The sequence below is a fragment of the Mobula birostris genome, chromosome 6 (genome assembly GCF_030028105.1).
Source record: "Mobula birostris isolate sMobBir1 chromosome 6, sMobBir1.hap1, whole genome shotgun sequence".
NCBI classification, from domain to species: domain Eukaryota; kingdom Metazoa; phylum Chordata; class Chondrichthyes; order Myliobatiformes; family Myliobatidae; genus Mobula; species Mobula birostris.
The window spans coordinates 31,674,306-31,796,201 of NC_092375.1; the positions used below are offsets into that span (position 1 = coordinate 31,674,306).

At 41.8% G+C, this 121,896-nt stretch overlaps 1 protein-coding gene across 2 annotated transcripts; it reads right to left on the bottom strand.

Moving 5' to 3' along the window:
* Positions 1-50,449: 50,449 nt before the first annotated feature.
* LOC140198901 (E3 ubiquitin ligase TRAF3IP2-like) lies at positions 50,450-119,005 on the bottom strand. 2 transcript variants are annotated; one of them, XM_072260113.1, is made up of 9 exons: positions 118,619-119,003; positions 76,296-76,888; positions 65,118-65,160; positions 60,880-60,947; positions 60,476-60,573; positions 58,806-58,874; positions 58,538-58,654; positions 57,678-57,752; positions 50,450-53,045 (listed from the first exon to the last, which is right to left on the bottom strand). In XM_072260113.1, exons 1-9 carry the CDS (start codon positions 118,642-118,644, stop codon positions 52,899-52,901), a joined length of 1,236 nt encoding a protein of 411 aa, XP_072116214.1. In that variant the 5' UTR covers positions 118,645-119,003; the 3' UTR covers positions 50,450-52,898. The 2 variants fall into 2 exon arrangements, with proteins under 2 accessions (XP_072116214.1, XP_072116215.1); XM_072260114.1 differs by lacking the exons at positions 60,880-60,947; positions 65,118-65,160 and having other exon boundaries at positions 118,619-119,005.
* Positions 119,006-121,896: the final 2,891 nt, after the last annotated feature.

The following is a 121,896-nucleotide window of genomic DNA, read 5'->3' on the forward strand; positions in this document are numbered from 1 at the left end:
CTGATCTGTCCGTAACTCAGCTCCATCTACCTGCCTTTTCCCCATAACCCTTAATTCCCCTACTATGTAAAAATCTATCTAACTGTATCTTAAATATATTTAGTGAAGAAGCCTCAACTGCTTCCCTGGGCAGAGAATTCCACAGATTCACCACTCTCTGGGAAAAACAGTTTCTCCTCATCTCCACCCTAAATCTTCTCCCCTGAATCTTGAGGCAATGTCCCCTAGTTCTAGTTTCACCTACCAATGGAAACAATTTTCCTACTTCCATCTTATCGATCCCTTTCAAAATTTTGTATGTTTCTACAAGCTCCCATCTCATTCTTCGGAATTCCAGAGAGTATGGTCCCAGGCAACTCAATCATCATTCCATTAATCATCATTCACTTTAGAGGTTATTTGAACAGTTTTCAAGGCTGTAATATGTAGTGTATCTTCTTAGAATGTCATTAGTTTGGGCTTGTATTCCCATCTAAATTCCACTTCTATATTCACTGCTTCAAGCAGGAGATTCTTCCACAAGTTCACAAAAATACTTCGATTTTCAAGTGCAGAACCATGTTAATGATCTAAATACTGAATATTCTCTACAATTATAAACAAAATGATTAAAATGTCTTTGATATCTGAAAATCTGGTACTAACCATCCTGAAATTAATTTTAAAAGATATCAAATTGGAAATAATACCAGACTTATTTATATTCTTCTCTAAGTAAAGTTAATAACAAACTACACATATAATGGTTTAAAAGGAAAGAATTAGTTATCTTTATAAATTTTCAAGTTTGGTTGGACACCAGTCAGAAGTTTTAATCATGAATGAAAGCTTTTTATTAATCCAAAAACAATTGATTCTGCAATGATCCATATTAAAAAACTCAAACATTTCTATTTTTCATTACTGTCCCCCACCCAACCTGTTGTCCCAAAACATCGATATTTCTACCCACTTTCCAAAAGATTTGTCTCAATAATCATCACTGATACAAGGAAATAGTGTTAGGACAAGAAAGACAGAAAGGCTGTAACAGCTTGGGCTGAATCACATCGGCTGTAGCATTCATGACAAGTTTCAGACAAATACAGATTTGCTCTAAATCCGAGACAGCAAGTGCATCTGTCACTCAATTCTATTGCCCTATTTTGCAATGAATTGAACTGAATTGAATTGACTTTATTACTTACATCCATCATATACACGAGGAGTAAATATCTTTACGTTACATCTCCGTCTGAATGTGCAATGTGCAATTATAGTAATTTATAATAAACAGTATGTACAACAGGACAGTCAATAGAACATAGAAATACAGTTGCGTCAGCATGAATTAATCAGTCTGATGGCCTGGTGGAAGAAGCTGTCCTGGAGCCTGTTGGTCCTGGCTTTTATGCTGCAGTACCGTTTTCCGGATGGTAGCAGCTGGAGCAGTTTGTGGTTTGGGTGACTCGGGTCCCCAATGATCCTTTTTACACACCTCTCTTTGTAAATGTCCTGAATAGAGGGAAGTTCACATCTACAGATGCGCTGGGTTGTCCGCACCACTCTCTGCAGAGTCTTGTGATTGAGGGAGGTACAGTTCCCATATCAGGCAGTGATGCAGCCAGTCAGGATGCTCTCAATTGTGCCCCTGTAGAAAGTTCTTAGATTTGGGGGGCCATATCAAACTTCTTCAACCATCTGAGGCGAAAGAGGCGCTGTTGTGCCTTTATCACCACACAGCCGGTATGTACAGAGCACGTGAGATCCTTGGTGATGTGGATGCCGAGGAACTTAAAGCTGTTCATCCTCTCAACCCCAGATCTATTGATGTCAATAAGGGTTAGCCTGTCTCCATTCCTCCTGTGGTCCACAACCAGCTCCTTTGTTTTTGTGACATTGAGGGAGAGGTTGTTTTCTTAACACCACTGTGTCAAGGTGATGACTTCTTCTCTGTAGGCTGCCTCATTATTGCTTGAAACTAGGCCAATCAGTGTCGTGTCATCAGCAAATTTAATGAGCAGATTGGAGCTGCGGGCGGGGTCACAGTCAAGGGTATACAGAGAGTAAAGGAGGGGGCTTAGTACACAGCCCTGAGGGTCTCCTGTGTTGAGAGCCAGAGGGGTGGAGGTGAGGGAGTCCACTCTTACCACCTGTCGGCGATCTGACAGGAAGTCCAGGATCCAGCTACACATTGTCTCTCTGGACAGACTTGCTTGCTATACCTGGTTCGGGCAGAAAGGCTGGATGGCATTAGGCAATGGAGACTGGTGGTAGCAAGCTATAATTCTGGTTTCTCTTTTGATGCCTATTCCCAATTGATAAGGTAGTTTACAACAGCTGCACATATACACCTCTACAATGAGCAGGCAGCATGAAGATGGCTCCCTTTTGGCAATGTAAACAGAAGATATAGGTTAATTGCTCATTGCACTTCATGCAACATTTAGAAGACTATCCGACATAGCTCCATCTGCCACTCCAAATTTCATATATGTGACCACATTTTTACTTATTGACCTTAAATCAAATATCACCTTATGAAATTGATTCAAGAATGATCTGGACATATGTGGCCATGCATATTAAATTACCACACCAGTTTCCAAAGAGTGAATGATGATTATGTTTCATTTGCAGACCTCTGGTAAGTATATGGCTTTACTGTGATGTTAAACTCCTTAAAAAGCTTCAAGTCCATTTATACAATAATATGGAATTCTGAGATCCTAAATTCAAAATGTAGCTATTAACACCTCAGCATTTTTAAAAACTTATTAACTATTCAAATATATCATTATGTTGCAAAGTACATCAATATGCTTCCTGATAGAGGTGTACAGGAACCTGATACAGTATAGGTGTACAAGATGATGAAAGGCATTGATCTTGTGGATAGTCAGAGGCTTTTTCCCCAGGGCTGAAGTGGCTAGCATGAGAGGGCATAGTTTTAAGGTGCTTGGAAATAGATACAGAGAAGATGTCAAGGGTAAGTTTTTTTTAACGCAGAGAGTAGTGAGTATGTGGAATGGGCTGCCGGTGATGATTGTGGAGGCGGAAACGATAGGGTCTTTTAAGAGACTCCTGGATAGGTACATCGAGTTCAGAAAAATAGAGGGCTATGGGTAAGCCTAGGTAGTTCTAAAGTAAGGACATGTTCGACACAGCTTTTGAGCTGAGGGGCCTGAATTGTGCTGTAGGTTTTCTATGTTTCTATGCCTAAAAGGGTAAAAAACAGACAAAATGTTAAAAGTATCCTCAAGCCAGCAAGTGGACAGCTTTTGATGGCAAAGATTAATTTAGAAAGGAATATATATTTTGGAATTAATGATGTGATTAAACTATTAAACCAAATTTGTGAAAGGATTTGGCTGGAACCACAGAACAGATCCGTAGTAGAATTCTTCATGGAATTCATATTGTTATTAACATAAAGTGAAGTAACTACCCTGAAATGGGTTGCAGAAACATCTGAAATTTTGTGACTGGGTACCACAAGCGATCAGGAAGGATGATATATAGGACTAATCAACTTGTCCAAGACTTAAAAAAGAATTAAGAAATTCTGAAAGTCCAACTCCTGCTGGGTAGAGATGAGGAGTCTGGCAAGGATGATGATGGTCATGTGACAAAGGGCAGAGGTCATAAGCAACCAGGATCAAGACAGACAGTACTGAATCGGCAATTGAGTGGGCAGGCAGTGGGGAGCTTATCTCAAGTTCATGCTGAAGACAACAAACACTATCAAACAATGCACCAGGCATCAGATGTATTCAGGACATGAGAAAGTCTGCAGATGCTGGAAATCCAAAGCAGCATACACAAAATCCTGGCGGAACTCATCAGTATCAATATCTATGGAAATGAATAAACAGTTGACGGCTCGGGCCATGACCCTTCTTCAGGATGGAGAAGTAAGGAGGAAGATGCCAGAATAAAAAGGTGGGAATGGGGAGAAGGCAACTAGCTGGAACGTGATAGGTGAACCCAGGTGGGTGGGAAAAGTCAAGGGCTAGAGAAGAAGGTATCTGTTAGGAGAGAAGAGTGGATTATAGGAGAAAGAGAAGGAGGAAGGGACACGGGAGAAGTAATAGGCTGGTGAGAGGAGGTAAAATGTCAGAGTGGGGATGAGAGGAGGGGGGGAGAGATTTTCTTACAGTAAGGAGAAATCAATATTCATGCCATTAGGTTGGAGGCTACCCAGATGGAATATAATGTATTGTACCTCCACCTTGAGAGCGGCCTCATTATGGCACAAGAAGAGGCTGTGGACCAAATTGTCGGAATGGGAATGGGAATCAGAATTAAAATATTTGGCCACCGGAAGATTCTAGTTGTGGCGTTTGGAACAGTGGTGCTCGACAAAGCAGTCCCCCAGTTTACAATGGGTCTCATCAATGTAGAGGGGGTACCATCGGGACCATCATACATAATATACAACCCCAGCATATCCAAAGGTGAAGTATTGCCTCACCGGGAAGGACTGCTTGGGGCCCTGAACTGGAGGTGAGGAGGAGATGAATGGGCAGGTGTAGCACTTAGATCACTTGCAGGGATAAATACCAGGAGGGAGATTTGTGGGAAGGGACGAATGGACAAGGAATGCTTTTGTTTATCCACAGCATTTTTGTTTACAATGCACAACAGTAATTAGAACATTTATAAGAGAGGCATAGAAATGCATAATCTCAGGGTATATTCAAAATTTGATTTCAATATTCATTGAGAACATGACCAAAAATACCAATTGCTTAAATTGCTAAGATTTGCAAAGACCTTTACATTCACAGAATCATAGAGTTATCTACATGAGCAACTCAGCTGCTTAAGGTGAAGATCAATATTTCAGTCAATAATATAGCTAAAGTCAAAAAAAGGAAAATACCTCAAATTTCAAAAAAACTAGCGATTAAAACTGATAGTTCACATTTCCTGGCCTCTGCCATTGAATATAGATGCTGGAGGAATTTCCTTCTGTTTTAAATGAAGATGCCGAACTGGATTGGGAACTATAACTGGCAAATTATAGAAATGACCTAAATGAAAAGCAATGCATAAATGAATTTCAAAGTAATTGTGAAAAGATACCTGAGCACCACAAGAAGCTTTAAATAATGCGATTTGATACAGAAACAATGATGGTTAACCTGATATTTTTAATAACTTCAGAAGTTTTTCCCAACTTTCTTTTATTATCTGACTCAAGTCCTGCATAGAATTCAAAGACCCTCAATAATCTACAGCTTGGTGGAATTAAAAGGCTGCAAAACAATAGACTCCATGGATTTGTGAGCTTGATATCAGTTATGCATTATATTAATAACTTCAGGTTTAAAAATCATGACTGAAATTTCATGGGATCAAATTCTGTTGGTACAGAGAGTGCTAAGAGTTAACAGAAAGTATTTGGTTAGATGTTTAGTTTTTTTTAACCAAACTACAGTGAGAAGTTTGGGTTGTGTACTGCTCATACAGATCAGATCATTACATAGAGCACTGAGCTAGGATAAGGTGAAACAATAACAATGGAGAATAAAATGTAAAAGCTACCGAAAAGAGTGCAGTGCTGGTAAAAAAAATAAAGTGCAAGATCATAATGAGGTAGATTGTGAGGTCTATTGTCCCTCTGTTACTCAGGGTCATATTAGCAGCACTGTTGTAATGTGACTCTGATCAGTCAAGTTTGCATAGAAATTCTCCTGAGATTGGTCAATTAACCATACATTCCACATAGTACCGATTTCCATTTCCTCAAAAACACAAAAAAAGAGTGATCAATATGGTATTTATATATTTATAAAGATCTAAAATAGCACTTGTGTGGTTCCCATCAGGATCTCTGTGCACAGTTCACAACTACCAGTAAGCAAGTCAGCACTTAATTGAATTTCACCCAAGCATGAGTGCTGCAGTAGAGAGGCAGTAAAACCTGACACCAAGGTAAAGGAAGATGAAGTGTGCATGTATGATCATGCAATGAAGTAGCCCCATCCTGCTGACTCTCGCTGCTGATCCTCAGGCCAGATATCAATGCATGCAAGTTATGAATGTTTGTACAAAAATGTTCAGATCAGTGAAGGGAATTCCAGCTAATTACTTAATAATTTGCTGGCATTTAAAAATGACCGAGAGATGGTGCATGCAGGAAATGGACATGACAGTGAAAACCATTTAATTAGTGCCTTATACCCCTGGATGTGCTCCTGTGATGTTCTTTGTGAATTAGTAACAAAGGTCATAAGTTTCATCCAAAAACAATTTCTGCCAGCAGCATAATATATGTACCCAGCTTAAACTATCGCATCATTGAGCAAATGTCACCTGCCCTTATGGTGAACGGCAGCAGGAGTGACTTTGTTGCTAATTGAGTGAGAAGTCATTGCTAGTAGAACCTCAATATAATGTGCACAGTCATCCAACTTATTGGGTCAGGAATCAATTTTGAGGCATTCTGATTAAAACAACCTAGCTGCTGAGCCATCAGAGGAAAGTTTGTGAAGTATATTCCAAACTGAAACACTGAATTAACTCAAATCTGACATCCCTAACACAGAAAAAGTGAAATGCAAATGCAACCCTCTACTACCAATCTCCAGCTTCTTCTGTAAAGCCAATGACTAATGCCAAGCAACTGAACCGTCATGACCAGCCTCCCATGTGGGCCTTGTCAAATGCCTTACTATAGCCCATGTAGACAACATCCACTGCCTTGCATTCATCTACTTTCCTGGTAACTTCCTCGAAAAATTCTGTAAGATTGGTTAGACATGACCTACCATGCACAAAGCCATGCTGACTATACTTAATCAGTCCATGTCTATCTAAATACTTACGTATCAGGTCCTTTGGAATACCTTCCAATAATTTTCCCACAACTGATGTCAGGCTCACCAGCCTATAATTTCCTGGTTTCTGTTTAGAGCCTTTTTTAAACAGTGGAACAACAATGGCTATCCTCCAATCCTCTGGTACCTCTCCTGTCACTAAGGATGTCTTAAATATCTACATTAGGGCCCCGGCAATTTCTGCACTTGCCTCCTGTAGGGTCTGAGGGAACACCTTGTCTGGCCCTGGGAATATGTTCACCCTGATTTGCTCAGAGTAGCAAACACCTCCTCCTCTGTAATCTGTACAGGGCCCATGAAGTTAATGCCGCTTTGCCTCAGTTCTATAGACTCTATATCCATCTTCCAAGTAAATATAGATACAAAAAATGCATTTAAACCTCCCCCATCTGTTTTGGCTCCACATATGCATTACCATTCTGATCTCCCAGAGGACCAATTTTGTCCCTTGGAATCCTTTTGCTCTTAACATATCTGTAAAATTCCTTGGAATTCTCCTTCACATTATCTGCTAGAGCAGCTTCACGCCTTCACTTAGTCTTCCTGATTTCTGACTGAAGTGTTCACTTGCATTTCTTGTAAACCATAAGCACATCCTTTGCTCTTACTTGCCTATAATTGCTATCTCTTAAGCAGAATCTCAATATCTCTTGAAAACCAAGGTCCCCTACACTACTTGTCGTTACCTTTTATTCTGACAGGCATATACAAGTTCTGTACTCTCAAAATTTCATTTTTGAAGCCTTTCACTTTCCAAATGCACCTTTGCCAGACAACAGCCGGTCTCAATCTACACTTGGCAGATCGTTTCTGATACCATCAGAATTGGCCTTTCTCCAATTTAGAGTCTCTGCCTGTAGACGAGACCTATCAAACGTGTGTCACCTGCCCTGTCTCATTTCCCAATAGTAGATCCAGTATCACTTGCTTTCTCCTTGGAAATTCTACATACTGGTGAAGGAAACTTTCCTGAACACATTTGACAAGCCCTATCCCATCTCGTTCTTTTACAGTATGTGATTCCCAGCCAATGTGTGGAAAGTTAAAATCAACTTCTATAACAACCTTATCTCTCCTACAACAGTCTGATATTTTTACAACTTTGTTCCTCTAAATCCCTCAGACTGTTGAGTGGTCTGTAATATAGCCCCATTAACATGGTCATAACTTTCTTATTTCTCACTTCCACCCGTAACACCTCACTAGTGGAGTTCTCCAGTCTGTCCTGAGGGAGCACTTGCATGACATTTTCCCTGACTAGTAACGCCACCACTCCTCCTTTTCCTTTAATCCCTCCCGCTTTGTCATGCCTAAAACAAGAGAACCCCGGAATATCGAGCTGCCAGTCTTGCCCCTCCTGCAACCAAGTCTCACTAATGACTACATCATAATTCCACATGTTAATCCATGCCCTGAGCTCATCCGCATTTCCTACGATACGTCTTGCATTGAAATATGTTCAGCTAGTCGCACCGTGCACAACCTTTTGATTCCTAACTTTGTCTGAAGTCTTACCACCACCTGCCTCCACAACCTCTCCACTGGTTGTTCTGGCACTCTGGTTCCCATCCCCCTACAACTCTAGTTGAAACCCCACCGCACAGCATTAACAAACCTTCCTGCAAGGATATTAGTCCCCCTCCAGTTCAGGTGCAAACCATCCCTCCTGTACAGGTCCCACCTTCCCAGGAAGAGAACGCAATGGTCCAAAGATCTTATGGCCTCCCTCCTTCACCAACCCCTTAGGCAACTGTTAAACTAGTTCCTAGTTCTGGCCTCAGTAGCACGCGGCACAGGTAGCAATCCTGAGATCAGCACATTGGATGTCCTGCTCTTTAACTTAGCACCTAACTCCCTGAACTCCCTATGCAGAACCTCATCACTCAACCTACCCATGTCATCGGTACCTACATAGACTATGACCTCTGGCTACTCACCCTCCCAGTAAAGAATACTGAGGACACACTCTGAGGTGTCCCAGACCCTGGCACCTGCAAGGTAACGTACCGTCCAGTAACCTTGTTCTCGCCCACAGAACCTCCTGCCGTTCCCCTAACTAATAAATCCCCCATCACCACAGCACGTCTTTTCTCCCAGCTTCCCTTCTTGAGTCACAGAGCCAGACCCAACCACTGTGACTGTCCTCTGTTAGGTTGACTCCCAGACAGTATCCAAAGTGACATAGCTGTTGTTGAAGGAGATGGTCACAGGGGTACTCTGCTCTGGCTCCTTAACTTCTTTCCCCTTCTGACTGTCACCCAGTTGCCTGTGTCCTGCACCTTGAGTGTAATTACATCTCTCTAATTCCATCTACCACCCCTTCACCTCCCAAATTATCTACAGTTCATCCAGTTCCAGCTCCAGATCCTTAACATGGATTATCAGAAGCTGCAGGTACACTGTAGGCCTCCCTGCCTTCCTACATCCTGCAAGAAGAGCATTCAACTATCCTGCCTGGCATCTCTGCTGCCCTAACTGAGCAGATACACATAAGGGAAGGAAAAAAATCTTAACATAGAGCTTTTCTTTTCTTTGCTTTCTCTGACTGAAGCCTCTCTTTGCTGAAGTCTCAAAGAGCTAAAGCCTCAAGTTCACCACTGACTCTGTCCGTTCAGACGACAGCCTCTGCACTTGCCCTGCCTTCCTTTAATTTGCTTTTACTAGTCTATCCCAAACATGGATGGGTCGCTGGTCAGAGCTCAATTATGCTGCTGCAATCTGCTGCCACCTTCTTCTACCCGAGGCAGTGAATCTGAGTGAAATCCCCTCCTCTCAAACTTCTGATGTCCGGACTGGTTGCTGGTCAAAGCCCAATTATATTTACATAACAACTACATACACACGGGTAAGTAACTGACTAAGAGTATAGACGCTTGTACTCAACTGCTCCCCTTTAAAGTTCCAAATCTGAAGGACCAGGCATGAACTTTATTTCACATGTACATTTACATGAATTAGGAATTTGCTGTGATGTATTGGTGCGACAACAACATTCACCAATTATAAAAAATTATGTCAAAAATAAAGTTAGCAGTTAAAGTGTGGGTATGGACTAAAACGTGCATAAATACATAAATACCAGCATGCATTTACAATGTAAACAGCATTATAAAAATGATTTAAAGTGTTTACAGTGAGGTGCAGTGACTGAGATAAAAGATACAGGGGGTTAGAGTGGCTAACAAGAATTGTTGATCAGATTAACTGGGAATAAATTTATAAACAAAATCTTCTTTATTAATTTCTCACTTTCTTCAAATATTTGTTTGGGCTTGTCCAACATACCTCTAAATTAATTAATTCCAAAAACAACATACCTGCCCGTTACTATATTTAGTTAGAGTGCACTCTTTCAGAAGAGTTCCTATCCATTCCATAAAAGCGGACACAAAATATGTCATATGGCTACTCAAAGAGAAGTGAACATAGAACATAAAGAGTACAGCACAAGCCATTCAGCTCACAGTGTTGTACCAAACCAACTAAAAATAAAATCGAAAACACCCAAACACTAATCCCTCCTACCTACACCATGTCCATATCCCTCCACCGTCCTTACATCCATGTGCCTATCCAAACATCTCTTAAAAGCCTCTAATGTATTTACACCTACCACCATATCGGGCATCGTATTCCAGACATCCACAACTCTTTGAGTAAAAAATTTACCCCTCACATTCCCATTGAATCTACGCCCTCTCACCTTCAATGCATGCGCCCTCTGGTATAAGACATTTCAACCCTGAAAAACAGATACTCTTTGCCCACTCTATCTATGCCGTTCATAGTCTTCTGAACCTCCATCAGATCTCCCCTCGGCCTCCTACACTCCAGAGAAAACAACCCAAGTTTATCCAGCCTTTTGTGATCGTGCATTCTCTCTAAACTAGGCAGCATCCTGGTAAACCTCTTTTGCACCCCCTCTAAAGCCTCAACATCCTTCTTGTAATGGGGCGACCAGATCTGTATGCAATACACCAAACGTGGCCTAACCAGAGTTTTATAAAGTTGCAACATATCTTCCTGACATTTGAACTCAATGCCTCAACTCGAAAAGCAAGCATTCTTTAAGCCTTCTTAATCAACTTATCAATCCTGTATAGCCACTTTCAAGGAGCTATGAACTTGGATCCCAAGTTCTCTCTGTTCAGCAACACTGTTAAGGACTTTGCCCTTCACAGTGTCCGGTCTCCTTGCATTTGCCCTGCCGAGGAGTAACATATCTCATTTACCTGGATTAAACTCCATCTGCCATTTCTCAGCCCATATCTGCAACTGATCTTTGCCAATCTTCTACACTTTCCACAACTCCACCAATTTTGGTATCATCTGCAAATTTACGAACCCACCCATCTACATTTTCATCCAGGTCATTTATACATTCCAAACAAAAGAGGTTTGAGCACAGATCCCTGCAGAACTCTGCTAATGACAGACCTCCAGCTCGAATAAGTTCCTTCAACTACTACCCTCTGTTTTCTATATGCATGCCAGTTCTGAACCAAAATCTTAATCTTCTGGATTCGCCTCTCATGAGTGACTTTGTCAAATACCTTACTAAAATCCACATAGACAACATCCACTGCCCTACCCTCATCAGTCTCTCTCGTCACCTTGTCAGAAACTCAGTCAAGTTGGTAAGGCACAACCTGCCACGCACAAAGCCATGCTGGCTCTCCCTAATGAGGCCATGGGTTTCCAAAATTCGCCTATATTCTATCTCTAAGAATTTTCTCCAATGATTTCACTACAACTGACATGAGACTCACTGGTCTATAGTTCACAGGATTTTCCCTTGTTCCCTTCTTAAATTGATCATTGGTCACTCGACATTCCTCCAGGACTCGTCCATGGCTAGCGAAGACACAAAGATACAGGTCAAGGACCTAGTAATCTCATCTCTTGTCTCCTTCAATAACCTGGGGTAAATTCCATCAGGCCCTGAGGACTTATCCACCTTAATACTCATTAGAAGGCCCAACACTTCCTCTTCCTTGAACTCTAAATGCCCTAACGTATTTAAACACTCAGCACTGATCTCCTGGCCCTCCGTACCCTTTTCCTTGGTAAATACTAAAGCAAAGTGCTCATTAAGTACCTCAATCACATTCTTTGCATCCAAGCATATGTTCTCCCCCCACTTTTTATCCTTGAGAGGTTCCACCCTCTCCCTGGTTATCCTCTTATTCTTGATGTATGCATAGAATACCTTGAGATTCACCTTAATCCTACTTGACATGGACTTTTCACAGCCCCTCCTGGCTTTTGACACTTCTTAGGTCATGCCTAATGCCCTCGTAATTTTCCCTACTCCAATTCAAAACTGTCCCACAAGGACCGTGTCTATCCTTATCTATTGCTGTCCTGAAAGTTCAGGAGTTGAGGTCACTGTTCCCTAACTGTTCACCCCCTGAAAGGCCAGTCACCCGGCCAGGCTCATTACCGAACACCAGGTCCAGTAAGATGTACTGGCATTGGAGAGGGTCCAGAGGAGGTTCACACGGATGATTCAAGGAATAAAAGGGTCATCATATAAGGAACATTTGAACACTTGATAGCTCTGGGTCTGTACTCACCGAAATTTAGAAGGATTGGTGGGGAGGGGATCTCATTGAAACCTTTCGAATATTGAAAGGCCTAGACAGAGTAGATGTGGAAAAGATGTTTCCCATGGTGGGAGAGTTTTAAGACAAGAGAGCACAGCCTCAGCATAGGGGAGCGTCCATTTAAAACAATGATGCAGAGAGTTTTCTTTATCCAGAAGGTGGTGAATTTACTACCGCAGGCAGCTGTGGAGACCAGGTTGTTGGGTGCATTTAAGGCAGATTTTTATAGGTTCCTGATTGAGCACGTCATCAAAGGTTACGTGGAGAAGGCTGAGGAGTGGGGCTGAGGAGGGGTTAAAAGGATCAGCCGTGATTTAATGGCAGAGCAGACTGAATGGGCTAAATGGCCGAATTCTGCTCTTATGTCTTATGGTCTAAAATTTCTATATTGTCACAGCTACTATTAAAGTAGTACTTCACTCACTTTAAAATGCCTTGAGGTGTTCTGAGATCATAAAAACAAGTCAATTTTACATTAAATTGCAGGATGAGTGTTCATTAATTCATTCACCCTTTCCTGGTAAGATCAGCCTGATTTATTTCAAATCTTGTATTATCCTGCATCAGCCAATACAACAAGATCACAATCCAGCGCAAGTCCTGAAATCTAAAAGCATCATAATTAGTAACACTAATGATTTATGCACAAAATTTTATTTGCGGTTGAACACTTTAAATGATGTCTTAAATCAGATTTCCCCTGTTTACCAGAGAAATTAGACAGCTCTTCAAACAAGCCTGTTTGCTCACTATTTCTGTGGACATATTCCACACTGTGTTGTCATCCAGTACATGTATCCCTGAAATGCATCCAGCTGGAGATCTTGGACTTTTCCTGCAACATTCCTGACCTTAAGTGTCCTCCTCTGAATCCAAAGGCATGCAAAGTATCTAACCATTGATTAAGCACACTGGTAGGCTTTACATAAAAAGGAAAGTTGTATAAAATATATATATTAAATTATAAAATAGAATGTGAAAATAAAATGATCACAGTGGTGAGGGATTTCAGCTTCCTTATTTTTAACTGGGATTTCCAGTGCGAAACTGTTTAGAGGAACAGAATTTTTAAAGTGTGTCATGGAGAGCTTTTTGAGTCCATACATGAATATAGAACACAGCACATTTCAGGCCCTTCAGCCCACAATGTTGTGCCGACCACGTAACCTTCTCTAGAAACTGCCTAGAATTACCTACTGCGTAGCCCTCTATTTTTCTAAGCTCCATGTAACTATCTAAGAGTCTCTTAAAAGGCCCTCTTGTATCTGTCTCCACCACTGTCACTGGCAGTGCATTCCATTCACCCACCACTCTCTGTGTGAAAAGCTTACCCCTGACAGTCCTATGGAATTAAAAGTAGGAGAGGGTGTACAGGTGTATATAAAGTGCAGGGGTTGACCTAAAAAATAGCTAGGATGGCTAAGAAGGCAAGAAATAGCACTGAGAGGTAAAGTTAAGAAAAAACTCAAAGCATATTATGTATATAATCAGGAAAAGAATAGGGCCCATTAAGGAACAAATGGGCAGTCTACTCGGGCAGCCAGAGAATGTTAACCCTTAAATGAATCGTCTGAACTGTATTTTGTGTGGAGAATGACAGTGTAGTTGGGAATTTAGGGAGGGGAGCAATAGCATCGAAGAGAATTAAATGATTAATGGGTAAAGAGATGGGAGAATGTTCATGGCTTGATGAGAGATGTCTCAGGGTGCAAGGGGGGTTACTGATGGAGTGCTGGCAGGAAATTTAAAAATCTCTCACCATTGAAGAGATATCTGGAGAGCACTAAATGTAACATCCTTATTCAAGAAGGGCAACAGAAATAAAAATCACATCATTACATATCAGTAAGTCTAAAGTCAGTGGTAGGAAGTTATAGGAAAAGAATCTCAGGGACAGGACTAATCTGCATGTGAAGTGCCTGGGATTAGTTAGGGATAATTAGTATGGATTTGTTACAATTTCTATTAGTGACGGTCAGTATGTCTTTGTTATAATGTTATTTTTTTCACATCTGACAAATTGATTGAATTTTTGAAGGGAATAGTGTGGTTGATGTTAGTCTACGTGAGGTTCAGCATGATTTTTGCCAGCAAATGGCTCCAAAGTTGGCTTGGTGTTAGGAAACGGTGTGATTATAAATAATTGTTTTTAGAAATCTGTAGACAGTTGTATACTGCATGGATTGGTGGTGGGATCCTTGCTGTTTGTTATATCATGGACAGTCTCAATGTAAGTGAAGGAGGTATCATTAATACATTCAAAAATGATACAAAGATTGATGGATTTGTTGGTAGTGATAGTTGTAATCCAGTTTTTATTCTCTCTTCTATTATGTATCGAATTGTACTGCTGCCGCAAAGTTAACAAATGCCAGTGATATTAAACCTGATTCTAATTCACTTTTTACTTTTATATAAATACATAGCTCACATTGTATAGATATCACTGACAATCCATTGCTAAGATTTTTTTAAAAGGCTGTATATTGATCATCATTAACAGGAATAAGAACAAATATATTCTTAAGATCAATCCTTCTATAATAAAGGGCAACCCTTGTCAGAAATTCTTAAAAATAAGTATTTCTATTAAATGAAAAAATATAGATTTATTATCTTTGCAAAGTTCCTCTAAGAATCCAGTATTCAGTGTGTTTTCAAAATAGTTCCTATGTAGCAGGGAGAAATATTTGAATGGTTGCGATGTAAAAATACTCATTCAATTCAGTAGACCTGGTGATTATTTAATGAAACATCCAACGAAGTTGGATGCATGTTGGTCTAAGATAGGGGTGCTGATATTCCTATCCAGTTGAGAGACATTTTATGCCTTGTTCTGACTGTACACAATCAAAAACCATGTTCATTCTCTCAGATAGATATTCTATGTTATATCTGACACCAAGGATAGTCTTCAGTATGTCATTAGATAATATCATTACTCAATCAGCATCATTAAAACATGCTATCCGGTTGTTATCACATTGCTGTCAGCAATCCAAACTGACAACCACATTACAACATGAATTACACTTCAAGAAGTACTTAATTGACCATGGAAAATGAAATATCCAGAGTTCATTAAAAGCTCACTATAATTTCTAAATTTTTAGTGATATATCTTTAATAATTATAAAAGGTAGAGGTCCCAGATCATTCCAGAAAAGTGCACTTAAAACAGCTAAGTGAAAACAACGAAACAGCAATCCAAGCCTCAACAATAATGGTTAGTCTAAAGTCATGCCTGGATAATTGAAATCTAACAGGATGATTTATCTTCATACATCAGCTTTATAAATCTTAGATGCCACTTGAAAATTTACTTAAAATTAACCTGAGTAATGAGGCTTTAAATGAGTAAGTTATAAACATAATGAAATTCCTTTGGGTCAGATGGTAAATCTAGCAATTATCTGAATTAGGCAAAAAACCTAATGCTTGCATTTTGAGATTTAATAATTGCACCTTCAATCATGGGATTTTTCTCCGTGCTATAATTTTCACTTCTTAAAGTGCTAACATTACAACAATTACTACTCGAAATCTGAATGTTTCCTTCATAAGAGGGAGGGTTGTTTTTTTTTCCCATTATTCTGTTTGTGGGTTCAATGTACAAGAAGCTTTTAGCTATTTTGGTTCACATATTCTTTTATGTGATCGGCTTTATCTTGCAGATTTAAATAAAATCTCTCCTTTAAAAGTTGAAGAAATTTAGTTAATTTCTTTTTAAGTATGTTACTTTATAACAGCTAGCAGTGTCACATTGAAACTAATAGGATAATGCAAAATCTGTTGTTTTTGACAGTGATTATACATGATCGAGAAAATGGAGCTTCTGTTCAAGATTTTGATCATGTAACTTGTGTCCCACAATCTAAGCACATCCAAGAGAAAGAACAAAAGATTCTTATGCTTTTTCTAGAGGGGAATGGTTACTGTTAAAAGAACACAATATTAAAATGTAAATACGTTTGTACATGTTCATTATTGGCCTCAGAATTACTAGAACTACTTTCCACTAGTGCAGTGATTCAGTGTAGCACATTATGTATGCAGGTTTGAGTTAATAACACCCACCCCCGAGACTATTTCTTGACTGTGGCAACAACCATACCTTCTAAATGTTTCAGAACAGAAACATTCTAACTCTAGTCACAAGAACTCCAATCATCCAATTGCGTACAGATTCTTTGGACTCTATGTTGCAATGCAAGAATCCTTTCCAGTATCCAGAGGACAGAATAACAACATGAACACAACTATGTTGTGTACTTTCACACGTTCACTGGAAAAATAATGATTTCATTGATTTGGTCACAAAACACTTCACTGTCAATTTTTGTAGCCAATATTCCAATTCAGTGACAGTTAAATAAATTTGAAAGAGCAACTTTTTTAGTTTCTGCCAGGAAAATGGGCAATTAAGAAGACCAATGTTACTTACCTAGTCATTAGCTGCCCATCGGTTTGTTCCCATCAATAGCTAAGCTGCCTGATCACAGCCTCTGGATTCCCATTTAAGCATAGAGAATTGATTTGGTGACTCCATCAGGTTGTCACCTGATGGGAAGTCAGCTTGCCTTTTGCTATGTTGGAATGGTTAGGAAGATAACAAGACCAAACACTATGCTACACAATGTATCACAGCATATTAATGTTAGATTTAGATATAATTAAGAATCACCCTTTGCAGGACGAGAAGCAAGCATGCTCCTCCAATCTGCACAGTATTTTTTCATTGCCTTTGCCTTTATTTACTGACCAATTCTTACTTCTGTTACAAAAGTCATTATAAGCTAAAAAGTCAGTCAATGGTATTACGTGTCTGCATGCAAACATGACCATCATAAAATTTACACTTGCAAGTTGTTTTCATTGAGTGACATATGGTACCTTCAACAGAAACCTTAACTGACAGTAAAACTAATTTAAAAACAATTATTTGAGATATAATCAAAAACTATGCAGTCATTAACCACAAAAGCATGCGATTTCAGGTCAATTCAACTGAAGCCTCAACAAAATTTCAAAAATTTTTAGATAAATTCAGCAGGAAACTATTATTATATTGCACACATTATTTTTCTCAATGTCAGCCCAATACAGTGTTACTTATACAATCGACAGCTAATGCTCCCACATTCTGTAAGCCTTGAATTACTTCTGTCTCTCTGCCAGACTTAATCAATGATGTTAAATGAGCAAAACCACTGGAAATTGTCCAGTAGAGGGAACTATTGATCCAGTCTAAATCCACAAAAGTGGGGAAAATATTGTATTTGTTGAATGACAGTTGTGAAATCATAGTCATAGTCGTAGTCATACTTTATTGATCCCAAGGGAAATTGGTTTTTGAAATGGTACTGCGTTTCAGAGCACAAAATATGATCAGATACCATAAAATTTCAGAAGTTTTAATGAAAGTAAGTTGAAGAAAGCAGATATCAGTCTTCTGAGACAACCACTTGTAAAACTTCATGAAGTTTGCATTTCCATGCTTTAATCTACCAAGCATCAAACCTGGAAATGTGAATGGTATGTGTTTTAAGATCCAATCTGTCCACTACTCAAAGATTGAGGAGGATAATTTCCTCATATTCCTGTAATGCTAAGTTAGACAAAATGAGATGTCAGTGTGTCTTTTCTTCAGTGCAAGACGTCACCGTAATAAAGGAGTTGATGTGTACACCAGACACTGCCAACCTGAGTTGAAAGAGATCCTAGCTGACAATAAAATTTTCACAGGGCTCAAATATCTGATATCTACATCAGGAACATTTTGCAGCTTCCAAATTGACTTTTCTAACAAAATCTTCCTAAGTAATTAACAATTAGCACTGCACAGAAAATAGAGGTTTATAAAGTTTGAATTAAGTAGACACTATGTTATTTTGGTTTTGAGCTTTGCAGAATATTTTGGTAAATTGAAATTTATAATTAAGAAAAAGTACCTGTTACATATTTCACACTTGGAAGCATGCTGTCATTCTCAAATTTATCCAAAATTGTTTTCAGATCCCTAATTCATTTCTAGCTAGAATGTAAGGATTAGCACCTTCAAGATATAAACCAGAAACTATATCATTTGTGAAATATATATCTGCAATTACAAATGTATTAAATTAATTCAAGCCAAAATAAACATAAAAGTTGAAATGTTATGGAGAGTATTAAAATAATTAAATATTCTCTCCCATGTCATATTGATTTTAATAGGAAACCCTGAGGAAGGAGATCAGTACCAGTTGCTTTCTCCATTAGAAGGAACCAGGCCTAAGGTTGAGCTAGGCAGAGGAGGAGGACTATTATCCAAAGACCAAAGTCAAAATTAGGTTCTCTGCATGCTACCCATACTTGTATGAAAGCAAACCTTGCTGATTTAGGAGCATTGCCACTCAGGTGAGTCTGATATATGAAAAATGACACAAATTTGTCTCACTAATTTGATTGAGTTCTTTGAGGAGGTTACTAAGATAAATAATGAAGGTAAGATGATTGACATTGTCTACATGGTCATTATTAAGGCAATTGATGAAGTACTGTATGGCAGACAGGTCCAGAAGGTTAAGGGAAATGGGATTCAAGGACAGCTGACTTATTGAACCCAAAATTAGCTTGATGATAGGAGATAGAGGGTTCTGATAGGAAGTCTGTGACTAGTGTTGAATCAGAGGGATTCATCTTGTTTTTGTAATATACTGTATATTAATCATTTGGGTGACAATGTCAGAAGAAAGATTAATAGGGCATAGATGACACAAAGTCAGTGGTGTTATGTATAGTGAGGAAGATTGCTGGACCATAAGATACAAGAGCAGAATAAAGAACAAAGGCTACAGTAGAATAAAGAACAAACAGAAGGTTAGGTTTAGTATTGTCTGATGGAATTTAATCCTAAAAAGTGCAATGTGATGTATTTGACAAGTCAGATAGACACAAGACACATGCAATAAATGGCAGAGCACCAAGGAATGTTGGCAAACAGAGGGTCTTTGGGATTCAAATGCGTACTTCTCTATACACGGCAATGCAGGTAGAGAGAATTGTGAAGAAGTTAAATGGCATACTTTCCTTCATAGTTTAAGACACAGGGTATAAAAGTTCAGAATTCGAATCAGATTTATTATTACTAATAGATGTCGTGAAACTTACTGTTTTTTGCAGTCGTACAGTGCTAGACAAAAATACTTCAAGTTACAATAAAATATAAAGTAAATAAATGATGCCAAAGATGAATAGTGAGGTAGTGCCCAGGGCTGTGTGCTCAGTCCACTGCTGTTCACTCTGCTGACCCCTGACTGTGCTGCAACACACAGCTCGAACCACATCATCAAGTTCGCCGATGACACGACCGTGGTGGGTCTCATCAACAAGAACGATGAGTCAGCATACAGAGAGGAGGTGCAGCGGCTAATGAACTGGTGCAGAGCCAACAACCTGTCTCTGAATGTGAACAAAACAAAAGAGATGGTTGTTGACTTCAGGAGGACACAGAGCAACCATTCTCCACTGAACATCGACAACTCCAATGTAGAGATCGTTAACAGCACCAAATTTCTTGGTGTTCACATGGCGGAGAATCTCACCTGGTCCCTCAACACCAGCTCCATGGCAAAGAAAGCCCAGCAGCCTCTCTACTTTCTGCGAAGGCTGAGAAAAGCCCATCTCCCACCCCCCCCCATCCTCACCACATTCTACAGAGGTTGTATTGAGAGCATCCTGAGCAGCTGCATCACTGCCTGGTTTGGAAATTTCACCATCTCCGATCGCAAGAACCTGCAGCGGATAGGGAGGTCAGCTGAGAAGATCATCGGGGTCTCTCTTCCCGCCATTACAAACATTTACACCACGCACTGCATCCGTAAAGCAAACAGCATTATGAAGGGCCCCACGCACCCCTCATACAAACTCTTCTCCCTCCTGCCATCTGGCAAAAGGCACCGAAGCATTCGGGTTCTCACGACCAGACTATGTAACAGTTTCTTCCCCCAAACCATCAGATTCCTCAATACCCAGAGCCTGGCTTGACACCAACCTACTATATACCCTCTACTGTGCCTATTGTCTTGTTTATTATTTATTGTAATGCCTGCACTGTTTTGTGCACTTTATGCAGTCCTGGGTAGGTCTGTAGTCCAGTGTAGTTTTTGTGTTGTTTTACGTAGTTCAGTGTAGTTTTTGTATTGTTTCATGTAGCACCATGGTCCTGAAAAACGTTGTCTCATTTTAACTGTGTACTGTACCAGCAGTTATAGTCAAAATGACAATAAAAAGTGACTTGACTTGACTTGACTAGTGTCCATGAAGCACTGAGATATCTGATGGTGGAGGAGAAGAAGCCGTCCTTAATATGTCAAGTGTGCGTTTTCAGGCTCCTGTACCTTCTCCCTAATGGAACTAATGAGAAGAAGGCATGTCCCAGATGGTCAGGTCCTTACCAATGTATGCTGCCTTCTTTAGGCTCCACTTTCTGAAGATGCCCTTTATAGTGGGTGCCCATGATGGAATTGGCAGAGATACAACTCCCTGTGCATTGGAGTTTCCATACCAGGCAGTAATCCAACCAGACAGAATGCTCTCCACAGTGACAATTTGCTAAAGTCTTTGGTGACTTGCAAGATCTCGAATTCCTGATGCAGTGTAGCCACTGGCACACCCTCTTTGTGACTGCATCAACATTCTGAGCCCAGGATAGATCCCTGAGATGTTGACGCCCTGAAACTTGAAGCTACTCACTCTCTCCACCGCTGACCCCCACCGAGTTAAAGTCTCCACATTACAAAAAGCACTTGTAAGAACACACAAAGTATTGTGTGTAGGTCTGGTCACACGCTACAGAAGGAATGCAATTGTGCTGGAGAGAGTGCAAAGAGTCACAGCGTTGATGTCTGGAGCAGAAGATGTTAGCTATGGCCAGAGATTGGATACTTAGGTTTGCTTTCCCTGAACTGAACAAGGATGACAGGTGACCTAGATGTTTATAAAATTATCCGAGCCTGGAAATTACTAGATTTCCAGGATCCTTTGTCATTGACTCCAAAAAATGAGAACATTGTAACTTAGTTAAGTTTTTCAAAAACTTACAAAACTGGAATTGCATTCTTTAACTGTATCAGTATAACTTGGAAAAAATACATTCACTGGGAATAACAAAGCTCCTGAAATTAATTTTATTTGACTTCTAACTATCATATAATATAGTCTTACCTTCTTTAAGAGTAATTCCTTGAAACTTTGAGAACCATGGACCTTTAGCACCAGGAGTAGAAGCTCTTATGCTGAACGTAGGCACTGTTCAACCTATATAATGTGATGTCGTTGGATTGATTCCATCCTTATAATTACTTACGTCCTCTTTTACAATTACCAAGTCATAGAACCATTGCTGTCATGCATTCGGACCTGTGATTCAAAAGCAGCACTGAGAACATACTGGCCCTTTGAAATCATTAATCAAAGTAGATTCCTGCCTATGAATATATCAGGGCAGAACTTACTTCCATGTGTATAAGGAACCTTGGCTATTTATCAAATTTATTTGCAGCTCTGAATTATCAGAATGTTGTAAAATAGCGTAAGACAAGTCTTAACGCTGAGAAGTTGAACAGCAGAAAGCAGCTATTTCCTGTCCTGAAAGAATCTCTGAAATTTGAAGAAGAGGGAAAATTATTAATTAAGGCGAGAGAAGCATCACATGTGCTTCACTTGGCTTAATTAATAATTGCACAGGACGCTGGTGAGGCCACATTTTGGAATGCTGCTTTACATTTTGATCACCCTGGTGTAGGAAAAATGTCATTAAGCTGGATCAAGTGTAAGTTAGATTTATAAGAATGTAGATGTGATTCAATGGACTGGGTTAAGGAGAGAAGTCAAGAAGATTTTGACTTTTTCTCTTGGGTGAAGGAAAATGAAGAATAATCTTACAGAAGAGTATAAAATTATGAGGAGCATAGATAGGGTATGCGCACAGTTTTTATCCCCCAAGCAAAGTTGGGGAATGAGAATTAGAGGGAGTAGATTTCAGGTAGAAGGGGAAGAGATTTATTACGATCCTGAAGGGCAACTTTTTCTCCAGGTGAGGGGTCAGTCCATGAAATGAGTTGCCAGAGGAAGAGATTGTGCCAGGTACGTTAACAACATCTAAAAGAAACTTCAACAGGTACATGAATATGAAACGTTTAAAGGGATATGGGCCAAACACGAGCACATGGGCCTATACTACAGTCTGCAGATGTGGGAAAATTTCAGCAACACACAGAAAATTCCAGAGAAACTCTACGAATTCGGCAGCATCAGTGGAGGGGAATAAACAGTCAATGTTGCAAGGTGAGACCTTTCATCAGGACTGGAAAAGAAGGCAGAAGCCAGAATAAAAAATGGGGGGGGGGGGTGGAAGAAGTACAGGCTGACAGGTGATAGGTCAAAGCAAGAGAGAGGAAAGGTGGGAAAGGTGTGTTAGTGGGTGAGAAGGATAAGGTAAGAAGCTGTGAGGTGATAGGTGGACAAGGTAAAGAGCTGAAGAAGAAAAAATGTGATAGGAGAGTACAGTAAATCATGGAATAAATGGAATGAGGATGGGAACCAAAGGGAGGTGATGGACACTGGAGGAAACAGGCAGGTGAGGAGAAGGAATGAGAGAGTAACCAGACTGGGAAGTGGAAAAATTATTGATAGTTACCAGAAGTTAGAGAAATCAATCTCTGACACAACTCACTTCCTCTTAGTTTTGCCATAGGTTAACACTGAGGAATGATGTGTGCACTCCTGCATTACCAAATACTAATTCCACTAGCAAGTCTAACACTTGTTCAGCAAACCCAACCTATCATCTTGAAAGATTCTATTTGTGGTTTCTTCATCTAATAGTTTTCTCTTAATTCCAACAATACCTTTTGGCTGTAATGTAAATACTTTTACTGAGAAAGTCACCAATAATGAGTCCCTTATTTTGCTTCCTTCCAGAAATAATGTGCATAGTATCAATTGATAAGCAAGTTAAAAACCATAACCATAACAGCTAATAGCAAAAAATAAATAAAACTAACATATCAAAGCAATACACACAAAATGCTGGAGGAATTCAGTAGGTCAGACAGCATCAATGGAAAAGAATAAACAGTTGACATTTCAGGCCGACACCCTTCTTCAAAGACTGAAAAGGAAGGGGAAGACAACAGAATGAAAAATTGGGAGGGGAAGGAGGATAGCTAAAAGGTGTTAGGTGGGTAAGAAAGGTAAAGAGCTGGTGAAAAAGGGCTCTGATAGGAGAGGAGAGTGAACCAAGCCCATCTCCTGGTGGAGGCTTCCTCCAAGATAAAGCTGCTGAATTAAATCCAAAGACAACTTTCGAGTGCGTAGGCTCATGAAGAGGGACTGGCAGGGGCTAACCAGATAAATCCCATACAAGCAGATGAACAAATCTTCCATCCTTTTCATGACATGATCCCTGACTCACCTCAACTGTCCAGCATTTTCTTCAGCTAGAAATACCTATCTTCCATTGTTTAAAACCCACTACATGCTGAATATTGGTTGCAGCAAATGGCAATAACACGTGATGGTAAGCTTCTCTTCCATCCAAGGAGATATAATGGAGTGTTTCTCATTTTTCACTGATATAAACATTCCTTTTGAATCAGCGGTTTCCAACCTGGGGCCCACGGACCGCTCAGTTAATGGCAGGGGCCCATGGCATAGAAAGGTTGGGAATCCCTGTTCCAAACGATGGATTCAAATTGAAAATGAGAAGTGATAAATTTGCCACCATGGGTTCTAAGGTGATGCTCTCAGCAGCCAACATCCACCATCCCCCTTGGTAGCATCATATGCTGTAGGCTATCCGTGAAACCAATATATAGCTACCTATAAAAAAATAAATTCAACAATTTATGAAATGTTAAGATGACTAACTGAAGCTTACACTGTCATTTTGAAAACCCAAAAATTACAATAATTTTTTTTAAAACTCCATATGCCCAGTAAATGCACTCTATTCACAGAAACAAGCCCTTTGATCTATCACACTCGTGCTGAAATTGTCTCCCAAGGTTTGTTTTTCTATAGTTTCTACACCAGTTTGAAGCAGGCTAGTTGGTCAATCGAAAAGGACAGGAGGGTTGACTATGAGTGAAGGAACATGGAGATCCAAAAGATAGCTCCAGTGGAGCCTTAGCCCTTCAACTTGAAGAACAGGTACTCCCTGAATGGACAAAAATTAGAAATCCCAGGAGGGTGGGAAAATTGACCAAAGTCACATGGCACAGTGGGCCACACATGTTACAAGGCATTGGAGTTATAGGAAATAATAGCGTTATGTTCTTTTCGGTGCAAACATGAGTACTTAAGAAAGGTTAAGGACAACTCCTTGAAACTGGACAATTGGTGGTTTTACTGCTGTGGTCAGTAAACCTCCATCAAGCATCAGGAAACCAGGATGCAGTGTGCAGCATCTTATCATTAATATGACATTAAAACATACCCTCAGCTTCAGTCAACATGAGCTTTTATTGGGTATGTGATATTGACTAATGGGCAAGATCCAGAACTGTGAGATGAGTTGGAGCTAGAGCTCGAAGATTATAAGGCTAGCAAGAAGGAGCTCAGGAAAGAATTTAGGAGAGCCAGAAGGAGCTATGAGAAGGCCCTCGTAGACAGAATTAAGGAAAACCCCAAGGAATTCTACAAGTATGTTAAGAGCAAGAAGATAAGGCTTGAGAATAGGACCAATCAAGTGTGACAGTGGAAAAGTGTGTATGGAACTGGAGGAGATAGCAGAGGTACTTAATGAGTACTCTGCTTCAGTAATCACTATGGAAAAGGATATTGACGATTGTAGGGATGACTTACGGTGGACTGAAAAACTTGAGCATGTAGATATTAAGAAAGGGGATGTGCTGGAGCTTTTGGAAAGCATCAAGTTGGATAAGTCTCCGGGACCGGATGAAATGTACCCCAGGATACTGTGGGAGGCGAGGGAGGAGATTGCCGAGCCTCTGACAATGATCTTTGCCATCAATGGGGACAGGAGGGGATACGGAGGATTGGAGGGTTGTGGATGTTGTTCCTTTATTCAAGAAAGGGAATAGAGATAGCCCAGGAAATTATTGACCAGTGAGTCTTACTTCAGTGGTTGGCAAGTTGATGCAGAAGATCTTGAGGGGCAGGATTTATGATTAGGAATAGTCGGCATGGCTTTGTGAAAGGCAGGTCATGCCTTACAATCCTGATTGAATTGGTGACTAAACACATTGATGATGGTAGAGCAGTAGATGTAGTGCATATGGATTTCAGCAAGGCATTTGATAAGATACCTCATGCAAGGCTTATTGAGAAAGTAAGGAGGCATGGGATCCAAGGGGAAATTGTTTCGTGGATCCAGAACTGGCTTGCCCACAGAAGACAAAGACTGACTGTAGAAGGGTCATATTCTGCATGGAGGTCAGTGACCAGTGGTGTGCCTCAGGGATCTGTTCTGGGACTCCAACTCTTTGTGATTTTTATAAAGGACCTGGATGAAGAAGTGAAGAGATGGGTAAATTTGCTGATGACACAAAGGTTGGAGGTGTTGCGGATAGTGTGGAGGGTTGTCAGAGGTTACAATGGGACATTGATAGGATGCAAAACTGGGCTGAGAAGTGGCAGATGGAGTTCGACCCAGATAAGTGTGAGGTGGTTCATTTTGGAAGGTCAAATATGATGACAGAATATAGTATTAATGGTAAGACTTTTGGCAGTGTGGAGGATCAGAGGGATCTCGGGGTCCGAGTCCATAGGACACTCAAGGCTGCTGCGCAGGTTGACTCTGTGGTTAAGAAAACATACGGTGCATTGGCCTTCATCAATCATGGGATTGAGTTTAGGAGCTGAGAGATAATGTTACAGCTATATAGGACCCCAGACCCCACTTGGAGTACTGTGCTCGGTTCTGGTTGCCTCACTATAGGAAGGATGTGGAAACCATAGCAAGGGTGCAGAGGAGATTTACAAGGATGTTGCCTGGATTGGGGGCATACCTTATGAGAGTAGGTTGAGTGAACTCGGCCTTTTTTCCTTGCAGCAACGGAGGATGAGTGGTGACCTGACTGAGGTGTGTAGGATAATGAGAAGCATTGATTGTGTGGATAGTCAGAGGCTTTTTTCCCAGGGCTGAAATGGCTAACACGAGAGGGCACAGTTTTAAGGTGCTTGGAAGTAGGTACAGAGGAGATATCAGGGAAAGTTTTTTTACACAGAGAGTAATGAGTGTGTGGAATGAGCTGCCAGCGACGGTGGTGGAGGTGGATACGATAGGGTCTTTTAAGAAACTCCTGGATAGGTATATGGAGCTCAGAAAAATAGAGGGCTATGGGTGACCCTAGGTAATTTCTCAGGTAAAGACATGTTTGGCACAGCTTTGTGGGCCGAAGGGCCTGTATCGTGCTGTAGGTTTTCTATGTTTGTATGAGTTAAGGAAGCAACTAGTAAGGGGTGATAGAAAAGAGATGCAGATTTCAACCAATAGAAATTGACCAAGTTATTATTAGGTCAGGTCTTTCTGATTGGAGCAACTACCATTCAGTCAGTGAAACTGCAGACACAGATTGAGAGAAAGATTAAGTGTGGAAACAGACGCATGCAGACTATCAACTGCCCATTTATATTAACCCTACATAACCCTACACTATTGCCATTTTTAATTTTCTCCGCACTCTCTCAACTTCCCTAAGTTCTACTACACCCCCACGCACTAGAGGCAATTTACAGTGGCCAATATACCTACCAATGCACAAGCACTTAGAGACACCCCGAGAAGAACCAGGATGTCAAGGACAACGAGCATCTCCACGCAGATAGCACCCAAGGTCAAGAATGAACCTGGTTTTCTGGTGTTACAGAATGAGGCCCTACTAGCTGTACTACTGTGGCATCTGAGATCCCCTTCACATGAACTGTAAAATTAGGAAGTCCCACCATTACTAATTTGGAAGACCAAAGTTCTGCAGCTGATACCAACATGGAGCCTACTGGTGAACCTCAATCTTGGTGGTATTCCCAGCTAGTGAAGTCACCCCTTCAACTGTGGCAAACCAAACCCCATTGAATTCAATATGAACTCTAGAGCAAACCATTAACTGGAAGTGTGGTGGGAGTTTTTTTCTCATTTGAGTTTTTATGTTTTTAAATACTTACAGGAGTTTTCAATTTTCATTTTTAAAATTTATGACATTTTAATCTTTTAAGTTATCTACCTCATCTTTGATACCTTTTACAATATTTCTGGACACTAGAGGCAGTTAATAACTTACAAATCAATTACATTTTTTAGGACAGGCAAAGCCTAACCCCATTTTATTTTCATTCATTCTTTGGGGCATTCCTCTGTTTTTGTGGATGTTTGCAAAGAAAAAGAATTTCAGGATGTATATTGTATACATTTCTCCGACATTAAATGTACCTGATGAACTGAACCAGCTGTACAAAACGTGCCACTCTGCAGTGTACTGTCTGTTAACACTGCGAGGAGACACCCCTAGACTCTGGGGTATGGAGGGTCAGCCAAATCAGATCAGAGCTGCCAGATGTGTGATGTTGAGGCATGCAATTATTGCAAATGCTGATTTTAGGTGGAGAAACATGGCCACCATGAGCTTTTTGAACTAGATTTCTACATTTCATTTAAATATACAATTTGTAACTCAGTTAAACGTTTAATCCCAGGATTATGCATTAGATGTTACCGTCATAATGCCATAATAATGCCAGGATCACTGAAACACTACCATGTTCTCATTAAAGATCCAAGCTAGCCAAGCAAGACAAAATAAGGTAAGACTATCTAAAACCACACAATAAAAGGTATGTTTTCTAATAAAGTCCAAGTGTAAATCCAAAAATGAGTAAAACTTTCTTTTCCTTGGTAATGAACACAACAAGATGTAGACTTGTTCAACCAAGTTTTTTAAAACTGTGACATCCTCCATTGTAAGCATCTTATTATCAAAAATAAATATACAGTATAATCCGTTCAGCTCCAACATCTTGAAGACAAATAAAGAACCTTGTAAAAATATTCAGCATCCAACCCTCTGTTCACCTAAGTGAGTATTGTCACGTGACCAGCAACAATGAATATATCATTGGAGTCAGGTTGTAGAAAAAACAAACAAACATTTATTAAACTCCGCTCAACAATAGAGAAAAGTATTCCAACGACTAACTTAACCTGAAGTTAACTGCTATACGCCAACTCTGGAACAATTCTTAAAAGGGTAAATTCAAAAACAGTTCTTAAAGTGGTAAATTCGGAAGTCCAAGTGATTTACACAGTCAATAAGGAGAGACTTCTCTGGAAACAGATTTCTTCGAAGACGTGACGTTACTGCTGATTCTCCAAAGGATTCACGACAAAGGAAATAAAACGGCTTAAAGGAACTGACTTTTTCCTGGCGAGTGAACACTGCACAAACTTCCCTGCTCTTGCAGGAGTTATCTCAGATACAGGTCACCATATTCTGAACAAATCCTCAATAAGGTCGATTGTTCATTAAACCGCCGAACGACTCCAACTTTGTTCCGATCCTTTAGGTTCCTGTCCTTTAATAAGGTCTTCACTCTCCAATACTACTGTAAAGGTAAATCAAAGACACACCAACAAAGCTGACAGTGATTGCTGAAACTGCTGGCACAACGATTCTGTACCTTACAACAGAAAGTAAAACTCCGTTTTAAAACGAAACTGCGTCATGAGTCGAATACGCAGCATAATGGAGTAACTAACGAAGCAAACAACAACTCAATTGAAACTAACTGCATCACACCAGGGGTCTCCCTTTTATACCTGTTGTGAACATGTCATTACGTGACCTCACATTGACAGGAAAATTACATCATGTGACCACACACTGGTGGGAAAATTACATCACCTCACCATTACAAAACCATTACATCATGATCATAAGACAGTCACAAGATACCCACAGGGTATGAAATAGTATTACAACAGGGATTTTGATCAACTTAACTAAGAAATGTAATTTGTGAATCACATATTCCCTTTTCACAGTAGAGCCCTAAAAAAAACATGGAAAATTGTAAAGCATGAAAAACTAAAAATTCAAACACTGGAATGTCAGCAGTTCAAAAGTATTCATCTCCCTTTACTCAGTACTTAGTTGAATCAGCTCTCGCAGCTATTACAGCCAATAGCTTTGTAAGTCTTTATTAGCTTTGCACAGCATGATGGAGCAAGATTTGTCCATAACTCCTTGCAAAATTACTCAAGATGTGTCAAGATTCAAAAAACGTCATTGTCATTCTAACCATACATCAGCTCTGCAGGGCAGAATGAGACAACGTTTCCCAGAAGCAGTGCAATCATACCAAGTTCAGGACTCTGACTGAGCCTCTCAAGGACATTGATTTTCTTCATTTAAAATCTTTCCATGGTTTCTCTGACAGTGTGGTTTGGGTCATGGCCCTACTAAATGACTAACTTCCTTCTCAGCTTAAGCTCTCTGGCAGAGCCAAGAAGTTTTTTTTTAAATCCAAGATCTCTCAGTATTTAGTAGCAATCAGCTTGCCATCAATCCTGACCATATTTCCAGTTCCTGCTGCTGAAAACTATCCCCATAGCATGATGCTATCTCCACCATACTTTACAGTAGAGATGCTGTTACCTGGCTGAGTGTAGTGTTAGATTTACACCAAATGTACCACTAAGTATTGAGGCCAAAAATTTCCACTTTAGCCTCAACTCACCACAAGACCTTCTTCCACATCTTTACAGTATCTGCTAAGTGACCATTAGATCATAAGATATAGGAGAATTAGGCCATTTCGCCCATCAAGTCTATTCCACCATTTCATTCCAATTTTCCTCTGAGCCCCAACCTCCTGCCTTCTTCCTGGATTCCTTCACACCCTGACCAATCAAGAATCTATCAACCTCTGCCTTGAATATACGTAAAGACTTGGCCTCCACAACTGCCTGTAGCAAAGAATTTCACAGATTCACCACTCTCTGGCTAAAGAAATTCCACCTCACCATTCTAAAAGGACACCCTTCTATTCTGAGGCTGTGTCCTCTGGTCTTAGACTCGCTCAAAGAAACATCCTCTCATAAGATATAGGAGAATTAGGCCATCATCACTCTTCAAATGACAAGCGATTCAATCCTGGAAAAACTTTTGTGAACCTCCTTTGAACCCTTTCCAGCATATCCTTTCCAAAATAAGGGGCTCAAAACTGCTCAGAATACTCCAAGTGAGGCCTCACCAATGCTTTATAAAGTCTCAACATTACACCCTTGCTTTTACATTCTAGCCCTCTTGAAATGGATGCTAACATTGCATTTGCCTTCCTCACCACAGACTTAACCTGCAAATTAAGCTTTAGGAAATCTTCCCTTTGCACCTTAGCTGTTTGCATTTTCTCTCCATTTAGAAAATAGCCAATCCTTTCATTTCTTCCACCAAATTGCATACACTTTTACCATAAACTTCCCAACACGGTATTTCATCTGCTATTTCTTTGTCCATTCTCCTAATCTGTCAAAGTCCTTCTGTAGCCTCTCTGGTTTTTCAAAACTACCTGCCCTTCCACTTATCTTCGTGTTGTCTGCAAACTCTGCTACAAAGCCATCAATTCCACCGCCCAAATCAATGATATGTAATGTAAAGAGGATCGGTCCTAACACAAACCCCTGTGGAACACCACTAGTCACCAGCATCCAACCAGAAAAGGTTCTCTTTATTCCCAGTCTTTGCCTCCTGCCAATTAGCCACTCTTTTTTCTGTACTAGAAACTTTCCTGTAATACCATGGGTTCGTAGCTTGTTAAGCAGCCTTATGAGTGGCACCTTGTCAAAGGCCTTCTGAAAATCCAAGTACACAACACTAACCAATTATCCTTTGTTTATCCTGCTTGTTATTTCTTCAAAGAATTCCAACAGATTTGTCAGGCAAAAATTTCCCTTCAGGAAACCATGCTGACTATGGCCTATTTTATCATTTGCCTCCAAGTACTCCGAAACCACAACCATAATAATCAACTCCAACATCTTCCCAACCACCGCGGTCAGACTAATTGGCCTAAAGTTGCCTTTCTTCTGCCTTCTTGAAGAATGGATGACTTTTCCAATTTTCCAGTCTTCTGGAACCATTCCAGAATCTGGTGTTTTTCTTGAAAGATCATTACATGCCTCCACAATCTCTTCTACCACCCCTTTCAGAACACGGGGATGTACACTATCTGGTCCAGGTGACTTATCTACTTTCAGAATTTCAGTTTCCCAAAAACTTCTCTCTAGAAATGGTAACTTCACACACTTCATGACCCTTGACACCTGGAACCTCCATCAGACTGCTAGTGTCTTCCACAACGAAGACTGATACGAAATACTTATTCAATTTGTCCGTCATTTCCTTATCCCCCATTACTACCTCCCCAACATCATTGTCCAGCAGTCCGAAATTCACTCTCATCTCTCTTTTACACTTTATGTGCCTGAAGAAACTTTTGGTATCCTCTTTAATATTATTGGCTAGCTTGCTTTCGTATTCCATCTTTACTTTCTTAATGACATTTTTAATGGCGCTTTGCAAAGTCTTGACGAAGAAGGATATGCTGCTTTTTTTTTAAGACGGGGCTTCTTCCTTGCCACTGTTCCATAAAACTGCCCACAAAGATATTGGTAGCCTCAGGTTCAGGTGTAACCCATCTCTTTGTACAGGTCATACCTTCTCCAGAAGAGAGCCCAATGATTCAGAAATCTGAAACCTTGGCCCCTGCACCAGATCCTCAGCCACACATTCACCCACCAAATCATCCTATTCTTACTCCCACTGGCATGTGGCACAGGCAGCAATCCAGAGATTACTACCCTGGTGGTCCTAATTTTCTGCTTTCTCCCAGCTCCCTAAATCATTCTTCAGAATCTCCTCACCTTTCCTCCCTATGTCACTGGTGCCAAAATGTACCAAGACTTCTAGCTGCTCACCTTCTCCCCTTAGAATACTGTGGACCTGATCCGAGACACCCCTGACCCTGGCACCAGGGAGGCAACATACCATGCAGGTATCTCTATCGCGTCCACAGAATCTCGTCACTATTCCTCTAATTATGGAATCTCGTATCACTAATGCAGTCCTCTTTACTTTTCTTCCCTTCTGTGCCAAATTGCCAAACTCAGTGACAGAGACCCAGTCACTGAGAACCCCCCCCAATAGTATCTAAAGTAGTATACTTATTTTTGCCCATTTCTTTCATCTCCTGACAGTCACTCAGTTCCCTGCAACCTGGGTGTGACTACCTCCCTGTAGCTCCTATCTATCACTGTATGAGCTGAAGATCATTAAGCTGTCACTCCAATTCCTTAACAAATTGTCTAAGCAGCTGCTGCTCGGTTCCCCTGGTGCAGATTAGGTTACCTGGGATACTGAACGTCTCCCGGAATTCCTACATCACACACACCAAGCAAAACACAGCCCCTGGAGCCAACAGAATAAAGAAGAAGAAACTTACCAGATACTCACGTCGCCCAAACCTGATCTCATCGAAGCCTGACGAGCCAGAGCCACCCTCGCACTGCCCCACTTGCCCCTGTCTTATTTTTATTCACTCTTTCGAATGAGTCCCGTTCACTGATTGGGCACAGTTCAATTCCGAAAACTGCCACAAAGAGCTGCCTTTTTTAATCTTCAGCCGCAAACCTAAGTAAAATTGCTGTTTTTTTTGTGTTCCCATGAAATGTTTGGTCATATCCCAACTCAAAATGCAGTTCTGGTTTTAATCTTATTATTGATCTTGACTAGCTTTGTTCAAACAGCAACCTAAAAACTGCAAGCAGAGTTAGAGTGGGCAGGCATGGGTAAATCTGTCAGTTTCTGGTAGTCATCATCATTATATGACATGTTGTAAGACATAGGCGATCAGGGTCTCATGATCATGATTGTTCTTGGCAAAGTTTTCAACAGAAGTGGTTTGTCATCGCCTTCTTCTGTTGGACAGTGTCTCTACAAGACAGCTGACACCAGCCATTATCAATCCTCTTCACAGAGTTGTCTGCCTGGCATCAGTGGTCACATAAACAAGACTTGTGCTATACACCAGCTGTTCATACGACCATCCACCACTTGCTCCCATGGCTTCACATGAACCTGATCGGCATGGTGCTGGGCGGGGAGCTAAGCAGGTGCTACACCTTGTCCAAGGGTGACCTGCATGCTAACGGGGGAAAGGACAGCCTTACACCGCTTTTGAAAGAGACGTGTCTCCACCCGACTGACTGGCAGTAGTACTTTCTACAAGATCTGAGATTGAAGAACTTACATACAAGGCACATAATGTTTTGATTCTTGCAGTTCCGTATAGGCTGTGCAGAATTTCTCAACAGCAGTGATGCAAAACACAAAAACTACAAAGACATTCTCCACGATGTCGGCTTACACCTATGTGTCCAAAAATACAGACTAGGAAATACATAAAGCTTAACTTAAATAAGCCTATTAGTTATTAATATAAATTGTGATCTTACATTGCATTACAAAGCACACACCATTGATCACACTTATCTCACATCTGATTGAATGTTGATTCCTGAAAAATAATGAACATTTAATTACTCTCTGCATAAGCCAATAAAAACTGAAGATATGAATATGATACAGGTCTCCAAGGAGACTGGCAAAGTCATTCTGTGTACTATGCAAATAACACAAAGTGAATTCTTGCGACGTGAAATAATATCGAAAAATGTACGTTAATTTTATTACTTCAAATGAACATTTGAAATGTCCAGAAAAGCCTTCTCTTAACCCACAAGGTCATCCACCTATCATTCTACTATCCTTAATGTTTTCTCTCTTATTAAACATCTTGTCCGGGTTTAGCTTGTCTTCCACCGAGCGAACACAGGAGAGCAGCACCAACAGAAGGGACCAGCCCTGACCCAGTATAGATTATAATGACCCATAGAGGCCTCTGGTGTTTCGCACACCGCCTCCAGCGTCTCCTCTCCTGAGTGGCTGCAACAGGTGACACCGCAGTGTGAGGGTCTCGTCCACGCAACAATCAGAGCAACGCAGCTCCCCTGCTGTGGGTCTGACCAGTGAACTGAACTTATAGTATTCTACATTACCAGTGTCCAACAGGGCCTTGAAATCACAATACAATATACAAGACAATCATTTGCACTGTTCGTTGGATGCACACCACCTCCGCACATCAATAGTATGCAACAAGTCCAGGTGACAACACAATATGCAATGGCCATCTCCATCGCTATGGAACAACTCGCTAATGGGGAAGACCTGCAATACCTGCTCTTCTTAACATCCAGCAGTGCTTTCCAATCGTAACAAAGACATAAAGGATGAACAATTACAACCTTGGTTGGACCCTGGAGAGGCCACTGCAACCATGTGCGCCGTCATCTTACTGAATGTAATTGTACCTGTCTCTATCACTACTATATACCTACAAAGCTCTGTATGATAAAGTTTCTCCTTGGATCCTTTTTACACTTTTCCCTCTCACTTTAAAATCAATATTTTCATCTTAGACTAGGGGCTCCTAAACTGGGGTCCCTCGGTTAATGGTAAGGCATACTGGCATTAAAAATGTTGGGAGCTTCTGTTTTAGACTGTGATCATTCTCTTTATCTATGATCTATGAACCGCTGTGAAGTTATGCCTTCTACTGGGTAGTGTAGCAGTTAGTGTAATGCTATTACAGTGCCAGTGGTAAGATCAGGATTCAGTCCCCACCATTCTATGTTAGGGGCGTATACGTTGTCCCCATGACAGTGTGGATTTCCTCTGGGTGCTCCAGTTTCCTCCCACATTCCAAAGATGCACAGATTGGGTTAGTTAGTTATGGGTATGGCGAGACTTGCAGTTTGCCCAGCACAAAACTTGCTGATCTGATTTGACACAAACGACGCACTTTGCTCTTTGCGTTTTGCTTTGACGTACAGGTGACTAACGTGTGGGCACGTGGCCAAGTGGTTAAGGCATTCGACTAGCGACCTGAAGGTCATGAGTTCGAGCCCCAGCCGAGGTAGCGTGTTGTGTCCTTGAGCAAGGCACTTGACCACACAGTACTCTCCGACGACACTGGTACCAAGCTGTATCGGCCCTAGTGCCCTTCCCTTGACAGGATTGGTGTCGTGGAGAGGGGAGATTTACAGCATGGGCAACTGCCAGTCTTCCATACAACGTTGCCCAGGCCTGCGCCCTGGAGAGTGAAGACTTTCCAGGCGCAGATCCATGGTCTCATAAGACTAACGGATGCCTTAAAAAAACAGGTGACTAGTGAAGCTTCCTGTTCTCGATAGAGAAAATGCTCCAGTCTGTCCAGTCTCTCCTGATAACTCAAGCCCTGCAGTCCCAGTAACGTGCTGGTGAACCATTGCTGCACTTTCCAATTTAATGATATCTTTCCTACAGCTAGGTGACCAGAACTGCACACAAGATGTTTCAGGAGTCTTGAATTGGGCATATGAGTGGCACAAAATGTCCCACAACTCAACTAAGAGCAACTAGACCCTAGTTGGTATTGGTCTATGGCATTAAGAAGTTTGGAGTTCCCAGCCTCCTTTATGCCATGGAGCAAGAGGTCTGTGGATGCCAGCTGAGGAACCTCTGAGCTAGGGTGTCAGTGCTGTGGATGGTGGCATGGGGGAGGCCAGTGGTAGCAATTACCTTATCCTTCAACTGAATGCAGAAGATTTTGTAGAGATGGCATTGATGTTATTTTTCCCAGTGCCGAGTGGATCATGCTGGAAGTGGCCCAGGTCTGCAGCAGCCATACAGCTATCAGAACCCAGCTTCAATCGTGATCTCAGGTGCCATATTGATGGAAATATGTGCTTCCCTTGTGGTTCCTTTGAATTTGATTAGGTGCCAACGTCACAAAGACATGTCGGTTGGTTAATATATTCTGTTCCTCCACTATGTATCTTTATCCTGTTTCTGTTATATTCCACTTCATCTGGAGTTTGAAAATTGGATTGGTCTACAGTAACAACATACAAATTAATACAAAGATAGTTATGCATGGATCCTGGGGACAAAAACTCTAGGCTCCACCAGTATTGCAAAGGACAGATCTGGAATTTGTTGCTAATAACTTCCCAATATTCAAATTCTGGCTTGCATTAATTGTGAATTTGGTAATCTTCAGCACTTTTTCCTAGAATTAGCTATTACGATTTTTATCCTCCTCAGTGTAATTTCCAGTTATATTATACAATGAACTACAAAAATCAGACTGTCAGAACTTGTTAAACTTGTAAGTTAAAAAGGTGAAGAGGAATTCACTGATGTGCCTATTATGATGTAGCTACACTGGTATCCAACAAATTGGCAGCAATATGACTAATCAGTTCCAGATGCATCAGCACATAGACTTGTTTAGACTGTGGGTTGAACATATTTTCAACCTGTCCCCAAGGGTTACACAGCTGCAAGTTTAACACACAAAATGCTGGAGGAACTCAGCAAGTCAGGCAGCGTCTGTGGAGAAAAATAAAGAGCCGACATTTCAGGACGAAGGCCTTCATCCAACTTGAAAAATCGAGAGTACGGGCTCAGAGCCATCAAATGCTCCTCATCTGTTAACCCTTTCATTCCAAGGATCATTCTCATGGATCTCCTCTGGACCCTCTCAAGCGCCAGCACAGCCTTTCCAAGATAAGAGGCCCAAATCTGCTCACTTTCTGCTGTGTCTAGTGCAGGAATTTGGTGGGAATTGCAAATTATAAGCCAATGTATGCAAATAATAATGGGGTGAAATTTAGGGACCAGGGAAACTTTCCATATGTTCTGCTTAATTGGAGAGAGGATGAGAGCAGATTTGCCATAAACAGATGAGACAGCATTGAAATTGTGTCAATTATCAATAAAGCAGTAACCAATGTTAAGTTTAAAAAAAAGACGTCTCAGAGGCACCTATGTGGAAAGTCTCATTATCAGTGCTAAGCATGACAGGGACAAAGGCAAAGGAAGAACTCCTTGGAGATTTTATTTGAAGCCAGGTGATAGGATGTATAGTTGAGATAACTGAGGAAATCTTCAGTCCAGAATCCAATACAAAGGGAAGTATTGAGCCACAGGTCTAAGGATTTCGAGATGAGTTTGCTTGGAATTATGATACTCAAGATGGAGCAGTCATCAATAAATAGGTGTCTAATGTAAGTCTTTACCATCCAGACATTCCAGAGATAAGTGTAGAACTCAGGAGACGTCATCTGTTGTAGACCTGTTTTGGTGGTGGGTGAATTGCAGTGAGTCAGGTTTATCTGGAAGGGTGGAGTTAATGCATGCTATGAACTGTACATGATGGTGAATGTCAGATCACCAGGCGGTAGCCATCAAGGCAAATTACTTTAATTTCCATTGGTACTGGAATTATAGTGGTCTTCTTAAAGCTGATGAGAACCTCAGATCAAACTAGAGAGTGGTTACAAATGTCCAGGTGATCTGCATGGAATGGAAGGTCACGGATGGGACATATGCTTTCTACAAGTTCACTCTTCACAAGACTGACATGATGTCCTCAATGGTGATTGGGGGTTCTGGTGCATTGGAGGCTATCAGGGCAGTTGGTGACTCTCCACTTCCCTTCTGTTCAAAATATGCAAAGGATGCATTAATCTCATCAAGAAGAAATGCGCTGTTGTCAGCAGTACTGCCTGATTTGGTTTTGTAGCCTCTTATAGCATGGCATAACTGATGACTAGTCTGGAACTCGATTCTGGGTTGGTATTGTCTCTTGGCATCCGTGATAGCTTTCTTAATGTTATATCTGATTTCTTGCATAGGTCAGGGTCACCTGATTTGAACTCTGCATTTGGGAGCCCATCTCCAGCTCAGCCATTGTTTACTGCTTTGAAACATCTTGATTGTCTTCTTTTGTACACAGTGCTCAGCGCACTTGTTCATGAAGTCCATGATGGTGATGACATACTCATCTAGGTTGGCTGTTGAGCTTCGAATGTAGACCAGACTACCAAGCTGGCCCAGAAGCTCCTCTATTTCCTCAGACTAGCACTGAGTGACTTTCTGTACCTGATCCCCAGCTTTTGTTTGTAGGTAGGGAAAAGTAGCACAACTTGGTGGCCCAATTTACCATAGGATGGATTGGTTCATGTCTTTGATAGTTTGCTAGCAATGGGCAATGATATATGGGCCCCTGCTGGGACAAGAAACGTTCTGGTAGTATGTTGGTAATAGACTCTGGAAATAGGCCTGGTTGAAGTTACTGGCTCTGATGAAAGTAGCCTCTGGGTATCCCAATTCAAGGCTGTTGACCACAGATTATAGCTCATTGAGTGCAAGCTTCATGCCTTCTTGGGCTACTTGAGTTGAAATAACAGCCATTAGGATAGCTGAGGTGAACTCCCAGGGCAGACATTATGGGTGACAATTCACCATTAGCTACTCCAAGTCAAGTGTGCGGGAACACACCAGGATCATCAAGACTGAGTGCCATGAAGAGCTAATTAGTAAGCAGAACCCCACAACTTCTTACTTTGCTCAAGGATACCATGAATTCCATCTGATGAACTGAGAAAGAAAGGAACCCTATGATTTACTTATAATAAAAATATAAGTTACTTACACATTTTCTGAAAAAGCTATGAAATATTGTATCGCTTCAATGGCTGCATACTTCTGAACACTGCAAAGCAAACTTTCTTAAATTTCTTATGAATTTACTGTCATTTTTTTCTTGTCATGTGTGACGCCAAGCAGAGCTACCGGACGGATGATGCTAATGAGAGAGATAACGGAAGACAATGGAGAAACATTCAAAATGTTAATAAGAGAGAAGAGAGAGATTGACGAGAAAGAAACACAATTCAGATATTGACAGACCGTTTGCTTTGAACCTGAACTGTTTGAAGTTTGATGGACAGGTGATACCCTAGCAAGGGGGATAAAAGAGCGGGTTTGCTGAGGCACGACGTGCCACGAGACCCTGGAAAGAACAATGTGCCCCCACAAGTTGGTGAGAGTTTGGAGGACCGGTTCATGGGAATCAGTCAGAGGCTCACAGGGTGTAATGGTACAATCAGTGGGAACCTGGGGTGTGTGTCCGCCCTTGCCTGGGTGCCGGGTTCACCACGGAAGAACGATTGTATCTGGAACAGAGGGGTCACAGTCGGTGACCGCAGCAGGATCAGAAGACATCAAAAGGTCTGCCCGAAACCAACTGCATCTCTCTCTCTCTCTCACGGTACAACAACAGCGATTACTTTGAACTGCACTAAACTGAACTGAACTCTGCTTCATTTAAGACTGATCATTTTACCCCTAGACTGTGATAGAGCTTGGTTGATTCCTATTACCCTATTTCTGTGTATATGTGTGTATTATCATTGCTAACCTGTTACATTTATATCCTTGTGATTAGTGTACTGTATTACTTATTTCTTTAATAAAACTTTATTAATTCCTATTAATCACAGTCTCCAGTGAGTGTTCCATTTCTACTGGTTTGGCAACCCAGTTACGGGGTACGTAACATTCTATAAACAAATACTAAAATTGTGATAATTCATATGAGTAAAACAATACTCATCTAATTTTAATATTCAATGTTTAGTTTATCCTGTTCACTGCAACTGACATTCTCACCATAGATGTGAGTGCTCTTGGACAGTAATCAATAAGGCCCCTCACCCTGCTCTTCTTGGACACTGAAGGAACTCAACAGGTCAGGTCGCATCTATGAAAATGAATAAACAGTTGATATTTTGGGCTGAGACCCTTCATCAGGACTGGAATAGAAGAGAGAAGAAGCCAATTAGCAGCTTCAAGTGTTGGTGTTTAAAGAAATTGAGGTTATTTTTGGGCTTATTGAAAGAAGACTTTATAGTATGAATTTAGGACATGTTGTATAGGAAGAAAGTCTGTATATTTTGTGGTCCTGGAGCTGCTTTCATGGTCAGGACTTGGAAGTAGGAACTCCTATCCCAGGTAGTGTGCTTGGGGATACTGCTATACAAGTAATAGCATTCTCACAGTATGTTAGGAAGTTCAGTATAAAAGTTATGGTAACAACCTCAATCATTGACATAGACTCAATCCAGGGAATAGAATACTTGCAATTCTTTCAGTTTGGAACAGTGCCTGCTGTGAAGCAGGTGGGAATTTCATCTGTAGCAATGAGAGATTGAAAAATGTCTTTGAACACCCCCACTAGTCAGTTGGCGCAGGTTATCAGAGTCCTACTCCATGGGGACTTGTTGTCTTGTGAAGGTTCCCGCCTGTTGAAAGACAGCCTGACATCAGCCTCCATGACAGAGATCACAGGGTCACCGGGTGCTGCAGGGATCCTCATAGCTGTAGTTTTATTCTCCCTTTCAAAGCCAGCATAAAAGGCTTTGAACTCGTTTGGGAGTGAAGCATCACAGCCATTCATGATGTAGGTTTCGCTTTGAAGGAAGTAATGGTCAGCAAACCCTGCCAGAGTTGGTATGCATCTGATTCCACCTTCAACCTTGTTCAAAATTGTTCTTTTACTACTGTATTGAGATAGCCCTCCGCAAGTCATACCTGGTTTTCCTGGTCAGACCTGAGTTACCAGACTTGAATGCCACAGATGTAGCCCTCAGCAGAATACCAAACTCCTGGCCCTCCACAGCCCTTGCTTTGGGTGTGTACAGTAGGTTCTCTTAGGCACACTCTCATTCACACAGGTTTTAATGAAGTCAGTGACAGACGCAAAAATGAATCCCTGAATACAATTGAGTCCACCGAATCAAAGCGGTCCTGTAAACACTCCTGCACATCCCTTATACAAACGTTTTTGGTCCTCACTACTGGTGCTGCAGTCTCCAGCCTCTGCCTATACTCAGGGAGTAGAAGTACAGCCAGGTGATCAGACTTTCTGAAGTGTGGGTTGTGGGATAGCACGGTAAGCTCTCTTGATGGTGGTGTTACAGTGGCCCACTGGGTTGGTTCCTCTGACACTACAAGTGATTTATTGGTAATAATTATTTAGAGACATTTTCAAGTTGGCCTGGTTAAAATTCTCCAGAATGACGGGAAAGTCATCAGAATGTGCTGTTAATCAACATGCCTGTTGATTAAATTACTCAGCTTTTCTAAAGCCTGTTTTACACTGGCCTGAGGTGGGATATACACCACTACCAAGATGATTACTGAAATCTCCTATGCCAGGTAAAATGGACGACACTTGATCACAATGTGTTCCAGGTTGTGAGAGCAGGACTGGGACAGCACCACAACTTTTGTACACCACAAGGATTTGATCATAAAGCATACTCCACCCCCTATGCCTTTGAAAGACTCAGCAGTCCTATCTTGGTGGCGTATTGTGACCCCATCGATCTGTATTGCTGCATTTAGAATAGAGGGGGTTAACCAGGATTCCATGAAACAAAAACACAACTTTTAATGTTCCTCTGTACAACAGTCTAGCTCTGAGGTCTTTGATTTTATTTATCAGAGACTGCAGATGATAGGTATTGGAAGTCGAAAGCTGCACTTCCTCAGATGAACTTTTAAACCAGAGTGGCACCCTCTCGTCCACTGTCTTAAAGGAGAACCGCCCCAGCGGACTGAGTCTTCAACTTTAAGTAGCGATAAACTTTTTAATCACCTTAAAACAATGTTACTAACTGTACAGAGCTTGGATGTAGTTGTGGTTTTCAGATGTAGCAGGCTGAAACAGGAGTACTTGATGGTTTCCACTGGAACTGTTTGCACGATGATGGCACCCTGGAAGTAAGAATAATCATTGGCTAATGGAGGCTGAAACTTAGGGGAGAGCTGCTTATTGGGAAAGCACAAGGATCACCTTTAAGATTAATTCCCCATTAAGCAGTGTTTTTAGTGTTCACACACATCCAGCCCCATAAGCCAATCAGCACCATCAATGATGTCAATCGGTTCTCCAGCCGGCCCTAAACCCTCCCTGCAGTACCAGTCCTACTGCTTTCTTCTCCGTCAATACCATCCCTAACTTTACACCAGACTCTCCTGCCCAGTTGGAATGATGCTACCTACCCACACCCCGATCCCCACCATCTATGCCATGCCATCTGTTCAGGAAGTATCTGACATCCCACACACCAGATTGAAGAACAGCTACTTCCCGTCAACGACTTGGGTCCTGAAATATCTGGCAAAACGTTGTCACTACAGTTTAGTGACACTATGACCTCTGACTACCCTGCACTAAAATAGACTGCTTTTTGTTCTAATTATGTTTTCTTGTAAAAAACAACAATGCATATAATTTATGATTAATTTAAGTTTCTCTTGTAAACACTGTTTCTATGATGCTATGTGCCTGAGATGCTCCTGCAAGGAAACTTTTCATTGCACTTGTACATAAATTTACTTGTGCATTTGACAATAAACTCAACTTTGAATTTTCCCTCCATATGGCCAAACACCGTGAATGATTTTTATACCACACAAGATCAGCCCTAGTTTGACATTCAACGATTTCTCCCCTGGCAGGATCTAGCGATCAAACTACCTTTGTACATCTTTAACTATTAGGCCCTGGAGCACATGTAGAATAGAGTCACACTAATCGTGGACAGTATTCAGATTAAACTTTAGCACATTTTATCAAATGGGGTGTTATCTGTAGCTCTAGATTTTCTCAACAGTGAAAAACTGAAAGTTGATTTAGATGTGCAATTTTTTCCACTAAGAATAAGGTATCTAAATAACATTTCCTGAATGCAACTTTTATCAGATAAAAATATTGGGTCACCCATTATGTGGTCACAGAGTCCTACATCAACAAATTTGTACAACCATTCAGACACCAGCATAATCTTTTTAACAGATCATCTCAGAATCTCAGATGTGTAGGAGCATTTTTAAGTGGGTACTGATGAAAGCAAGAATTAAACATGGTTTACATTTTTATATGATAACTTAATGTCAGACTTTTCCACAGATGAGTACCCTTGGAGAGGTGAATTTCCTTGTTATTTTCAGTGTTCCTCTGAAGATCATAAGAACGTTAACATTTTGTGGATTTGCCAGGGAACAAAAAGTAGCTGGCTGGTTTCACTTGTACCCATATTTTTCTGTGATTGACCTAATTAATGCAAAGGTTTCCTTTGAAACAATACAATTTGAAATGCATGGTGAGAGTTGGACTGAATGGCAGGAATATTTCTAAACATTGGGATAAAATAAACTGACATTGCAGCAGCAAAACTGTACACGGGAGCAGCATTTCTTAAAGGATCCCCTCAGAAGTAGGTCCAAGTGTGGCTGCAGAAGGTGTTTCTGCACGGCAGGTATTAATGGCAAAATTCTGTACACTTGGTTTGCACAGAAATTCACCGTTTCCATCTGCCTTGGCTGATTCTGGCTACAGCCGGCACAGATGCCATTGACTATCAAAACATAACTGCTCGAAATGTTGACTGCTTATTCCCCTTCACAGATGCTACCTGACTTTGAGTTACTTCAGCAATTTGCCTACTTTGCTAAAAAATATATAGTCATTCCTTTATTATTCATGAGATTCCAATCTTGGAATTCCCTACCCAACAACACTGTTTCAGTACCACCACTTGAAGACCTGCAGTGCTTCGAGCAGGCTCACCATCACCTTCCCAAGAGTGAGTAAGTATAGCTTGAGCAAAACGGCACCACATCCTGTTAATTAATTAAAAACAACAGAACTATTTAACACTTTTCTGAACAACTTATAGTCAGGAAAGCCGAGGATTATTCAAGGACATCCAGATGACAACCAGCATCATTCCACAGTTCTTTCCCCGTGACCATCTCTTCTTGTTCAACCACTGTCTCCCTACCATCGAAGACATCTTCAAGAAACACTGCCTCAAAAAAGTGGCAACCATCATTAAGTGCCCCCACCGCTCAACACTTGCCCTCTTCACATTACTACCATCAGTGAGGTGGGACAGGAGCGGAAGACACACATTCATCCTTTTAAGAACAGCTTCTTCCCCACTGCCATCAGAATTCTGAATTGTCAATGAAGCCAGAAATACTACTTTGGTTTTTGTTTTCTTTTTGCACTACTTAATATATATTTTTTACTTTATAGTATATTTTACATATTGCACTGTACTGCTGCCACTAAACAACAAATTTCATGACATGTACCAGTGATAATAAACTGGGTTCTAATTATCTCTTCATCACTACAACTCTTTAAATTCCAAATTCTACCACTAGAAAATTTCCTACTTTCTCCTTATTTTTACCATGGATTCCAATCCCTGTCTACCCTTCACCCCTTCCACCTAAGGAGCCTTCACTTGTTTGGAAACCATTGCAGTCCCCTCCCTCCTTACCCAACGAAACAGTCATCACATTTTCCTTTAATTCCTTTCACCCCAAGGTATTTTTTAAATTTAGAACCCACATTAACCCAAACTGTATCTGTCTGCTTGTGGGGAACTTGTTCTACTCACATTCTCATCTCCTCCACCAGCACATGAAAGATTACAAATGGAATTGCTTAGAACATAGAGTCAGAGTTTACAGCATGAAAATAGGCCTTCAGGTCCAAGTCATTTATGCTGACTCATTGCCCAGTGAACTAGTCCCATCTGCCCACATTTGGCCCATTGCCTTCTAAACTTCTCTTATCTATGAACTTACCTAGGTAACTTTTAAACATTACAGTACTAATGCTCCTGCCTCTACCACTATTTCTGGCAATTTATTCCAAATACATACTACCCTGCACATGAAGCTCTGTCCCTGATGTTCCTTCTAAATCTCTCACTTCTGAGAAAACCTATTCCCTCTTGTTTTAAGCACCGCCTTCCTGGGAAAAAGACCATGTATGTTTACCATGTCTATGTCCCTCATGATCTTGTATACCTCTGTCAGGTCACCCACCAAATCCTCTACATTTCAGGGAATAAGGTCCTAGACTGTGCAATAACTTCTTGTAACTCAGACCCCCTAGTCCAAGCAACATCCTAGTAAATCTTTCTAGCACCTTTTCTAGTTTAATAGCACCTTTCCTATTATCAAAACCATACGCAATACTCCAAGTGAAGTCTCATCTGCGTCTAATATACTCTCCGTGGCCACTTTATTAGGTACAAGAGGAATGGAATCCAGTGGAATTGGCTCCTGCAGCCCTTCCATTTCAAGGTCCCACATGTTGTGCACTCAGAGATGTTCTTCTGCATGTCGCTTGTAACATGTGTTTATTTGAGTTCTGCACATCACTTGTAACGCGTTTATTTGAGTTGTCGTCATGTTCCTGTCAGCTTGAATCAATCTGACCTCTCTCATTAACAAGGTCTTTTTGCACACAGATCTGCCACTCACTGGATGCTTTTTTTTTGTTTTTCGCTCTATTCTCTATAAACTCTACAGTCTATTGTGCATGAAAATCCCAAAAGATGAGCAGTTTCTGAGATACTCAAACCACCCCATCTAGCACCAACAATCATTCCACAGTCAAAGTCACTTAGATCATATTACTTCCCCATTCTGATGTTTGGTCTGAACAACAAATGAACCTCTCGACGATATCTGCATGCATTGAGTTGCTGCCACGATTGGCAGATTAGACATTTGCATTAATAAGACATACAGGTGTACCTAATAAAGTGGCCACTGAGTAGAACTGCACCGTAACTTCCCATCGACAGTGATGAAACGCTTTGAGAGGTTGGTCATGACTAGACTGAACTCCTCCCTCAGCAAGGACCTGGACCCATTGCAATTTGCCTATCGTCACAATAGATTCCACGGCAGACGCAATCTCCATGGCTCTTTACACGGCTTTAGACCACCTAGACAACACAAACACCTATGTCAGGATGCTGTTCATCGACTATAGCTCAGCATTTAATACCACCATTCCCACAATCCTGATTGAGAAGTTGCAGAACCTGGGCCTCTGTACCTCCCTCTGGAATTGGATCCTTGACTTCCTAACCGGAAGACCACAGTCTGTGCAGATTGGTGATAACATACCTTCTTCGCTGATGATCAACACTGGTGCACCTCAAGGATGTGTGCTTAGCCCACTGCTCTACTCTCTGTATACACATGACTGTGTGGCTAGGCTTAGCTCAAGTACCATCTACAAATTTGCCGATGGTACAACCATTGTTGGTAGAATCTCAGGTGGTGACGAGAGGGTGTACGGGAGTGAGATATGTCAACTAGTGGAATGGTGCCGCAGCAACAACCCGGCATTCAGTAAGATGAAAGAGCTGATTGTGGACTTTAGGAAGGGTAAGATGAGGGAACACACACCAATCCTCATAGATGGATCAGAAGGGGAGAGAGTGAGCAGCTTCAAGTTCCTGGGTGTCAAGATCTCTGAGGATCTAACCTGGTCCCAACACATTGATGTAGTCATAAAGAAGGCAAGACAGTGGCTATACTTTATTAGGAGTTTGAAGCGATTTGGCATGTCAACAAATACACTCAAAAACTTCTGTAGTTGTACCATGGACAGCATTCTGACAGGCTGCATCACTGTCTGGTATGGAGGGGCTACTGTACAGGAACAAAAGAAGCTGCAGAAGGTTGTAAATCTAGTCAGCTCCATCTTGGGCACCAGCCTACAAAGTACACAGGACACCTTTAGGGAGCAGTGTCTCAGAAAGGCAGCGACCATTATTAAAGACCTCCAGCACCCAGGGCATGCCCTTTTCTCACTGTTACCATCAGGTAGGAGATACAGAAGCCTGAAGGCACACACTCAGCGATTCAGGAACAGCTTCTTCCCCTCTGCCATCCAAATCCTGAATGCTTTGAAACTTTGGACACTACCTCACTTTTTTTTAAAAAAAAAATATATAGTATTTGTTTTTGCACATTTTTAATAAACTATTCAATACATAATTGATTCACTTGTTTATTATTATGTTTTATTTTATTTTTTCTCTCTCTCTGCTAGATTATGGATTGCACTGAACTGCTGCTGCTAAGTTAACAAATTTCACATCACAATAAACCTGATTCTGATTGTGGAACCCTATACTCAGTGTCCCAACTGATAAAGACCAGCAGGCCAGACACTTAATTTACCACCTTAACTACCTGAGAAAGCACTTTCAGAAAACAGGGAGGTGTCAACAATCTTATTGCTGATTTTTACCCTTTCCTCACCTTTACATTTACCTTCACTACTTCCCTCCCACCATTTAAGGGGAGAGAATAATGACCAGTATCTGCTAGCTTTATAACTACTTTCTGGAAAAGTTGCATTTTCCTAGTTTCTCAATCTCATCTGTCCAACAATGCCATTTTCCATTCTACTTCATCTGTGCTGTGCAAGAGTTTTAAGGAGGGGCTATTTCCCCCAAAGCAAAGGAGACTGAGTAGTGACCTTATAGATTTCTAAAAGTCCAGCAGGATGCAGACAAGGTGGACTATCACAGCCTTCTAATCAATCTAGGGGATCTAAAACTAGAAAGCACAAGTTTAATATTTACAGGGAATCTAGGTGCAAGTTTTTCTCCACAGAGTGCAGTGAGTATATGGTGAGTTGCCACTCAAAGTGGTCAAGGTGGTTATAATTTGAACTGTTAAGAGATTCGGACAGGTAAGTGATTAAAAAAAGACTTAGGGACTATGGGCCTAACACAGACAAGTGGTATTAGCTCAGACAGACACCTTGGTTAGCACAGACAGGTTGGACTGAAAGGAAGGTCAGTTTTTTTTTGTATGGCATAACTCTGACTCCAAATTATTTTTTTTTTTAAAAGAAACATGCCAGGCATACACATCGAAATCTGAAGTGGTATTGAAAACAGGCAATGAATGCTAACACAAAGTGCTGGAGACGCGCAACAGGTTAGGGGCCTGACCTGCTGATTTCCAGAATCTACAGGATCTCTTGTGTTTATGAATACCAACAGTCCACACACACACACACACACACACACACGAGTATTTATCACATCGTGTTATATCACAATTTACTCAACATTTTTAAAAAGCATTCAAAACAAAATAAAATGCTTAAGATTCCAAGGTGAACAAATCCAGCAATCAGATGTCACTGTTGATTAGGATTGTAGCGTTTCAAGGTGGATGAAGTAACTTGGGAAAGGTTAATGTGCAGAGTAAAACATTAATACTTCTCCAAGGATCATCGCTTTGTTGTGGCAGAGAGGTTTGTGAGTTCCTGCGATCCTGAGAGCAATGCCACCTAGAGCTTAGCCATCCAGCGTTCAGCCCCACAGTGGCAAGGACAAGCAGCAATCCAGCCGAGACCTCAACAGCGGCACTGTTGGAAAACGACGCCTCATCACAACAGCAGCGAAGGTGCAGCAAGTCTGCAGCAGTGAAGGGTCCCCAGTGGTTTGGCTTTCCTTGCCACGGACGACAATCTATCAAGGACCGTGTGGTGCCTCTCCGTGCATCAACCTCCTATGGTTAAACAAAGTCATGCACAGGCACTTTTCATTAAGGGGATAATCCCTTAGGAGAACATCATACTCAACAAGTGTTTGCGCTATGCTACATTAATGCAGATCTAGCAAAAAGGGACTCAAAACTGGGCATCCATGGGTCACTCTGAATCAGAGCAGTTCATATTTGCTGATGAAATATTTCCCAGGCTATCATTTACACTATGGACTTAAGGATTACGAATGAATAGCCTCCAAGGGCATGCTGAGCAATATCCAGAGTAACAAAGTAGTAATCTCTTAAAACCACAATACTGGACTACATACAAGCAAAACAGCAAATGAAGCATTCTCAGAACTAAGCAATGCCACAACCATCATATCAGGTCTAGAAAGATACCACATCCTGTTTTGAATGAGGGTCGATTAAACAGCAGGTAGGGTGAAGAGGAGAGGGGAGAACATAAATGAATCGAAGTAAAACAGTAACAATGTAGGTGAGGTGCATTAATATGAGAGACTGGAATCGTACCTTGCACGGAAGAAGGCGCTATAGTTGCTGAAGGCCAACTCCCCGTGTCATTGCTGAAGCAGCTCCTTGGCCCCATCTTCCAGTTGCTGAAATGACAACCTACCCCTCAGTGTGACTGTTCATTGATGATTGCAGTACACAAAACGTATGACCATGATGCTGTTATACTTTGGGCACCGTTCAAGCTTGGGTACGCTAAACAATATTTGTGCCACACAATTGCAGGAAATCTATTGCCCGTGATATTTAACAGTATGAACACCACCAAATGCCTTGCTGGTCCACCATCAATTAGATCATCATCCAGATTACCTCGACGTACAGACCTACTGGAGCGGTGGGACCATGAGTGGTGTTTAAACATTGAGAGCTTGATTCTCATTTTTATTTATTTAGAGGCACAGCATGGTAACAGGTCCTTCCAGTCTGATGAGCTCACCCTGCCCAATTACACCCAAGGGTCCAATTAACCTACGAACCCATATGTCTTTGGAATGTGGAAGGAAACCAGAGTGCCTGGAGGAGGCATGGGGTCATGGGAAGAACACATATACAGCAATGGGATTCAATCCAGGTTGCTGGCGCTCTTAATTGCGTTACGCTACCTATTACACCATTGTGCTACTCCTAAACCTTCCCACTATTTAAATAAATATCAGGATCGTGGTGCAGTATTTTTCACCTTCGCAGCTTCAGCAACATTCAGTTTGATACTCTCTGGGAATGATCAATTCACTGACACCATTAGCTTGTTTACCATCCATTCACTCCAGCTATGTTGCAGGAGCTGCACTATGTTCTATTGACAGTAATGCTAAACTTTGTGTGTTTTTTTTTTAAATCAGAAGCCTCCTGTTAAACCCAGCACTTCTGCAACCTTGAGGAGCAGGAAATACAGGAGAACACTTCTAACACTGTCCCCTCTATAAAACACACAATATCTTGGATATAATATTGCTCATTTAATGTCATTGTCATCTTCATCAAGAATTTTTATGGGAGAATCTTCACTACCCATATAGCAGAAGTTTAACAGAATCAACCACAATCATCAAAATCACATCAAAGATGCTCAACTCTTATGAAGCATTTTTTCATGAAGAAAGCAACAAAAAAAAAAGTCAAACTATTTTGCTTGGCAAGAATATAGATTTATTAAACCCAGAAAAAACCCAGTACAACAATAAACCTTGTGGATAACATGACAGTATCATCTGATTTTGAAGCACAAACAACATTTGTCTATTGTCTAATTCTTGACACTCAATTCCATCACATAAGTAAAATTGCATTAATTTGAGTAACATTTCCAACGGCTATTTTATGTAAGGCACTCTCTTTGGTCCAAATCCATCATACTTTGCAGTAAAGATAGCTTGCAACAATACAGCTACAAAATGTTGCCAACTAGATTCACTAAAGAATTATAAGCATGATTTTATAAGTATGATTCTTCTGCCTTCATATCAATCTTGCTGTATGTAGATAATGCAATCTTAGGCTGGGTTACCAGCTACTTTCCAAATTCAGCTTCATGTCTCTCTTCCCAATTTTATACTTAAGTGAGAACACACCATAATAATACGTGGCACCATCATAATTACATTATATTTTTACCAACCATCATCTGGTCAGGAGAAACACAAAACAATCTCAAAACCATTAATAGCAACTGAACAAACATTATGTTGTTTTGTTTTATGTTTAATGCACCAGAGTTCAAAGACAACTCAGTCAATAGATTTTATATGGCTATACTCTTAACAATTTGTTCCTGTACATCAGAGATATGTAAAGTGGCCATGCAGGGCATATCCACTGCTTTCCTCTCTGCAATAATCAAGTAATCATGTTAAAGACATGCACATTTGAGCACAATGTGTCTTTTTCTCTCTCTCTAAATATGATCAAATTTAAATGCCTTCATACACAGTTTCTGTATTTATAATCTATTGCTGCAGATGGTCACTGTGCCTTCCTCAGCTCCAGGAACACAAGTTATGCTGGAACATGATGGAACAATTAACAAAATCCTCCTGGTTTCTCAAACTTCACATGAAAATTTAGTTTCCGAGTCCTTGTGGATTGTTCAGCAACACTTAGTCTTCACATAAAACTTAAAGCTGTTCTTGTTCAATAAGAAAACAAACACTCAAGGAAATACCACTAACTAAGTCAAGAGAACAGAATTCAAAACATTTTATGCTCCACAAGACATGAGATGAGTTACTGTGTTGGCATTGCCACTGCAAAATAAATTACTGTGCCTGCATTCACCATTTCAACCCGAATCATTCTTAACTATGGAAGTGATGCTGGTCATTATTGTTCATTACTATACAAAGTATGTCACATGTCTACTCGGACAAGGTGGCAGCCTTGATGCAATTTACAAAGACCACACTGCCAAAGTTCTTCATCTTCACTACACCCACCCAACATCTTCACCAGAAGCATTGTAGTCTTTCATCACTACTACCTCGAGAACATTTAGAAATGGACGATATTAGCCTTGCCGAATTCATAGAACACAACAGCACAGAAACAGGCTCTTTGGCCAACCTAGACTTTGATGAACATCCAAATTTAAACTAAAATGTGGACATATTCGCTAGAAATGAGACTTGTATTTTATGTGGATTTAAACCTCATGTCATATTATTGTAACCTTGTAGATAAGTGAAAATTCTGTATTAAAAACAAAATAGAGGATGGTTTTATGAACAAAATACAAAAAAAATTAAAGCATGGGAATAATTTGGGCACATTTGGAAATTATTTAGTAGTTACATTTAAAAATAAACCTCTCATATCATTTTCCAGGTAAAAGATTTGCTATGTTTTATTTCAGCCCCAATTTTAGAAGGTTCTGCAGCTTTTTCTGAAACAAAAAAAAATCACCTATGCAAATGAAACAGCAAGTGATTTTAGTAGAATCGCAGATTTCACTGTGCTGTTCTGCTCCAATGTTTCACAAAAGGCAATAATCACACTATAATTGAGCTGACATTGGGAATATTAGAAAGCTCAAAATCATTTTACTGCCCATTATTGCAAGCAATTGTTTATATGGGAACAAGCATTTGCCATTTTCCATTCTCAGATGTCAACGCCAAATACACTCTTATCAGATTAAAACACACTGCTCTTTTGTGCAAACTTAGTTAAGTTAATCAACTGCTCTAATCTTGTTTACATACTATTACCTCAGCCATTTATTGATCAGAGTAATCTTTAACCCAACACTCCTATCACTGAATGTGGCTGCAAAAAGAAGCCTCAAAGTGGAAAGTAACCTTCCAAATACAAAGTCAGATTAATGTTTGAACATTTCTTCTGATTTTCCCATCTGCCTCATCTCAGAGGTTAGTTATGTTCATATCAAATGTATATCCATGTCAAAGTGTAGCAAATCTTAAAAGATTCCAAAATATTCTGAAGTGAGTAACTCAGCAAATCAGGGTTACCAGACCTCTAGCGAATTGGCTGATCTTTGCCCCGGTACTTACAAATCACCAAGAAAATGTATGGGACTTAACTAGCTCATGCATTTGTTATGACATTTATAGCAACAAATTCCAAATGCATTAAATAGATTTCTGTATAATGGTGGGAAGTTCACCAACTGGAGGTGGGTTGTACTTTTCCAAACGCATTAATCGTCGTAGGATATCTTGACGCTGCATCGGCCACTTGTAGACATGCGTATTTTGAAGCCATGAAGGAACATGTTTCTGAACAAATAACATGAACAATGATTAAAATCAGTTGATACCAAAGACAAGGTTTGCAATCTGTTAGTCAAATTACTAATTGATCACTATGGTTTAATCAGATCTTAATTAAGTACACTTCATTCTCTGTTACCTGTCACTTTAAGTTCCAATATACCTCGGTCTACCCACAAGAAAGCTCACCAACATCTCTACGTCTCTACTGAATCTATGTACATCAGTACTCACGACCTCCTACAGGTGTGCAGCTAAGAGCATCACTGTGGTACACAAACTGCACTGTTATGGACAAGAGAGTCCTACAACGGCCAGTTAAAACTACCCAACTCATAACCAGCTTCAGCTTTTCCACCATCAAGGACAAGGACATATATACAGAAAGGTGGCAGAAAATGGCCAGCAATATCTTGAAGGATTTCACCCAGCCTGCTCATGGACTGTTGTCCCACTCTCAGCAGGGAAGAGGCTACACCAGGACCACCAGACTCAGAAATAGTTATTTCTCCCAAGCCATCAGCTTATCAACACCTCCACCCATTCACACACCACCATTTTATTTCTCCTGACAGTCACCATATGTATAGAGACTCCTGAGCCTAGTGCCACTTTATGTACATATATTCAGTCTATGTATGTAAGCTTATCTTAAGTATTTATATGTATTATGTTTTCTTAAACTGTGTTCTTTATGCTTATTGTGGATTTTTTTATGCTCTCAGATCTGGAGTTATAATATTTTTGTTTTCCTTTACACTTGTGTACAGACGAATGACAATAAACAATCTTGAGTTTAATATGGTTTGTATAATTTTCAAATGGAAATGCACAAGTACCAAAATTCATGTCTGCATTTTAATTTGAAACAATTTTCAGAATTAACAACACAAATTAATCTCTGCCACCAGTCACCTTACTCAGTCCCAAAACCCCCAGTGTGCCCATTAAAATTCTAGCCATCTTCATACATTTCTTAAGCTAAGCACATCAGTTTATCAATGCTTCAAGTTAATTGTACTGTCTTTAACTCAAGTTCATCCACAGTATGAACCTGAATGTTGATCTCCTATTTTTTTTTCTTTCCTCCAGTCACAGTCAAGATATACTGTATCACCTAAATTTTTCACACACATGCAGACTGAATTTCATGCTCATTCAAGCACAGTGGATTCCAGTTAATTGGGCCATTGGTTAATTGGGACAGTCACTTATTTGAGACAACTCTTAAAGAACAAAAGCTAATCAAGAAAGTAGCCAAGATTCCTTTTACTTATTTAGGACACCGTATTGCTTAATTGGGACAGGAGACTATTGCCAAACAGTTTCTAAACAGTGTCAGTCACGTACTTTTGCTATGCCCATTAGACATTACACCATGCTTAGAGGAAACAGTTTCTAAGTAGTGTCAGTTGCATGCATTTGTGTAGAAAAAGCAGTGATTTTTGCCACTGATAGCTGGCGAGAAATAAGCAGCAAGACCATTTAGTACCGTTTTGCTCACTGCAGTTTCAAACATTGTCTTGGAGATGCCAGAAACAACCAGGAGTGAAAAATGAAATGATTTCACTACTTTAACCAGTTAGCAACTAGGTGGCATTTGAAGGTATCAAACATCATTTTGAATGCTACAATGGAAACGAAGATTTACAGGATGCAGTTATCAAACCATAGTATGAAGGCAGTCCATTATCTGCATTAGGTGTACGTGCTGATACTGTTTATTTACAGTCAATCAAAAGAACACAGCAGAGTACCCTGGATGAATTCCTCTATCGATAACTATTAGAAACAGCACAATTTTAAAGCACTGTAGAAGTATTGGTAGTGCTCTTATTTGTTCTGTATTTCATCTAAATACATAATGTGTTACAGAGTTAAATGGGAGTTATTTTTTTTTAAAAAAACTTTTAACTATATCCATGAAACTTCAGCTAATTGAGACAGCTGTTTAATTGGCCAAAGTGTGTCCCAATTAACCGGAATCCATTGCATTTGACTTCCAATACAAAGGCAGAGTAACTGGTTCCCTTTCTTTCCTGTACACCATCAGCTTCTGCTAAAAATTAAGCTTGACTCATTAAATTCTCCTCCACATTCATGGTCCTCCCTTTAAACCCTCCACCTATATTTCTTCAAACTTGCAGCATTAGTCTATATCTAGTCCCAGAGAAGATCACTAGCCAGTTCTTTGCATCTCCAATGTGGGGGAAAAAAGAACAGAACAAATCCAAGAGTCAAAGTCAATATGTTCATTAACAACTAAAACTGTTGTGAAAATATAAAATGATCTTTAGTGGTCGATAAAATACAAAAGCACCTGCAAGTGTATATATAACCCAATATTTTAAATATATACTCAAAATTACTGCAATGTGAATTCTCTATTGCCTTTCAGTTCCTTACTCATTAATCTGCTACCTCTAGTTTTCTCAGAAGAATCACTACTTAATACATATTGCAGCTACTCCAGCCAAAAACTAAATCAAAAGTTTTATCTGAAAAATCAAAATGGTGGAAAATGCACCAATTGTGGCATCAGGCCACGCCAATTAAATAAAAACATAATTGGCTCCTGATGACATGCAAACTTTAAAGCTGGAGAAAATAGAGAAATGTGGTCCTCAAGATTGAGGCTCTTTTTTTAAAATTAAGGTGTTTAGAAACCAAGCCAAATTCAGACTAGTGGTAAATACTTGAGTCATGCTTCAAGTAGAATATCTTGATTGCCAAAAGACAAGGAGTTCCTTAAGGATAACATCCTTAATGCAAACATTTTCAGCTGCCTTAATGGATTTCTCAATAAACATGCCAGTATTTATGTACAAATGCTGCAAGTTCATGCAAGAATAGATCCTGGGTTAAATTTGGAAGTACAGTTACTGTGGTTTGAGATGGGATGAACTGCTTCACTAAGAACAGCATCTCACCATCTGGTTCACCACTTCAAAATGGATTAAATGACAAGAACCTGCCAAGTTTCTAAGTAAAATTAAATCAAATTTGCCATAGCGTTAAGCTCAGTCCAAGTACATTTCTTATCCACAAAATAATACCAAAGCACAGCAAGATAGATTACATATTTGCTCCTCCAGCGTCAACCATTTCCACCTGTTTGAAGACCCCATCCACACCTAACTTTGCCTATTCCAACCATTTACTGTGTGATTTGCTGAACTCAGTGCATCCTAATTAACCAGTGCCTAGAAATTAACTTTCTCCTCGTTTCCAAATTTTTTATATCTTCCAAATATTTCCAGCTTCAAAACTCTGAGGTACCTGTGCTTCTTAAATAATGGTCTAACCATCCTAAGATTGAAAACCACAAAGTTTGACATGCTTTCAGCTGCTAAGCACCCAAGTTCTAGATGTCCCCCTCTATACTCTTTTCCCTCATTCATCATGTGTAATGTCCCAGAAAATACCTTTGGGCATCTGACAAAATACCTTGTGCTTCAGAGTATGTCTCTTTATATAATAATGTTCTGGTAATAACTCAGGTATTTTGCTTTTAAAAATGCTGCTAAGATAAATCACAAACCTGTAAACTTCAATCTTTCGAATTTTGCTTGCTGGACTTTTAGAGCAAAGTGAAATGCTATCTCAGTTTGTACTATTATGCTTCTGCCTGACTTCATTGCTTTTGCACCCATTGAACATTATATACCCTCAGTAGCCACTTTATTAGGTACAGGAGTGCAACTCAGTGTGGTCGTCTGCTGCAGCAACCCATCCACTTCAAGGTTCGATGTGTTGTGCATTCAAGGGAGCTCTCCTGCACACCACTGTTGTAACTAGTGGTTATTTGAGTTACTGTCCCTTTCCTGTCAGCTTTAAAGTAATTTTTTTTTAAATCAAAGTGCACGTGTGTCACCATATACCACTCAGATTCATTTTTATGCAGACATTCACAGTAAATACAATAAAAGACATTCAAATAACCAATGTGCAAAAAGCAAATTGTGCAAATAGAAAAAGGATGATAAGCAACAAATATAGAGAATGTGTTGTGGAGTCTTTGAATGGTTATAGGATCAGTTCAATCTGGCCACTTTCCTCTGACTTCTCTCATTAACAAAGCATTCTTGTTCATAGAACTGCCGCTCACTAGATTTCTTTTTTTTTTTTGGCTCTTCGCACCATTCTCTGTAAACTCTAGAGATTGTTGTGTATGAAAATTCCAGGAGATCAGCAGTTTCAGAGATACTCAAACCACCCCATCTGGCAGCAGCAATCATTCCACAGTCAAAATCATTTAGATCATATTTCTTCCCTATTCTGATGTTTTGTTTGAACAGCTGAACCTCTTGACCATGTCTGCAAGCTCTTATACATTCCATTGCTGCACATGATTGGCAGATTCAATATTTGTATTAATAAGGTTTATCTAATAGAATGGCTATTGAGTGTATATGAAACTACATAATATTTTTAAAAAGTTAACATTTTAAACCATCAGATGTGAACTTAGTAAATCTTTTATTTATGTCAGGCATTTTGAACTTTGGAGGTTTCCTCTTCCCTTTGACGGTACCACACCAAAGTAGCCTTTCCTCTTGCAACCTTACAACCTCTAAAGTTCCAAAGATCTCCCTTCTGTTGAACTGTTGACCCAAATTTACTTTGATGTTTGCTTACCATGCAAGCACCTGGAAAAATAATGGGAACAAATCTGAAGTTCCTGCTTCCATTCTGAATGAATTCATTCTGCAGCTGCAACAAAATAATGATCGATTAAAATATATTTAAGAACATTTCAGAAATGACAATTAGCATTAAAGCCAATGCAAAAATTTTTTTAAAGTGTTGCTCAAAATGCAGTCTTTAAAATGTGTAACTTAACAGTTATGTACTTAATAATCTCTAAAGTGCCACTACTGTAACTCCTTCCACTTCAATTAAAAACATTTCAAACAAGACATAGTTATACTTTGTTCTCTTCCCAGGATGTGTTTAAAAAAATGGATTCAGTCCTGATGAGGAGTCTGGGCCTGAACTGTCAGCTCTTTACATCTCCCCATAGATGCCGCCTGACCTGTTGGAGTTCCTTTCAGCACTTTGTGTGTGTTACTCTGGATATCCAGCATCTGTAGAATCTCTTGGGTTTACAGTGGTGGAGCACTGGTTAATTTTACAGGGCTAACAATTCCAGAAGCCCAAATTCAAACAGCTGGAGAATTTCAATTCAGATTAACAATGTGGAATTTAAAACAGAAAATATTCAACAGTAACAATCTGATTCGCCAATGTATTTCAGTGGGAAAATCTCTGATCTTAAACAAAATGGACCATTGCCACTCCTGACTCACTAATCTAGTGGCACTTAGAGCATGTTTGAACAACAAAATGTTGCTAAGGAACACTGGTAGATCATAAATATCGAAGGAGAGATGTTTGCTAGGAAAATGCAGTAAAATAGCTGAGGAAACTGACAGGGTGGGGGGGGAATTATCAAACTGAAAATCTGAGTAATATGATTGCTGTGATTATCAGCTTACCTGTTTATAAATAAAGACAGAATTCAAAGAATGTTCATCATTTTTGATGTCAAAGTTTTGAGATGTAACTGCCTCATAGTATTTAGGGCTAATGATGATAATGATCAGGTAGTCTTTCTGAAAATGCACATTAAAAATAAAGACACCATAATCAGAAGTGATCAAGTACATTAAGAAATAGCTGTATGCTATTTATTCTCTGTACAAATATTTGATTAAAATTGAAGGGAAATTTAAACCATTGCAAAATTTCATGAGGGATACTCACATCATTTATGTATCTTTCCATCCAGTCAATTTTGTTTATACTTCTGAATTGCTGTTCAAATATATCAATCTAAAAAGAAACAGCTGGACTTAGAATAAATTATTAAGAATGGTAATTTTATGCATATGTTTTAATTACATACAATACTGCATTGGTTAAAACTTACAAATGACTTCTTATTTTTGATCAGAATTTGATACCATTCCCTCAATTCTTATTACCCCAAAATTTGGAAGTATTATGCAAATTACAGGAAACTACAGATAAGCAGTAATGCATTTCAATTGCAAACACCATTTTCTATTCAAGAAAAAGTAAGATAAGCATTGAAAAGCAATGAAAGAGTTCTTTTTTTTAAAAAAGCGGGTCAAAAACAGGGTCAGACATAGCACAACACGTTGCAAGCACAAAGCTACCCAGTGGAACCAGAATAGTACACTTACCTTGGATTGAACATGACTTTGTCCTTCACCATTTGGGATTAACATATTGACTCCAAATTCAAGATAGATATGTTTCATGAATCAAAAGTCAAGAAGCTCAGACAAAAGTATGTCACCCAGATGAATTTTAATACAATTTAAATCAGTTTGAAGAACATGTTTCTTTAAAGGTACCCTGAAATTGCTTCCAAGCAGACAAACTCAGCCATGTAATTTTGGTATTAATGACTCAAAACTCTATACTGGAAACCACATCAATTTTAAACATCTATGGGAATTTCAAGAATGGCTTTCCGACAAAAGCCAAATACTTTTCTGCTGAATAAACAAGGCAAAACATTCCTACCAAGTGAATTAAACTGCACAGCAAAAGTATTCCAAAAAATCCATTTGCTATATGTTCTAATTTAAGAACTACACTCAGTAGCCACTTTATTAGGTAGCCTCTGTACCTAATAAACTGGCCACTGAGTGTATGTTTGTGGTCTTCTGCTGCTGTAGCCCAAGGTTTGACACATTTACATTCAGAGATGCTCTTCTGCACTTCACTGTTGTAACATGTGGTTATTTGAGTTGCCTTCTTGTCAGCTAGAAAGTCTGGCCTTTGTCCTCTGACCTCTCTCATTAACAAAGCTTTTTTACCCACAGAACTGGCACTCACAGGATGCTTTCTGTTTTTTGTACCATTCTCTGTAAAACTCTAGAATCTGTTGTGCGTGTAAATCCCAGGAGGTCACCATTTTCAGAGATACTCAAACCACCCCATCTGGCACCAACAATCATTCCACTGTCAAAGGAATATAGATCATATTTCTTCCCCTTCCTAATGTTAGGTCTGAACAACAACTGAATCTCTTGATCAGGTCTACATGCTTTTATGCATTGAGTCACTGCAACAATATTGGCTGATTAGGTATTTGCATTAACAAGCAGGTGTAACAGTGTATCTAAGAAAGTGGCGACTGAGTGTATACTTACAATTATAATTTTGCTTTAAGACAAAAGGCAAGAGATGCACTACTTCACCTAACCTCAAAACTGTTGGTAATACATGATTTGTGATTAAATAATCCAAATATTTACATGATTCTTCCTGAGCCGCAATAGAATAATTCTGTCTACTTCCTTCAGGTTTGCTCATAAGCTCTTTTCCCCTCAAAACTCCCAAGATCATGGATGCAAGTGGCAATGGTATACATGAAAAGAGGAGATAATGGCAAAGCCAACCTGAGTTTCAAATCCATTCCTGATCAGTAAAGCAACGAAACTGATGACTTCTCCAACGTGCTTGTCATTATCTGTTGCATATGTCACAAAGACTTTTCCTGGTAAAAATTAAAACATTATCATCTCAATACAGGTCATCTTTGAAAATTCTGATGCATCTTTTCTATGTTTTCACTGTGGAAATTCAATACCAATCGCAATTAAGAACTCCCTACAGAGGATGAAATAACATTCATCTCATTTAAATAACTCTGCTTAGACAGGAAATGCAATACTGTTGTTACCTCTTTGTATACACAGTATTGTCTGATGCAAATACGATTTCCAAGTTAGAAATACAAAATTAACACAGCAGATACATGATTTTTTCTGAAAAAAATCCTCGCCTCAATCTGGAAACTTACTCTGTTCACGGGGAAGTGGCACGCTGACTGGCATATTTGTATTTACTGGATCTGTGGGAGCAAGTGGCCTGAGAACACAAGACAGAACATGACAAGGTTGTAAATATTCTGTTGCAAGCTACAATTCTGTTCCTCACTTTACACATAAATAAATATTTATGATAGAACTCTTCCATGAGATATTTATAACTCAGACTCAGACTTCTAGACAAAATAAAGTTGTCCTGCATAATCAGAATAACCAGTCAGCACAAACATGAGAACATCACAGCTGGAATTAGGCTGCATGAGTCCCTCGGGCTTTTCCCACCATTCAGAATTCACCATCATGTGTTGAAAATGCTCAAAGACAGGAATTCTTTCCCAGAAGGTTGTGGATGTTCAAAGATTTACTTCCTAAGAAGGATTTTTTTCCCCACAATGGAAACACCCATTTCTCGATTTGCAGGCTTCAGACACAGCACCTTGGCATCTATTCTGCGAAACAACATTTGAACAATATGATCTCTCATTCCTCTAAAGTCCAAAAAAAAAAAAAAAAAAAAAGCACCATACTGCTTGACTCGGTTTCAGCTCAGGACATCCCTTCCTATCAAGAAAGGCCCCAAGGTTAGGGGAAATCGAGGACTAGAGGATATAGGTTGAAGTTAGAGGGGAAAGATTTAATAGGAATTTGAGAGGCAACTTTTTTGTACATACACATAAGACCACAAGACACAGGAGCAGAATTAGGCCATTTGGCCCATCGAGTCTCCTCCACCATTCAATCGTGGCTGATCCTTTTTTTCCTCCTCCTCAACCCCATTTCCCGGCCTTCTCCTTGTAACCTTTGATGCCATGTCCAATCAAGAACCCATCAATCTCTGCCTTAAACACACCCAATGACCTGGCCTCCACAGCTGCATGTGGCAACCAATTCCACAAATTCACCACCCTCTGGCTAAAGAAATTCCTGTGCATTTCTGTTTTGAATGAGCACCACTCTATCCTGAGGCTGTGCCCTCTTGTCCTAGACTCTCCCACAATGGGAAGCAGCCTTTCCACATCCACTCCATCTAATCCTTTCAACATTTGAAAGGTTTCAGTGGGATCCCCCTTCAACCTCCTGTGTTCCAGTGAATAGAGACCCAGAGCCATCAATCGTTCCTTGTATGATAACCCTCCCATTCCTGGAATCATCCTTGTGAACCTCTTCTGGACCCTCTCCAATGTCAGCACATCTTTTCTAAAATGAGGAGCCCAAAACTGTTCATGATGAGGCCTCACCAGTGCCTTATAAAGGCTCAGAACCACATCCCTGCTCTTGTATTCTAGACCTCTTAAAAATGCATACTAATATTGTATTTGTCTTCCTCACCATCGACTCAACCTGCAAGTTAACCTTTCGTTTGCCACTTTCTTGCCCATTCTCCAAATCTGCCTTTCTGCATCCTGTTTCCTCAACACTACCTGCCCCTCCACCAATCTTTGTATCATCTGCAAATTTGACAACAAAGCCATCTATTCTATCATCTAAATCATTTACATACAGCATAAAAAGAAGTGGTCCTAACACCAACCCCTTGAGAACACCACTAGTTGCTGGCAGCCAACCAGACAAGGGTCCTTTTATTCCCACTCACTGCCTTCTTCCAATCAGCCAATGTTCTAACCATCTTAGTAACTTTCCTATAATACCACGGGCTCTTAACTTGGTAAGCATCCTCACGTGTAGCACCTTGTCAAAGGCCTTCTGAAATTCCAAATATACAACATCCACTGCATCCCTTTTATCTATCCTACTTGTAATCTCTTCAAAGAATTCCAACAGGTTCATCAGGCAGGATTTTCCCTTAAGGAAATCATGCTGACTTTGTACTATCTTGTCTTGTGTCACCAAGTACTCCATCACCTTGTCCTTAACAATTGACTCTAACATCTTCCCAACCACTGAGGTCAGGCTAACTGGTCTATGATTTCCTTTCTGTTGCCTTTCTCCTTTCTTAAAGAGTGGAGTGACATTTTCAATTTTCCAGTCCTCTGGCACCATGCCAGAGTCCAATGATTTTTGGAAGATCATGCTATCTCATTCAGAACCCTAGGGTGCAGTTCATCTGGTCCGGGTGACCTATGTACCTTCCAGTCTTTTAGCTTTTTGAGACCTTCTCTCTTGTAATCATAACTGCACCCACTTCTCTTCCTTCACACACTACATCTGGCACACTGCTAGTGTATTCCACAGTGAAAACTAATCGAAAACTCTTTTAGTTCATCTGCCATCTCCTTGTCCCCTGTTATTATTTCTCCTGCCTCATCTTCTAGCAGTGCTATATCCACTCTAATCTCCCTTTTTTAAAAAAAAACACTTGAAAAAGCTTTTACTATCCACTTTGATATTATTTCATATTTCATCTTTTCCCTTCTAATGATTCTTTTAGTTGCTCTCTGTAGGTTTTTATAAACTTCCCAATCCTCAGTCCTCCCACAACTTTTTGCTTTTTGTATGCCCTCTCTTTGGTTTTTATATTAGCTTTGATTTCCCGTCAGCCACAGCTGTACAGTTCTGCCATTTAAGTATTTCTTCACTTTTGGAATACACATCCTGCAACATCCTCAGTTTTCCCAGAAACGCATGCCCAGAAATGCATGCCATTGCTGCTCTGCTGACATTCCTGACAGCAGCTCCTTCCAATTTACTTAGGCCAACTCCTCTCTCACACCACTGTAACTTCCCTTACTCCACTGAAGTACTGCTACATCAGACTTTACTTTCTCCCTATCAAATTTCAAATTGAACTCAATCATATTGTGAACAGTGGTTTCTGAGGGTTATTTTACCTTAAGCTCCTGAATCGCCTCCAGTTCATTACATAACACCCGATCTAGTACGGCTGATCGCCTAGTAGGCTCAACGACAAACTGCTCTAAAAAGCCATCTTTTAGGCATTCAACAAACTCATTCTCTTGAGATCCATTACCAACCTGACTTTCCCAATCGACCTGCGTGTTAAAATCTCCCATGACCATCATAACATTGACCTTTTCACACACCTTTTCTATTTCCTGGTATGTATGTGGAATGAGCTGCCAGAAGTGGTTAGAAAGAAACAACTTTTAAAAGAGGGTTGGGCAGACACATGAATAGAAAAGGTTTGGAAGCTAATATTCACAAATGGAATTAGCTTGGATAGGCACGTTGATCATAATGGCCAAAGGGCCTATTTCCATGCTGTATAACTCTAACCAATCTAATAAACCAACACTGAACTCTTCCAAAGAAGTAATTTAAACTGTGCACTGCTTTACCTTTGTGATCTCTTCAGTCAATCTCCATACCATCACATTCACAATCCATTAAGGTCAAGATAATAACAGTCTCACCACTGCATGTTGCACCAACATAATTTGGTTTCTATAATCAGTATACAAATCTTCAAACTCTTACCTTCTGGGAAAAAAGTCTGCTTTCACATTCTTATATCAAATGTTTAAAAATCCATGTTTCCTCACCTCACACCCCATTTGTCATCTTTTTGGCCAGTTACTTGAAAAACACAGCTCCTAAGTAGCCTCAGGGCTTACATTCTCACCTTGGAGAACGAAGCATTGCGGCTCTGACGAGATGATAAAGCAAACGCTCAGGCTCAGGCATATAGTAAGGTCCTGATGTCCAGTGGATTGTCACAAGGACACATCCAGACATGATGAACTCTCCTTGGAGGCATCATCATCCTGTGACACTCACAGGCATTGGCTTGGCAATGCACAGAGATGTGATGTTTGCAGTGCAAAAAAGCTCATTTATTTGTACATCTTTAGTAATAACACAAAGGAATGTACCAGACTGATTTATTTTTAAGTACAGTGAGCAAAAATGCCATTAGGTATAATGGCAGTGAAATATTTCTGTCTGCCTATTAAACACTCAAAACTCACACAATAAAGTGATTATCCAGACTTTTCTCCCCTCCCCAAATGAATCATTTTAACAATTTGTCATTTTGTTGCATTCCATTTTATGTACTCTACTAATGTTTTTCAACTATTACATTAACCTACATAGTCTTAGCATTTTCACTATTACTGCTTCCTGTAGGCTGCTATGTAAAACATCAGTAATCGATAAATCAATCTTTATAAATGTCACAGAAAAATGCCTAACCTATATTTTTATGTAACTAATACACCTTATTTTTTTAAAAAAATCATGACCTCTAAAATGGCAAAAAGGAAACAAGAAAAATACTTAAAATTCCTACCTCTGTAAAGAAAAATTTGCAGGACCATTTGGAGGTATGAAACCTGCAATTAAATTAAAATATGACCAGTCACACAGAGTAAACTGTTGATTATTACAGATTAACTGCAATGAGTCAGCTGATTTCCAAAACGTAATTCATGCTTATTACTGCCATTTCTTCCATGAGTTTACATTTTGACTCTGGTAATGTTCCCAGAGCCGTCATCTGCTAATCTTCAGCCATTCTTCCCTCTTTTTATTTAAACCCCATGTCACTTAACAATGAATATGAATGCATGAATATTTCACTACTAAATGTATGTGCACAGATTCAGAAGTGGCAAATACTTTTAAATTTCAAATATTCACCTATTCCTCAGAAGAAAAGAGAAGAGCTCTGTTGGAAAGCTATGGTTTCACCACATTTCAAGAGTGCCCATCCTTATGAACAAGATAATACCATTGGTGCAGTATTAACTAGTTATAACAGTGAACTATACTGAGATTAATAGGGATGTCACAGTAGAAAACAGATGGACAGGAATTCAAAGAATGCAGACTTCCCAAAAAAGTAGCTCCCTACCTTCCATTAAAGGTTTCAAGTGATCATTGAAAAGACCAATAATCAGCTAATACCTTCAAAAAATTCACTCCATAAGCCCTATTTACTGAAAATATGGCACTCATTAGTTTGAATAAAAGAGTCAAGAAATGTGCGAATATCACCCGCACTCATCTGCAAGTATTTCTGGATAAATGAAGTTAATGGCCACTGACATTAAAGTGCTTTCAGTTCACTTCTGCTCCAACATACACTTTGAAGAATGTAAGAACGAAGGCCATTCAACCCTTCCATGGCTGATCTCCTTCAAACACCATTTCACTGCCTTATTCCATATCCCTCCTTCCTTTAATATCCAGATAATTATTAATCATTATACTAAAATCAATCATTTACTCATCTCTAAGAGCCCCTCAGGGTTGAATATTCTGAAGACTGACCACCCGCTTGGTGTAGAATTTTCATACTCCTGTCCTAATGGCCCACCCCTGATTTCAATATTGTGACCCCTGGCTCTGGGCTCATTACCCTGTATAGCTTCCAAGAACTCACAGATTAAATGAAGTTCAACAAGGTTAAAGATGTAGGATGATGATAGATGTCTGAAGAAAAGCAGTGATAAGCACAGAGTAAACAAGGTAATCATTCAGCCAAACACATGCGTTTTACCCTCTGTTTCTATTGGACTGATTTATCAGAAGTAAGTTGTTTAAAGTACACCTTGTATTCCTCCACAGGATATAGCAATACTGACAAGGCCTACACGGTCCTTTGCAATTCCTCTTGAACCAAGTGGACTTGCTGGACCATTTTAAAGAGCAGCTAATATTCAACAGTCTCCGGTCACTTTTAGAAAAGGGAAACTCTCCTTTATAAAAGAACATGCCCTGTTGCCTTGGTAGGATTTGAATCAACAGAACCAGCCTAGCAAATTGTAAGGCTTGTAAGTTAACCAGTATTGTACACAGCTTGTGGCAGATAAACACGGTGCAGTACCAGACAATTCTAGCAGCTGAGGTACTGAAGGAGATTAAAGAGATTTACTGAATTTATTTCAGAACAGATGAGCTCTATTGGGACATTCTACTGATGCAGTGATTAAGCTTTTGATGAGTAACCAGGATGCTCAGATGAACAATCCAGAAACCAGAGTTCAAGTCCCACCACTGCACCTGTGGAGCATTAATTCAGTTAATAACTTTAATAAATATAAAATCAAGTTAGTAACAACCATAAGATCGTTATTATAACTGAAATTCCCTCAGGGGAGGAAATTTGCCATCCTTAACATTACCCAGATCAGCTTCTGTGCTTCTAACCACATAGCCCTGTGGCTGGTTCAAAGACATCCTCTGAACAGGCCGAGGTGCTGCTTTATTCAATAAAATTGGGCACGGGCCTTGTCCACATCCCAAAAACAGTAACATCTAGCACTAAGTTTATAAACAGAGAAACAAAACAAAATGTAAATGCTATAAATATGAATTTAAAAAAGAGTGGGAGAGATACCCAGTAGCTCAGGCAGCATATGGGAAGAAGAAATAGGAAGCTGACCTTTCACCTGATAAAAGCTTTAGACCATAGTTCAGAGCCAATGACAGCTTCTCCAAGACACGATTACATCAAAAATATTTAAGATACAAAGTGGAGCTGGTAAACAATAATAATAAACCAGTTAAACTTAGAGGATTTCCATATCTTAAAAATTGTTACAAGAGGGAAAGGTGCCAGAAAACCAGTGGTTAACCTTCATATAAAAAAAAAGGATTTAGCATTAAGTCCAGGGAACTACAGTCTAATTTGCTTAACATCAGTGGTTAGAAATATTACAGAATCCTTATTCAAATGATGTAATAGAACAAAATAACAAGAAATTGAAAAAATAAGCAGTGAATTCCAAAGGGGACAGACTCGCTTGACCAACCTTACAGAATTCGAGAGGACAGATAAGGATTAGCTTATAGATATATACTTGGATTTTTTTAAAACAGACTTTTAAGTAAAAATCAGCCCATGCCCTAGCACAGAAGTGTGAAGTCAGAGGAAGAACAGCACAACTCAAAAAAAGTTAATGGGCTTTTGTTTTATTAAATGTTTTGGGGGTTAATAGTTAGTCAGACTGGAGAATAGTTAATCAAATATTCTACAAATAACATTTTGATCACAGCTGTTCAACATTTGTAGAAGTCATTTGAACAATTAAAAGGGTATTTAGATATAGAAAGGATTAAAAAGATATGGGGTAATGAGAAAGGCCTGTGTTGCAAGAGGATTTAAGTGCTTTAGTGGGGACACCTTAAGATCATAAGACATAGGAGCAGAATTAGGCTATTGAATCCATCATAGGAAGGACATTGAGGCCTTGGAGAGGATACAGAAGAGGTTTACCAGTATGCTGCCTGGATTAAAGGAGGTGCTATAAAGGGAGGTTGGGGAAAGCTTGGGTTGTTTTCTCTGGAGTGGTGGAAGCTTGCGGGGAGATCTGACAGAAGTTTACAATGTGAGAGGCATAGATAAAGAGACAGTACCTTTCTCCCCCAAGGCTGAAATGTCTGATACCAGAGGGCATGCATTTAAGGTGAGAGGGAGCAAGTTCAAAGGAGATACGATGGACTTTTCTTCTTTAAATACACAGGCAGTGGTGGGTGTCTGGAACGCGCAGCCTATGCTGCTGGTAGAGGCAGATACAGTACGGATTTTTAACAGACATTTAGAGAGGCATTAATGTGAATGAAGTGGAATGCTAAAGACAGTGTAGGAAGAGGGGATTAGTTTAATTGGCTATTTGATTACTAATTTAATTGGTATTGCACAACTCTTTGGGCCAAAGAGCCTGTTCCTGTGTTGCACTGTTCTACAAGTCTGCTCCACCATTCAATTATGGATGATTTATTTTCCTTCTCAACCCCATCCTCCTGCTGTCTCCCATAACCTTTGAGATACCTACCAATTAAGAACTTATCAACCTTCACTTTAAATATTCCCAATGACTTGGACTCCACGGCCGACTGTGCAAATGAATTCCACAGGTTTACCACTCTCTGGCTGTAAAGAAATTCCTCCACATCTCTATTCTAAAGGGCCAGCCTTCTGTTCTCAGGCTGGGCCTTTGATCCTAGACTCACCCCTTCCTACAACTATAAAGTGCACCGATGAGAAGAGAGTGGATATAGTGTTGGTTACCAGGTTAATTCAGGAGAGTTAGGGTGCATTTCCTTATGAGAAGTGAAGAAGGCCGAGTTTACATTTTCAGACTTAGAAGAATGTGTCATGATCTCATTGAAAAACAAAATTCTGAAAGGATAGAAGAGCAGTTGATTTCTCCCTGGTTGGGTTTTCCAGATAGAAGCAGAATTAGGCTATTCAGCCCATATCTTGTGGTCTTTGGTCTAAAAGATGCAATTCACTGTATGTTTCAATGAAGATGTGACAAATAAAATTAATCTTTGAAAAAAAGCAGCTATCTATCTCTGCCTTAAAGACTCCACCTTAAGCATCCCTGTTGTGGAAGAACATCTCATAGGCTCATGCACTTAAAAAAAATTGTCTTATCTCTGCCTTAAAAAGGGTAACCCTAAATCGACATTCTCCCACAGGAACCACCTTGTACACATTTACCACGTCAAGATCTCTCAGGATCTCAAATGGTTCCAGTAAGTCCCCTCAGACTTTCCTTAACTCCAACAGAAAGAAAGAAGCACACTTTATCCACATTTACTAATGAGACAACCCATTTTTCCCCAGGTATCAGCCGAATAAACCTTGCTTGAACTGATTTCAGTATTTCTTTCCTTAAATAAGGAGGCCTATTAATTCAAAGATTCATAAGTATATTTTCTAGTAGTCCAAATCTTACCCCACATTACTGAGATATTCTCTATTTTGGCATTCAACTCTCCCAGCAATAAACAAAGAACACTGTTAGCTTTTCTAACTGCTATACTTTTACGCTTATCATTTTATAAAGCCAGACTTCTACTTCTCTGAGCCCTGTAATAATTCATTGTACTTTTGATGTAACACACAAAATGCTGGAGGAGCTCAGCAGGGCCGGCAGCATCTATGGAAAAAGAGTGTAATCGACGATTCGGATCAAGACCCTTCAGCGGGATTTGGCCCGAAAGGTTAACTGTACTCTTCTGCATAGATGCTGCCTGGCATGCTGAGCTCCTCCAGCATTTTGTGTGTGTTGCTGGGATTTCTAGTATTTGCAGATTTCACTTGTTTGTATCATTGCTGTGCTATTTTTTGACATGTAGAGTAGAGTAGTAGAGCTACCAGGACTTGATGTTTCAATCCCTATGGTAAGTCGGCATTCTCGATGTTGGCAGTGGGCTTGGAGTGGTGACAAGGAGGGAGGGTAGATACGTCATCAGGGTCATCAAGTAGGCACCCTCCTTTGACGTTTCGTTGATAAGCCCACGACGTCTCCAGTGGGCTCAACGGTGCTACCTGGCATCCCAGATACACACCCCCCCCCCAGTTCCATACCCTCCTGTCTTCATCTTGCAGCCCAGTTGGTGTCTTTTCTTTTAATCCAAATCCAATTGCTGCTTTCTTCTGCTTGACAAGGACTTGATTGCTTGTTGGAGGGAGTGACCCGTCACCCCCATCTTCTTCAATAGACTCGTCGTAGATGTAGCAATAAATCCCCTGCATTCCATTTCTACAGGGAAAATCTTCGTCTTCCAGCCATTCTGGGCAGCTTCAGTTGCCAGTTCAGAGTACTTAGTCTTTTTCCTCTCATAAGCTTCTTCGACACCACCCTCCCATGGTACTGTCAATTCCACAACATATGCCAGCTTAGCCATTGTGGACCACAGGACCATGTCTGGCCAGAGTGTTGTAGCCGCAATGTCTGGGGGAAACACAAGCTTTTCTCCCCAACTCCACGTCCATTTTCCAATCCTGAGCAACCTGCAGAATGCTTACATCTTTTGATGTCTTATGGTTCTCTGGAGGTTGGCCTGCTGGTACAAATCGTGTAATGTGGACATTTCCTGCCAATGATTGTGGGAGAGCATTTGTGGTGATTCACCTCTGTTCCAAGATTGATGCCAGCTGTCTGAGAACTTGGTTATGCTGCCAAGTGTACCGCCCCTGGGTGAGGTTCCTGGTGCATCCTGTTAAAATGTGCCTTAGTGACGCAGGTGCTTGACAAAGAGAGCAAGCAGGGTCTTCTCCCCACCACTGGTTCAGGTTCTGGGGTGTGGGTAGGAGGTCATAAGTGGCTCTGATGACAAAACTTAGCCGAGATCCCGCCATCTCCCAGATGTCACGCCAGCTAAGTTTCCTCTTTTCCAGGCTCTTCCAATTAGTCCAGTGGCCCTGCTTGGCCATTGAGAGGGCTCTGGCGTGTCGCTCTGCCTCTTCCTGTCTTCTCACCTCCTCCACCACGAGCCGTCTCTTCTGCACTGACGTTGCCTTGTGCCATTGAGGAGCCTTTGGGACGAGCCCGAGACCGGCTCTCCCATGTTGGACTTGGCCAACCACATCCCTGAAGCGAAGAGCAGACTTAGCACTCTGGACGGCTTCAGATGGAGTCCACTTCCTCCCCGTTACCACACGGGGTGGGGGGGGCACTGTTTGAATAACAGTATCTTCAGATTCAGTGAGGGTCATGACCAACCTTGCTATGGTGCGTTTGAGTTCTTCCACAAGACTTGCAATTGGTAATTCCAATTTGCCATTCCCATACAGTCCATCAGGACTTAGCATCATGGAAGTCCAAGCCACTGTTTCACATGTGTACTAATCACTCTTTCGAGCTTTTCCACCTTGCTGATGGGGATTTCATACACTGTTAAAGGCCACGTGAGTCTTGGGAGTATGCCGAACTGGAAGCACCACAGCTTGAGTTTTCCTGGTAGCCAGGTCTTGTTGATGCAAGCTATGTACATGATGGTATCCTTTCTGAGTTGTTTAAACTGCTCAGTGTCCTTGAGCTTAGCATCGTACCATTGGCCAAAGCTCTTCACTGGCATTTCTGAAACAGTTGGGACAGGTGTTCTATCAATATGAAATCTTTTATCCGTGACTTGACCTTTGACAATGGAGATGCTTCTGCTCTTGCTGGGCTTGATCTTCATCCTCGCCCATGTGATGCTTTGATGAAGCTTTTCCAGAAGTCTCTTGGTGCAGGGGACAGTTGTCGTCAGTATTGTTATATCGTCCATATAGGCTCGTATCAGTGGTAACCACTGACCAAACTTGTAGCCCTTTTCCTCCCGCAACCCATTTTGAGGCTCTGATAATGAGCTCCATCACCATAGTGAAGGCCAATGAGGAGATGGTGCACCCCGCCATGATGCCTACTTCCAGTGGTTGCCAAGCTGTGGTGAAGTCTGATGTTGTGAGACAAACTTGCAGATCCTGGAAGTAGTGTTTTACCAGATTTGTTGTTGTTGCAGGCACCTGAAAGAATTCAAAAGCAGTCCACAGTCAGGAATGAGGAACTGATCCATAGGCATTGGCCAGGTCGAGGAACAAGACATGCAGATCCTTTCTTTCTTTGCCATCTGGATTTGATGCCACATGACACTGGTATGTTCAAGGCATCCCGAGAAGCCTGCTATGCCAACCTTTTGGATCAATGAAATGATTTTGTTTCAGATACTTTGTAAGTCTTTGCGCCAACATGCTGAAAAAGATCTTGCCTTCTATATTCAGAAGGCTTATTTGGCGAAACTGCTCGATGATGGACGAATTCTTTTCTTTTGGGATTAGAATTCCCCCCGCTCTTCACCAGGCTTTGGGGATAACTTGCGTTTCCCACACAACCCTCATGTTTTTCCAAAGGAATTTCAGAACATCCAGGGCTTTCTTGTAGATACAATATGGAACACCATTAGGGCCTGGCACTGATGCCAATCTTGCCTTCTTCACTGCCTCTTTCACCTCACTCAGCTTGGGAGGGCTGATGTTAAATTGATGTTGTCGGGGTGAGATTGGTGGGATGTCAGCTGGGACAAGTATCAGTTCATCTTTTCGCTTATCAGTGTGGATGATTCTGCGATGTCTTTCAACCTCCTCTTTTGATACTTCCAAATATCTACTTTTCTCTTTTGTGAAAACACCTTCACATATTTAAAGAGATCTTTGTAGAAGTCTGTTCTTGCTTTTTCCTTCTTTTTGCATCATTTCCTTAAATTCTCTGCTCTGCGCAGCTTCGAGAGCCTCTGTTTTAGGTCCCCTTGAAGGAGGTTGATGCCCTCCCTTTCTTCTGCTGTTGCTTTTTTCCTCACACCTTCCTCAAGCCTCTTCTCTCTTTAACAAGTCGTTGGATTTCCTGGAGACGACGGGATTTGGGGGGAGGAGGCATACCTTTCCTGCTGACTTGTTCCTTCACTCCAAATTTCTCCTTTCCGTAGCTGCAGATCAGGTCACCCATCCTCTTCAACTTCTTTTCTGCTGATCCCTTGATGCCACTTAAGATCAGACTCACATCTGCCACTCCTTGCCGTTAGACTTTGGCCATTTCATCAATGGCTTATGTCCTTACATGTTCTCCACTTTACAATGTGCCTGGCTGTGTCTTGGACTGCTGCTTGTGCCTGAAACTTCTTCCACATCCCGATGGGGGGCTGATACTCTGCGGACTGTGGGTTCCTTCCTGCCACTGAGTTTCATCCGACTGATTTGATCTTCCTCTGAACAGAATCTAGTCAATGCGGGGCCCTGGGTTGGAGATTTTCAAGCATTTCTTCCGTCCTTGGTGAATTTTTAGACCACGAGTTGATGTTACTTTAGTCCAGCCACACCTACAGGTCTGAAGAACATGTCCGGCTGCTGGTTTCTCAAGAGTATTGCCACTTTCTTGATTCATTGTCGTGTCCATGCCAAGGTTCATTACCAGGAGGTGAGTCAGAGAGTCTTCTTGCGCCCTCGCAGACTCTGGGGGTATACTTCTTTTTAAATTTTCCCTAGCCAAGTGAGGGTGGCTCTTGTGTCCTGACAAGGTGACGGAGCCTGCTGTTATGGGTAGCTAGCTCCTAACAGCCCCGTTGGGGTCTATTTCCTCCTGTCAGCTGTCTCTCCAGCTATCACACGGTCTTTCCCTTAATATAAATTGGAAATAATTTTTCAAGATTATCATCCAGTTGCCATATTTTTGGCCATTCACTTAACCCATTAAAATACTTCCAGCCTCTTTATGGTCACTTGACCATTTATTTTCCTACCAGGTAAAAGGTCAGTCAAGATGGTATTCAATGGTAGCAAAGGCAAGGGTCTCCTTTTGGCCATCTTCTATTTCAAATTTTAATGAAGATGGAGAAAAACAGGACATTATTCATGTGAAGCATTCAAATTAATTGGAGCCTAAATTGAAAGGCCTATTTTTGTATTTCTATGACTGCAATAACATTTGACCAACAACTTTAAATACTGAGTAAGACACGGTATAACATGTTCATTAGGAGGCAGCACTTATCACAACAATGACCGATAAATCATGAAATACACCTACCATGCTAATGTTAAAAGTTCCAGTTTCAGTGACTGGCCCACTTCCTCCCCAGCTAGCACCTCCAGACAAACACATTCTCCGGGTATCTAAAGCCAGAGGGCATGGATTTAAGTTGACAGGGGATGGGATCAGAGAAGATCTGAGGAGTAAGTTTTTCCACACAAAGAATAGTTGATATCTGGAATGAGCTGCCAGAGGTAAAGATAGAGGTTGGAAAAGCAAGAACATTTAACTGGCATCTAGACAAGTATTTGAATGAGCAAGGCAAAGACAAACATGAAATTAATGCAGGCATGTGGGAGTAATACAGATAGCCACGATAATGTCAACATGTCAAAATGATTGCCTTTTCTTGTTACACATTTATTGATTAATGTGATTGCCTTAAGACATAATGACAACACTTCAAAATAATTCTCTTTCGGATGTTCTAGGGAGCAAGTACGTTTGATTCAAAATCATAATGCGATTGGTACCATGGTGCTAGAAAGTTTGTGAACCCTGTAGAATTTTCTCTATTTCTGCATAAATATGACCTAAAATATGACCAGATCTTCACACGTCCTGAAACTAGATAAAGAGAACCCAATTAAATAACACGAAAAACATTATATATTCATTTATTAAGAAAAATGATCCGATATTACATGCACTTGTTGGAAAATGTATGTGAACCTTTGCTTTAAATAACTGGTGTGGCCCCGTTGTACAGCAATAACTTCAACCAAACATTTACAGTAACTGCTGATCAGTCCTGCACATTGATTTGGAGGAATTTTAGGCCATTCCTCCTTACAAAACTGCTTCAACTCTAGGATGTTGGTGGGCCTTGCATGACCTGCTTGCTTTAGATCTTTCCACAATATTTTTATAGGTTTAAGGTCAGGACTTTGACTCAGTCATTCCAAAACACAAATTTTTTTCTTTTTAAAACATTCTATTGTTAAATTACTCTTGTCTTTCGGAATCATTGTCTTATTGCAATATCCAACTTCTATTAAACTTCAGGTGTTTGGCTGCTAACCTGACATTCTTCTGCAAAATGTCCTGATTCAATTTTGAATTAATTGTTCTTGCTAAGATGGCAAGCTATCGAGGCTCTGAGGCAGCAAAGCAGCCCCAAATTATGATGCTCCTTCTACCATGCTTCACAGTTGGGATGAGGTTTTGGTGCTGGTCTGCAGTGCCCTTTTTCCTTCAAACATAGCAATGTACATTTCTGCCAAAAAGTTCAACTTCTGTCTCATCTGTCCACAGAACATTGTCCCAGAAGCATTGTAGAACATCCCAGTGGTCTTGATATGTGCAACAATGTTTTTTTTTGAAGAGCAATGGTTTCCTCCGTAGTGACCTTCAATAAGCACCATTCTTGTTCAGTGTTTTTCTCATAGTGGACACATGAACAGAGACTTTAGCACGTTCTAAAGATTTCTGCACGTCTTCTGCTGTTACCCTTGGGTTTTTTTCCACCTCCTTCTACTTTGCACATTGTGCTCATGGAGGACGCCCACTCATTAGGGAGATTAACAACAGTGCTGAGTTTCCTCCATTTGCAGACAATTTCCTTTAGTGTGGACTGGTGAACACCCAGGTCTTTTCCAGCTTTATGCATCTCTACGATTCTTCTAACATCCTCTGAAAGTTGTTTTGATTGAGGGATGGTACACATAAACAGAACTTCCTTGAGAAGAGCAGGCTCTGTCAGTAACCTGGCTTTGTGTGTCTTTTGTATAGGGCAGAGCACCTCTACATCTCACACCTCCAATCTCATCTCATTGATTTGAGCATCTGACTCCAAATAGCTTTTGTAGAAGGCATTACCCCATACTTTTTCCAACAAATACATGCAATACAGGATCATTTTTCTCAATAAATAATGTTTTCATGTTATTTATTCAATTGGGTTCCTTTTATCTGGTTTTAGGACTTGCGTGAAGATCTGATCAGATTTTAGGTCATATTTACGCAGATACAGAGAAAATTCTACAGGGTTCACAAACTTTCTCGCACCACTGTAAGTCGTCAAAGCAGTGGATCCACCCAGCTACAATTTTGCAGCTCTGACATCTAATAACAATGTATGTAGGAATAAAACTTCCTCAGATAGTACAGAACCATTTTAATGAGTTGTTTCATGAACATGCCATCAAGAAAAATTCAAAGCTCACTTGGTGTCCCAAAAGGGCTGTGGTCTACTCTTCTGGGTGGTACGAGAGGAAAACAACGCGGTTCAGGAACATACACAGAAACGCCAGGTTGGCAAGGGCTCTGATGCGAGAAAGGACTGCGTGGTCGAACTTGGTAAGACAGCAAGGGAAGCCCTGGTTCAAGGTGCTGTAGTCCAAGCGTGCCATGTGATGCAACCGTTGATAATGGTACGCTCCCATTCTGCAGTGAGTAAGTCATGCCGGCACTCTGCATCAAGTTGTCACCAGATACAAAACTATCACATCCCATTGACCTGGTGGCAGAAGGGCTGTGCCAATGTTGACCATGTCTTGAAGGAGAACTGCCATAGTTATTCATATGATAAAATGCAGCGCCACCACAAGTACTGTCAGCACCTTTAGATAAGGCATCAGAGCATGTTGGAGACGGAGAGAGTTGTCTGAAATGATCAGTGGAGCACCAATTCCCTGGTACTGGCCTGTAAACGTCACATGATGGGATCTGTGATGTTGAAAGAGAACTCTCGCAGTCTGTTTCATCGTTTTCCTCTGGTCCGTTCTGTGAGGTATGTTCTTGAGAAGATTGTGGGTAACTGTGGAAAAACAATAAGAAATGTTAAAACTTTGGTTTAAACACCCAAAGTATGGAACCGAAAGGCTCAAGATTGCAGCTGATCAGTTTAAAGAGTACTGCGTATCTTAATTTCAGCATACTAAATTTAAACAGAGTATGAAAGAGAATAAAACACTATTTAATAAGTGCAGGAAAAAATAAAACGCTCAGTCATAAACACTGCTTCAATCCTTTTGGGATCTATTCCCAAGTACATGTTCATTAAATCCTAATGATTGAAGATAGACTGCATTCCCTCCTCACATCCACACGTTCCCAATGTCAGGAAGAAATGGGTTGGAAGACAGGTGTGGATGTGCATGACAGGATGTACTAACTGGCTTGTAGCTCCTTCGGAATGATCCTTTCCTCACGTGGTTGGAGAATGGAGGGAATTCTGAGGAATAGGATCAACCGGCATTTGGAAAGACAGAATCTGATTAGGAGGCCTTGTGCGTGGGAAGTCCTGTTTGACAAAACATTTTTGAAGAGGTAACAGGTGATAAGAATTCTATAACCAAGATAAAACAAGTAAAATTTTTAAAAAACTGGAGATACAAGAGGGAGAAAATTGTGATTGGAAACAAGTGCTGGAATTCTCAATGAGGCCTTAAGAAAAATGCTAAAAAGAAACCAAAGAGCTACAAGGAATTGAAACTAGGAATGGCCACAGAAAAAGAAAGCAAAGGAGTGGTGATGAGTTGAGCTGAGAGTGAGAGAGAGCACAGAATTTTGAAGTAGTGAAATGAGAGGCTGGATGGAAGAAGGGAGGAAACAGGAAATAAGCATTAGAAATAATGATCTTAGCTCTAGACTGACAACCAAAAAGCTTACATGATATTCGGCTACAAAAGCACAATTAAGCAAGGTACAAAGACATTTCTGCTCAATGATGGCACCAATAACAGGTGACTGGTTGCATGCAGTTCCAGTGGAAATCACCAAATATTCCTGTTGAGGATCACCTCAGCTAAAATCCAGTCACAGCCACAGGTACTTCAGTAAGCAATATTGTTTTAAGACGTTTTTAAAAAGCTATTGATACTTAAAATTGACAAATCCTAGACTACAGACTTAGGTTGCGAGTGCAGTTTCCCTTTAAGAAAAAGGGAAAACAAGAAAGACAAAGACAAAGGATTTATACCCCCACTCCTGACTATCCTTCTGGCAAATGAAAAATAAAATTGAAGACGTCAGAGCAATATTTCTGTACCAAAGGGACATCAGAGACTGCTGTGTACCTTGCTTCACAGAAACATGGCTATCCCCTGCTATTTTCGATGAAACGCTACAGCTTGATGGCTTCACCTTCCTCTGCAAAGACAGGACAGCTCAGTCTTTTAAAGGCCGAAGTGGAGTATGCTTTATAATTAACTCATTGTGGTGCACAGAAATGATGGTTCTCTCTCAGTCTTATTCACCCAACCTGGAACATTCAATGATCAAATCCTTTTTACCTGCCACCATCATCCTGATAGCGGTGTACATTCCGCCTCAGGCCAGTGTCAGGCAGACACTGGAGGAGCTAAGGTCCTTAATCAGCAATCTTTCAAGTACATGAACCCTCACAAGGGCATCAGGACCTGGTGGTGTACCTGGTAGGGCTCTGAAAAGCTGTGCCAACCAACTGGCGGAAGGGTTCAAGGACGTCTTCAATCTCTCAATGCTACAGCCGGAGGTTCCCACCTCCTTCAAAAGGGAAACAGTCATACTAATGCTCCAAGAGCAGTGTGAGCTACCTCAAAGATTACCACCCAGTGGCACTCACATCTGCAATGAAGTGTTTTGAGAGATTGGTTATGGCTTGAATTAACTCCTAGCTAACCAAGGACCTGGACCCACTGCAATTTGCCTATCACAATAGGTCTACAGCAGATGCAATCTCACTGGCTCTCCACTCGGCCTTAGATCACCTGGGCAACAGCAATACCTATGTCAAGCTGCTGTTTATTGACATCAGCTCAGGTTCAACACAATCATACCTTCAGTTCCTTCGTCTCTGCCGCATCTGCTCTCAGGACGAGGCTCTCCTTTCCAGATCATCAGAAATATCCTCCTTCAAAGAACGAGGTTTCCTTTCCTCCACCATTGATGCTGCCCTCACCCAAATCCCCTCCATCTCCCAGACATCCGCCCTCACCCCATCTTCCTGCCACCTTAACAAGGATACAGTTCTCCTTGACTTTACCTACCGCCCCATGAGCATAGGCATTCAGCACATCATCCTCTATAACTTCTGCCATCTTCAATGGAATCCTACCACCAAACAATACTCTTTCAGCAGGGATCGCACTCTCAGTGATTCCCTTGTCCATCCATCCCTCCCACCGATCTTCCTCCTGGCACTTATCCCTAAAAGCGGAATAAGTGCTACAACTGCCCATTTTCCTCCTCCCTCCACTCCATACCAGGTGAGGCCGCACTTCACCTGCAGTTCTATCAGAGTCACCTACTGTATCTAGTGTTCCTGGTGTGGCCTCCTCTATATTGGTGAGACCCGACGTAGATCAGCGGACTCCCTTCGCTCCGTCTGCAGTAAGCGGTATTTCCCGATTCTTCATTCCTTTTCTCCCATGATCCCCTTCTATCAGATTCCCCCTTCTTCAGCCTTTTATCTTTTCCACCCATCACCTCCCAGCCTCTCAATATTCCCCCACACACCCACCTTACTCCCTCACCGGCTTTCACCCACTACCTTCTAGCTTCTACATCTTCTTATTCAGATTTCCTCCCCTTTCCACTCCAGTCTTGATGAAGGGTCTCTGCCTGAAACCTTTCCCCTTTATTCCATTCTAAAAATCAGGGGTTCCCAACTTGGGGTTCATGAACCCCGTGCTTAATGGCATTGGTTCATGGCATAGAAAAGGTTGGGAACTCCTGCCTGACATGCCAAGTTCCTCGAGCATTTTGTGTGTGTTACATAACCAGAGGCCATTTATACTGTTTAGTCTCTTCAGCATGATGCAATATTCAGTATTACCATGAGCACCTGGTTTCCTGTTATAGCAAACATACTATCAAATCAACCTCAGCAATTAACTAAGCGTACCAGAGAAATCAGATGACAAAGGAAAAGGTTTCTATGGTGAAGTAAAAAAGCATTAGCAAAACACATGGATAACTGTAACATGGGAGAGCAGGTTCAAGGATCCAATGAGCAAAACAGGAGACACTGATTTAACAACGAGTATGTGAGGTATTTATTTAAGAAATGAACAGTGAGGCACTAAATCAGGCATCTAGCAAAACAAGCATTCATCTAAGCTACTCAAAACCACTACACCGTATATTCAGTTACACTTTAAATGAACGGACACCCTGCTAAACCTCTCTGATTTATAAAACCTGGGAAGTAAGCACGTTACAAACGGGTCCTTAACTAAACAAACCGCAGGTGGGGGGGGGGGGGGGAGAGGAGTCGATGTCTGCAGTGCTCTCTCTCAGTGGTCTTCAGGACAGGTCACAAATTCAACCTGAAGTCGGGCCTGAGGGTGGCAGGAAAGAAAGACAGCAAACCCTCTGCATGTGCTGTCTTTTATACCCCCAGGGTGCCTGGAACCAGAAATGGGGTCCATTGTACCCATTAGCCAACCAATGGGAAAACAGCATCGCATACCTTTAACAGACCAATCAGCACGATGGAAGCAGCATTCAAACAGAATAAACTACTCCCTCCAGAAGACAATCACACAAGCTGGTTATGACAAATGCAGACCATCAAGTTTGCATTCACAGTTGCGTATTTCATATTTCTTCGTGACATAGGAGATCGTTCAGCCCATTAAAAATATTCTAACTCTCAATGCAATGCCATCAATCCCATCTTACCAAGCATTTCCTTATAAACTCTCCACTATCACCAACTCCACTCCAGTTCTTCAACCAAATACCTACACTTGCAGTAGGTTATAGTGGGAAGCATCAACTTACTTATCAGCTTATTCCTTGAACATGGGAATTATCAAAATCAGGTTTATCACTACATACATCATAAAATTTGCAGTACAGTGAAATACATAAACAGTTACAAGTTACAAAAAGTAATATTAAAAATAAATCAGTGTAAAAAGGGAGCAAAAAGTGAGGTAGTGTTCTTGGTCCATTCAATCATCTAAAGGTGGAGGGGAAGAAGCTGTTCCTGAAACGTTGCGTGTGTGTTTTCGGAGCGTGCACCTCCTCCCTGGTGGTAGCAATGTGAAGCAACTTCAATTACTCCAAAAGACTGAGGTTTGGTAAAATACTGAAAGGCTTTTATTCGCTGTACAATACGACCTCCACAGTGAGTGTCTGCCCCCGGACTGAGGGGGAGGGGCAAGGCAAACACCTTTATACAGGACTCTGTGGGAGGAGCCACAGGGACAGTCAGCAGAGGGGTGTGTCCAGACAGGTAACCGAGTTACAACATATATACATGGTTTACCACATTCACCCCTCCTTTTTATTTTAAAAAGAGTCCCGCGGGGTGAAGTGACTGACAATATTTAAAACAAGTATATTTACAGGTCAAGTCTGTCAGGCGGTCGAGTCCGTCGCTGTGATCTACGTAGCACCGGTGGTGATTGCACCGGCAATGGCGGTTGTGCTGGCTCCCGCCTGACTTGAGGTGCCAGCACGTTAGGTGTCAGTAATCCTTCGTGCATGTGCGTCGCGCCCGGTATGGGAGTGTCGTGTGGTGTCTGTATAGGGTTTGGGGTACACGGTGTCTCGTAGGTACATACATTGGTGGGTACGGGGTCAATAGTCACCACGGAGTGTTCAGGGTAGGGGCCCGGTGCTCCTGTGGGCGCCAGGTCGCGGATGGAGACCGTGTCCTCCCGCCCATCAGGTAAAACCACGTAGGTATACTGAGGGTTCGCATGAAGTAAGTGAACCCTCTCGACCATTGGGGAGTATTTATTGCTCCTCGCATGTTTCCAGAGCAGCATTGGCCCCGGGGACGTCAGCCAAGTTGGTAGGGTGGTCCCAGTGGTTGACTTTCTGGGAAATGAAAAGAGCCGCTCATGAGGGGTGGCATTGGTGGCTGTGCATAACAGGGAGCAGATGGAGTGGAGTGCCTCGGGAAGGACCTCCTGCCAGCGGGAGACCGGCAGTCCCTTTGACCTGAGGGCTAAGAGTGTGGTTTTCCACACCGTGCCATTCTCCTTCTCCACCTGTCCATTCCCTCGGGGATTATAGCTCGTGGTCCTACTAGTTGCAATCCCCCTAGCCAGTAGGTATTGACACAGCTCGTCACTCATAAACGAGGACTCTCTGTCACTGTAGATATAGTATGGGTATCCGAACAGAGTGAAGAGCTTGCGCAGGGCTTTTATAACTGACGTGGTAGTGGTGTCGGGGCGGGAGATGGTAAAGGGGAACCGCGAGTACTCGTCAATTACGTTAAGAAAGTACACATTGCGGTCGGTGGAGGGAAGGGGGCCCTTAAAGTCAACACTCAGTCGCTCAAAGGGGCGGGTGGCCTTGATGAGTGGTGCCTTTTCGGGTCGGTAGAAGTGCGGTTTGCACTCTGCGCAGACTTGGCAGTCCCTGGTCATCATCCTGATCTCCTCAAGGGAGTAAGGCAGGTTCCGGGCTTTCACGAAGTGGAAAAGCCGGGTGACCCCCGGTTGGCAAAGATCTACATATAGGGCGTATAGCCGGTCGATCTGCGCGCTGGCGCATGTTCCCCGGGATAGGGCATCGGAGGGCTCGTTGAGCTTCCCAGGCCTGTACATGATGTCATAGTTGTAGGTGGAGAGTTCGATTCTCCACCTCAGAATTTTATCATTTTTGATTTTGCTCCGCTGCTGATTATTAAACATGATATGTGACTGAGCGCTGGTCAGTTAGCAGGGTGAACCTTTTGCCGGCAAGATAGTGCCTCCAGTGCCTAATAGCTTCCACTATGGCCTGGGCCTCTTTCTCTATCGCAGAGTGCCGAATTTCAGGGCCCTAAGGGGTACGGGAGAAGAACGCCACTGGTCTTCCTGCCTGGTTGAGGGTAGCAGCCAGCGCAAAGTCAGAGGCGTCACTCTCTACTTGGAAGGGAATGGCCTCATCCATCGCATGCATTGCTGCTTTGGCAATGTCCCCTTTTATGCAGTTGAAGGCCGCGTGGGCCTCGGCAGAGAGGGGGAATGTGGTGGACTTGACCAGGGGGCGGGCCTTGTCTGCATAGTTAAAGACCCATTGGGCGTAATATGAAAAGAAGCCCAGGCACCTTTTGAGGGCTCTGAGGGTGTTGGGAAGAGGGAGTTCCAACAAGGGGCGCATACGGTCGGGGTCAGGGCCAATGACTCCATTCTCCATGACACACCCAAGGACAGCAAGTCGGGTGGTCCCAAATACACACTTGTCCTTGTTATAGGTGAGGTTGAAAGATTTGGCCGCTTGGAGAAATTTTTGGAGGTTGTTGTCGTGATCCTGCTGGTCGTGACCGCAGAGGGTGATGTTATCCAGATATGGGAACGTGGCCTTCAGTTGGCACTGGTCCACCATCCGGTCCATTGCCCTCTGGAAGACAGATACACCATTTGTGACGCCAAAGGGGACGCACAGGAATTGATAAAGCCTGCCGTCCGCCTCGAAGGCGGTGTAAGGGCACTCCTCCCGGTGGATGGGGAGCTGATGGTAAGCGGATTTTTGGTCTATGGTCGAGTACACCTTGTACTGTGCTATCTGATTGACCATATCCGCGATGCGGGGTAGAGGGTACGCGTCGAGTTGCGTGAACCTATTGATGGTCTGGCTATAGTCCACGACCATCCTATTCTTCTCCCCGTTCCGAACAACGACCACCTGCGCCCTCCAAGGACTTGTGCTTGCCTCAATGACCCCCTCCCTGAGCAGCCGCTGCACCTCCGACTTAATGAAACCTCTGTCCCCCGCGCTGTACCTCCTGCTTTTAGTTGCCACAGGTTTACCGTCGGGGGTCAGGTTGGCAAACAGCGGTGGGGGAGAGTGGAGAGGCTGCAAGTGGTATCGGTAGTGTGGCAGTTGGCATGGTGTTGGGTGGGATGCGCGGGTCGGTGTGTATGTGTGGTCAGTAGCGGGGTACATGACATATCTCTACAAAACAGGGGATTTATGACAGTAATTGGCGGGAGGGGCCCATCATACTTCATTGTCACGCTTTTCAGGTGGCTCTGGAAGTCCAACTCCAACAGCACAGGGGCACACAGTTGAGGCAAGACCAGTAACGTAAAGTCCCGATATTCTGTGCCCTGCACCACTAGTGTCGCTACACAACCCCCCCCGGATGTCTGTTGTATGCGACCTGGAGGCCATGGTGACCCTTCGACTTACCGGCCGTATCATGAGTCCACAATGCTGCACCGTGGCCGGGTGGATAAAACTCTCCGTGCTGCCTGTGTCAAACAGGCAGCTTGTCCTGTGCCCCTCCACCAGGATGTCCATCATTGACCTTGCGAGCTGGTGGGGAGCGCTTTGGTCAAGGGTCACGGAAGCCAGGGTGGGGTCGCTGTCTTGGTCCGGCGTGCTGGGGTGCCCCGTGAGCACCCGTTGGTCGTAGGCGGTGAGAGGTGGCATCGACCAAGATGGCCGCCCCCATGTCTCGCACGTGGTGGTGGCATGCAGGCAAGATGGCGGCCCCCACGTCTCGCACGTGGCACTGCTCGATCCCGCTCGCGGTTTTGACTTACAGACCTTGGTGAAGTGGCCCTTCTTTCCGCAGCTGGAGCAGGTAGCTTGTCGGGCCGGGCAGCGTTTCCGGGGATGCTTCTCCAGTCCGCAGAAGTAGCACTTCGCAGACTCACGACTGGCGGCAGCCGAGGTCGATTCGCCGGCAGGTTGCGGGGTCTGCGGCACCCACAAGGCCATCGGGGGATCGCGTGCCTGGAGAGCCTCGGAGTTATGCAGAGCGGCCTCCAACGTATCAGCCAGCTCCATCGCCGAATTTAGGGTAAGATCGGCTTTTTCCAGCAGCCGCTGGCGCACATACACTGACCTGGTCCCCGTGACGAAGGCATCTCTCACTAGGAGTTCTGCATGCTGCACCGCCGTCAGCTCCTGGCAATTGCAGGCTCGCACGAGCGTCCATAGGGCCTGGACGAACTCAGCACTCGATTCCCCGGGGCGTTGTTGCCGTGTCGCTAAACGGTGCCGAGCATAGACGCTGTTTATCGGCCGCAGATATTGTCTTTTGAGTGCGTTCATTGCCCCGTCGTAGTTCGGCTGGTCTCTGATCAGCGAATAGACCCATGGACTGACCCTGGAGAGTAGAACCCTGCGCTTCGCTATGGGGTCGGTCGCTTTAATCTCCTCTAGATACGCTTTGAAGCAGGCCAGCCAGAGTTCGAAAGCATTTCCAGCTTCAGGTGTTTGCGGATTGAGGTCTAATTTTTCTGGTCTCAGGGCCTGTTCCATGTTTTAAAACGTACAGCGAGTAAAATTGAAGCACCTTCGATTACTCCAAAAGACTGAGGTTTGGTAAAATACTGAAAGGCTTTTATTCGCTCTACAATACGACCTCCACAGTGAGTGTCTGCCCCCGGACTGAGGGGGAGGGGCAAGGCGAACACCTTTATATAGGACTCTGTGGGAGGAGCCACAGGGACAGTCAGCAGATGGGTGTGTCCAGACAGGTAACCGAGTTACAACATATATACATGGTTTACCACACAATGTGAAGAGGCCATGTCCTGGATGGTAGGGATTGTTAGCGAAGGATGTTGCCTGAGTAACAGAAGCACCCTGAAGAAACTCATGTGGACACAGTGAGAAAATGTAGAGCCACTACAAACAGCAACACTTTCAGGCTAGGTTTTTTAAGCAGTTGTTAAAAGATTATCACAGGAAGCAAAGGTGAGATCAGGTAGTGACTGCTCATCATATAACATGCAAACTTGAAACAGGCCATTTACTCCTTTCTAAATCTCAGACATGTTTTGAAACAGTGACCCATGGTTGCAAAAAAAAAAAAAAAAAAAAAAAAATTGCAAATGGCTTACTATGCCAAACTTTGAAAGTGTTTGATTAAAAATACTGAACCAATGGACCTTAAGAAGATACTGATGACAGGACTTTTTCCAAGAAGATTAACATTCAACCTCTTTAAAAACTGAAACATTTAGGTATACAGAAGCTGCAAGCAATATTGCTGCCCTTCCCTCCCCAAAACAACATTAGAAAATAGGAGTAGGAATAGGCCATCCAGCCTGCCCCATCATTCAATATGATCTGTCCCAGGTCTTGACTCCTCTGATTGATTGATTTGAGATATAGTGTGGAATAAGCCCTTCCGGCCCTTTGAGTCACACTACCCAGCAATCCCCGATTTAACCCTAGACTAATCACTGGACAAATTACAATGACCAATTAACCTATCAACCATCATGTCTTTGGACTGTGGGATAATATTTGAGTAATGTTGTATATACATTGTTTGAGCATTCTTGTTCATTTAAGTTATTAATTATGGGTTATATGTAAAAATACATTAATTACAGACATCATCACACTACCACGTGCTATGTGCACACCTCGCCAAGAGTAAAGACAAAGCCAGACTTACATTCCTGGACTCCCATGTTTTCCTTTCAATTAATTTAATGCTCTGAGGTTACAACTCATAGCACAAGAGCAGAACATACAGGCTCCTTACAGACAGCAGTGGGAAAGGAACCTGTATCGCAGGAACAGTAAAGTGTCGTGCTACCATGCTTCAACACAAGTTCCCTGTAGCCCTCAACTCAACGATCCTTCAAAAATGTATCAACCTGCTTTTTAAACAACTTCAGTGGTCAGGGGTAGGAAATTCCAGGGATTCACCACACTCTGCTGAAAGAATCTCCCACATGTTCAAGGAAGATCATCCCCATCTCTAAGCTTCAAATCCAAAGATGAAAATTGCAAAATCAGTAGAAATAAGGTAATTAATGAGGTTTTAACTAGAATCAATTACATTAAAACACTAAAGGTTTGTTATTAGTTACCAGACCAAAGCATAGGGAAAGGAGAAGATCCTAGATCCTGATTTGAAAATTTAGGACAAAGGGATAGTTTTGCATTCAAGATTGTCCCAGCTGTAACATTAAACCCAAACAAACTGAACCTGAATACTTCAAGTTCCTTTTCATTCCTAAACTTCATGGATAATACAAAAATCGCAACATCCTAGTGATCTGCCTGAAGAGGGAAATATCAATCAAGAACAAAGAATGCACCTAGCAACATTTGCACCGAGCAAAATAACATATAGCCCCAACACAGTTAGGTCCTGTCAAGTTAATGGGTTCTACACTGATCATTATTACACTGTGTGAGATACTTTAACGTAACTGGCTATAGCGGCAGTTTTTAACACTGAAGCAGGTTGTTTGACCCAACCAATCTACAGTACAGGTGACTCCGCTTTTCGAACGTTTGCTTTACGAAACTTCACTGTTACGAAAGACCTACATTAGTACCCTGGTTTCGCTTTCAGAAGGTGTTTTCACTGTTACGAAAAAGAATTCAGCGCACAAAAATATCAGCGCGCGATAAAAGGCAGCGCGCCCAGAGCAGCTGCTCTCCCCCGGATTTGGAACGGCATTGCTTTAACACGTTGCATTGAGCAGCCGTTAGCAAGATGAGTTCTATGGTATCGGAAAAGCCTGAAAGAGCTCATAAGGGTGTTACACTTAGCGTAAAACTAGACATAATTAAGCGTTTTGATCGTGATGAACGAAGTAAGGACAACGTGAGTTTGGCTTGTGGAAGCTGACGAACATGATGTTGAAGAGGTTTTGGCATCCCATGACCAAGAACTGACAGATGAGGAGCTGATGCAATTGGAAGAAAAAAGGATAACAATCAAAACCGAATGAGTAATGATAAAGTACGACTTTAATTTTGAAAGGGTACGTCGGTTCAGGAGATATTTGCAGGATGGTTTGAAGAACTGTGTGATAGAAAACACCCCAGTGTCCCACCACCCCAATCCCCAGGCCACGGACAGATACCAATTCGCGGAGAATGCAAAGGTAGCCGGGAGGCACACAGCACATCTTTAAGAAAAAAGCCGAGATAAACATGCTAATTAATTAGGTGCCGCTGACATGTAGTTATCGGCCCAGTTTAGAGACGACGCAATTAGAAATCGGCACTGATCTGGGCCAGCAATTACGGGCGGCACCTAATTAATTAGCATGTTTGTTTTGGCTTTTCTCTTAAAGATGTGCTGTGTACCTCCCGGCTACCGCTGGACCCCTGCATGCTTCGCGGATCGGTATCGGTTGGTGGCCCGGAGGGTGGGGGCCACTGCACCACCCAGCCTGCGACGACTCAGTCTAACACACCATCATCAGTCTGCTCGGCGCTGTCCCAATTCCGGTAAATGATACTACACTGTACATACATTATTTCTACTTTATATAGGCTGTGTATTTTTAGGTGTTATTTGGTATGATTTGGCAGCTTCATAGCTTAAAGGTTACTGGACAGCGCTTGCGTTGTGTTTTTGCCAACAGCGCTTGCGTGAGATTTTCGCTACGGAGAACAGTTCAGTAATGATTGTGGAAAAGTATTTCCACTTTATATAGGCTGTGTATTTATCATATCATTCCTGCTTTTACTATATGTTAGTTATTTTAGGTTTTGTGTTATTTGGCATGATTTAGGAGGTTATTTTTGGGTCTGCGAACGCTCACAAAATTTTCCCATATAAATAAATGGCAATCGCTTCTTCGCTTTACAACATTCCGGCTTACGAACTGTTTCATAGGAACGCTCTACCTTCGGATGGCGGGTAAACCTGTATATTCCATTTGATCCTCTTCCCAGCCTTCTTTAGTTCACCTAATCACATATTCACACCAAGGGTACCGCACTGGATACATCTCTTCCATCCCCACTCCATTTCATTCTCTCACTCTCCCAGTGTCGAAGAGAAATGCAATGGTGTGGATTCTATTAGATGAGGATGATGCAAAGAGAAAAAGATTGGTAGAATGTGCAAAAGCCATTTCAGCTGGATAAAGAAAAAGGTAACTGGCTATAGTGCCAGAGAAAAGTGCCTCTATATTCCACCTGCCTTTCCTAAAGTGCAAAGAACACCATGTAATGCCAATCACAGGTTTTGATCCACAGGGTAAATGACCATGTGCTAGGGTTGAGGAGCTCCATTTTTAAATGACAATTCAAACACTCAATTTCACTTTATACTTTCTTTTATATCATTCATACAAAATGGTTGTATTTACCATAATGAATAATTTTAGGGCAATTTTTAAAACACTCATGCAGAAATTATGGTTTGAACTTCCAATTGTGTCTCTTTAGCATTTAGTTTTCTCTTTCAACACCCTCCTGTCTAACTCAAATACAACTAAATTTCTGTACATTTCCCACCTCATTCACAACTTACCCATAAGACCATAAGACATAGGAACAGAATCAGGCCATTCAGCCCATCAAGTCCACTACATCATTTCATCATAGGTGATCCTAGATACCACTTCACCCCATACACCTACCTTCTCGCCATATCATTTGATGCTCTGACCAAACATGAAACGATCAACTTCCACCTTAAATATACCCATGGACTGGGCCTCCACCATAGTCTGCGGCAGAGCATTCAACAGATTCACTACACTCTGGATTTTAAAAATCCTCCTGCCCTCTGTTCTAAAAGGTTGCCCCTCAGTTTTGAGGCTGTCCTCTAGTTCTGGATACCCCCAACAGAGAAAACATCCTCTCCACATCCTTTCAACATCCAGTAAGTTTCAATGAGATTCCCCCGCACTCTTCTAAATTCCAGTGATTACAGGCCCAAAGCTGCCAAACATTCCTCATATGTTAACTCCTCCATTCCCAGGATCATCCTCATGAACCTCCTCTGGACTCTCTCCAATGATAGCACATCCTTTCTGAGATATGGGGCCCAAAACTGTTGACAATACTCTGTGCAGCCTGACCAGTGTCTTATAAAGCCTCAGTATTACCTCCTCACTTTCATGTTCTATTCCCTTTGAAATAAGTGCCAACATTGTATTCGCCTTCTTACCACAGACTCAACCTGTAAATTAATCTTCTGGGAATCTTGCAGAAGGACTCCTAAGTCCCTCTGCACCTCCAATGTTTGAATTTTCTCCTCATTTAGATGATTGTCTACACTATTGTTCCCATTACCAAAATGCATCATACATTTTCCAACACTGTATTCCACCTGCCACTTCTTTTTGCCCATTCTTCCAATTTGTCCAAGTCCGGCTACAATCGCATTGCTTCCTCAGAACTACCTACCCCTCCACCTATCCTCCTATCATCCGCATACTTTGCCACAAAGCCATCAATTCTATTATCTAAATCACGGACAGACAATGTGAAAAGTAGTGGTTCCATACTGACCCTGAAGAACACCAGCAGTCACTGGCAGCCAACCAGGAATGGTTCCTTTTATTCCCACTCGCTGTATCCTACCCGTCAGCCAATCCTCTATCATGTCTGCATCTGCTGTAACACTGTAAGATTTTATCCTGTTAAGGAATCTCATGTGTGGCACATTATCAAATGCCCACTGAAAATCATATTAAATGACATTCACTGCCTCTCCTTTATCCACCCTGCGTGTTACTTCCTCGTTACTTACCTGTGTTGACAAATCTTGGTCTTCCTTGAAATGCAACATTTTGTTTTCAGGGTGGTTTTTCTGTTTTTGGAGGACAGCTGAAGAGGGGGAGAAGTGGAGTATATTGGGTAATGTTGGATGCATCAGCAAGGGAGATGAGGCTGAGTACAGGGCTACGGTAGGAAACTTTGTCACATGGTGTGAGCAGAATTATCTGCAGCTTAATGTGAAAAAGACTAAGGAGCTGGTGGTAGACCTGAGGAGAGCTAAGGTACCAGTGACCTCTGTTTCCATCCAGGGGGTCAGTGTGGACATGGTGGAGGATTATAAATACCTGGGGATATGAATTGACAATAAACTGGACTGGTCAAAGAACACTGAGGCTGTCTACAAGAAGGGTCAGAGCCGTCTCTATTTCCTGAGGAGACTGAGGTCTTTTAACATCTGCCGGACGATGCTGAGGATGTTCTATGAGTCTGTGGTGGCCAGTGCTATCATGTTTGCTGTTGTGTGCTGGGGCAGCAGGCTGAGGGTAGCAGACACCAACAGAATCAACAAACTCATTCGTAAGGCCAGTGATGTTGTGGGGATGGAACTGGACTCTCTGACTGTGGTGTCTGAAAAGAGGATGCTGTCCAAGTTGCATGCCATCTTGGACAATGTCTCCCATCCACTACATAATGTACTGGTTGGGCACAGGAGTACATTCAGCCAGAGACTCATTCCACCGAGATGCAACACAAAGCGTCTTAGGAAGTCATTCCTGCCTGTGGCCATCAAACATTATAACTCCTCCCTTGGAGGGTCAGACACCCTGAGCCAATAGGCTGGTCCTGGACTTATTTCCTGGCATTTACATATTACTATTTATTTATGGTTTTATTACTATTTATGGTGCAACTGTAACGAAAACCAACTTCCCCCGGGATCAATAAAGTATGACTATATAGAGCGGAACAATTCTACTTTGCTGACTATGATTTTTTTGTACAAGTTTTATTGACAGTACACCATTCCCTTCCTTGTCATAACTACAGTTTTTGTTCCCACTGACACTTGGTATCTACCACCTCTCTCCTCAGACCCCATCCCTCTTCCCACATGTTTACTCTTATTTATTCTTGTCCCCTTTCTACTTGTCATTTAAAAGCTGCCCTCAGATGATACAATTCGACGACTCAGGATCAGGCGTATGCTTGCTAGTTAAAGCTATCTTTCTCCATTGCCTCGCTTAACCAGTCACATTGTTTAGGGGAATCCAAAACTAGTTATATGGAGATTTCTTACAATGCTTGATAGGAATTATTATGACAACAGAATAATTAGCTTTAGCACTGGCCATCGGCTATGCTTCCAGACCACAAACGTCATTTAAAAGATTTGTGAAAGCTCAGACAGGGGTCTCTACAATCTTTCCACTGCTTTTGACACAGAGCTGAGCTTTCATCTACCTACCTGATCTTTCACGGACCACCCATCATTATACTTCCACGTTGGACAACACCTATCCACCCCTGCCCAAGCTATTTTTCTTCCAGAGTCTCATCCAGGCCTTTGAAACAATTAGACTTAATGAATCCAGCCCGTCGGATCCCTCAAGCCTACTGCATTATACACCAGAATTATGGCTGGTCTAAACGCAACCCTAGGCCCTACCTTCTTGTCTCCAAATGTTGTTTCCTGACAATCCACAAATCTGTCCAATTTTGTCATGAACATATTCAGTGACAACTTCCACATCTCTCTGCAGCACAGACTTCAAAACATTCACAACTCTCTAAGTATATCCTCACTTTTACCTTGAATGGGCAACCCCCTTGTTGTGAGACTATGCTCCCCCCCCCCCAATTCTCATAAAAATGATGTATATTACTCAGGGTGGCCACAGCCATGCTGCATCTTTGGATGATCAGCCATAATCGTACTGAATGGCGGTGCAGGCTCAAAGGGCCGAATGGCCTACTCCTGCACCTATTTTCTATGTTTCTATATTACACAGGGGACTGAACACAAACGCCAACATTCTTGCTCTAGCTATGTGTCATCTGGGTTTTTCATAGACAGGAAATCCACATCCCACTGGATAGATACACTTCACTTCTAACCACAGTGTCAAAGAATGATACAGCACGGAAAGAAACCTTCAACTCACTGCATTCATGCTGATCATCACCCAGCTAGTTAAACTACCGTAACATACTTTCCCAGATTCTATCACCCACCTACACACTGGGCACAATTTAGAGCAAGCTATTAACCTACCAACCCACACTACAGGAATTCTGCAGATGCTGGAAATTCAAGCAACACACATCAAAGTTGCTGGTGAACGCAGCAGACCAGGCAGCATCTCTAGGAAGAGGTACAGTTGACGTTTCAGGCCGAGACCCTTCGTCAGGCCTAACTGAAGGAAGAGTTAGTAAGAGATTTGAAAGTGGGAGGAGGAGGGGGTTGGAGGAACAACACCTTATATTCCGTCTAGGTAGCCTCCAACCTGATGGCATGAACATTGACTTCTCTAACTTCCGCTAATGCCCCACCTCCCCCTCGTATCCCATGTTATTTATTTTTTATACACACATTCTTTCTCTCACTCTCCTTTTTCTCCCTCTGTCCCTCTGACTATACCCTTTGCCCATCCTCTGGGTTCCCCCCCCGCCCTTGTCTTTCTCCCCGGACCTCCTGTCCCATGATCCTCTCATATCCCCTTTGCCAATCACCTGTCCAGCTCTTGGCTCCATCTCTCCCCCTCCTGTCTTCTCCTATCATTTTGGATCTCCCCCTTCCCCTCCCACTTTCAAATCTCTTACTAACTCTTCCTTCAGTTAGTCCTGACGAAGGGTCTCAGCCTGAAACGTCGACTGTACCTCTTCCTAGAGATGCTGCCTGGCCTGCTGCGTTCACCAGCAACTTTGATGTGTGTAACCTACCAACCCACAGCTTTAGGGAGTGGAAGGAAACAGGAGCAAAGGAGCAAATCCATGCAGCCTCTATGAAAATGGGCCAAGCTCAACAGAGAGCACAGAGGTCAGGATCGAATGAGAATCACTGGAACTGAGAGGTAGCAACCCTACTAGCTGTGCTACTGTGCCATGCATTTAAACCATACTGAACTTTTCTACTCACAAACCAGATAAAATATCTTCACTTTTCCCACATTAAACTCCATCTGCCAAATATTTGCCCAATTCCTTTGAAGATAGTGTCTGTCACCTTCACGATCAGCTTTTATCACCTGTATGCAACAAATGTGGCTGCAAAATGCTTGGTGCCTTCATTTCTGACCTTGATGTTGTCAGCAAATAGTTCAATCCCCACACCAACACTCAAGTTATCTCACTCATAGCAGGTTGGCCACGAATCATTTATCAAGATCCCATTTTCTATCAGTTAAGCAGTCATTATCTATGTTTATGCATTGATTCCACTGCCATGAGCTCTGATTTAGTTAGTTGTTTTGATATTTCTGTGACTCTTATCAAACTTTTGTAGAACACTCATTCAACTGAAAGACCCATGCAAATATAACTTGGGTGCTCCAACTGAACGTGAAGATGCTGGTGCTTGGGCTGATTTTGAAAGAGGAAATCATGACCTGCTCCAATGCACTCCCATAGTTGAAAAAATTAAATGACCACCACTTGCTGCCACTGTAGTTTTTCACAAATAAAACGTTTTATGTGTAAAACCATAACAACTTATTTATTGCGCATCAAAACCTGAACACAAAGAGCGATAACCAAACTTCACGTCATCACGTCAGACCAGCCTCTTAAAGATAGATAGATATACTTTATTGATCCCGAGGGAAATTGGGTTTCGTTATAGCTGCACCAACCAAGCATAGAGCATAAATATAGCAATACAAAAACCACAAACAATCAAACAACAAAATGCAAACTATGCCAGATGGAAGATAAGTCCAGGACCAGCCTATTGGCTCAGGGTGTCTGACCCTCCACGGGAGGAGCTGCAAGTTCGATGGCCACAGGCAGGAACGACCTCCAGTGTTGTATCTCAGTGGAATATGGCCGAAGTCCAACAGTAAAAAGTTGAATATCCGGTCGACAAACACGTTCCTCAATCGTAATATGAGCTGGATTGCACCATCTGTTGTTAACCAGAACAGTAAGCACCCAACTCCTTTACGCTTACCGCTCTCAGTGCACTTCCGGTCAGCCCGAACGGTCTGGAAGCCGTCTATGGAGAAGTTTTGATCGGATATGTCCTCATGCAGCCCCATTCCAGTGAAACACATAACACTGCACTCCCGAAATGTTCTCTGACACCTGGCTAGCGCCGTGAACTCGTCCATTTTATTACCCACCGAACTCCTCTTCTCCATAAGTCTCTGTTGTCTCGACAGCAATGAACCGCAACTCAATGGTGGGTGGTTGTGAATTATGTACACTTCCACCAATTACATTACCCTATACAGCACCCACCCACCCCCGAGAATTCACTAAAATCAGCATTGTGAGCCTAAACAGAACTTGGACGAGCCACCCAGCTTGGGTCCTATGTTCCATGAATGGAGGAACAGCAGATGCCTCTGGCTCTTCTAGAGGTGTGTTGACACGCTCACAGTCATGTTGTGACAGCAGGGGCGCGGTGGGGTCAGTTTAAGGTGAAATACGTTCAGGCTTATGTCTCTTATCTACAATGTAAGTCTTTTTTCTCTGTTCCAAAGTATAGAATGAGCCGTCGTAAAGGAGCCTAAGGGGATGCTGGTGTGAGTCATGGCAGATGAAAACAAACGAGGTGGAATGTAGGTCAAGAGTAGGATTGCCAACTGTCCCGTATTAGCCGGGACATCCCGTATATTGGGCTAAATTGGTTTGTCCCATACTGGACCGCCCTTGTCCCGTATTTCCCCCACTAAAGTAGAGCATTCCTATGAAACCTTTCATAAGCCGAAATGGCGTAAAGCACAGAAGCAATTAACATTAATTTATATGGGAAAAAATTTTGAGCATTCCCAGACCCAAAAAATAACCTAACAAATCATACCAATAACACATAAAACCTAAAATACTAACATAGTAAAAGCAGGAATGATATGATAAATATACAGCCTGTATAAAGTAGAAATAATGTATGTACAGTGTATCAGAATCGGGAAGATTAAGCCAAAACCGATTAGTAGGAAAAAAAATCGGCACATACACGCATGCGCACACAGGTGCCCGCGCAAGGCTTCATGGTCATGGTAGTCTTTCTCGGGATAAACACAAGTGTCCCGTATTTGACTGCTACTTTCGTCCCTTAATTGGGAGTGAGAAAGTTGGCAACCCTGGTCAAGAGGAACCCAAGAGTGCTGTATGCTCTAACGGGAGGTAGAGATAGGTGCAAAGGAATTGAATTTACTGAGGAGGATGGAACGCTGATGCGAGGCCGCCCAGGCAGTCATGGCATCAGGAACAAAATCACCTGGCACTCGTAACAGCTGCCCGGATACCAACTCAGCCGCGGATGACTGCAGGTACGCTACTGGAGCTAGTCTAAGCCCCAGCAGGATCCACGAGGGACAATCGTGCCAACGCTCATCCGTCACGGAAGCCTTCAGAGCGGCATTTAAGGGCACCGTTCACATAGGCCATGCGATACACCATGGTGTGATGCAGCATAGCACCCAGGTTCCAGGCCATCATCTGAAATGACTTGGGGACTGCGATCAGAGTAAATATCAGATGGAGTGGCAAACCGAGCAACCCAGGTGCTGATGTACACCTGAGCCACACCTGTGGCCATCATCAATACTAAAGGGACAACCACAGGCTATCTGGCAGTGTGGTGCACCATGACAATAAGGTGCGCAAAACCACAGGGAGAGGTAAGAGAACTAACAAGATCCACATGGACCTGGCCAAACCATCACTCAGGGACCTCATAAGGTGCCAATGGTACCTGAACATGACAGTAAATCTTTGCCCACTGGCATTGCACATAGGCTGCAGTCCAATCACCCACGTCCTTTCTAAGGCGGTGCCACACAAACTTTAGTGCAAGCAATTTCTGTGAGGATCTGTGAGGCCTTCGACCCAGATGCAAGAGCCCACGTATGGAGTCAAAAACAGTCCGCCTCCAGTTTGTGGGCATGATGGGGTGAAGGCGACTGGTTGAGACATCGCACCAAAGAGAAACCCCAGTTTCACCAAACTTAATGTCAGCCAACCTAGGCCTCTAACTGCTGTGCAGTAAGCCTGGAGCTCTGGGTCAGTAGCTTTGTCAGCCGTCCGTGAGAGCAATCGGTCACGGCTTTATTTTTCTCCTTGATGTGTTGCACATCAGTTGTGAACTCAGATGTAGGCCAGGTGATGTTGCTGCTGTGCGGACCAAGGGTACATGAGGGATCTGTGGTCAACAAATGCTTTGAAATGGCAACCCTCTAGAAGAGAATGTGTTGTACTTCCTTTCCGGGGGACGGAACTGCTGGCTGAAGAAGGCGAGTGGCTACTGCACACCTCCAACCAACTGTTCGAGGATAGCACCCACAGCATAGTCTGAAGCATCAGCAGTAATGGCTATAGGTGCATTGGGAAGCCAGTGTACCAGCAAGGTCACACCGGAAAGAGCTGGTTTGGTATCAAGTGCCCTGGACGTATCTGCTGACCAGTCAAACTCGTGATTATAGGTGGAGTATAAATTCAGCAGCTCACAGAATGAAGCGGTGATAGACATTAACCATAGCTAAAAAGCTCATGTCGTTTTTTAGTAATGCGGGGCAGTGAGAAATCCACAATAGCGGCTTTTTTTGATGGGAGGGGCTTTGCACCTTCTGTGGAGACGCGATGGCATGAAAGTCAACAGTTGGCAACCCAGACTGGGGTTAGACAGCGTTAACAATCAACCAGTGTTGGTTTAAGCACACAAAAGTATGCAGAAATGAGATACACATTCGGATTTTGATGCTCTAACGACAATTATGTCAACCAGGTAAACGAAAAGAAAATCTAAATCTTGTAATACAGAGTCCATCAGCTGTTGGAAAGTCTGTGCTGCATTCTTCAGTCCAAACACCATGCGCAGAAACTCAGAGGGCAAACGGAGTTATTACAGCCATTTGGAAATGCCCTCTGAACTCACAGGCACCTGATGGTATTCCCTAATTAAGCTGACTTTGTAAACAAATTAACTTTCCAGCTAAACATGCTGAAAAGTCTTGGATGTGGGGGACTGGGTAGCGATCAGGGCTGGTGACCTCATTAAGGCGTCGGTAATCGCCACATGGGCAGCAACCACCAACAGACTTAGTGATCACACAGAGGGACAAAGCCCAGGGGCAATTTGACTAACGTACTATTCCAAGTCTTTCCATGTTGGCAAACTCAGCCTTCACGGTTGCCAGCTTTTCTGGGTCCAGTCTTCGTGCACAGGCATGGACTGGTGGGCCAGTGTGGAAATGTAGTGTAACTATAATGGAGATTGTGAGCTTGGTGAGGTTTGGGAATTCACCCAGCAGTCGAGTAGACTCGCATGCTGTGGTGGACGCGCCTGACAGAATCATTGTCAGGAATTTGCTGAGGAAGCAGTGTAATGACCCAAAGTCCTTGGTGTCCACAAGCCAGGTCTTAAAGTTGACTAATAGTCCTTGGGCACACAGAAGTCTGTACCAAGCAGAGGTCTAGCCACTCTAGCCAAGCAGAAGTCTCATGTATAATGCTGCCCACTGATGCAGAGCGTCACCCATTGTGTCCCCAAGTCTGGAGCTTGCTGCTGTTAGAGGGCAGCAAGAATGGGTGTCTGCAGTGAGCAGTAGCCATCCCTTGCAACTGGGATCCAAGGTGTTCACAACCCCTGGTGCCCCAATGCGCAGGCACTGTCGAAGCTACAAGACAGTTGGCACTTCCTAGCATTCATACCCAAGCAAGCATGGTCTGTTTGGAGGCCTCCAAACAAGTGTTGTCTGTTTGGAGGCCTTGCTGACTGGGCTATTGAGGCAGAGAAAGGAGGAATTATGCAGCTCTGCCTGGGTGTGTATACACCAACAGCCATTTTAGCAAGTTCCCTATAGTCCTTCACAAGTGCATTAGCGAGGGCTATGCGAACTTGATCAGGCATTTGCTGCATCAAGAGTTCTTTTAAAATAAAACAAGGATGGTGATTTCTCAGAAGACACAGCACATGGTCCACCAGCTCTGATGGCTTAGGATCGCCAAGGCCGGGCAAGGTAAGCAATTGTTTGGCACGCTCAGTATCCGATAGTCCAGAAGTATTCAGCCATCGGTATTTATTGTGTTCACGCCAGTGTTCTAGTAGACTCACCATTCTAGCAGCCGTGGAGTTGTTGAACAAAGCTACCACATAGAAATATTTGATGCTGTTGGCAGAGATTTCTCAAAGTGCAAATTGGGCCTCAGTTCGTACAACCAAGTAATGGCATTTTGCTCCCAAAACTCCAGCATTTCAAAGCAACTATGTTGGCCACATGTCAATAACTCTGGAATCATCCTAAAGCATCGGGGTCAACAATGTAGATTTTCACAAATAAAATGACGTGAGGTATTTTATGTTTTAGAAAAAGTCTAACAGTTCATCTATTTCAGGGGTCCCCAACCTTTTTTGCTCTGCGGACCGGTTTAATATTGATATTATTCTTGCGGACTGGCCGACCCGGCGGGGGGGGGGGGGCAGGGTGTTAGGGTTGCCAACGGACAAGAGTAGTAGTCAAATACGTTGTGTTTACCCCGAGAAAGACTACAATGACCATGAAGCCTTGCGCGGGCACCAGTGCGCATGCGTGTACATGCTGATTTTTTCTACAAATCTTTTTTGGCGATTCTGTTCCGGGAGGGTGGGTGGGGTGGTGGTGATAATCATGACCAGAATATAGGTGGTAAGTGGCTAATAACCTCAATTTCATTTCTAAAAGGGGTTATCTAACGAATTTAATATTAAACACACAGCGCATATTTTCCTCGCATGAATATAGTGATAAGTCAATTATCAGGGTAGGACAGGGGAGCTTGAAGTAAGTGTTGAACGAACTTCCAGTAGAAGTGGTAGAGGCAGGTTCAATATTATCACTTAAAGAAAAATTGGATAGCTATATGGACAGGAAAGGAATGGAGGGTTATGAGCTAGTGCAGGTCGGTGGGACTAGGTGAGAGTAGTGTTCGGCACAGACTAGAAGGGCAGAGATGGCCTGTTCTCTGCTGTAATTGTTATATGGTTATATAAGTCAATAGCATCATAACATTTTTAGTAACGTTTGGATATTAAACACACAGCACCTATTTTCCCCGTATGAACACATAAAATCTTTGCAACACACCAATATCGCTGAATCGGTGGGAGCCCTGGGCTTGTTTCCCTGCAATGAGACGGTCCTACTCGAAGGGGGTTCCTTATGTCCAGTCTATTCCGCAATTTGGTTTTCGTTGCATTAATTGCACAGATATGTTGGAAATGGAAGCAACGTTTTCAGTGCTTTCGTGGCTATCTCGGGATATTTAGCCTTGACTTTGATCCAGAATGCCGGCAGAGATGTTATGTCAAACATACTTTTCAGCCCGCCGTCATTCGCAAGCTCGCGGAATTGATCTCCTCCCTCGCTGACATGGATGACGCGCGGGTAATGACCTCGCGTGCGTTCAAGCTCAACAGGGCGTGATAGGGAATGAGGAAAGGTGCTGCTGACTCCTATCGCCAAATCATATCGTTTCCTCACGGCCCGGTAGCACATGCTTTGCAGCCCAGTAGTTGGGGTCCGCTGATCTATTTTACTCCAAAACCTGAACAGAATGCGCAGTAACTGAAATTCAAGTAATGCATCACTGCATCAGACCAGCCTCTTAAAGTGGGCCCAAACTCACGTCAGTGTTCGTGAATTGTGTACGTTTCCACCGATAACATTACCCTACACCACTAATCTGCAACTCCACCATGCAAACAGATTTCACTCAACCTTAAAAATTGTTCCACAAGACTGCATATAATGTTTATGAAATGATGCTCAAATCCCTGAGAAAAATGTTCCAAAATATTTAAAAGATATAGGTAAATTCCTATGTGCGTGGGCATGGTTTCACTTCTCCTTCAGCCAAACTCTTTGCTGCATAAGACTTTGTCAGTCTTACGGTATTTATATTCTGTGTTTTTGCCCATTCTTTCTTGTGTTTTTTTGTGTGGAGGAGGGGATTTGAGGGTTCTTATTGAGTTTTGTGCTTGTGAGGGGGGTGGGGGGAGTTAATGTTCTTGTTGCATTTTGTTCATTTTTTTGTGGTGGAGAGAATTTAGGAGTTGATATTCTTGTTACGCTTCTTCATGCAGGGGAGGAGGTGGGTTAAGGGTCAACGTTTTTGTTGCGTTTTGGGCAGTGGGGGGTTGGGGATGTTGATAATTGTGGTGCCATTTGTTCTTGTGAGGGGAGTGGTTTGCTGTTTCTCTTTCAGTTGACTTCCATGGTTTTCTTTGTTTCATGGCTATCTGGAGTAGACGAATCTCAGGGCTGCATACCACATATGTTAATAAATGAACTTCTGAAGCTTTTGAAAAGGAAAGGAAGTCCACTGACAGTAGCCCATAGGTTAGAAATGGACTGCAAAACATCAAAATGGCTTTAATTTTATTTCCTGGCCTTTTGTTTCCTACTCTTCTGGGAGTGAACACCAAAAGTATACCATCAGCAAGTAATACATTTTAACTGTAGATATAAAACATTTAAACTCAGAATTCCATATGCCTCAACATTATACCTTCATACTTCCACCACTGATCAAAATACATTTCACAAAACATAACACGTCCATAATAAGAACATCCTCAACATATTTTCATAAACTGCCCCCAGATCATTGCTGTAGGCTTCTATAAAATTCCACCATTTAATTCACTTCCTCAGATGGCCAATTATTAACATTGTTATAGCTGTCACAGACAGAACAATGACAAGTCACCATTTGTTATTCACTCCTTAGTTACTGACAGGATATCTAACCACATCCATTTTCCTACCACTGACTATAACTTCTCTTTTTCTATTACAAATCTGTTCTAATTTGGCATCAGGAGTTATGGTATATGCACTTCTGCACAATAGTGTTTTAGAATCAATCCATATTGTTCAAATATTATATCGAAAAAAAAATTGGTTCCATTAGAAGTAACTCCCCAACTTTAACATAACACTATTACCCAAGAGATGCATACATGTAATTAACAGTGTATATTTCCTATTATTTTAATAGGAAACCTCAATATTAAGTATCTAATCAATTAACAGAACTGATCATAATTAAATGTCTTTAAGATGTATGCTTGCATGAGTAGTTCTGAACTGATACTGATCATCAAGTTACGGAGCACACGATCATTCAAAGCAAAACAAGTAACAAGGATAATCAATGCTTTCAAAAAAGAGCTTAAAGTAAAAAATAACAAAAATAAATTTTCATTGGAGAAAAAAAAAAGGTTTATTTCAAAAATGGCAAGGGCAGATAATAAAGATAAAACAGATTAAAACCCATCTATATTAAAATACCAGATTAGATAAAGGCACATTCAAACTGGATAATGAATTGATGCACACACAAGTAATTAGAAAATCTTTTCACTCTAATCACAATTCCAAAATCAAGATATCTGCAGACTTTTTCCAATTCAAACCAATTCATCCATTCTTAAGATTAATGTTAGCTCATCATGGTACCTTCTTTCTTAAAATAACAGGGGGATTACCCTAAATGTGTTAGCCACATGCCTCCAACCTCACCAACACCACACGCCTTCGACCTCACCACTGGCTTTCACAGAGCTAAATTCTCCATTCACATATGATTTTCCATCATTCAGATAGCTTTTTATCAATTTATGGGTTTGTACTGAATCTGGTAACTTTGAGATTACTCTCAACTTGGCATCCTTAGGACTTTAATGAACACCAGATGTCAACCATCAATTATACAACTACACTATTACTGTATTAACCCCTTTAGTTTTAATTCTTCCAACATTCCCTTTTAACTTCACCAAGGTTCCACCACTCTGTGAAATACTATGGACAATTGATTGTGGCTAATTAACCGACCAACTCACACAGCTTTGGGATGTGAGAAGAACCCGGTGCTCCCAGAGGAAGCCCATGTGGTCACAGGAAGAGCATTAAAAACTCCACACAGATCTGTACCGGTCCAACCATGGCCAAGAAGGCATGCCAGCACCTCTACTTACTCAGGCAGCTAAAATAATTTACGTCCCCTTTGAAACTCACCAATTTTCATAGATGCACCAGAGAAAGTATCCTGCCTGGATGCATTACAGCTTAGTATGGCAATTGGTCTGCCTGTGACTACAAGAAACAGCAGAGAGTTATGGATACAGCTCAGCACTTCACAGAAACCAGCGCTCAGCAAAGCAGCCAGCATAATCAAAGACCCCAGACGTTTTCTCTTCTCCCCTTATCATTCTGTAAATGTAACACTTTATTCTGCTTTTGGTTGTTGTTTTTCCTTATACTACTTCAATGTACTGATGTGATGGAGATATCTGTATAGATGCTATGCAAAACTAAGTTTTTCCACTGTATCTTGGCATATGTGACAACAAAACACCAACCTACCAGCACCCAAGATCAGGATAAAAACCTAGGCCACTAGAAATGACGGCAGCAGTTAATATTGCACACTGTGCCACTCATACTACTGGATGTTATTCCTATTAAAGCTACAACACATTTAAATTGCTATTTCTAAAGAGGTTTCACCACAGTATAAAAAAATTCCCTGTGGACTGGTTAAGGTTAAAGTCGGCACAGGAAGTAGAGACCCAGTGACTTTAAAGGGAAATTATGCCTGGGCAATTTAAAGGGAGCGTAGGAAACATCACTTGGTTAGCTAGATTCTGAACACTGACATTTCTGGATAATCAAAGGGCAGTTCCTCAAGTTTCATGGTAATTTCTGTCTTTTGATGTGCAGCTTTCTTTCAATCTTTCCAACACTGATGCATTCAGCGTTGTGTTAAGAATGATCAGTTTGGGCAAACACTGATAAACAGGAACTTTCCCTTCTGACTACATGTTGAATGTTGTTTTTGCTTGATCTCAATCTGCTCCCAATTATTTCAATACTTTTTTTTTTACAATTTATTCAGATAGAAACTAAACGCTGTGTGTTGCAATCTTTACTTCGCAAAACTTAAGTGGATAGCAAATTTAAACACAAAAGATACTGCAGATGCTTGAATTCTTGAGCAATGACATACAAGTTGTTGGTAGAACTTAGCAAGTCAGGTAGTCTCTCGGAGGGAAATAAACAATCAATATTTCAGGCCAAGATGCTTACTCAGAATTGGAAAGGAAGGAGGCAGAAGCCAGAATAAGGAGGGGTGAGGAGAAGGAGAACAAATTGTCAAATGATAGATGAACCAGATGAAGGGGAAGTTGGGTGAGGGGGAAGGATGAACTAAGAAGCTGGGTGAGGATAGGTGGAAGAGGTATAGGACTGAAGAAGAAACCCAATAGAAGAGGACAATGGGCCATAGAAAAAAAAATAGGAGGGAAACTGGGGGAGGTAATAGGAAGGTGAGGAGATGAGAAGTAGTAAGAGGGTAACAAGATTGAGGAATGGAAAAATAAAATGAGGTGGGAGGAGAAATGACTGCAAGTTAGAGAAATCAGTGTTCATGCCATCAGATTGGAGGCTATCCAGACAGTATGAAGTGCTGTACCTCCAATCTGAGTTTGGTTTCATCATGGCAGTAGTGGAGGCCATGTTTCCCTCCATAGATGTTGCCTTGCATGTGTGGTGTATACAGACTTTGTAAGGTCTTTGACAAGGTTCCCCATGGCAGGCTCAACCAGAAAGTCACGAGGGAAGGGATCCAAGGAAACTTTGCTAAGGTCCAAGAAATCTTCACTAGCACCTTTCTTGCAGGGCAGTAATAGCCAATACCAGAGGACATCCATTCAGTGTAAATGGAGGAAAGTTTAGGGGAGACGTCCTCTCCCCTAAAGAGTTATTTTTCATAACACAGTAGTGGGTGACTGCAACACACTGCCAGATGTGGTGTTAGAGGCTGATACAAACAGGACGTTGAAAAGACTCTTAGATAGACACTTGGATATAAGAATGGGTGGGGGGGGGCGATATTGGCTGTGTAGGAGGTTAGGGTTAGATTAACCGTGCACTCGGTTTATATAGGTTGACAGAACACCATGATCTGAATGGGCTGTACTGTTCTACATAAAACAAGTGACAATTCCATAAATGACAAGAGTTCATACTTGATTTCAAGATCATGCCTCTTTCCATAAAAGGACAGAAATACTCAGCAGACATTGGAAATTTGTGGAAAGAAAAACAAGTTAAAAATTCTCTGCAGGATGAAGGCATCTACAACGAGAAATAAAAAGTCATCAGCCTGAAATAAGGGACTGGTCCAAGGTCTTTTGTGAGCAGTGGTTCCACAGTAAATACACTGGAAATCACACGTGAATACATATTGACCGGAGGAGCATGATGTACTTCAGATCTACCTACTCAGCTTCAGACCAGCCATGGTAGTGTACAAATAGTCACACAATTCCTTTGAACAAGATGATTGACCTTTAGTTAAAAGGTGAGCTCAAGTTGAGATTTTTTTTCCGCCTTGATTTACAGTAGTTTAATACATTTTTAAACTCGATGTACTTCACATTAAGGAGATTAAGCAATTATTTTCAATGTTTAAAAGGTTGCAAACAATAAGATGAGCCCATGGCATCTACAATTCGTCTACTTCGCATTGCAGAAATCCCAAGAAGTGGAGATCTTCTGTACAGTGGAGCCACAAAAGGTTACAGTCACCTTGGAAATCAGTAGGGCAGACTACACCAAACATATTCCATTCCATTAACTCTAAAGCAGAGGCAAATCCGCTTTCTTATAAAGAAAATTGCAACAGCCAAATCAAGATGAAACCGGATCCTGTCGCACTCAAGATTAAGAAATAGTCATGTGTTGCATTTATAAATGTGACGAATATTCTCATTTCCTCACATATTCTTATTATTTCTTAATTACTTACTTTGTTTTTTTTTGCACTTAGCAATCACTATCCACGCTGAGAGTGGCACATTTTGTCGTCTTGGCACAATGCACACATACAAATATAAAAATTAAAAGCATATTGTAGCACAAGCCCAGAGATTTAATAGGAACACAAGAAACTGCATAACTGGATGAGTAGGCTGGCAGGTCTGACAATGGACTCAGCTCCACCTACCTGCTTCCCTCCACCTCCTCCCCCACCCCCCCATAACCCTTAATCCCCCACTATGCAAACATATATCTAATTGCATTTAATGAGGTAGACTTACCACTTCCCTGGGCAGAGAATTCCAGACACTCTGCTCTCTGGGACAGCAATTTCTCACCTCTAATCTAAATCTTAAAGCTATATCCCTTAGTTCTAGTCTCTCTTATCAGTGGAAACAACTTTCCTGCCTCTATCTCATCTAGCCCTTTCATAATGTTATATATTTCTATAAGATTCCCTCTCATCCTCCTGAATTCCAGCAGAAATAATCCCAGGTGACTCGCTGTCTTCTCACTTCCAGAATCAACTCCATGAGGTTCTCTGCACTATTTCGAAGATCTCAAAATTGAGTACAACTGCAAGCCAATGTTCAGCTACAAGATCAAGGTACAGCAGCCATTTACGTTTGGCACATTCTAAATTTGGTATTTGCAATTTTGTACACAATAGTTGAAGAGTTCTAGTCATAGAACACTACAGCACAGAAACAGGACCTCTGGACCATCTAGTCCGTGACAAGCCATTAATCTGCCTACTCCTATTGACCTGCACCCGGACTGGAACCCTCCACATTCCTCCCATCCATGTACATATGCAAATTTCTCTTAAATGTTGAAATCCAACCGCATCCACCACCTGCGTCAGCAGATCATTCCATGCTCTCACCACCCTCCTGAGTTTAGGAATCCCCTTCATGTTTCCTTTAAACATTTCCCATCACCTCTGGTTTTAGTCTCACCCAACTTCAGTAGAAAAAGCCTGCTTGCATTTACCCTATCTACAACCTTCATAACTTTGTACACTTCTATCAAATCTCCCCTTAATCTTCTATGTTACAGTGAATAAAATCATAACCTAGTCAATCTTTCTCTATAACTCAGTTCCTCAATTCCAGCAATATTCTTGTAAATTTTCTCAGTGCTCATTCCACTAGATATGCCAACTAGTGGAGTGGTGCCACAGCAACAGATTGGCACTCAATGTCAGTAAGATGAAAGAGCTGATTGTGGACTTCAGGAAGGGTAAAACAAAGGAACATATACCAATCCCCATAGAGGGATCAGAAGTGGAGAGAGAGCAGATTCAAGTTCTTGGGTGTCAAGATCTCTGAGGATCTAACCTGGTCCCAACATATCGATGTAGTTATAAAGAAGGCAAGACAGCAGCTATATCTTATTAGGCGTTTGAAGACATTTGGCATGTCAACAAATACATTCAGAAACTTCTATAGTTGTACCGTGGAAAGCATTCTGACAGGCTGCATCACTGTCTGGTATGGAGGGGCTACTGCACAGGAACAAAAGAAGATGCAGGAGGTTGTAAATCTAGTCAGATCCATCTTGGCCACAACCCTACAAAGTACCCAGGACATCCTTAAGAAGTGTCTCAGAAAGGCAGCGTCCATTATTAAGGACGTCCAGCATCCAGGGCATGCCCTTTTCTCACTGTTACCATCAGGTAGGAGGTACAGAAGCCTGAAGGCACACACTCAGCGATTCAGGAGCAACTTCTACCCCTCTGCCATCCGATTCCTAAATGGACTTTGAAGCTTTGGACACTACCTCATTTTTTTTTCCCAAATATACAGTATTTTTGTTTTTGCACATTTTTTTAACCTATTCAATATATGTAATTGATTTATTATTATTTCATTATTTTTTCTTATTCTTCTACATTATGTATTGCATTGAACTGCTGCTAAGTTAACAAATTTCATGTCACATGGCAGTGATAATAAACCTGATTCTGATTCAATCTTATTTACATCTTTCTTGTAGGTAGGTGATCAATTTTGCACACAATACTCCAAAATCAGCCTCACCAACATCTTATACAATTTTAACATAGCATCCTAACTCCCATACTCCATACGCTGATTTATGAAACCCAACGTGCCAAAAGCTTCCTTTACGATCCTTTCTACTGGTGCACCACTTGCAAGGAATTATGGATTTGTATTCCCAGATCCCTTTCTCCTACCACACTCCTCAGTGCCCCACCACTCACCATACAAGGCCTACAGTGGTTTGTCCTCCCAAAGTGCAACACTTCACACTTGTCTGCATTAAACTGCATCTGCCACTTTTCAGGCCATTTTTCCAGCAGGTCCAGATCCTGCTGAAAGCTTTGATAGTCCTCCTCACTGTCCACTGCACCCCCAATCTTGGTGTCACCCACAAATTTACTGATCCAGTTTACCACATCATGATTGTGGGTATAGGTGACAAACAATAATAGACCTAGCACTGATCCCTGCAGCAGACCACTAGTCTTAAGCCTCCAGTCGAAGAATCAGCCATCCAATTCTACTCTCTGGCTTCTCCCGCATCGGCGATGTCTAATCCATTTTACTACCTCATCTTGGCTGCCAAACAACCGAATCTTCTTGATCAAACTCCCATATGAAATGGAGAATTTTTAATTGAGTTTCCACTGGTTCACAGATCTCTAACTTAAAAGTTAGCCAAATTACTTAAAATATTTTTTTAATTTATTATGCCACCCATAAGGTAAAAGGTAATAACCCTATTTCTTTACTTAAAAAATATAGAAATAGATTTTGAAATTGCTATACCAATTAACAGTTCCAAAGGCACTTAGATTGCCTCTTTAAAAGTCTATTTAAACAGGTACAGCCAAATCTATCTGAACCTTCATGGAGTTGAACTCTTGCCGATGGCAATGAGTATACTGTGAACTAAACTGAAGTTCTTTCAAAATACATACAATCCATCAGTATCCATTCTGAAGTTGGGATAGGGATTATTTCTTGAATTAGCTGAACTTCTCTTTCCTATGTGGAATAAAAGGTGCCAATAGGTTGTGGTTTATATTTAAAGTCTCATTGCTGGGAGATATTAGCTTGTACAAAAAAACCCAGAAAATAAGTAGATTTCACATTTCTCATGGTGAAGTGAAAGGAGCAAAAGATGAACATGTTTTATTGATATTACATGAGTTGAAACAGAAACATCTCTTTCTCTCTTACTAGGGAAATAGAGAGCCCGTGGTATGTCAAATACCAGGTGAATGAGTAGTCTTTGGGGTACTGCAAGTCTGTGTCTTTGCTGTTGCTTTGCTCACGCTTGAGTGCTCGGTGGTGGGTGCTGATGCTTTTTTTGCTGGTGCCGGGGGGGGGGGGGGAAGGGGGATCGTTGCTTGCTGCCATTTATATGCGGGAGGGAGCGGAGCTTGGGGGGGGGGACTATGGGGTTCTAACATTTAATTGTCAGTCATTCTTTGGAGGCACTCCTCTGTTTTTCCTGGATGGTTGCGAAGAAAAAGCATTTCAGGATGTATATTGTATACATTTCCCTGACATCAAATGTACCTTTGAAACCTTAAATGCTGTTTCTGAGACTCAGGGTATATGCCTCCAAATTTCACAAAATTCAGAACTGGTTCACCTGCAGTGTTTTTGTAGTACAACACATAAAATTCAATGAAAGGAGGCTGTTGAGTAGGCTGGCTAAATAAGGTTGATAAAACCTTATTCCTAACCAGTCCTGACGAAGGGTCTCGGACCGAAACGTCGACTGTACCTCTTCCTATGGAGGCCCAGGGAGAAGGAAAAGGGGGAGGGGGGGGAAAGCCCAGAGGATGGGCAAGGGGTATCGTCAGAGGGACAGAGGGAGAAAAAGGAGAGAGAGAGAGAGAAAGAATATGTGTATATAAATAAATAACGGATGGGGTACGAGGGGGAGGTGGGGCATTAGCGGAAGTTAGAGAAGTCAATGTTCATGCCATCAGGTTGGAGGCTACCCAGACGGAATATAAGATGTTGTTCCTCGAACCTGAGTGTGGCTTCACCTTGACAGTAGAGGAGGCCGTGGATAGACATATCAGAATGGGAATGGGATGTGGAATTAAAATGCGTGGCCACTGGGAGATCCTGCTTTCTCTGGAAGAGAGAGCGTTGGTGTTCAGCAAAACAGTCTCCCAGTCTGCATCAGGTCTCACCAATATATAGAAGGCCACATTGGGAGCACCGGACACAGTATATCACCCCAGCCGACTCACAGGTGAAGTGTCGCCTCACCTGGAAGGACTGTCTGGGGGCCCTGAATGGTGGTAAGGAAGGAAGTGTAAGAGCATGTGTAGCACTTGTTCCGCTTACAAGGATAAGTGCCAGGAGGGAGATCAGTGGGGAGGGATGGGGGGGACGAATGGACAAGGGAGTCACTTAGGGAGTGATCCCTGTGGAAAGCAGGGAAGGGGGGAGGGAAAGATGTGTTTAGTGGTGGGATCCCGTTGGAGGTGACGGAAGTTACGGAGAATAATATGTTGGACCCGGAGGCTGGTGGGGTGGTACGTGAGGACCAGGGGAACCCTAATCCTAGTGGGGTGAACAAGGTTGTTTATCTTAAAGAGATAATTCCTCTTACAATAGCAAGTAATTGAAATGCAAATTCATGTGCACTATTACACTCAAATCACCAGAAACAACTTCAGCCAGAATAAATGTGTGTTGGACTCAAAATTGGTCATTGTCACAAGTACAGAGCTTGACTATCATACTGGTCATAGAGATCAATTGAGGCAGTACAAGATAATGCATTGAGGCAGTACAAGATAAAAATGAAGTCTGTAGATGCTGGAAATCCAAGGTAACACACACAAAATGCTGGAGGAACTCAGCAGGTCAGGTCACAATTAAGGAAATGAATAAACTGTCGACATTTCAGAGTCTTAGGCTATGTCCACACTAGACCAGAAAAATCCGTAACTGAAGCTTTTTCTCTTCGTTTTGACCCTCCATCCACACTGAAATGGTGTTTTCCTCCCCCGAAAACAGAGCCTTTCTAAAGCATTCTCCAGAGTGTTTAAATCTGAAAACGCTAGTTGGGCATTGTAGTGTGTATGGGGTAACCGGAGGTTTTAAAAAAAAGTCGTCCCTTTCATCGGTGAAGAGACTACGGCTGTAGGAAATGTTTCCAGGGTGACCCCCTCTGTGGGAGTGGGGAAGATGTTGGTGGGGCCACCTGGGGGTCTGTGTGTCCATATGTGTAGCTATTGTAGTGGCTGTGAGGCTGGTATTGTGGAGGTGAAAAGTACCGGGGGGGGGGCGGGGGAAACCATCATATTCCTCATCATTGCAAATCCCTCTGCAACAGAGTTAGTCAGTTTTTCAATGTTCGTCGTCAGCCGGGTCATACTGTCCGTGAACTCCCTGTCCGTTGCCTCCATACGCTCCAGTATTTGTTTTTTAGTTTTAAGTCCTCCTATGCGAGAGCTAACAGCTGTCCGTCGTTTGGCAATTTCCTTTTAAGTTTTTCCAGTCTGTAGCTGGACAAATGCACACCAAGTATACAGTTTCCTCTTCACTTGTTTTCTGTAGATGCGTCCTGCGCATGCCCAGTAGGAGGAGATTCGTCCAAATACCCTTTTTAATGTGGACGGAGGTATTTTCAAAAACGCCTGGTGTGGACACCTATCGTTTTTACGCGAAACCGGCGTTTTCAAAATTATCCGGTCTAGTGTGGACGTAGCCTCAGTTTCATTGTAATGACACCATCTTGCTATCTCCTTCCCGAACACTGACTAACCATTATTTGAGATATGCCCACTACAATGGCATCATCTGCAGACCTGCAGATGGAATTAGAGCAGAATCCAGCCATGCAGTCATGAGTAGAGGGCTGAGGACACAATCTTGTGAAGCAGCACCATTGAGAACAATCATGCAGGAGGTGTTGCTGCCTTTCCTTGGTGATTGTGGTCTGTCGGTCTAGTTGCAGAGTGAGGTGTTGCCTCTCAGTCTAGGAGTTTGGCGATGGGTTTATTTGGATTTGTTCACAGTTTTTCTTTGGTTCATCCTTTTAGATTCAACTGACCAGTAATTCATTTCTTAATACTTCAGGCAAAGAGGTTCTACCTAACAGTAGGCGAAAGTTGCCAAGTAGTTAACAACACTTGGTTTTTAGAACACTTTCAACAAAGATGATTGCCTTCAGTCAACTTTCTTTCGAGTCTTCCTTTAAAGTCTTTATGTGAACCTTTCTTCCATATGTCGTACTTAATAGGAGTCTATACTATTGTTTTTAGTGATCAAAATGCCACAGCAATCGAAGACCAAGTGGTTTCCTTGCTCCAACTAGATCCATATCTCATGTCACTTGATTATTTACCATTTGCTCCTTCGAACATCATCGAGTCCCATTTTTGACTCAATGTTCTATTGCTCCTTCAGTATCACTGTTCATTCTCCAGCCAGGAAAGCTAAGCCTAACTTAATACAATACTAAAAGCCTGAATTTTAATCTGCAATTAGTTTTCAATGATGAATAATGGAAAAAAATTATTAGTTATTAATGTGATCAGGGAGTCATTAAGCATCAGTCTCTTAACTTTATTCAGATTACAAAAGGAAATTCAAACAAAAAGATAATTTTAATATGTGCATCATGTTTGATAAACAAAGTGCCATAATTTAGGGAAGTTTCAGGTATATAAGAAACTAACAGAAACAAAGAAAACCTACAGCACAATACAGGCCCTTCGTCCCACATTGCTGTGCCAAACATGTACTTACTTTAGAAATTACCTCAGGTTACCCATAGCCCTCTATTTTTCTAAGCTCCTCGTACCTATCCAGGAGCCTCTTAAAAGACCCCATTGTATCCACCTCCACCACAATCGCTGGCAGCCCATTCCACGCACTCACCACTCTCCGGGTAAAAAACTTACCCCTGACATCTCTTCCGTACCTACGTCCAAGCACCTTAAAACTGTGCCCTCTCGTGTTAGCCATTTCAGCCCTGGGAAAAAGTCTCTGACTATCCACATGATCAATGCCTCTCATCATCTTATACACCTCTATCAGGTCACCTCTCATCCTCCGTCGCTCCAAGGAGAAACGGCCAAATTCACTCAACCTGTTTTCATAAGGCATGCTTCCCAATCCAGGCAACGCACTTGTGAATCTTCTCTGCACCCTTTCTATTGTTTCCACATCCTTCCTGTAGTGAGGTGACCAAAACTGAGCACAGTACTCCAAATGGGGTCTGACCAGGTTCCTATATAGCTGCAACATTACCTCTCAGCTCTTGAACTCAGTCCCACAGTTGATGAAGGCCAATACACCATATGCCTTCTTAACCACACAGTCAACCTGCGCAGTAGCTTTGAGTGTCCTATGGACACGGACCCCAAGATCCCTCTGATCCTCCACACTGCCAAGAATCTTACCAAAATATTTGACCTACCAAAGTGAACCACCTCACACTGATCTGGGTTAAACTGGGTTAAACACACTTTTGCAGAGTGAAATAGGGATAGGGGAATGCCCCCTCCCCCAGCTGCCTATCACCTCCCTCATGGTTCCATCTTCTCCTACCTTTTGTGTTTTCCCCTATTCCTTCTTCACCTTTCCTGCCTATCACCTCCCTGCTTCCCCTCCCCCACCCCTTTATCTTTCCCCTTACTGGTGTTTCACTTGGAACCTTCCAGCCTTCTCCTTCCCACCCTCCCCCCACCTTCTTTATAGGGCCTCTGCCCCTTCCCTCTTCAGTCCTGATGAAGGGTTCCAGCCTGAAATGTTGACTGATTGCTTCCACGGATGCTGCCCGACCTGCTGAGTTCCTCCAGTGTTTTGTGAGTGTTGCTTTGACACCAGCATCTGCAGAGTATTTTGTGTTACTACTACATCGACTCAGGCCTAGGGGGCCGGTGTCAGGCAAGGCGATGCAAAGCAAAATTATATCAATTATGCATAAATTCCTTCAGGGCAAAGCTTCATCATAAATGACAACCAAAAGTTACATAAAATTGCACCAATGAGAAAGTGGGTTATTTCACCTCCTCCATTCTCAATCATCACCTTTTACCTTACACAGAAGAGCTCAAATGCCTTTTACCTGACTTGCACACAGATCTCATCAAACACTGCGAGGCAACGCAGATGAACCACACAGAATTGTCAGAAAGACGGCTTTTGGACGCATTGTTGAACTCCTATTTTCCCTTGGATAAGAGATCTCCACTATTATTTCAAAGAGCAGGCAAGTTGTCCATTGTTCCATTATACATCCTACATTTAAAACTTGGGAGCTTGTTGGGCATCCATTGCCTGCTGCGTTTTCCATATTTTAATAGCCACTACCCTTCAAAAAAATCTTCATGATAATGCACTTTGTGACAGCTGGCAGCTATGTAACTATATAAATACATTATTCTTCCTTTGTGTGGAAAGAACAATTAGCTTTGTCATTAACAAAATACTTCCAGGAACCGGGTGTTGCTGGAAACATGAGACATCTATGCTGAGCCTTCGGTGGCCTGAAGAAATGGCAAGTTGTCAGCCTGAACCAAATTGCTGTACTGCAGATGATAGATGGTAACATCTCAAGCAGTAATAGTGTCATAAAAAAAATACAGGCTCTTTTGACCCAGAGTACATGCCAACCTTTAACTACCCATTTACACTAAACCTATCCTTCACCATGTTATTCCATATTTTCATCCACTCCCCCTTCCTTTCTGCCAGGATTCTACTTGTTCCCTATATTCCAAGGTCAATTACCAGTAACTGAAATCCTACCAATCTACTAATCTTTGGAGTATGGGGGATAACACAGGGTCCATGGAGGAATCTGACAGTTACATGGAGCAGGTACAAACTCCCTAAAGATAGCACCAGAGGTCAAGGATTTAACCTGGATTATGGGAGCTGTAACAGCTGTCTCTCTCTGCTACTTGTTCATGACTGGGGAAATTCTCGCAAGATTCATGGCAGCTTCAGACTTAATGAGTCATCTGCCAGTGAAGCTTAGTGACATATTCACTCCCTAGATCATGGACTCTTTGCTGACGTGCACGTAAGTTTCAATTTAAAGCACTTTGAACACATTTTGGTCATCGTACATAAATAAATTGTCCAAGATTTTAAAATCTGTTTAAATTCAAACAAAAAGAACAAGTAACCATATTAATTTTAATAGGACATAAAAATGAAATTTAAGTTAATGTTTCACTTGTTGCATATGGTGCTGTTTTCAGGGAGGAGCCGTTGTGATTTGTTGTGTTTACTAGGCTGCAGTAAAAGGACATGTGATGTCAGTCAATTCTCCACAGCGTCCACCAGCATGAACCGGAAAACACTGCATCTCCTTCCACAGGAGTGCACAATGCAGAGCATCGTGGGCAGAGGCCAGCATGAGTCACACAATGTCCAAGCTGCAGTGACACAGTGATAGCACAGGACAGTTAACATCTTAGTCCACATGTATTTTTAACTCCAACTCCAAGAATGACAGCATTTTTAAGCCAATGCAATTCACCTCAATAGTTCAGATAGAAGAAAGATGGCGCCAGTTATTTCTTTTAGGCCCAGGCGACTTCTTCCAGTTCGTCCATGAAACTTTCTCTTCTTTTTCTCTTATGTTTTGTTTTCTTTTCAAGGTGGCTGGGGTTTTGTTGTAGTCCGTGATCTACAGCTCAAACTACAGTTCTCTGCAAGTGGCAGGCCTTCAGACCGGCTGTGTGGCCTGACGCTTTGCTACTTCCAGGAACAGCCTGGAGGGAGTGCGCCTTTGGGGAGCAGCCCAGTAGATGACCCGGATCCTCGCCGATTTTGCTGACTGAAACGCCAGGACAGCAGGCAGTGTGCGCTGCTGTCGGAAGAAGGCCCCCCCTACTTGAGCGATCTCTCTTTTCTTGGTCAGCAGGAGCCTGGCGGTCCCCAAAATGGGGGCTTAGAGAAGCGATGTGGAAGATTGCTAGATCAGATCAGCCAGCTCTGCCCTCATTGTGGCAGAACTGATCCCACTCCTCCTCGCTGGTGAGAAACGGCCTGTCTGAGATGCTGAAGAGCTGGGTTATGAACTGTAATTACCAATGGATTCTATATCAAGGTCTCTTTAGGGGTCTTTTGTTAGTCCCTGCATGGTTGGGGGGTGGGTGTTGGTGTTTCTTCTAGCACTGGGGGGGGAAGGGGGCAGAGGAGACGTGGCTTTGGGGACCTGATGTTTCTATCACTCATTCTTTGGGGTTTCTTGTTTTGTGTATGTCTGTGAACAGCAAGAATTTAAAGACTGTATACATGCTCTGATATTAAATAGAACCATTCGAATCAGGGAGACTGATGTAGCTTGAACACTATGAGCTTTCTAAGCAACGTTAGGCTTGTACTCTTCCAGGCTTGTGACTTGTGTCTTGACTAGGTGGGAAGAAAGAAAAACTGAAAATCAATGTCGTACAATATTATCCATTCATCTAGGTGTACTATATTGATTTTCCGTGACAGGGTACTTCCTCTAGAAACGTAGTCAATGCTGAAATATCAGAGAAAGGATTTTGTTTTTATTCCACTCTCCTCTATTTGATGTGTCAAGCTTCTATCACACTAATAGATACCAATACTTTGAACGCCCTGAAGAATTTCAGAAAATACCGAAAATACAGCAAGCTAGTGGCATCTGCGGAAGTGACATGGGGGGAGGACAGTTAATATTTCAGAACAAAGGCTTTTCTTCAGTTTTGTTCTGCATGAATAGTATCTGACTTGGATTGATTATACAGTACTCTGCATATGCACAGTGGCCACTTTATTAGGTACAGGAATGCAACCAGGTGAGGTCTCGGCTGCTGTAAGCCCATCCACTTCAAGGTTTGGACATGTTGTGCATTCAGAGATACTCCTCTGTTAACCACTACCTTTTCAAAAGCCACCCTAAACCTATGAAGGCTGCAGTTCATGTTGCTCTGTTATTCAGTTAAAGAAAAGGGAACTACATTTATTGTTGTTGCCAAGTTATTTTTAATTCAATGAAAAATGCATCATCTCTTGTTACCTGGGTTACGTGCACGAAGTGAAAAAGGACTGAGATCAAAGAAGTCGAACACCAATACGGGCCTGCTCATATTAATGTTAGGACTTCATGAAGTGGTTATTGTATAAACTAATAAAATAGCTGTAATGACTAACCTATCAAACATTCAAAGTGCAGGTAAACAACAATAAACTCTCATCTATTATAGCTATAAATTATCCCCGAGCTCACACTAAAGTGGTTCTGAGAAAGAACAGGTATCCAATCAGGAGCAGCCATTTTCAAATAACATTTTGCAAAAATAATTTGATCTGACCTACCAACATATTATTCTATATTATTGTCCATTGCCTTTTATAAAAATTACTATTTTGCAACATCTTGGTAGAACAGCCGGAGATTTCTCAAGTATTTCTTCAGAATATGTTTCACAACATTTCTGCCAACAAACTCTTGAAAAGTAGTTCCAAAGCAGCAGCAATGCATTGGCACAAATAGAAGGACATAGAAATAGAAGGTTGAAACTATGAACAGTCAGTCAATGTCAAAGTAACATCTACCGACTTCTCACAATTTCAACCTCAGGATGGAGAAAACAAACAAGTGGTAGAAAGGTTTCTTACGGATTAAGCATATACAGATCTTAAATTTACACCGCTGTTCCTGCTATGCCTAATTTTTAAATCTTTTTCTTCAATGCACATCCAGTACAAGGCATTCTATAAAGCTCTACTTTAACCATTTTTCTTTAAAAATTGGCCTCTGGATATTACTTAAAGAAATTTGTAAGGTGTTCCTCAAGAAATTATTGATTTGTTTCCTCCCCCTCCCAATTTGTAGCTCTAAGTTCCCTCCCACCCCCTCTGGCTTGGAATACCTCTGCTGTGACATTTTTAATGATCATCTGATTTAAAGCAGGGCTGTGAAAGCATTTAACTGGAATTTATATAACGTCCATCCTACGTGCAACAAAACCCTCCTGGTGAGTTTTAAGGGTGTGTCTTCAAAGCTAAACATGACGCTAAGTCACGCAACACCAAAAGGCCAGAAGTGATTGGGAGGATCTCAAAAGCAGCAGCAAATACATAGAAACCTATTTTACAATGGTTTTGATGTGAAGCAGCATTTAAATGAAAGCCAAATACTCAGCAGATCCAGCAGCATCCGTGGAGAGAACTGGATGTTTTGGGTCGAGTTCTTCTGAAAGCGTTAGGATAGAGATAGACAGTATAAAGACGGGGTAGGAACAAAAGCTAGAAAGTGTCAGATGAAACCAGGTGAGGCAGTGGATGACCGGCAGATACACTCAGGGGAGGCGAGGGTGGAGGTCGTGACAGAGGCTGAGGAGTGATACTTGGAGGCAACAAAAGGGAGGCAAATAGGAGGACTCCATTCCTACAATACCAACTAACATTTAAAATAAAAGTATCAACTTGCAAACAGACTTCAGAAGTACCAGCTATTTAAATCGGTAGCATAGAGTGCCCAACTAGAACATATTCCCATCTACACAGTTAAATCACTGTTCTGCCGTAAGTTATCAATTGGCCGCATATGCGGACTACATGCTAAACCTCAATTAAATATTCCGGTAATACAAACGATTAAGCTGAAATGCTATGCTGTAAAACTATTTAAGTTACTAAAGTTCTAAAAGGGCAGATAATGTCATGAATTTGACAACCACTCGCTTATACATTCTGCTACTTTTGTCAGTTTTAGCCCATGAAGTTGAAAGTGACTTAAAATCAGGGTACTCATCAACGTTGACAGTACGTATCTACTAACGCTGCATCTTCGGCTGAGGAACGGGGTAACCAAGCGGAAGAGCGGCTGCCCTTCTGCCCACTTGCAAGCGGCCTCTCGTGGCTGGGCTCCCGGGGAGTACAGCACAATTCCTAGATCCAGCTCTCGATTTGATATTCCACTGGATTTGCGCTCTGTATTAACGATAGTCCAAAAACTAAAAGCACAACAACTCCCAGCTCAAATTGTATCTTAAATACTATCCATCAGGTGCGCTCAAGCATATTATAACTCGCAAGAAACGCCCTTAACATAACGAGGTCAATTTGTCCGGAAGAAAAAGTATTGAAACTTTGTACGGTGGGGGGGGAGGGCAAAAGACTTGGATAAAGCCGCACTCCTCATCTCACCTTAGTATCCTCACGGGACTACTCATGTCCACAGATTGGCCCAGAAGCTGTCCAAAGCTCCGGTGACTTTCCTCTTCCAGATTCGATCGCGCCACTCCGCGCTCGCACGATCGGTCACGTCTCCGCTGTTACCTGGTCGCTCCGATTGGGGCGGATCAAATCGCCTGCTGTCAGTTAACAAGCCCGGGCCGCTCGCTCCCGTCGCCGCGTCTTCCGTGCACTTCTGTTAGTGAACACGATCCTCTGGATTCAAACTTATTTTCATTCCAATTCTTCTTTTGTTTTATTGCAATACAAGGCACAGTCCCACTATATTTTTAGCTAGCAACTAAACGACATCCACTAGCCGGAAAACTACTTCCGCTCGGTTTCCAGAATTTCACGTGATAGCAATCAAGCTGCCAGCCTGACGTTTACCTTGCCAAACAAAGTCTTGTTTTTAACTATCGGGTACAAAGTGTAACGGCAGCTCCAAACGCAGTGTCACTAATTAGGAAGGATTTAAGACAAGAAAGATTGCAGCTACTGGAAATCCAAGCAGAAAATGCTGGAGAGACTCAGCAGGCCAGGCTGTTCTGCAGTGACAGTTCTTGGGAAATTTAAAGTTCTTCTCTACATGGCTTCTGTATTCCAGAAAATAAATTACACTGTTTACTAGGTAGACCTCAAACGCAGATTAATGAATCCACTCTTCCTGCACAATGTCCACTTTTCCAGTCTACCTGTACCAGTCTGTGATCTACATCTTAGAGTTTTACAGAGGCATTAATTCTGTAAAGTTCCTACCAATTGCCCATGATACATTTCCTTCCTCAAAAACCAGATGTGTTCACTCTTTCTATCAAGCCTGGCTTCGCCCATATTTTCAATCTAGGGCTCAACGTGTCCCATTGCTAATTTCATTCTCTTCCTTTCTTTCCTCAAACTTGCCTTCCATATAATTTGCCCCACTTAAACTTCTTTAGAAACCACTTTAGTCAGTTCTCGTTCTTGCCAGTCACTGAGTCATATACCACAAAAATGGGCCTTTCACCACATGCTGTCTGCCCAACCATCAAACACCCAATCACAATAACCATACAGCAACCTTATTTTATTTAGATTGTAAAGACACGCAGTCCTCTTTTATTGTCATTTAGTAATGCATGCATTAAGAGATGATATAATATTTCCTCCGGTGTGATATCGCAGAAGCACAGGACACACCAAGACTGAAAAAAACTAACAAAACCACATAATTGTAACATATAGTTACAACAGTGCAACAATACCATAACTTGATGAAGAAGTCCATGAGCACAGTAAAAGTTCAAAGTCTCTCAAATGTCCCACATCTCACGCAGACAGGAGAAGGAAGAAAAACTCTCCCTGCCATACCCGACCACGGTCCGACTCTGAGTCGTCCGAAAACTTCGAGCTCTGATCAGCTCTCCAACACCGAGTACTGAGTGCCATCTCTATCCAAACGATTCGACCTCAATCTCGGTTGCCAGCAGCAGGCAAAGTCAGGGATTTTGAGGCCTTCCCTCCGAAAGATTCCCGATTGCACAGTAACAACAGCAGCGAACTGGCATTTCAGAAATTTCACCAGATGTTCCTCTGTGCTTTCACGTCAGTCTCCATCAAATCAGAATTGTCCACGGCCTCTATTTAACGGATATGATATCATCTTTCACTGGAGGGCTGCGCACGCGCGGCACACGGCTCTCTCTCCTCCCGACCTATTTTCCTCACTTTCAAGGATTCTACAACTCGTTCTCAGTATTATATTTACTTTTTTTTGTACTTGCACAGTTTGTCTTCTTTAGCACATTGGTTACTTGTCATCCTTGTGTGTTGTTTTTCTTTGTTGTATTTCTTTGTTCTAATGTGAATGCCTGCAAGAAAATGAATCTCAGGGTTGTGTCTGGTGACATACATACTTTGATAATAAATTTACTTTGAAGTTTGAATGTTCCCCTCAACTCTCCTGATATTCTACCACTCACCTAAATACTCACTTTATAGATGCCAAATTAACCTAATGACTAAAACATCTTTGGGATATGGAAGGTAACTGGAACACCTTGAGGAACCCCATGTACTCACGGGGGGCAATATGTGCAAATTCCACAGAGCAGCACCATAGATCAGAATTTAAACTGGGTCATCAGAGCTGAAAGGCAATACACCGATAAGCTGCATCACAATGGTGCTCCAGTCATAGTCATGGTTGCTCAGACAGCAGCCTTAGATACTTCCCTCTCATTACTACAGTCCAAATTATCTCAGCATCTGTCCACAAGAGTCAATATCCTAATGGTTTGAATCACAAACTGAATCATTGCATTAAAGTGATCCAAAGGTCACAACCTCAGGCTGCTAAACACCATGAAAGTCCATGGTATTACTAGAAAGATATTAGCATGACAGAAAATTGCCTCACTGGCAGAATTCAAGAGTGAGTATAAAAAGAGCCTTTTCAAGTTGACTGCCAATGGCTAGTGGTGTTCTACAGGGGTCAGTGTTGAGTGCACTACATTTCACCTTATGTTAATGATCTGGATGATGGAATTGATTGCTTTGTGGCCAAGTCTGCAAATAGTACAAAGATAGGTGGAGGGGTAGGTGAAACTGAGGTAGCAGCAAGTCTACAGAGGACTTGGACAGATTCGGAGAATGGGCAAAGAAGTGAAAGTTGGAGTATGGATTAAGGAATTGTATTGCCAGGCCTCTTTGGTAGACTATTTTCTAAATGGGAGTAAGGGGGTGGATTCGGAAATAGGAGATGCAAAGGGACTTGGGAGTTTTGGTGTAGGATTTCCTAAAGCTTAACTTGCAGATTGAATTGAACTGACTTACATCCCTCATATACATGAGGAGTAAAACTCTTTACGTTATGTCTCTATCTAAATGTGCAATTTATAGTAATTTATAATAAATAGTATGTACAACAGGATAGTCAATATATCATAGTTGGTAGTAAGGAAAGCAAATTAAATATTAGCATTCATTTTGAGAGGACTAGAATACGAAAACCAGGATGAAATGCTGAGGCTTTATAAGACATTAGTCAGACCAGACTTAGAGTATTGTGAGAAGTTTTGGGCCTCTTAGTTAAGAAAGGATGTGCTGGGTTCAAAGGAAGCTTACAAAAATTATCCCAGGAATGGAATGGTTAATTGATGAGGAGCATTTGATGCCTCTGGGTCTTTACTAACTATAGTTTAGAAGAATGAGAGGGAATCCCATTGAAAGCTACCAAATACTGAAAGGACGAGAGAGTGGACATGGAGAGG

What these genes read in the sequence shown, in the direction of transcription:
- LOC140198901 (XM_072260113.1), bottom strand. Translation starts at nt 118,644, where the DNA reads ATGAGTAGTCCCGTGAGGATACTAAG. An exon ending in AGTCCCGTGAGGATACTAAG is followed by an intron (nt 76,889 to 118,618) that starts GTGAGATGAGGA and finishes GTTTTTCCACAG; the next exon opens with TTACCCACAATCTTCTCAAG. An exon ending in CTGTCTTTATTTATAAACAG is followed by an intron (nt 57,753 to 58,537) that starts GTAAGCTGATAA and finishes ATTTTGTTGCAG; the next exon opens with CTGCAGAATGAATTCATTCA.